The 108,230-nt window shown below is 40.2% G+C and overlaps 5 protein-coding genes across 8 annotated transcripts; 4 read left to right on the forward strand and 1 right to left on the reverse strand.

The window, feature by feature from the left end:
• The first annotated feature begins 5,939 nt into the window (after positions 1 to 5,939).
• Positions 5,940 to 25,204, forward strand: slc49a3 (solute carrier family 49 member 3). Of its 2 annotated transcripts, none has more exons than XM_078260044.1 (10): positions 5,940 to 6,337; positions 13,548 to 13,706; positions 15,068 to 15,284; positions 15,707 to 15,783; positions 17,343 to 17,480; positions 17,908 to 18,024; positions 19,476 to 19,628; positions 21,366 to 21,523; positions 21,796 to 21,899; positions 23,853 to 25,204. In XM_078260044.1, the coding sequence occupies exons 1-10, from the start codon at positions 6,176 to 6,178 to the stop codon at positions 24,026 to 24,028; spliced, it is 1,461 nt and encodes a 486-aa protein (XP_078116170.1). In that variant the 5' UTR covers positions 5,940 to 6,175; the 3' UTR covers positions 24,029 to 25,204. The 2 variants fall into 2 exon arrangements, with proteins under 2 accessions (XP_078116170.1, XP_078116172.1); XM_078260046.1 differs by lacking the exon at positions 5,940 to 6,337 and adding an exon at positions 10,549 to 10,635.
• Positions 25,205 to 25,316: 112 nt separating this feature from the next.
• ncbp1 (nuclear cap binding protein subunit 1) lies at positions 25,317 to 43,265 on the reverse strand. 2 transcript variants are annotated; one of them, XM_078260043.1, is made up of 23 exons: positions 43,075 to 43,265; positions 42,198 to 42,286; positions 41,580 to 41,680; positions 41,331 to 41,487; positions 41,145 to 41,252; positions 38,708 to 38,829; positions 37,850 to 37,919; positions 37,414 to 37,629; positions 37,027 to 37,124; positions 36,873 to 36,936; positions 36,667 to 36,777; positions 35,550 to 35,614; positions 35,371 to 35,433; positions 34,947 to 35,021; positions 34,052 to 34,155; positions 33,275 to 33,397; positions 33,085 to 33,187; positions 32,561 to 32,654; positions 30,612 to 30,715; positions 30,392 to 30,509; positions 28,405 to 28,545; positions 26,579 to 26,692; positions 25,317 to 25,945 (listed from the first exon to the last, which is right to left on the reverse strand). In XM_078260043.1, exons 1-23 carry the CDS (start codon positions 43,109 to 43,111, stop codon positions 25,832 to 25,834), a joined length of 2,391 nt encoding a protein of 796 aa, XP_078116169.1. In that variant the 5' UTR covers positions 43,112 to 43,265; the 3' UTR covers positions 25,317 to 25,831. The 2 variants fall into 2 exon arrangements, with proteins under 2 accessions (XP_078116169.1, XP_078116168.1); XM_078260042.1 differs by having other exon boundaries at positions 28,405 to 28,548.
• A 217-nt stretch (positions 43,266 to 43,482) lies between these two features.
• On the forward strand, positions 43,483 to 49,382 carry tstd2 (thiosulfate sulfurtransferase like domain containing 2). The gene is made up of 9 exons (XM_078260047.1): positions 43,483 to 43,833; positions 44,887 to 45,179; positions 45,341 to 45,449; positions 45,623 to 45,742; positions 46,331 to 46,436; positions 46,746 to 46,861; positions 47,255 to 47,413; positions 48,067 to 48,205; positions 48,372 to 49,382. The coding sequence occupies exons 1-9, from the start codon at positions 43,702 to 43,704 to the stop codon at positions 48,599 to 48,601; spliced, it is 1,404 nt and encodes a 467-aa protein (XP_078116173.1). The 5' UTR covers positions 43,483 to 43,701; the 3' UTR covers positions 48,602 to 49,382.
• A 456-nt stretch (positions 49,383 to 49,838) lies between these two features.
• On the forward strand, positions 49,839 to 75,843 carry sec24b (SEC24 homolog B, COPII coat complex component). 2 transcript variants are annotated; one of them, XM_078260040.1, is made up of 24 exons: positions 49,839 to 50,140; positions 50,747 to 51,460; positions 52,118 to 52,261; positions 54,746 to 54,886; positions 59,090 to 59,173; positions 59,586 to 59,749; positions 60,796 to 60,980; positions 61,376 to 61,478; positions 63,730 to 63,856; positions 64,001 to 64,110; positions 64,414 to 64,526; positions 64,635 to 64,753; positions 65,436 to 65,491; positions 65,681 to 65,887; positions 66,749 to 66,872; positions 67,447 to 67,605; positions 67,755 to 67,928; positions 68,149 to 68,259; positions 68,709 to 68,884; positions 69,789 to 69,926; positions 70,788 to 70,892; positions 71,897 to 71,989; positions 72,551 to 72,654; positions 74,843 to 75,843. In XM_078260040.1, exons 1-24 carry the CDS (start codon positions 50,047 to 50,049, stop codon positions 74,952 to 74,954), a joined length of 3,657 nt encoding a protein of 1,218 aa, XP_078116166.1. In that variant the 5' UTR covers positions 49,839 to 50,046; the 3' UTR covers positions 74,955 to 75,843. The 2 variants fall into 2 exon arrangements, with proteins under 2 accessions (XP_078116166.1, XP_078116167.1); XM_078260041.1 differs by lacking the exon at positions 54,746 to 54,886.
• A 14,209-nt stretch (positions 75,844 to 90,052) lies between these two features.
• hopx (HOP homeobox) lies at positions 90,053 to 98,417 on the forward strand. Its single transcript, XM_078260048.1, has 2 exons — positions 90,053 to 90,229; positions 98,111 to 98,417. The coding sequence occupies exons 1-2, from the start codon at positions 90,080 to 90,082 to the stop codon at positions 98,186 to 98,188; spliced, it is 228 nt and encodes a 75-aa protein (XP_078116174.1). The 5' UTR covers positions 90,053 to 90,079; the 3' UTR covers positions 98,189 to 98,417.
• Positions 98,418 to 108,230: the final 9,813 nt, after the last annotated feature.

A 108,230-nucleotide genomic window follows, 5' to 3' on the forward strand; every position in this document is an offset into this window, starting at 1 on the left:
AACACATGAATCAGAAAAGCTTTATTGCAAAGTACGTTTTTTTACACATACAAGGAATTTGTTTTGGTGTTGTAGGTGCATGTCACACATTCTCTAAAATAAGAGGTTAAACAGAACAAAACAATATATATATATATACAGTATGAAAGTGCAAGGGTACCAGTACTGGTGGACCTAGTTTGAGAAAAAACAGGTCTAGGGTGCCCTTACAAAAAAATTTGATGAAGTTCCCTCTAGAGTGCACTTCTAGTGGAAGAAATGTGATGCAGTGCCATATAGGCTGCCCTATTTAAAAAAAAACAACGATTCTGCATGCTGGCACCCCACTGCATGTTATTGGCCCCCTCCTTTTTATTTGTTTCACCCCAGCCAGAGACCACCGATGAGTACCAGTTATATAAATTGTAAGCAATTTAAAAAAACAAAACAAAAACACAGGTGCATATATGTGACAAAAATGCTGGTGGCACATCAGGGGATCAGTGCGGTTAATACAGGGAATAGGGATCGGACCCAAATGCAGATCAAGGCGACAAATCATTGAACTGCACCTGCTATTTCAAATGTGGAGTCGTATAAAGGCTTACAGGCAGGCAGGTGAAGGTGCAGATGAGGGAAGTGGGAACAGGTGTGGGGCAAATGGTAATGGAATAAGGGATGTGAGAGACAACATTAACTTTAGAAAATCAACATTAAAAGTTGAAGAAGGCTGTATTAGATGTCATTGACATGGTCAGATATTGCTGTTACAATGTCCCTCAACTGTAGATAATGTTCTTTAAACTCATTATTAGGTACAACAGATAATTCTTCACAGCAGTGGTTTTTATTCTGTATTAGTGTCAGCCTACTGTGCTGATACGTTGCAAGATAAGATAGAACTTTATTTATCCCGAGGGAAATTGTTGTGCAGCAGTTGCAGTACAATGTAGGAAAGAGCAAAAAGCATGAGCAGTGGAATTAACATCAATTTACATCAATTGCTATCAGCTTAACATCAATTGCTATAATCTAACTCGATATGAAGTAGGAAACATTACCTTGTGGAAAGTTGATTTTAAAATCATACAACTTTAAACTTCTCCTAAAAACTAACCTTTCATGCTTTCAAAAGCTTTCTACACTCAATGGAGGAAGATGTCAATACAGTTGATGCAAAAATAATGGCTCCCACCAAGTTTATTACCAGAAATGCTATAATTGTCTAATAAATTAAACTGGTTTGAATATAAGCCTTGTGATGGTTTAGTCTAGGTATTAAATAGAAAATTGCTATGGTGGGGTTAAGATTGGGGATGGTTGGGGTTAGGTAAAGATCTGGTGTGGTTATAGTTAGGGTAAGAGTGTGGGTGGGACTGTGGTGGAATTATTGTCATGAAATATGGCATGCTGCACGCTCCTAACTGGAAATTATTGTGCTGAAACAAAAAGTAGCTGCAGTTGCCAGAATTTCTGTTTTCAGCACAACCACAAGCCAACATCTGCTGACCATCACGCAGCCTCACGCTGTAGCCATGTTTTTGTTCTTCTTCACTAGATGTAGCTCTTCACTATAATACAGCATCTTTTTATTCTTTGTGCAGGATGTACAGTAACTCAATTTAAACCTTCCGCGGCTGTGGATGGATTAATTTAATCAAGTCTGAGTCAATTCCAAGAGCTGGTGAATCAGCCAATAAAAGGCCTCCAAAGGGGGGCGTGTCATAGCTGCAACCATGGCTGCAACACATTAGAGATCACAGCTTAATGTAAGACTTCCTCTCAGTCAGTGTATCATGTATTATGCTTCAATATACTGAAGCATTTAAGATATTTCCCTCTGGTAACAATATCAGATAACCTGTTTGGGAAATTGTTTATAAAAATCTTAAAGGAGCATTTATTATGTATTACTTTTGCGTAATAACGAGTCCCTTACCCTATAACTTGAGTGTGAAATATAAAATATATGATTAACAGCATGTGTTAACTGCTTTTTCCAAACAGAACTCAGGTGTCAACCTATGCATTTGAAAAAGCTCGCTGTCTAGCGCATGCAGAAAGTATTCTGACTAGGCCTGCACGATAAATCATTATGAAATCGCAATCTCGATTCACCCGTTTGCGATTTAATTTTTAAATGACTTTGATTTTCTTTTTTTCTCCTTCAATTAATTTATTGAAAGCATTTGACATTGACATGTTTTAATTATGTTAAGACATGTTCAAGGAGTTCAGATAGAGCCTGTATTAGGGCCATATTTAGTTCACTGTGTTATATGTCACTATTTTTGGTAGCCTACTGTACTTAAATGGCCAGTATGTACTTTATTTTCTTTATTCATTGAAGCCTCTATGTTTACAGGCTTGTGGTGATGCGCAATGTGCTATAGGTGGCAAAACAAATCTATGTTTGGTACTGCCAATTTGTTTTGTTTTGTCATGGTTCATGTGTGCAATAAACATTACACTTCGTGAGAAAAAAATTGTGGCAGAGAATCGTGATATCAATTCTAAGATAAAAAATTGTGATTCATATTTTTCCCCGAATCGTGCAGGCCTAATGCAGACCCCTTCACTTTTCCCCACATTTTGTTAGGTGGCTGCATTATACTAAAATGACATTTTCCAGATACTGCTGGACAGACTGGAAAAATGGGTCGGACTCACTTGTACCCTTAACTGGTTTAAATCCTGTCGGCAGGATAGAGACTGTTTTGTGTCAGTAGGTTCATGCAAATCTAAACAAACAGCAATGACAGGAGTTCCACAGGGCTCCATTCTTGGTCCAGCCAAAGAATTTCTAATAAGGGAAGAAGTTCCACTCTCTCGATACTTCCGGCTTCTGAACTGGTTGCAGTTCCACTCCATATAGGGGACGCTCACAGGCCAGTGCAGAATAAATGGGACTCTATGGAGCTATACCCCTCAAAATCCATTTTTCTCAGGATACAATTTTTTGTCTAGTAATTTGAATGTTGCATTCGAAAGGAGAGGCAAAGAAAATACACACTGCTGGGTGTTAGATTTTTTTAAAGTGGCTTTTTTGTTCTAAAAAGACTTTTAAAATGTCAATGACGTCATACACATCGTACGGTCAGAGATACTGCTTTACGGCAAGCTCTGAGTCGCTTCTTTTGTTCTCTCGAGGCATCGACAACACAGCTGACAGGTTAGGCTCTCCCTGTTAATACACGTGCTAGAAAGAGGTTTGCTAATGTTTTAAAGACCACGCCGAAATATTCACTCTGACATTCTGGTTCTGCTTCGGATGCCATCAAGCGGGAGCTGTGGTCGTAATCAGTCCTTCACTGACCAATCAGCAATCATTAGCAGAATACTAGCATGTTAGGGGCAACAACGACTCAACCTGTAAGAAATCAAAAGGACATAAGTACTCGTTCATTCAACTTTCGACCTATAATCCATGTTGAACTTGCAAAAACTACAATCAAATCTGAGATTTCTCAACGACAATCAGGCAAAAGAGACACATTTAGCCGTCTAGCTCCATAGAGTCCCATTCATTTTGCACTGGACTGCGATCACCCCCAGTGGAACTCTGGTGGAACTGCAACCAAATCCGGTACAATAGGGCTGAATAGGGAGTGGAAAGGCTTTCTGTAGACGGGCTTTGGTCCAGCTCTCTTCAACATCTATAGGCAACGCAAGGCAGCTTTATTTGTAGCACATTTCAGCAACAGGGCAATTCAAAGTGCTTTACATCAAACATTAAAGAGCAGTTAGTAATCATACATACATACAAGAATAAAAGTTACTGTGCAGTATAAGAAATTAACAATTATTTAAAGAAAGGCAACATCAAAAAGAAAGGCCCATGAGTGGCCAAGCTACACTTGAACCCAATCGAACATCTCTGGAGAGACCTGAAAATATCTGTCAGTTAAAGGCTCTTAATACTTATGACAATGTGATAGTTCAGTTGTTTCTCTCTAATAAAATTGAAGAATTCTAAAATCCTGTTTACACTTTCTCGTGATGGGGTATTGATGAAGGGTTGTGTGTATCAACATGCATTTATGTTGTTGGAAAGTGTGCAGCCTTTGCTTCTGTTGCAACCCAGTATCATGCCTAAGCATGTAATACACCCGCTGGTGCATTGGGTTTGGCGTGTCAGTGTCACGTTTGATCAGTCCTTACTGTTTGGGAGACCTGTGGAGCGCTCTTAAATTATCTGAGAGTTGATACCAATGCTTTTTTTTTTTTTTATTCTTCATATATGTTTACATATGTCTATTTTTTTGTCATTTGGATTTTCTATACAGTAATTTTATTATGTTAATTATTCCGTAGACAGAAAATCTATTGCATATCTGTCCCATAGACTGTATAAAACTATTTTTACAGTCTATGGTCTGTCCGTTCAAGGAGAGGGAACAGTTGCTCTTCCTGATGTTTCTTCCATGTTTTTTACCCCTTAAAGACTTTTTTGTTTGTCGGAGTTTTTCCTTATCCAAATCGAGGATCTAAAGACAGAGGGTTGCAATTGCAAGGGAACTTTCCTGAGAAGCAAAACAAAACACAAAAGAGTGTCAGAAACTCCGAAAGGTTACCCTTTGGGAGTTTCTGTCACTCTTTTGTGTGTTGTGGGAGGAGTGTGTTGTCATGCTCTCACTCAAAGAAGTTGAAGTGAAGATCTCTCACTCTGTTCCTGTTTTCATTTACAAGAAAGAAAATTCCCCAGTAGGAGGACAACAAACAAGGACTCCTACTCCTAATGAAGTGCAAAAACACAAATATATTTAAGGCTCATCAGATGAAGTTTGTTTATATAGCCTAAAATAGTTATAGACATTACTAACCACTCAGATTATCAAAACCACATAGCAGACTGAATACATATCCAGAGTTAAGATAATAAATGGGAGAGCATATACACAAATGTATAGGCTCTAAAACATTAGAGTTCAGTATAGCAGGTGTCATTTGTCAAAATAAGAGTGCATGATTGTAACTGGCAGTGATTTATGATCCCTGAGCCCACACTACTCACTTTTGGGATAATTATTTAATACTTGTTTTTAATGTATCTTATTTCATTACATCTCAGTTTGATATTAAAACCATGGATGTATTAAACACATAAAGCAACAACAGGGAATCACCTTTGACCTCTCTAGGCCTATAGGTCAGTGTTGATGGCCTAAAGTACATATTGAGATACTTATACTTTACTTTAGTCTTTCCATTTTCTGCTACTTTGTACTTCTACACCACTACATTTGCAGAAATGTTGTACTTTTTGCCTCACTATACATTTATTTAATAAGTTTAGTTACTAGTTACTTTGCAGATTAAATTAATAATAGGCTACAAAATGATCAGCAAATAAAGTATGACTCTAGATGTAGATGAAACTGGGTAGCCATAGGCCTATATAAAATAATTAAAATTAGCTCACCTTTCCGACCAACACTAAAGTGATAAACACATGAATGCATCAATAACCCAAAAATATGATAAATATGATTCTAAAAATGGACACTTCTGCACAATGAATATAGCCTACTTTTGCTCTTGGTACGTTAAGTATATTTTAATGCAAATATGTTTGTACTTTGTCAACCTCAATCACAAGATTGGCGGTTTGCTCCCAGGCTCTTCCAGCCACATGACAGTAGATCGATCTATCTATCTATCTATCTATCTATCTATCTATCTATCTAAGTCCTGTATCCGTACTCTCTCAAACCAATGACCTATAGTCTGTCTTTATTGTGTCATCCTTGATATTCTGTAAGTGTATGTGAGATATGACCTATAGTCTGTCTTTATTGTGTCATCCTTGATATTTTGTAGTTGTATGTGAGATAAAATGTCCCTGAAATCAAAAATAGGGGGCTCGTCTTTTACAGTTGTAGACAACTATAAACGTGTATGTACCGGGCCATTGTTTTAACAACAGAGTGGTTAATTATCTTGTTCATAGAAAATCTTTGATGCAGTACAACTACAACTACCGGTACACTGCTCCCGGCTGCGTTAATGGAACATGAAGCGGTGTTTTGTCTACTTCTTCCTAAGTGGTCACTCGTGACTTTACCGACCCAGTGACCGCCAACATAAACTTTACAATGCCTCGGAAATGTGTAACTTACTTGCAGTAGCTATTAGCTAAAGCTACTAGCTAACGTTACCCAGTAACAGGTTAACTTGTCAACACCGTCAATACATAATGGAGGATGGTGCCGAATCCTCTTCCGAGGTTCAGACGGTTTCCTCTGATGTTCCGAACACACCAAAACAAGAACTGAAGAAACTTTTGTCTTTTAAAGTTTACAAGAGGAGGTGGTTTGTTCTGCTGGTGCTGTGTCTGTTAAACTGCTCCAACGCTACGGTGAGTTAGCTAAACATTAACGTTACCTGTCGGTTAATAACCAAATGCAGCTTGTGTTTCCAATAAAAAGTACGAGTAATTTTATTTTAATGGCCGATACCAAGTTGATATCTTTGGTCAATATGCAGTAACATTTGCTTGCCTCCTAAAATTATCAGTTTTAATAAAAGGAATTAATACACCAATCTCCCATTTAAAAAAGTGTTTTCTTTATGGTCGAAAAGACCACGAATCAAAAGATACTTCTGAAAAACTTATACTTTTTTTGAACACTAAAAGTATGGAAGACAGTTTCTGCCAAAAACAACAACAACAATATATCATATATCATCTCTTTCATGCACAAAGCTGTGTTACCACATTTTACCCCTAAACATAAGGAAATAGACAGCTTGTTGTCCTTTTCTCAGATATCTGAGATTCTTTTCTCGAGTTAAATGGCAGGTGTGGTTGTGAACAGTGTGGGTAGATGACATGTGATGCCTCCCTATGTTTGGTAGAACTTGATATTATTCCGCAGGGATGTTGTCGTTGAAAAGCAGAGTGTGCCTGGAGGCAAGTGTGCCAATCTCAGTCATGCTAACTGAGCCCTCCCTCGCCTATTTCCAGCTCCCATGGGTCTCGTCCTCTCTATGGGAGCTATTGTTTCCTCGGGGCTGGTGTTCCCACTCACAAAAGATGCTCAGCTGGCAGAGAGCCATTCAGGATGTAAAATGGGATGCAAATAACAGCTGATGAGCCAGATAGACAGGGTAGGATTCACAAAAAACGATGGTGGGTCATTGACTTTTGTCTCGTTAATTTTTTTTTTTTACAGTCTCGTACTAACATTGTATGTTAGTGTCTTACCACAGGAAGCATCATGTAGAAAAGGCCTTTTTTTATTTGAATGAAATTTAAATCAAACTCTTGAGGTGGCAAAACAGCAAAAGGTATTGAACATCAGTACGTTTTGTGTACCAACCAAATTGTGAATCTAAAGCACTGAGTTTGAGGAAGTTTGGCTTCATTTTTTTTTTTCTTAAATAGAAAGAACGTGTAGTTGTTTGTACCACATTAAAAGTCAAGGACTTTTCTTTTATAATTTATTTATCTATCATTTATTATCATGACTTAATATATGCCATCTCTCCATCCCATGGGCCCACCACCTGTGGGAGGAACCGCTGGGGTCGGGTGCGCTGCCACACGGGTGGCAGTGAAGGTCAGGGGCCTCGACAGACCAGACCCGGGCAGCAGACGCTGGCTCTGGGGACGTGGAATGTCACCTCTCTGTGGGAGAAGTTCGGAGAAGACATGGAGAAGGACTTTCGGTCGGCACCAAGGTGCTTCTGGAAAACCGTTCGCCACCTCAGGAGGGGGAAGCGGGGAACCATCCAAGCTGTGTACAGTAAGGATGGGACGCTGTTGACCTCAACTGAGGAGGTAATAGGGCGGTGGAAGGAGCACTTTGAGGAACTCCTAAATCCGACTAATACGCCCTCTATGGTAGAGGCAGAGCTGGAGGATGATGGGGGATTGTCGTCAATTTCCCTGGTGGAAGTTGCTGAGGTACTCCACAGTGGCAAAGCCCCAGGGATTGATGAGATCTGTCCAGAAATGCTTAAAGCTCTGGGTGTGGAGGGGTTGTCTTGGTTTACACGCCTCTTCAACATTGCGTGGAAGTCTGGGACGGTGCCTAAGGAGTGGCAGACCGGGGTGGTGTTCCCCTTTTTAAAAAGGGGGACCAGAGGGTGTGTGCCAATTACAGGGGTATCACACTTCTCAGCCTCCCCGGTAAAGTCTACTCCAAGGTGCTGGAAAGGAGGGTTCGGTCGATAGTCGAACCTCAGGTTGAAGAGGAACAATGTGGATTCCGTCCTGGTCGTGGAACAACGGACCAGATCTTTACTCTCGCAAGGATCCTGGAGGGAGCCTGGGAGTATGCCCAACCGGTCTACATGTGTTTTGTGGATCTGGAGAAGGCGTATGACCGGGTGCCCCGGGAGATACTGTGGGAGGTGCTGCGGGAGTACGGGGTGAGGGGGGTCCCTTCTCAGGGCCATCCAATCTCTGTACGACCAAAGCGAGAGCTGTGTCCGGGTTCTCGGCAGTAAGTCAGACTCGTTTCAGGTGAGAGTTGGCCTCCGCCAGGGCTGCGCTTTGTCACCAATCCTGTTTGTAGTATTTATGGACAGGATATCGAGGCGTAGTCGGGGTGGAGAGGGGTTGCAGTTTGGTGGGCTGGGGGATCTCATCGCTGCTTTTTGCAGATGATGTGGTCCTGATGGCATCATCGGCCTGTGACCTTCAGCACTCACTGGATCGGTTCGCAGCCGAGTGTGAAGCGGCTGGGATGAGGATCAGCACCTCTAAATCGGAGGCCATGGTTCTCAGCAGGAAACCAATGGAGTGCCTTCTCCAGGTAGGGAATGAGTCCTTACCCCAAGTGAAGGAGTTCAAGTACCTTGGGGTCTTGTTCGCGAGTGAGGGGACAGTGGAGCGGGAGATTGGTCGGAGAATCGGCGCAGCGGGTGCGGTATTACATTCAATTTATCGCACCGTTGTGACGAAAAGAGAGCTGAGCCAGAAGGCAAAGCTCTCAATCTATCGGTCAGTTTTCGTTCCTACCCTCACCTATGGTCATGAAGGCTGGGTCATGACCGAAAGAACAAGATCCAGGGTACAAGCGGCCAAAATGGTTTTCCTCAGGAGGGTGGCTGGCGTCTCCCTTAGAGATAGGGTGAGAAGCTCAGTTATCCGTGAGGAGCTCGGAGTAGAGCCACTGCTCCTTTGCGTCGAAAGGAGCCAGTTGAGGTGGTTCGGGCATCTGGTAAGGATGCCCTCTGGGCGCCTCCCTAGGGAGGTGTTCCAGGCACGTCCAGCTGGGAGGAGGCCTCGGGGAAGACCCAGGACTAGGTGGAGGGATTATATCTCCAACCTGGCCTGGGAACGCCTCGGGATCCCCCAGTCGGAGCTGGTTAATGTGGCTCGGGAAAGGGAAGTTTGGGGTCCCCTGCTGGAGCTGCTACCCCCGCAACCCGATACCGGATAAGCGGACGAAGATGGATGGATGGATGGATGGAAACTGGGTTTGAATGTGAATCGTGGCCTTTTCCAATGAATTATGTTGATACTGTATATAATATAGCCCGACGGCTGATACTGGATTTTTTTACACATCTGCATCTGCATGAGGCATTGTGGTTTCAATACAATAAGAAACTCGACTAGTGGAAACCAGAGACATGCTGATGTCATAATGAAACCGTATTGTTATGTTTTGCAAGCCAAGATGCATCCAAGCAGACCACCAGAGGTGTGTGAAGCATCATGTAGTCTATATCCACGACGATTCACTACCGGGATTGCTCGGTGCGGCAGGAAATTCCGTTCGATGTCACTCTTTGTGGCCGGATGTCCGTTACGTTCCGCTCTCTTTGTGTTGGAATTTTAAACTCTGGTCTTATGAGGACTATGGTTAACTGCTCCTCAGATCTCTGCAGGGTAGGGCTGTGCAATTAATCGAAATGCAATCGTGATTATGATTTAGGCTCCTAATGATCACAAAAACAGAATAGTCGAGAAAAACAATTATTTAGCTCATTACGTTTTGCAAGTAAACTCTTATTTTCACTTGTGTTCTGAATGAAAAAATAAAGTTTAAATAGGAAAAGTATTAAGGCAAATCTTACAGTTGTATGTGTTTTTTACTGTTGATTTATTTAATTTTTTTTTTTTTAAGTTCAATAATTGCAACATGTTTCCAGAAGTCAACGAGTAATCATGTTACATTATCGTGATTTCAATATTGACCGAAATAATCAGGATTATATTTTTTTCCATAATCGAGCAGCCCTACTGCAGGGTAAATCCAGACAGCTAGCTAGACTATCTGTCCAATCTGAGTTTTCTGTTTTGCACGACTAAAACAACTTTTGAACGTACACATGTTCCACCAAAACAAGTTCCTTCCCGAGGCTATTTTGCAGAGGCACCGTGGCTCTGTCCGTTGCTTAGCATCGGCCAAGGTGATTGTGATTGGTTTAAAGAAATGCCAGTAAACCATTTTTCTCCTATCCCGGAAAGCTGTATAGACTACGCAGACCCTCCTCCGCAGCGCTGTGGAGGAAGGTCTGGCAAAGCGAGACTAAAAGCATCACTGGACAGTCCGACAACCTGATCTTTTTGACAGTAAACTCTTTTCTCTTTAAACAGAACCGATCTCTAGAATAAGAAAAGGAGGAATGTGTGAACTTGTAAAATTCCAAGCATTTCACCCTATAAGGGACAGGACTGGCATTGTGTGTTCAAATCAGGTAACCAGCTTATGTTAACTCTGCATAGTTCTGGTCCTTTTTGTCATGCATATGCACCGCAGCACACCAGTTAAAGGAAGTTAGACACCCAGTTATGCCAATACATGGCCAAGAAGTCAAGTTTCCTCTGTAGAAATATAGCTGTATTACTGGTTTCTCCTCCCCCAGTAACAGAAACCAGACTTTTTGTATACATGACATTTAGGAGATAAGGTTACTACAGCAAGCACACAGTAAGGACATGTAAATATCCAATATCCAAAAATGTTTTGAAAGTCTAAAATGTGTAACTTTTCTGCAGACAAATGCAAACTCTGTACCTATTTCTAATAACAAGGATGTCATTATTGTGTTTGTGTTTTTCAGATGTGTTGCTATGAAGACCGTTTTTACATTAAACCAATTTACACTCAAATCCCCTCTACATTCATTTAAATTAAACAAAAACCCCAGTGGTGGAAGAGGTATTAAGATCGATCTTTTACAATGCCACGCTGAAAGAAAAATACTTATTCCTGCATTCAAACTCTACAGTTTACACAGCAAAATATACCTAACGTATCAAAAGTAGAAGTCCCAAAGGCAAAATGTCCCAATTCAGAGTGCTATTTATCATTGAAATATTAATACTGTTTTATTAACGTATAAGCAGCATTATGATGTTGTCAAGCTTAACAACTTAAACTGCTGGGTAGTTTAATCTACAACAATGCATATTTTATAAACTGATACGTTTTACCTAGCTTGATCTGAAAAGTAGCCATACAATAGTTGTGAAATAATTGTAGTTTAGAATAGAATCTTTATTGTCATTGTTTCACAACAACGAAACACAGTTTAGCAGCTCTTAGTCAGACAGTATAAATAACAGACAGAAATATAAAATAGCCAAATTTAAATAGTGAAATATAAGAATAACAAACAACAATGTAAAATGGCACAATTTGAGTACTGAAATATAAAAATCAAGATAAATAAACATGATAAGGTGCCACTATTAACATATACAAGGTTATTGCACTTATAAAAAAATGAGGTTATTGCACTACAGACTCGGGGTTTATTGCACATAAGTCTTATAGAGGGAGGAGATGGAGAGGGGGAGTGTTTGTGCATTTAACTTCCTGAGGAGAAAAGCAGTTTTTTAGTCTGTTCTTGATATGGTATTTCTAGTGAAAAGTACAACAATTCCCTCCTAAAATGTAGTTACCTCTTCAGCTTTTCATGGCAGGATTGTCCCGTTCAACCAGTTCTTCCAGTAGCATGAACATGTCCTGTGTTGTATCTCTATCAGCAGAACGGCATGCATGTTAACTGGTGTCATATCAGAGCAGAACGAGCCGGGATGAATCATAGAAACCATTTCTTTCTCACATGAGCTGAGCAAGTCTTGCCATTTCCTCTTTGTGTCCATGACTACTTCTGATCACTAAAATGCAACTGGTGATTGACCACTAAGAAAATAAAACTAAAGAAACTGGGGTAAATATGCTCTTGTGACAGTTGTAACTTAAAGAGTTGATCCAGAGATCAAACCATATTACCTTTTACATTGCATAACCAGTGTGTGTGATCAGTTTTTATATCACATATAATTAACATAAATGACTTACTCTTAAAATGATTGAACATGAAAAAAAGTATGAAAGAATAAAAGACTGTAGACATCCTTTCCTTTCTTCTTTTCATCTATTATCTACTTTTAAAACAATGTAATTAGCAATATGAAAGTGATATGTCTGTTGTACACTAATTTCATGGATTTGCTACTGAAATAAATAAATGTGTGTGTCCCAAATCAACTGAAACCACTAAAAAGCAAAAACAGAAAGTTCAGTTTTGGCATCCTGCTAAAATAAGCATCCAGTGGGGTCAACTCAAACCTTTACTCAGCAGATTTACAAAAGGGTATTCAGGCTTATATCCTGTCTGGTTTGGTTTCAGTGAAACGCCACTCTTATCAAGGATTTATTAACCCTTGTGTTTTAACGACAGAAACGACAACAAAAGCGGGAAATTCAAATTTCTAGGTTTATTGGCCATTAATAATTAAAAAAAAACAAACGTCATAAAAAGCGCAAAAAAGTTGATGGTTGATGGGAAGACAACACAAGGGTTAAAGAGAGACCATGTATTCCAGATGTGACCAGTAGCTACGCTGCCACTTTGTCATCAGTTACATTTTCTTAAGTTTTTTTTTTTTTTTTATCCTTTTGAGATATTTAATTTTTTTATTTGTCTATAAAGCATATTGTAATGTTTAGGTGCTATATTGAAACATTTCTGTTATTGTTGTGTCTGTAAAAGATTAAGCCCCAAAAAGAAAACATATTCTGAATTCATATAATTTGGGCCTCCTAGATTAAACTTTCTGTAGAATACTGACGATGTAAAAGAAATTTGAAAGTACAGTACTTCATATCTAAAGGCGCCCACCCAAATAATGTAATTGTCATAGAAAATGTGTATCTTATATTCATATCTCAGTCTTTAAGAACTGATCCAATTTGGGCTGGACAATATATCGATATCGACATGAGACTATATATCGATATCGACATGAGACTATATATCGTCTTAGATTTGGGATATCGTAATATGGCATAAGTGTTGTCTTTTCCTGGTTTTAAAGGCTGCATTACAGTAAAGTCATGTACTTTTCACAGACTGTTCTGGCTACCCACTTAGTCATTATAGCAACATTACTGATGATTATTTATCACAAATCTCTGTGTGTTAATATTTTGTGAAAGCACCAGTAGTCAACCCAGCAATAGCGTCACAATATCAACATCGATGTATTTAGTAAAGAGTATCGTGATATCCAATTTTCCCCATATCGCCCAGCCGTAGATCCAATCCTCAAATTACAGACCTCATTTTTGAATAAATCTCTTTGTGTGTCTTCCCAGATATGGCTGACCTTTGCACCAGTAGCAGACGAGTCTGCCGAATTTCTGAACGTCACTCTGGAGGAAATCAACTGGTTGTCACTGGTTTATATGGCGGTGGCCATACCGCTCAGCTTTGGGACAACATGGATGCTGGACACCCTCGGGCTACGGATCACGGTATGAGCCTCACTCTGAAAAATGAGGCGTCACCAGGAAACTTTTTGTTTTGTGTTTTTACTCGTAGATCTCTGTTTCAGTAGAAGCCAATTCAAACTTTGGGATCTGTGGTTAGTTTTTTTTTTTTTTTTGACGGCAACACACAGCTGTAACCAAGTGGAAAATGAAATTTTAGAAGTGTGGAGGAAAGAAACCCTCCAGGGCCCTGAGGAGAAGATATTAATGGAAATGGTGTAAATAGAGTTGGACACATTGTCTACATGGTGGTGGCCATACAGTTTATTGTTTGAGCATTGTAAATGCACACAAAAAATTACAATACGACGTTCAAACTTGAAATGATTTTAACGAGATAAATAAGGCTACAAAACAATATTAACTGCAAAAAATGTGATAAATGATGGATACATTTTTCTAAGATCTGGGTATAGAATCGGTTTGGTGTAATACTGTAAACTTGTGACAATTTAATAGAAGTTATTGTTTCTCTACCCAGACTGAGCTCAATAAGTGGTGTATGTATGACACGCCAATTCGTATGCCATTTTGGCGTGTTATCAAGACTCATAATCGCTTTTTAGCGTGTTTATCAACGCCGTTTGGCCTCCATTGACTTACATTACCTTGCGATTGCGTGTCAATTTACGCCGTAGCGAGTAGTATGAAAGTCCGAAAATCCACGTAGGGAGGTTGGTCGGGGTGGTGGATGGGTCAAACAACACAGGACTTTCATCCAGGAGAGCGGGGATCGTGTCCCACGTGTCACGTTTCCTAAACCCAACCGTCGCTTTCTTCTTTTCCTAAGCCCAACCCCGTTATTGTTTTCCTAAACCCAAAATGGTGGGCGGGCTCAGACACCTCCCCAAATCGTCACGTGACAGCAAGCTACCATGACATACTGTATGTCTCATTGTCAATACGGCGTAGACATACACGCGCATAGCTCAAAATGTGTACAGATAACACGCCACTTGGCTTTAGAAAGTGGCCTTTATGTTTACGTGAAGTCATGATGTCACGTTGCTTTGCCTGTTCTCATTTGCAGATTGATATAACACACGTTTCCATTTTTTGTGAACACATTAAGTCTAGGGGCTCTTTCCTGGGAAAGGATGAAGCAGTTGCATATTTTATTTGGAGTAAACAGATGAATAACTGTAGAAAACATGAGGAGCGACATCAACAGTGACCAAACTACAACAGACACGAGCACCAGCTACAGAAACGTCAACCTCATCAACAGAAAAAACAAACCCTGAGAAGTGCAGAAACATAAGCTGTTAGTACCAACAACAGAGGGATGGAGTGTAGATTACTTCGTAACAGCATGTGTTGACCTTTTGACCATGTTGACTTTGCAGCTGATTCTGGGAGCCTGGCTGAACATGTTCGGAGGCCTGGTGCGCTTCTTTGGGAAATCTGAGGAACAGCAGTATACAATCCCGTATTCTGCAGTGATGGTGGGTCAGACCCTTGGTGCCATCGCTCAGCCCCTCATCGTTTTTGCCCCCACCAAGCTGGCTGCTCTCTGGTTCCCTGACCACCAGCGTGCCACAGCTAACATGATCGCCTCCATGTGTGAGTGATTTACTGTTTATCATTACTGATATTCATTTTTACATGTTAAATTATATTTTCCATTAGTGTTAGGGCCTCATAACATGTTGGCCCAGATTTAGTGCTGTGTTACAAAAAAAAGTAGGAACTGAATAAGTTTCAACACGTGCTGTAAAGTGCGGGGAAGCACTTACATTTCTGCATGTCAGCAAACTGAAAGATTTGTCCAAAGATAAATAACCAGTGTAATACAATATATTTTAATTGTAACTGTTATACTTTAAAGATATGAGTAATATGAGATATGTCTTGAAGATACAGTTTTCATATATTCCATGTCGTCCCGGAAACTTAAAAGGTCAGGGACGACTGAAACAGGGAACAATGTTGATTCTTAACAACCAGAATAACCTTTTTGATTTACTTCTCTTTTCCCTCCTCAGCCAATCCACTGGGCCTCCTGCTGGCTAACATCATCTCTCCCATGATGGTTAAAACATCTACACAGATCCCAACCCTGGTGAGCTGAACTAAGAAAAAGTCTTCCAAAAATCCACTGGTCAGGTAGTCAGGTTTCAGTTGTAGTGTTATGATGCTGTTTAGAAAGCTGGCTGAACATTTCCGTCATTAAAGGCCAGTTGAACCATAGGACTGTGACAAAAGGTTGGCTCATGAATTGTGGAATTGGTGTGCACCTGTGGAAAATGGACAAAAGCATTTCCTGCCCTGTGTGGGACTCTTGGAATTTACAGTCGCCAATTATACCTCGCACCACTTTTCACCTTTTAGGAAAAGGTGGGAGAAGTGGTGAATGAGCAACGGTTGTCTACTCTGTCAGCTAGATGCATATTAAACAAGCAGACCAACAACCAGAGTGAAGTATCAGTATCAATTTATTTTTTTTATTTAATTTTTGCGCGTTTCTGCCTTTATTGTATAGGAAAGCTGAGATATGAAAGGGGAGGGGGGGGGGGGAGAGACATGCAGGAAAACCGTCACAGGTCGGTCACACCTTCTGCATCGGGGAATAAACCTCTGCATATGTGCGCCCGCTCCACCAACCGAGCTAACCGCCACAGTATCAGTATTTTTTTAAGGTTAGCGGGTAGCAGGTGAAGAAAGTGTATCATTTAGCAGATTAGAGTCAGATTTCTTTCCTGAGGAGTTGTTGGACACCTAGTCTACATCCTTGATGTTCCACTTCCGCGTGCCGCACAAAATTCCGCCGGATGCATGTATTGTCCAATCTGAGTTTTCTCTCGCACGACTAAAACAACTTATGAACGTACACATGTTCCACCAAAACAAGTTCCTTCCGAGGCTATTTAGCAGCAGCACTTTGCGGAGCTTAGCGCCGCCCAAGACAACTCTGATTGGTTCAAAGAAATGCCAATAAACCAGAGCACGTTTTTCTCCCATCCCAGAATGCTATGTGGACTAGCCAGACCCTCCTCTGCAGCGCTGTGGAGGAAGGTCTGGCAAAGCGAGACTACTGGAGACCAAACCAGAGCTAGAAAGAGAAGGGATTTTGGAGTTATATTCATAGATAGATGGAGACAAACACCACTCCAAATAAATGCAACTGTTTGCTAACAAGTCACCCAAAACAACTCTACAGAATTATTTGAAAAAAAATGTTAGGGCCATGTTTCTATGGGCAGAAAAACATCAGTTGTTGCAGCTTTAATGAGAAATCCATTGACCAACCTGAACAACTGCTCAAGCATTTATTAACAATTTGTGTGAATGCGCAAGTCGTTATGAATGCAAAATCAAAATGTTGAGCAAATACAGCACATTCTTTAGATATGAATGCCTATTGAAACGAGGTGTCCCATGTTTCCTGTCACTGTCTACTGTGAACTGCCCAGTAAAGGCCAAACTGTCAAAAAGAAAAGGGAAAAAAAGACACCAGTTGGCCTAGAATCGGAGGATTCCCAGAGGGCATTGTGGGATTGCAGCTGGTAATACAGAAAGCTACCGGGCTCTGTGGCTCCTCACCTGCTAATGATTGTCTTTGATTTCAGGTGCTAACATCCATTTATCATCACATTATGTGTGTTTCATCCCTCCTTCTAGCTGATTGCCTACGCGGCCCCGGCATGCGTCATCTGTTTCCTAGCAACGGTGGGGATACGGAGCAGCTCCCCCCCCACGCCGCCGTCAGCCAGTGCCGAGTCCTCCGGCTCGGAGCCGTTCGTACAGGGGATCAAACTGGTGAGGACACAGGAGGGTAGAAAAGACAAACGTGCAGGTCAAGCCACCAACTCAGAATCAAAGAGTCCGCACCAGGCAGATCTTAATAACATTGAACAAGTTAATTGCTGAGATCTGGCAACAATGCGGCATCGCCCAAAATATGTTCTACGGGGCAAGAATCATGCATGGTCATGGTTTTAAACAAACAAAGCGAAGGTGAACGGTAAAATGATTACCCAGACCATCTGGAAACATCCATCACTTTTTACAGACCAAATAGATTTACCTAGATTAACACTTTATTGGAGTTATTTTCAGCTTTCTTGCTAATTTTATGTTCTCTGTGCATGCTGATATTTGGTTTCCCTGGTTGAATGCTGTTGCTGCGGTGACCTTATTTTCCCGTAAGGTTTCTGTTACAAATCCTTGTGTCCGTTTCCTCTAGTTACTGAGGAACAAAGCCTACCTCATCCTGCTGCTGTGCTTCGGTTCGGGCATCGCTGTTTTCACCTGCTTCTCCACGCTGCTGCAACAGATCCTGTGTGTGCAAGGATACACCAATGTAAGACACCATATTGATTTCCATGAGGAACAATTTGGTATTAATTGGGCCAATTGGTATCAAATGAGCAATAAAAACAACACCAGACATCATATTTGATAATAAATGTTAGTGGATTTACAGTCTAAACCCATTACACAGTAATGAATTGTGTGTCAGTAAACTGTGTAAGTGGGAAAATTGGGCAATAAATGAATTGGTTATTTGCTTTATAAATGCACAAGTATAGGTATTGAGAGTGCAAAATGGATCTTAAAGGGTAACTACTGTTTTTTTTTTTTTTCAACCCGGACCCTATTTTCTTATGTTTTGTGTCTATGACTGATGGGAACAACAGTCTTTGACATTGGTCCAGTATTAAGCGAGATCGCTGCAGTCGGCAGAGGCGAAACAAGCTACGATGTAAGTTAATAGGGCAATTGTCCAGCTTGTATTTACCTTCACAAAAGTGCTCATTTTGCCGCTGACAGGCTCAGATTATTCTAAGTGTCTGACAGCATTACGGAAAGGATTTCTAAGGAGGTCGACCTTTCTGTTAAGGAGTGAGATCCTTTTTAAAACAAACATCTGCAAAATCGCGTTCCCTAAACCCACCAGACTCCATGTAAATAAACAGTAATATTAGCATCGTAAAATACACCTCATTCAAAGTCGACAGAAACAAAATAAAACTATGAAAAACCGTTTTGGATCGTCTTTCCACTTTTCCAACCATCACAACTCTAGTTGGTAACACTTTAATTGAAGGTATCTACATAAGAGTGACATGACACTGTCATGAACACATGACACTGCCATGACACATGAACCCTAACCCTAACTTGTTATGACAAAAACTGAATGACACTTACTGACAGAAGCGTTATGTCATAAACGTTTATGACTTGTTTATAATGTTTATGACATGTTCATGACAGCGTCAGGTCACTCTTATGTAGATACCTTCAAGTAAAGTGTAACCCTCTATACACGCTAAAAGTATTGCTTTTTTAAATGGAGTCTGGTGGGTTTAGTGCTAGCGACCTCAGAGCTGTTTCTGGTTGAACAAAAAAGGTCTCAGAGGTTTCAAATAGGTCTATCTCTGAATGGATCCTTTCCATAATGCTGTCAGACACTTAGAATATTAATCTGAGCCTGTCAGCGGCAAAATTAGCACTTTTGTGAAGGTAAATACAAGCTGGACAATTGCCCTATTAACTTACATCGTAGCTTGTTTCGCCGCTGCTGACTGCAGCGATCTCGCTTAATACTGGACCAATGTCAAACACTGTTGTTCCCATCAGTCACTTAAACACAAAAACATAGGAAAATAGGGTCCAGGTTGAAAAAAAACCCGGTAGTTACCCTTTAAGTAACTGATGGAACAAAAGGAAAGAAAACAAACCCTTAAAAACCTTTTACATACTGGATGCGGACTTTAACGATAAACCTGTGACCTCTCATTGCTGCAGGACTTTGCTGGCGTTTGTGGCGCTCTCTTCATCGTGTTTGGCATCGTGGGTGCCGGTGCTCTCGGTCTCTACGTCGACAAGACCAAGAAGTTCACGGAAGCCACAAAGATCAACCTGAGCTTCACCGCTCTTTCATCCATCGCCTTCTCAGTGGTGAGAACAACAGACAGGAACAGTTTGGAGCTCCACATCTTGTATTTCTAGTTTATTTAAAGGAGCGTGGGCAGGAGAAAAGGCACTGGCAAGATGTGAGAGCGTTTGAGACGGATATTAGTTCATTCACTCTGTGCAGTTATTTAAAAAGTAGGTCGTTTTTTTTTGTTAATAAGGTTGTCTTAGTTTAAAGTAACTTACAACTGTCATATTGCTTTTAGAACCTGTCCTTAAAATCGTACCTTTTGGTAACTCTACATGTACAGAAATAAACATTAATAATACACAAACCTCTACATTCCTGCAAACTTTCAGCTAGATTTCACAGGTAGATTGTGCAGTATTTTTTATTTTGAAGATGATATAATTGCGCGTCTACAATGTGTGACAGACTTTGATGGTTGAACAAACAAAGGGAATGCGAACAGTCACAATATTTGATGTTCATCAATGACGTTACTATACTTTATTGTGATGCGAATGCAGCAGTTCTGTTGAGTCAGTATAAATAAATTCACCATGCGAGGTTACCCAGAGGACACCAACAACATAAGTTAGTTTTTTCCCTCCCAGAAGCCCTGGATGTATATACAGTAGAGAGGAAGCAACTTTGTCAAGTTAAAGGAAACTAATCTACACGGATATAGAAATATCCCAACGCATCGTCAGGGTTCAGTGTTGAAGGTAGATCTTTGTTGTCGTTCTCTCCGTGTACAGTAATCAGGGAAACTACGTTGTGTTCCTTAAAGTGATCTAGTGAGTACAATAAGGAAAAAAAGCATATTAGAATAAGCATATTATATTATTCTAGAATAATAAGCATATTAAAAAAGAACGACCAAAGAAGAAACGGCTACAAAAGACCGTTAAAAAACAGTGGGCCCTATTTTAACGATCTAAGCGCACGGCGTGAAGCGTCTGGCGCAGATGTATGAATCAACTTTTCTTTTTTTCTTTTTTTTAAGATTATTTTTTTGGGGGCTTTTTTCCCTTTTATTTCAAAGTGACAGTGGATAGACAGGAAAGGTGGGAGAGAGATGGGGGATGACACGCAGCAAAGGGCCGCAGGTCGGATTTGAACCTGCGCCGCTGCAAAGGCCTCAGCATACATGGGGTGGTGAGCTAGAGGTCGCCCCGACGAATCAACTTCTGCTAGTTGAACGGCGGAAAAAAGGGTCCGTGCGCCGGGCGCATGGTTCAAAAGGGTTGTGTTAGTGTCTTCATTAATTCATAGGCGTGTTTTGGGCGTAACATGCAATAAACCAATCAGAGTGTTGTTATTGCTGCTGCTCTTTGCTGCGGTGTTTCCGAGCCTCCAGAGATCATTCAGTCAAACACGTTTTTTCATTTACATTTTTCTGTCGATGGAGGCACTAGTATCTTTTTCGTGGTGGCTGTTGCTGCTCATGCAAACTAACCAGCTCTTCTTAAGTTTTCTTCCGTATTTCAAACATACTGTGAAAACAAAGAGCTACCAGACTGTTTAAAGTAGCAAATGGAAATACTTTAATGAGCGAATGAATGAAGTGAAGCTGGATTAGTAATACTGAGCAGCCAAATGGCAACACTTGGAAATTACATTCATCTATTATGTATATCTTAACGTTGAGGTGGACGTTATTAGGTAGCAAAGGTTCACAGAAGCTTTGTAGGAAAGATGAATGCAACATTTGATTTCATAATGTATATTTTGGCCTGCTGATACTGTGATATTCAGAGCTGCTCTCCTCCTCTCAGGTGTGTCTGATTCCGCATCAGAAAGCCGCCGTTGCCACCGTCTGCTCTCTTTTGGGCTTTTTCGGTTTCTCCATTTACCCGGTGGCCATGGAGCTGTCTGTGGAGTGTTCATATCCCGTTGGAGAAGCCACATCAGCCGGACTCATCTTCGTATCGGGGTACTACTGTCTGAGCAAAACATACACACAGTATATAGTATGGCAGATTGGTATTATAATAGAAAATAATGTGGAGTTTAAAGTCATTTCTACCCGGATGTCTGGGTTTCTGCTCAAGGAAAATCATTGACAGCAGCTTGAAGTAAAACAAATGTCCACCTGTCTTTTTGGTATCTATTTTATAGAAGAAGAAAAAACAGTGATTAGTTCCTGGACTTGGTATACATACTACTTCATATTAATCCTGACTTGTTTCCTTGTGATCCTACCAGACAGGTTCAGTCTGTTCTCTACATTCTCCTCCTTCAGGCTTTAACCAAACGGCTCACAGACTCTCCTCTGTCGACCTGCGGGGGTGCAGTCCTGAGCTGGAAGGGTAGGTCACAAAATGTTACACCGCCATGAGCATCGAAAAAAAACAACAACCTATATATATATATAAACCAACCTCAGTGGGAATCAAACCCGACGTGCCGAGTCTTTTTGATTTGTTTTGATTTAGAGCGTCCCGCTGACCTCAACTCGAAGATTTCTGGGTATTAAAGTACAAAATATGGAGGTGAAACTTGCATGTTAGTGCCTCTAAAGCCTATTTTACAGTAACTGCAGCCCAGCTGGCGTGCGCGCAAATGTGACGTCATGGAATCGCCGTAACTATTTACACCCACGCTGGCGGTCGCGACACTAGTTGCAGTCTTCTCCTGAACAGAGGTGGCGCTAATGAGGAAAGGCTGCCGACTTTGCTCTTTCTACGGACTAGAAGAAGAAAAAGATAAACAACGGCAGAACTGGCAGCAGCATTGGCGTCAATGCTTCGGTTTGATTCAATGACCTACTTGGTCGGATCAAGCCTTTGATTCACCATATCATCAGATCTGAACAACAGAGCTGAACATCAGCTCCCTCGTCAAGAAAGCACACCAGAGGATGTACTTCCTGCGGCAGCTGAAGAAATTCATCCTGCCAAAGACAGTGATGGTGCACTTCTACACAGCCATGATTGAGTCCATCCTCACATCCTCCATCACCATCTGGTACGCTGCTGCCACTGCCAAGGACAGGGCAGACTGCAGCGTGTCATTTCGGTCAGCAGAGAAGGTGATTGGCTGCAATCTGCCTCTGCTCCAGGACCTGTACGCCACCAGGACTCTGAAGCGTGCTGAAAAGATTGTGGCCGACCCCTCCCACCCCGGACACAAACTCTTTGAGACACTCCCCTCTGGCAGGAGGCTGAGGTCCATCAGGACCAGAACCTCACGTCACATGAACAGCTTTTTCCCCTCCGCCACTAGCCTTATCAACAAGGCCTGGAAACCACCCTGACTCCCCCCCCCCCCAACTCTCCCCACTCTCCACCCCTGGCTCTTCATGCCACTGTACTCTGTCTGCTGTAATGCTCTTTTTATTTCTTTATTTTTTAATGTAATACATACTGTGTACATATACTTATATTGTTTAATATTCCATCTAGAGAATGTGTGACGTGCACCAACAACACCAAAACAAATTCTTTGTATGTGTTAAAAACGTACTTTTTTAACACACACGTAAACCCTTTCTGATTCAGATTCTGATGGTAAGAACTCCTCTTGACCCGGTAAGTTTACAAGAGAGACTTGCAGTCACTCAGAGTCCTGGCATCCGGTTGCCCAGGAGCTCGTCCATGCTTCCTGTTTCAGCTTTGTCACGCGCCGCTGAAAAAAAAAAAGTGGTGCGCGACCTCTGCTCGCGCGCTACAAATCCAGGCGCGCCGCCAAGATCTGCGTCATTTTGACGTCATGATTGCCAGCTTGGCTGCGGCTACTGTAAAACACGCATAAGGCAGAGAGCAGAAACTCCTTCCACTTGTGTGAATTTGCAGCCTTATCCATTCAATGCAAAGATAGAAAACAAGAACTCTAGACTTTATTTGTGATGTAGCAAAATTCACATATTTGACTTTATCTCAGGCCATATACCATATGCATTCTTTCATTATTCTTTCATTTAGAGTTTCCCCCCAGAGTCTCTCAAGTGTTTTTCATGCACTTTGGTCAATCATTGATGGCCACAATAAGAACATAATATGTTTATTGCGAGTGGTTTTGACAGAAGTTGAACAAATGTACCAGTGGTTTTAAAAAGAAAGCTTTTTCTTTACATTTTACAGCTTACATTACATCTCACCAATGGGGTTACTCTGTTTATAAGATGCTTTATGCAGGCCGCCACACATCCTCCAGGACATTAACTTTACTATCAAACTACTACTATCAAACTTGGGCTATTAGGCGTGTTGAGTTCCTGGGAACTAAAGTTGTACCTTAATCTGGACATTTCTCGCCCTCAGTGCCGATGCTCGTGATGGCAGGACTGATAAGTTTCTTCACATGCTGCTTCGTGATCTTCTTCCACACACCGTACAGACGACTGCTGGCCGAAGAACGGGCCACTTACGGGACCAAAGAAGGCAGCATCTCGACAGTCTCTGAAAGCGTTCCGAGTGTGGAGAAGAGAACATGCTGAGAGGCTCGGGACGAGAGAGAGACACAGGGAATTATACAGGGAGTTTTTCTTTTGGTATGAAACAAAGTAGAACGGTTTATGGTTTTGGTAACCTCAGATTCATAGTTATTTTTTTCTTCTTTTTATCAAGACATTCAACCATTGATTCTTTTATACAACACTGGGGCCAAACTTTTAGAGATTCTACGTTATTTCTTTTGCTACCTACAATTAAATTAAAAGCTCAGAATATTATATCCCCATCAATAAACTCAGCTAATTGCATTATGTTTTATACACAAAAACGTAGTTTGTAGGGAGGAAGTCTGTGTAAATAGTTTTCTGGCCACTTTGTTCTAAAAATCCCAGTGAGCTGGGAAAAAAAGTTCTCTGAATGGAAGCAAAACCATTCCTGTACTGATCATGTGTTTGAGATATTTGTTTCTCATTTTGCCTTGAGACAGTCATTTTTTTTAACAAAACCTAGCTTTGATTGTTGTAATAGGGGAGAACATGTATTTAAACCAAAACAAGTTGCAGCTCATTACTTTTCCTGCTCTGGAAAAATGCAAATTTCCAAGGAAAAATGCACATAGATCTAATACAGTTTAACTACGTTTCCTGAATGCTTCAGTGTTTTGTTGCAATTCCCAGGATTTCTTCCAGCAGTCACTGAACACATGAACTACTCAAAACACTTGAAGCTACATTGCATTCGTGTCTGTTTTCTGCCACTGTGCAGAGAAAAACTGGTTTCTCTTTGACTCTCAGGGACTGACAACCAAACCTGTTTACTGTTGATGTTTTGGATCACTGGAACAGTTTCTGCTGTCAGACTCCACCTGGAACTGTTCAAAATGACTCAATGTATAGTCACACCATCAGCAGCACATTTGTATCTTAACCCACTGTACTAATACCACTAGAAAAGGTACTGTTTACTTACATACTCTTAATAAAATGTATAAACTTGACATGCGGGTTCTCTGAAAGCTGAATGTATGGAACTCAGACCGACTAACCAATACTCCTGTTAGCAACTATTATTGAGCAGATGAACCAAACTTAATACAATTGTATTAATGTCATTGTGGCTATAATAACACTAGTAACAGCATTTAACTACTTGTTAATGGATTTTATTTGTAAAATTGCTTATACGGTTGTGGGTTTTGTGCAATAAAGGGAATTAATTCAGTGCTGATTCTGTATATTTTGATGGGATTGACACATTTGGATGCCATGTTTAACATTGAGGCAGTTAGCAGCTGAGGTGAAGAAAATGACATGACACAAACAAGCAGGCGGATAAAGACTGCAGAGTTTTAATCCTTTCCAAGTTCCACATAACACAAATATAAAAAGTAGAGCGCCCTCCTCAATCAGAGCCGACCTGAAGCCCAGTCTCCTACGATCACTTCTCCAGCTCCGTCTGGACTCAGACAGTTCGGACAGTTTTAAAAAGACCCATTCATAAGAATACGAGCAGGATGTAAAAATGAAACGGAATTAAAAATCAAGCAAAAATAAAAGAAAACAAATAAAGGAACATTACAGCAAATTAGTGACAGGATTTGTCAAAATGTTGTTTGAAATCTTACTTTTGAAAGACATCCTCCGTTGAAGTCGCACAAAACTAACATGTCGCATGGCACCAAACACAAAACAGATGTAAAATTAAAAAAAAGAACTAATGAGGACATTCTTGATGCAAGAGCTAGTAGTTTCTAATGTGTAGGTTTAGCACAGGTACTGTGTGAACACAAGTACACATTCCGTCCAATTACACGTGTGTGTGTGTGTGTGTGTGTGTGTGTGTGTGTCTCAGAGCTGGAGGGCACAGAACTGCTGGTACACGGCCAGGATGTGGGGGTCGAGCTCGGCGGTGAACAGCAGGTTCTCCAGGGTTCCCATGTACTGCTGGATGGTAACATGGTGCTGTGGAACAAGAAAGGACATTACGTCATGCAGAGAACACACACACACACGTGTTAGTGCAGTCTGTGTGTGTGTTAGGGGCGTTGTAGTCTCGCTTTGCCAGACCTTCCTCCTTCCTTTTGGTGGAACACGTGTACGTTCAAAAGTTGTTTTAGTCATGCAACAGAAAACTGAGATTGGACAGATAGTCTAGCTAGCTGTCTGGATTTACCCTGCAGAGATCTGAGGAGCAGTTAACCGTAGTCCTCAGAAATCCACCGGAGTTTAAAATGCCAACACAAAGAAAGGGGAAGGTGACGGACATCCGGCCGAAAAGAGTGAAATCCGGCGGGATTTCCGACGGCAACGGACTAAAACCGGAAGTGGAACGTCGAGGATAGACTAGGGGTGGACCATTCTGCATTGATGCAGTGACAGACCATAATCGATTATAGTCTACTGATGTTACTTGTTGATTTTCTATCTATCTATCTATCTATCTATCTATCTATCTATGTAGGGGAGTTCAGATATATCTGACTGCTTGAATTTGTTGATGAAAACCATGTGTAGCAATATATAATAATATTGAGTAGGTGACGCGTCGTGATATCGAATCGATTAAAATCGTTGCGCGTGTGTGTAATGTCTTACCATGAGAAACACCTGCTGCAGCCGCCCAACACAGTTCTTGTACCAGGGCGTGGTGATGTCGACGCTGCCCGTCTCACAGCGAACCAGGTGCTCCGTCAACAGCATGATGAAGCGCTGTGGGAGGGGAAAAACGACATTCAAACGAGCGCACGCAAACGTATGGTAAAGCTGCACCAAACAGGGGCCTGTATACGGAATAATGGGTCCATCTCATCAGCCTGAGTTATAAAGTTCGACTCGGATAACGTCCCTCTCGTCTATAGTCACGTTTCCATCCAAAGAAATGTATAGAATTACTAGAAAAACAGCAAAAGAAAATGCAGATTGTTGTGCGTTTCTATCCGCTTTCTTTGATCCTGTTCTGTATATTCACGTGCGAGTTCTGCTCAGAACTAGGGCTGGGCGATATGGAGAAAATCAAATATCACGATATTTTTGACCAAATACTTTCTATAAATATCGATATTGCAAAAATATTGTAGGGTTGACAATTATTGCTTTCCCAAAATATTTACACAATGAGGTTTGTGATAAATAATCATCAGTAATGTGGATATAATGACTAAGTGGGTAAAGGCAAATAATAGAACAGCTAGAACAGTCTGGTAAGTTCAGAAAATGACTGGGTTTGATTCCACTGCAATACATCAAGACTTAACAAGGCCTAACCCCTAGTGACACTTAACCTCTAGTTGCTCCAGAGGCGTGCAGCCTCTAATATATACTGTATAGCTGTCAACCTCTATAGCTGTCAACCTCTAATATATACTGTATAGCTGTCAACCTCTAATATATACTGTATAGCTGTCAACCTCTAATATATACTGTATAGCTGTCAACCTCTATAGCTGTCAACCTCTAATATATACTGTATAGCTGTCAACTAATAGCTGTCAACCTGATATATACTGTATAGCTATCAACTAATAGCTGTCAACCTCTAATATATACTGTATAGCTGTCAACCTCTAATAGCTGTCAACCTCTAATATATACTGTATAGCTGTCAACCTCTAATAGCTGTCAACCTCTAATATATACTGTATAGCTGTCAACCTCTAATAGCTGCCAACCTCTAATATATACTGTATAGCTGTCAACCTCTAATAGCTGTCAACCTCTAATATATACTGTATAGCCACTGTAAGTCGCTTCGGACAGACGGGGCCCTATCTTGCACCCGGTGCAAAGCCCGACGCAAGTGTCTTTCCAAGTTTAAGACCGTCCAGCGCCCGTGTCGTTTAAATAGAAAATGCACCTGCGGCCATCTTTGGGCCCATGGGCGTGCTGGTCTTACAGGGAGGTGTGTTCAGGTGAATTCTTGGCGTATTGCTATCTTGAGGCAGTGGGTCGAAGTGATCGCGCCATTGACCAACAAAAACCTGGTCTAAAGTCAATAGCGCAGCATTTGATTGTCATTTTAACAGCGCATTAGTAAAATGCGCCTAGGCTCGTCACGCACACACAGGGCAGCGCAGCTACACACAAACACGCAAAAGATTACAAATAAAAATCCGCCATCAAAATAGCAATGTGCCAAGGTCCAAACGCGCCTGGCTTTTAAAGGGAATGGGAGATGACACTGATTGGTTTATTGCATGTTACGCCCAAAACACACCTATGAATTAATGAAGACACTAAGTACAACCCTTTTGAACTATGCGCCCGGCGCATGGACCCTTTTTTCCGCCGTCAAACTAGCAAAAGTGGATTTGGACACGCTCTAAACGCTCCTGCACCATGCGCTTCACGCCGTGCGCTTAGATCGTTAAAATAAGGCCCGTAATGTCTAAAGATCTCAGAGTTCCCCAGCGGCCCTTCAGCACCTGGAAGATGACGAGGAAGAGGTTCTTCTGTTCGCTCTGAGCCGACTCCACCTTCTCCTGTAGCCTCTCGATCTGCTCCTCCAACTGGCCCTCCTCGTCCTCGCTGTTCTTGTCCATGTCCTCGTCGTCCCCGCTGTCCTTCTGCTGGGGAACAAACAACAAACATTAAGCCCTTCCTACTTTAAACCTTAAACTTGTGTACGCATGTGTATATGTGCGTATAAGTATGTATATATGCATGTTTGTGTATGTATACATACAACACACAAGTTCAAAAGTAGAAAAAGGCGGTAGGACCAGAAAAGTTTTTAACTTCTTCCTACTCAATTTTGAACACGGGAATCCTTATTTGAATCATTTACATTAATCTTGAAAAATATGTTTGCTGTGTATTCTTTTGGTATTCATTAAGGGTGTACAATTCAGAAAATGTCACGATTGGGTTCCGATTTTTAGGCTCACGATTCGATTCAAAAACGATTCTCGATTCAAAAAACGATTCACAGTATGTAAATGTAGTTGCTTTTCCCATATATATACACACATATACATATATATATATATATATACATACACACACACACATATGGGCCGTCAATCGATTAAAAAATGTAATCTAATTAATTACATACTCTGTGATTAATTAATCGCATACATAATTAACGGTGCCTGAACCGATAAAAAAAAAAAAAGAAGGCTACTAAACAACAGTTGGTGACATTAAAGAACGGCTTGTTTATTGCTAAGGCCATATGGTCAAAATTAAATGATTAATAATAATGTAATAACTATAACAATAACTTATTTCACTAGTAAATTGCTGTTGAACGACAACAACAACCACCAGATGGGAAAAGGGCATTTAACAGTAACTTCGAATGCACCACGAGGCTGTAGTTTACCAGTTTCATTGAACGCACCGTCTGTGTTTTTCCGAAAACAGCAGCTGCAGATTGTTACATGTTACATTGAATCCTCTACAGTAAAACACAGTCAAACTTTACACCGTTTAGCATTAGCTGTCAGCATTTTAACCGTGTTTAATCCAGCTACTAGCTAGCGGTAGGCTAACGTTAGCTGCTGTCGAGTATAGCGTTAACTAACGTCACGTGCAGTGATGTTTCTGTTGCCTGTATCATCTGTTTTAGAGCATCATAGAGAAGTGCAGGCATAACTGTGGCACCAGATTTCGGTACCCAACCCTAATCAGGAAGAAGATTTTAACAATTAATGATCCAGGCAGAACATTCTCGTCTCCCTCCTTAATTTTACAGTCCAATGGTGGCTAGAACGGCTCCGGGTCAAACGTCAATATGGAATGGATTAATATGCGTGATCTTTTTAACGCGTTATTTTTTCTCAGATTAATTAATCGAAATGAACGCGTTATTTTGACAGCCCTAATATCTATATATATATCTCTATATATCTATATATATATCTCTATATATATATCTCTATATATATATATATATATATATATATATATATATATATATATATATATATATATATATATATATATATATATATATATATAGTCTACATCCCTTAGTACATTCATGTGGATTTTTTATTTAGTATCTTTTATTGTCCATATTATTCATGTGGATTTTTTTGTTATTTTAACATCCTGTTATGATGTATGTGTATGTTGTGTGTGATGTCTGTAAGCTACTGGGACCTTGAATTTCTCCTTGGGGATCAATATATCTATCTATACATCATGTGATTGCAGTAGACATACAATTTTTTGTTTTATTCTATGAATCGATTTTGAATCGGTAGAGCTTGAATCGCGATTCGAATACGAATACATTTTTTTGCACACCCCTAGTATTCATATTGTTATTTATCTTTTATCTTCTTATTTTTTTAACATTGTTCAAAATGAACTAAACCACCTCAATTCATTTAATGCTCATTCTCACTCGTTAATGTAAAAGTGACGCGACCAGGACGGACATAATGGGATGGAAGAAGTTACCCTCTTATGCTGCTGTTTCTCCAGTTTGTCCTTGGCCTCCTCCAACTCCTGCTGGATCTTCTGGACGTGTTTGTCCATCTTCCGGATGGTCGAGTGAAGAATCTCCCAGATGAAAAGTCTAGATGAGGATAACAACGTTTTTTTATTTTACAAAGGCAGGCAGAGAGAGAGAGAAAAATAAAATAAAACATCGTTGGACAAACTCCATTTCCCTCCCCACCTGGTGAACTCATGAGCCATATCCTGAGAGAAGAGCCAGTTGGCCACAGCAGCGCAGTCCACGATCTGCGTCCGAATCATTTTGTCCACCAACACTGCGATCATCTGTGTGACATGAAAATGTGTAACACAATCGGCCGATTAAAAAAAATGATATAAACATAAGCTGATTAACAACCATAAAAACATAAGTGTGAATACCAGAAGGTACACAAAACGTAGGGGATTGTTGGTGTTGTACTGGGTTATATAGTGTATACTTAGTTTCTGTAACTTTCATCTTCGTATGAAAGAATATAATTCATGTAAAAAGGGTATGTGTAATAAGTTCAGGCTTTTGTTTCTTGTATATATGTATGTATGTAGTATGTATGTATGTATGTATATATATATATATATATATATATATATATATAGTGCTGTCAAACGATTAAAATATTGAAATCGCGATTAATCGCATTAATGTCATAGTGAAATCGCAATTAATCGAAGATTTTTCACTATTCTAAATGTCCCTAGATTTCTTTTTGTCCCATTATCTTTTCTCATTTTAATGCTCTTATCAACATCATACGATACTTTTAAAACAGTGCCTGAACCGAAAGATTTATATATATATATAAATAAATAAAAAAACGAGCACCTTGTTCAATTGTATTTGTCTGTTCTGTATGTTCAAAAATATAAAACAATAAAAAGTTGATCTAAAAAAATAAATAAAAAAAATAAGGAGCACAAAACGGCGAAAACAACCACTGGATGTGAAAAGGGTATTTTACAATAACTTTGAATGCACCACGAGGCTGGCTACGGCAGCTACAGTCTGTTTAGCTGTCACATTTTAACCGCGTTTACTCCAGCTGCTAGCTAACAGTCGGTTAACGTTAGCTGCTGCTAAGTGTAGTGTTGACTAGCGTCCCGTGCGGCGATGTTTCAGTTCCCTCTAACGTCCGTTTTCGGAGCATCAGAGAGAAGCGCAGGCATTTAAGTGGCACCTAAATCTGCGTTGCTATGCGGTCCGGTAGATAACGGTCGTTAAGGCACCGGTGCCCCCCCCCCAAATAAAAACTCTTTGGATCTACACGATTCACGTGGATGACATTTTCCCGTTCAAAACGGCGATTTTCGCCGAAAAGCGACTAGTTTGCAGGTATGTACTACTCTTTGGCCGGCTTGCAAGTCCAAACAAGTGTGTCTGCTGTTTTGTTTCTGGTCTAGCTAGATCTGGTGTGGTGTTGTACTTTTATAACAACAATCAATCAATGACAAAAACACACAATATGTTAACCCTAAAAATGTCTATATTTAAAAAAAAATACGGGTTTCTTTTCCAACCAAATTACCAAGAAAATGACATGATGGTTGCAGGTTCGCAAGTACAGTTAATGATCACTACTTTCATTACATTTTGAGTTGTTTTATTCAATTTTATAGCATTTGAAAAAAAAGAACAAAAAATGAAACCGTTTCTACACAGTATTTTGACTCAACTTTGACATACACAAGTCTTTGATTTTCCATTCCTCTAATATTAGTCAAAATAATTCATAATTTCAACTTTTTGGACTCAAAAATTTGGTATGATTTAAAAATCCAACGAGGTTTATTGACCATGAATTCCGAAAAATAAGCGTAACACTAGTGGTAAATACATTGGTGTCCGTGGCATGTGACAAGGGACAAAAAAAGTCAGAAAAAGTGTCAAAATCACCGGGGGGGGGAAAAAGCGTCATAAAAGTGTTCTTCTATTTTGACCTGAGAGGATAACAAGTGCGTGGTCGGCGGGGGAAGACAACACGAGGGTTAAGCAAACGGCCAACGCCACACAATTTATACATTTCTAAATACAAAACATCCACATTGTAACTCTCTATCACTGATTGAATGTTGTTTCGGGTTTGAACCTTTTCCACTCTTAACTTAAGAAGAAAAAAAACGTGTTGTTTGTACCTGCGGGTGATTTCTCCACACGTCATAAACCACCTTGAGGATGTGCAGCTTCCCCTCGTCGCTCTCCGTCAGGGCCTTCAGGATTTCATGGAACCTGGAGAGATCAGATGCACGTGAGGACAGTAGGACGGGATTCACGCAAAACACAAACGTGATTGTGGTAATTTTTTTTGGGGGGGAGGGGGGGTGTCTAACTGCGTGTCAATCACTGCTCATGCACACGCATTCATTCTCCCTTGTGGGGGGAGGGGCTTAGGAGACCATTTTGGGCTTCAGCAGAAAGGGGGGGAGGGACTGAGAAGTTGTCGATGTTCACATTTTTTGGCTAAGTCCTGGATCTTCGCAATCCTACCTACAGCACCTTTAACCAAAATAAAATGATTCATCATCATCATCATTCATCAAATTTATTTTATGTCCATTAGCTCCACAGTGCGTTTCCTCTGTGGGAGGGACACATTTGAAGACAAAAAGGTATGAAGACAGAGTAAAATGCAGTTAGTTTTCATGGTGGGCAAACGTACTTGCCGAGGGCGCTGAAGGAGTGGCTGAAGGATTTGGCTGCCAGATGGAGCAGAGTCTGCAGGAACACGTCCACCTTCAGAGGGTTGAAGCTCTCGCCCTCATCTGGAAGGAGAGTGCGCACAGAAAAAAAAGTGAAAACTACAGTAAATGAAAAATTACAATAACGCAAAAATAAAATAAGAAACTAACCATCATCGTCTTCTTGGTTGGGGTTGGGCACTTCTTTGAGGATGGTTAGGATCTCTTCGTTGGACGCTCGGTTCTTAATGGCGTTTCCAACAGTGACGGATGCTGGGTAACCGGGTAACGAAGCTGTGACGCAAGTGAGACATTCTGTCAGGTATTCAGGTCTAAACTTATATGCTAGTTACAGACAGATCTTTGGAACCATTCAAGGCTGACAAGAGGAAAACAAACATACTTTAAATGTGATTTAATGCTGAGAAATTCTCTCCTGGGCAGGGTTTAGCAGATTATACTACTGTCTGCATAGTCTCGCATTGCCAGACCTTCCTCCACAGCACTGTGGAGGAGGGTCTGGCTAGTCCACATAGCATTCCGAGATGGGAGAAAAACATCCTCTGGTTTATTGGTATTTCTTTCAACCAATCACAATCATCATGGGCGGTGCTAAGTGCCGGACAGAGCCACGGTACCGCTGCAAAACAGCCTCGGGAAGGAACTTGTTTTGGTGGAACGTGTACGTTCAAAAGTTGTTTTAGTCGTGCATCAGAAAACTCAGATTGGACAGATAGTCTAGCTAGCTGTCTGGATTTAGCAAAACGACGTGGATATAGACTACTGTTTGCAGGGCAATTTTTGAACTCAATGTTAACATCTTCACCACAAACAGAAGCACAGTCCTGCAGATTTTCATTTTGGATCACCGCTGACCAAATCTGCAGATTCTGTTTGGGCCTGCTGTTGAGTAAAAAAAAGAAAATATATAATTTTAAGTGTTCTTACAAGCGCTCTCGTCTTCGTATTTGTAACTAAAGATGGGTTCGGCTGGGATGAGTGCTGAGAAGGTTGGAGGGACGATGTCCACTATCCGCTGATGGTATGAAAGTCTGCAGGGACAAAGAGCAAACGGATGACTTTAGTTCAGATTAAAAGGATCAACTAAAACATTTTTTTTTTTTTTTAAGAATTAATGACGGAAAACAAGTAATTTTCGACTTCTTCACAGGGGAAATGCATTAAAGCAACAATAGAGAACTTTTCCCGCTTCGGTCCCACTACAGGTTGGAAGCGGAATTGTCCATTACATTACATTACATTGTCCAGTTCATTCGGAACTACAGATCCAGCATAATGTAATGTAATGGACAATTCCACTTCCAACCTGTAGGGGGACCGAAGCGGGAAAAGTTCTCTAGTGTTGCTTTAAAGCGCCACTAATTACAGAAAATACTTTTTTATAAATTCACTTCAAGTTAAAGGTGCAGTAGGTAAGACTTATAAAACTAACTTTCTGTCATATTTGCTGAAACTGACCCTATGTTCCAGTAGAACTACATGAAGCAGGTCATTGAAAAAACAATCTGGCTCCTCTCGCACCACCTACAGCCTGTAGTGCGATTTGCAAAAATCTACAGCCCCCTGTTCAGATGCAACAATCAGGGCCAGGGGGGGGAGAGTGTCTAACTGCGTGTCAATCACTGCTCATGCACACGCATTCATTCTCCCTCGTGAGAGGGTTTTGGGCTTTAGCAGAAAGGGGGGAGGGACTGAGAAGTTGTCGATGTTCAAATTCTTTGGCTAAGTCCTGGATCGTCGCAATCCTGCCTACGGCACCTTTAACGAGAAGGAAAAGTCACATTTGAAAGTATTTCATCTTGTAGAAAACATGCAAAAATACCTCATACTCTTCTCCAGAACCTCTTTGACAAACTTGGGCTTGGGCTTCTCTAGATCCATGGTCAAGCAGTCAGACCTTTATTATTATAGAAGACACACGATCATACCGTCAACAGCAGGGCTCTAGAGTGCGACCAATTTGGTTTTAATAAAAGAGTTTGTGAAAAGTGGCTTTGACTTAAAGCTGAACATTTAGCCCACTTTGTAAAAAAATACAGAGCTATATATTGTGTATCGCCATTCAGCGTTAACGGCGACGCAAGGACAAATTTGGGTGCACCTAAATTTTGTGTTGGTGCACCTAAATAAAAAAAGTTAGGCGCACCAGTGCAACCAAGGCAAAAAGTTAGTCTGGAGCCCTGAACAGTGTAAAACAATAAACAGGCGCTATAAAGCTCTCTGTGTCCCGTCACAGGATCACTCACCAGTCATCCCAGCTCCATCGAAACTGGAAGTTGCTCAAATGATGAGAAAACCAGTTGATTAGTCTACAAATATGAAGGAAATGGAAAGAGACGACATGACGGTGTTAAATCAAAAGACAGGAACTACTTCAGTTACAATTTTCACCCATCCAGTGAAAGGAAATGTGCAGTTGAATCACCGGTCTACGCAGCTGGTGTTCATGGTGTCCAGTCTCATGTACAGCATCTCAGTGGCTTGGGCCAACTAACAGGCAGGGGTTAAGGAAAAGTCTCTTCTAAAGTGAAAAAAATATGGGTTCTTTCTGTTCAACACCCTGTGGAGTACTTTGAAAATCCTAAATTTAACATGTTTGTCATTATATAGTCAGAAACATTTGTCTTAATGATAAATTGATTAACCACTGACTATGTGTTTTTGAGTACTTTAGAAAAATGTAACATCAAGTAAATATCAAGATAATAATGTGGGAAAAAAAACCCCCACTAAAATATGAATGTTGTCCACTCCATCTCTGGCAGTGTTTCTCAAACCAAGTACCCCCTGACCAGCGCAAAACATTTTTGGTAGAAAAAAAAGTAAGTCTATATAAAGAGGTAGTGATAGATTCACTAAACAACAACCTTTTTTAAACAAAAACATTTAAATGCTACATTTCAAAATGTTAAGAATCCATCACTTAATTCATTCATTATTATAGTATAATTATTTTAGGAATTATGCATGACACGTTTTTAAATTAGCATTTTTGGAAAAATGTCACGTACCCCCTGCAGTACTCCAAAGTACCCCTAGGAGAAACACTCAAACACCCCCCGAGAAGTTGTTAGGCCCGGTGGCAAGTTTTTTATTTTTTTTTGACAAAGGCCCGGCTGGGGCCAGTCTCAGACTGATGGCAGCATTCACGTAGAGCCCAGTAGTTTCAGCGATAATAATGTCCAAATAATGGACGGAATCACGAAATTCATAAAAGCTTAAAGACAGACTCCATAGGGCCTTACATTAGGTCAGCGCTAGTCTCGCATTGCCCGACCATCCACGCGCTTGCGGAGCGGAGGAGGGTCTGGCTATTCCGCACAGCATTCCGGGATGGGAGAAAAATGGGCTCTGGTAGGGGGGGGTCAACTTAGGCCTGGGCCACCGGCTTGCAATACACTGTGGGAAAACTCAGCTGTGAGGCAGCTTGAGACACACCAGCGTGACAACCATGTATCCTCACGAGGAGGGTTCAGAAGTTACAGGGGTTGTCGGAAAATGGTTTTAACATAAACCGCAGTGATGCAAACAGTCAAGGATACAACTTGTGGCAATGATCCGGGCTGCAGTTTGCACAGTTCAATAAGCAGCGTGGTGTACATGACGTCGATGTGAGGGGGAGATGGCAGCTGGAAAAGTTCTCCAAAGATCACCTGAAAAAAAAGAAACAAATATTTTGAAACAGCCTTTCATTTTCCTCAGCATGTAGCTTGTAAAAAAAAATTAAAAAAAATAAATAACAGTGTACCTCCACGATGTGATAGTTGAGCGGGATCTTATTTTTCCCTGGATAGCTAAGTAACTGGGCAGCACTAAAAGGTAAAAATAAATAGATATCAGAAGCGTTGGAGTTGCACAGTCAGACCTGACAAAATTGAAACATGGTGGAGCGTGTTACCCACCATGTTTTCCTCTCTCTCCAGTGAGTCTTGATGATACAGTGCAGGTTTTCTTCTATGACAAATCTCTCCACAGAATGACTGCCGGGCATAACGGGACCCTGAGGATAAAGAGGACAGACGTTTTTTTTTTTTTTTTTTTTAAAAGGCACAACGGAAAATGAAAAACTCAAATGTGTCCCATTAAACTCGCACCTTTTTAAAGCATTACAAAAACAAAATTCAAGAGGCCTAAAATGAATTTAATTATCTTATATTGAGATTATACAGAACCAGTCAAAAGTTTGGACACGCTTTCCCATTCATCATTCATGTACATCATACACCTAATTCAATAGAAATCTGTAACAAATTGGCACGAGTGTTTTTCACAGGCAAGAGGTGAAATACCTCCGGGGCATCGGTGTAGTCGAACATACGGAAGACGACACAGGGCATGGGGTACTGGGCGTCGGGCATGTGGCCCGGTGGAGTGAAGGGGGGCAGGTTGTGTTGCAGGGCCTCACAGAGCACGCTGTCAAAGGCGATGTATGGACGAAGGATGTGGCGCTCCTGCCAGCGGTCTTTCTTTAGCTTCTGAATCTGGGCCCAAAGGCAGTCCAGGTACTGAGGGAAGGACACGGAGAGAAAGGGGGGGGGGGGGGTCAATGTTTAACGGGCCATTCAGGTGGATTACAAAAGAGACCCGCGGAAAGAAATATTTAGCGATAAATGGCTGAAACTGAAGTGATCTTAGGACTTCACTTCAACAATGTCACGAGAATGTGCTTCACATCTTTCTTAACAATGAAAAAGGAGAACTGTAGTGCTTCCATAGGTCGCTCACCTCCTCTTGTGGGTGGGGCTTCTCTGCTGTCCACACCTGCAGCATGGGGACATGAGTCTTTACTCGCCGCCTAAAAATTAAAGACAGGTGTGACATTAAGAATTTGTCAAATAACAAGAGTTTCAGCAAAAAAATAAAAAGACACAGACAAGAGCTGCAGTGTTTCCCACACATAGACTAATGTTGTTAAACGTTAGACTAATCGTGTTTTAAACGCTATTTAAAACACGTTCTTCTGCATTTCCTTTCCCTGCTCTCCTCCGTCTCTCTGTCACTTGTGTCTCGCACGCACACACACACACACACACACACACACAGACAGCTCCTCCCACCGTGCGGCGTTTGGTGTTTTTAGACCCCAACGTCGCCTTTCAGGCAGGGCGGCAACGGTTATGTCAAAGAAGTTATGTTAGTGTTAAGGTGAGGGTTAGCTGCCTGTAAGGCGACATTGGAGGCTTAAAACACCATCGAGCCCACCGTGCACACAGCGTCTGTCTCCATAAAAGGAGAGAAGACGGCTGGCGAAATTCACAAGTTCACTAAATGTTGGCATCTATCTTGTGAACACCTTTACACAATCACACATTCACAATCACCGACCCGACTCTTAGCAAACAAGCGACTGCGCCTGCTTTAGAAAGTTAACTCGTCGCAAGTTTGCGGTAAAATGCAGTTGGGTTGTCGAGGTCAAAACACTATATAGCAGCTGTGAATCAAATAAACTTATTATAAATAATGTTATGTCATTTTTTTACTCTTACACTTCCTCCCCCCCTCCCACCCGCCACAAATTGCTTTCGAATCTGTGGGAAACACTGAGCTCAGACTAATGAGCAAGAAAGCAAGGAGACATCTTACTTGAGGTAGCCTTCGATCTGGCTGAGAAGTCGGTCCATTTCAACGTCCTTCTTCTCGTAAAGCTCCTTACCGACCCAGGGCAGACAGGACAGCACCACATACACAAACCAGTCCGACCGAACCTGGGGGAAAACACACACACAAGGCCGCTTACAAAATCACACATTGCTCATTTTCAACCTCAACAAAAACCAGGATTGCAGCCAAAACCTGCTGAAAAGCATGGCGATTACCATAACAATAATAATGTGTTGAGCATGTTCACACACCTCTACAGTAAGCTGGTGTTTAAGTCAAGGATTGTCTTTCCATTAAACTCTAAATCTAAAGAGTTTAACTATTAATGCATAACTCGGTAGTGAAAATCTACAAGTTTTTAATATTTTTGTGTGATAAAAATAGCTTCAAAACACCTATCGTCACCCCTATCCTTCAGCGCCATGACTGGATTTACAATTAATAAGTAAGGTTTGTTGATTCCTTTATTACTTAAAAGGTCCCATGGCATGAACATTTCACTTTATGAGGTTTTTTTTAACATTAATATGAGTTCCCCCAGCCTGCCTATGGTCCCCCAGTGGCTAGAAATGGCGATAGGTGTAAACCGAGCCCTGGGTATCCTGCTCTGCCTTTGAGAAAATGAAAGCTCAGATGGGCCGATCTGGAATCTTCCCCGTATGAGGTCATAAGGAGGAAGGTTACCTCCCCTTTCTCTGCTTTGCCCGCCCAGAGAATTTGGCCCACCCATGAGAGAGAGAGAGAGAGACATCATGGCTTTCAAATGAGCCTAGTGGCATTTGGTTAAGACCACACCCCCACCCTCCACCTTGCCCCCCCCCTCTCCTCCTCAATAGCTACAGACACAGAAATGGCACATCCTAAGGAAAGCTCATTGTGGGACTGGCTCTAGTTGCTGTAATTCTGCACCAAGGCTGAATTTTGGGAAAGAGACGTCAGATACAGTATTAGGGGACCACTAAGGCCTATATAAAAGAGACTTCAGATACAGTATTAGGGGACCACTAAGGTCTATATAAAAGAGACTTCAGATAAAGTATTAGCGGACCACTAAGGCCTATATAAAAGAGACTTCAGATACAGTATTAGGGGACCACTAAGGCCTATATAAAAGAGACTTCAGATACAGTATTAGGGGACCACTAAGGCCTATATAAAAGAGACTTCAGATACAGTATTAGGGGGACCACTAAGGCCTATATAAAAGAGACTTCAGATACAGTATTAGGGGACCACTAAGGCCTATATAAAAGAGACTTCAGATACAGTATTAGGAGACCACTAAGGTCTATATAAAAGAGACTTCAGATACAGTATTAGGGGACCACTAAGGCCTATATAAAAGAGACTTCAGATACAGTATTAGGGGACCACTAAGGTCTATATAAAAGCATCCAAAGAGCACCATGTCATGGGACCTTTAAGTGTAGTGTAATGGAAAAATTAGAAAAGAAAGTGAGAAGAAAATGATTTCATCTCTGTTTGCTCTTGAGAGGGTCCAATACCAGGCAGTGCAAGTAAATGATTATATTCCTGATCTGTTTAAGTTGCCCTTCTACAAAGGAGACGAATCTGATTCAGACTCTGCCTCCGAAATCCCGTAGGGTTAAAACAGCTAAAATCCAGTTGAATTATTATGTCTTCTTTTGTTCTTTTCCCCTGCATATGGCTTTAGTAATTTTTGTATGTAATGATTAAGGTTGTAATCAAAAGTAGGGAATGTAATGGAAAAATTACATAGACCATGATTTCTTAACCATGATTGTTCATCTATTGAGTAAATTTTAATTATAAGTAAATCCTTAAATATGCCTTCGAAACATGTGCCTCCTAAAGATATTTCTTTAAACAGTCCTCCAGTTTAAAGATAGCTAAAAAGGGTATGACCCTGTGTATTCTCTACTACAAGCAGATGGCAACGACGCACAGGCGTCTGTAGAGATATGCAAAGGTCAGTTTGTCCAAAACCTAAGGTTGGAGCCTGAACCAATCTGTAGACGAGATAGATTCCCGACTCCTATTGAAGGACGTTTTTGACGCACTAGACAGATGTACAGGAACAGTTTTAGACAACAGTGTTCAAGATTAGAATGTTTTCTAAACATGGTCGTGTTTTGTGCTGTGAAAATGGGATATAAGGAGATGGCATATGTTACGAGGCACAGATCGGCTGTCACTTTGTAACTCTGTTCATTGTTCATTGTGAATTGCTGTTCTTGTCACTGTTTGATTGTTCTCTCGAGAAAATAATTAAACCCTTCCACCGAATACCTAAACTTTAATCCAGTTTGCAGCCTGTTTTTATTTTGTTTCAACAAGGTCTCTTCTTCACCCAAATTCCTCCTTCGCTGAACAGAAACTTCCACAACAGTAGTCAACGTAATGGCATGCTGATTCCACCTCACCCATTTCTACCTACCTGTGGTACATCTTCCTCTTGGGTAACACTGACAAAATTTTCAAACATGGCCACCATTGAAGGAGCAGCAATCACATGGCAGTTAACCAAGTCAGACAGAAAACGCACCTACAAGAAGAAGACACGATGTTTAGAAAACAAGCAGACGTAAGCATCATTTTAGGTGCTTATGGAAAGTCACGTTACCAAGTAAACAGCTTCATTGTACAAGTTGTTTTTCAGTGTCTCCTTGAGTTGTCTGATCATGGCCTCCACAAACTCGCCCCCAAAGTTGTAGTTCCTGGCGTTCAAGAGGCCAACTAAAGTTGTATACACTGTCAGCTTCTCAGGTAGGAGGCGAGCACTGTCAACAAAAGACAACTCCTTGAAAAACCGACCACGCAATACAAGTGATCATTCCAACAGTAAAAGGGGCGAGAACGGGTATGAACTTACACAGCACATAAAATGCGCAGGATTTTGTTTTTGTAGTTTGGAAGGTCAGCTTCCAACACGCCTGCAAGGCCCTCCAAGTTGCTCTCCAGGGACGATGTACTCTGTGGAGAAAAAAAATGAAGCATTTGAGTTGGTTTGCGCGGGACTACAGTATATTGAACTGCGGCAAACATTATCAAAAAAGTTCTGGTGATTGCTTTCAGAAGTAAAGCAGTGTTAGCCGGGGAAAACCCTGACGAACTTCCGGCAAATTAGAGATTTGCTCTGCAAGTCTATCTGGCCAAGAAGCCCATTCAAGCCCATTTCCAATTTTTCCAAATTGAGGCACCAATCACAACCGTTGAGGCGGGCTTTACACGACGACGATAGCGCAGCGACGGCGAGCTGCTTTTTGTTTACATTCAACATGACGGCCACCGAAGCGCAGCAACCCGTTGATGTCGCCGCTACTTCACCCGGATCGTTGGTCTGATTAGTTGAAGGACTATCCAGTTGCGCCCAGAGCATTTAAGAGCTAAAGCAGTGTACTATTTGGATCAGAGTGAGACAGAGCAGAACATGGTTGATGTAGGACTCAATAGACTAGGAAGAAGTACATTTCCAAAGTTGTCCTTTTACCTTCTCCCCTACACGACATATCAGTGACTCCAGGCGGTCTTCAATTTCAATGGGCTCAGATGTTCTCCTCCTTTTATGTGCCTGACCTCCTGGAAGAGTAAAAGAACAAAAAAAAAGCACAGATTGAGTGGAATGAGAAACATTAGCTGAGGGAATAACTCAATGGCAGCCTTAATGGGAAGATTCACCCTAAAAACGAATTAACACGAGATGTGGATAATAGTAATACAGCGCATTTTAAAATTTTGATTTTTAACTAAGCTCCCCTTAGAGGGGCACTTAACCAAATGTACATAATAAGAACCGAGACAATAGGTCATCAGGGTTATCTGATGACCCTGTATTATTAACCAGAAAACACTATTACGCTGCATTACGGGCTATGTTTGATTCAGTATTTTTGAAAAAAATAAATATTGATTGATAATCAATATGTAGCCACACTTTTAATTAGCCCGACGTGCGTGAATCGCAGATAACCTTATAGAAGACAAAACATAGCATCAGTACATTTTATTAAAAAAATACTCTCACTGGAGGTATTTGTATTGGTTGCCGCCCCCATACTAACGTTACACTGGTTAACATCAGCTAGCACAGTAACGTTAGCTAGCGGTAACGTTAAACGTTACAGTTTGTTCAATCTTGTCGCTTTCAAGCCACGATTGCGAAAACAAATATTAAGTGTTTTGCACTTTTCGGCTAACGTTAACGATGTCAAGACTAAAACCTGGCTTTGTGAATAAATTAACAATCAGCATCAGCGTGATTGCACCAAGCAAAAGATTAACGTTAACAGAAACACGCTAACGTTAGCTAGCCGCCACTCGTTAGCCTAACCGTCTGAATTAGCTAAACACATGTAACGTCCACTAACCCTCATTTTCGCTGTCGCTGTGTCGTCTCCTAGACATCTTTCACTCCGCTTCGTCAAAATGTAAGGTAATTCAACGAGAAATGATTATGAAACAAAATAATAAGTCGGCTAAACAAGCTTCTAGATCATTCAGCCGGGCCGCTGCTAGAGTAGTGCAGAAAAATAATAGCGGTCAGATTCAAGTGAGGCACATCAGGGGCAACCGGAAACGAGTATTTTTTCCCCCTAGGATGGCGAAGGCATGTCCCGCCCACCTCTGCCTGACTTTACCTCTGATTGGTTTACCCTGCCAATTTAACCCTAATTTTAACCAATCCCACTACTCTTGCCTAAACCCCTAGCCAATCAGAGGGAGAGTAGGGCGGGTTATACCATCGCCATCCTAGGATTTATGTTTTTTTCCAACCGGAAAGTGTACTTTCCTTTTTCGTCCGATGTTCAGTGACTTTTTTTGCTGCACGTTTGGTGACAGTTAGGTAGCTATGTTAAATGTATTGGCATGTTTAAGACTTTATATTTAATGTTTGCCAAGATTAGGTCAACATTGAATATCCTGGCGACGTATAACTCATATATGTTCAGACGACAAAGCGTTTCCTAGTTAAGTTGATAAAAGATCTTTAAAACATGGCAGCGGATGATGCCCCTTGTTTAGAATTCATGGACTGGGAACTTGACACTTCGACTAGTAATGGACTGAAACAGGAGAAACAACTCTCTGCCTCTCAAAGAAGGTGCTACAGCCTCTGCAGGAGGAAGGTGAGTGACAACAGGAACACTGAACATCCGACTGATTATTATTATTTATTTATTTTTATTTACCGCATGTGACGTTACCAGATGAGTGAACACAGCTGAGTACACGGTTGTGTTTCAGTGTGTGTTCAGGTAGCTACAGTAACATAAGAGAGGTTTGAGGAATACATCAAACGGTTTGAGCAAATGTAATATGCATTAGTCAATAATAGCAATGCAAATCTTCTAAAAATGAAAATGTTCTAGTCTCTACGTTATGCTAAACTTTAAGGACATACAAATAATATAACGATATAAATGTAATTCATAAATTGTACACACAATCCCGACCGATAAATCAGCTGGGCCGATATAGAGTGACGCTTATTGTAACATGTATGTCGGCTTGCTGAAATACATTGATTTATTAATATGCCGAAAATATATTTGACGTCATTTAGAAACGCATGTTAGTCACACAACATAGTTGTCTACCAGAGCGTACTGACAAGGTTGGGCTATTTCTACTGTTAAAACACATTTGATAATACAGTTTTCATTTAAAGGTCCCATGGCATGAACATTTCACTTTATGAGGTTTTTTAACATTAATATGAGTTCCCCCAGCCTGCCTATGGTCCCCCAGTGGCTAGAAATGGCGATAGGTGTAAACCGAGCCCTGGGTGTCCTGCTCTGCCTTTGAGAAAATGAAAGCTCAGATGGGCCGATCTGGAATCTTCCCCTTATGATGTCATAAGGGGAAAGGTTACCTCCCCTTTCTCTGCTTTGCCCGCCCAGAGAATTTGGCCCACCCATGAGAGAGAGAGAGAGAGAGAGAGAGAGAGAGAGAGAGAGAGAGAGAGAGACATCATGGCTTTCAAACAAGCAAAGTGGAAGTTGGTCAAGGCCACACCCCCACCCTCCACCTTGAAAGAGACTTCAGATACAGTATTGGGGGACCACTAAGGATAAAAGCATCCAAAGAGCACCATGTCATGGGACCTTTAAAAAAAAAAAAAGAGAAAAAAAAGGATTTGAGCTACATTAAAAGCACTTCACACGTTTTCTTCTCGACAGTCATTTGCTGCCTTTGTGGCGTCCAAGAGGGAGGGCAGTCAGGAAGGACAAAGCACATCTTGGTGCTGCTGTGGCCAGACTTTCAAGGAACACTCTGCCATTCACAAACACGTGGCCTGGACTCATGATACTGAAATACAGCAGCTCACACATGCCGCATATGAGCATTTGTTAAGCCGGTTGGAAGAAAAAGAACCTGAAACACAGCAGACGAATGAGCGTGAGGCCGAGCCGGTGGACATTTCTGCATGGATACCTGAAACTAGTCGCATCTCTGAGGAGCAACTTCAAAAGTACTGGTCACATTTGGATTCTCCTGCCTGGTTTCAGTTGCCGGTTTAGAAAAGAAAATCATCTTAGAATTGTATTAACACGTCATTTATAAAATATTGATTATAATTTCTGATTTTATTAAATACATACTGATGTCGCCTTATGTAATTCTTCTTTTCAGTGGTCCAGGCAAGGTTCTTCTCTATTATTGCTACTGTCAAGTGGAGGATCCACATGTTATCTGTGCTTGGCAGAAAGCTTTGTGTGAGAAGCTCCACCTAACTGGCAAGGTAAATAAATGATCTTATCCTACCTCCAGCTGGGAGACTACAAATTGTCTTCATTGGGAACAAGATAAAGAAACATGTTTTTATAATTGTAAGAAGAAAAGAACATTTAAATAAATGTAACTGTCCCCTTTTAAAATAAATAAAATAAAATACATCATGATCATCTTCTTCAGGTGAGGGTGGCGACTGAAGGCATCAATGGAACAGTTGGCGGCACCAATATGGCCACTGATGTTTACATCGACGCAATGCGTTCACACCCTCTCTTCAAGATGGACAAGGAGGACTTTAAGGTCAGACTCCAAATCATGTTGGATGATAGAATACACAGAAATGCTTTTTGTTTTATGAAACAAAAAGCATTTCTGTGTATTCTAACATGAACATTTTCATGCTGAGTGCCGTGTAGAAAAGGTATAACAGTTTTCTACACGGCACTCAGCATGAAAATGTTCATTCTGTTTTGTGTTCCACTGGGTGCAGGGTTAAAAATGAACTTTTTTGTCCACCAGCCAAATGGCTAATGAATGTCCAAATTTTAGCAGCCATTCAATAGATTACCATTGTTTTTTTTTTTGGCTGGTGAGTGAAGCAAATCTACCAGCCACTTGCATATTTTACCAGCATTTGGCTGGTAGATGGTGCTAATTTTGAACCCTGACTGGGTGGCCATAGCATACGTAAGTTTTCAGAGGAATAATTAGCATTACATTAAATAATCATATGGCATTGAACATAAAACATTTATTGTTACTAGCAGCCATTGTATGTAAGATAGATAGATTGTGTGTGTGTGTGTGTGTGTGTGTGTGTGTGTGTGTGTGTGTGTGTGTGTGTGTGTGTGTGTGTGTGTGTGTGTGTGTGTGTGTGTGTGTGTTTAGACAAGTGATGGCGGCGCAGGGTGTTTTAAAGACCTGAGGATCGGGGTCTATAAGGAAATCGTCCCAATGGGAATGGATCCTGATGTTGTTTCCTACCAACTGGCAGGTATAGTTTGTGTTAACAACAACAATACTATGTTTATAGTAAAAAAAAAATTTAAAAAAAATCCTACCACTATTAACAGTGCCTATAATATACTAATGCCTATAACTCAGTTTGTTGTATTCTTCATATACATATATATATATTTTTTATGTTGTTACTGCTTGGAATGTGGTTTACTATTAATATCACAAAGTTTTTTTATTTTTTTATTGCTGTTTTATTATGCTCATATTTTCTGTATGTAGTTCTGTTCTCTAATGGCTGATGTTGTGGTTGTCATGTGAGTCACACGCCTGTCTCACCTCTCAGGGGTTCATTTGGAACCGGAGGAGTTTCATAAAGAAGTACAGGCTCTGTTGGCTGAAGGGGACTTTAGCAATGACACCGTCCTCCTGGACTGCCGCAATTTTTACGAGAGTAAAATTGTAAGTAATATATCAATTTCCCTCTAAAAACATTGACTTGCACAGGTTCTACGTGCTATATAGATTGTACATCTGATCCTTTGTTCATTTGTGCCATATCTCCACCAGCTGCCTTAAACAAATACTGTATTTAACTTTTTACAGTGACAACGCCAGACCCCTAAGGTACCGCTTGTATTGAAGTGTATTTTTCACTAACTTTGCATTAAGTAGAAAATGATAGCATTTTCTGATGGACTGTTTATTTAAATGAATTCCTGAATTCCTATGAGAGTCAGTGGTGTTTTTGCTGACATTGACCTTTGTCATCCCACTAAGAATGGGATTTATAATAATTAAACAGGACAAAAGCCAGGTTGGCATTCTAAACAGTGATTTATTGTATTACTTCAGGGGCAGTTTACTCAGTGTCTGGCCCCGAGCATCCGTAAGTTCAGCTACTTCCCCGACTACGTCGACCAAAACCTTGAACTGTTCAGAGACAAGAAGGTCTTGATGTACTGCACAGGAGGGATCCGCTGTGAGCGCGGCTCTGCATACCTCCGCTCCAAAGTAAGTTGACTTGTGTTTGATGTGAACTAAAGAATGCCATTGGGACTCTTTTTAAATGTGAAGCAGCTTATGGAACTGGCTTGTCATGCAGTAACTCCCATTTTGCAGGCGGCTGATTTTCCATGGGGGGGGGGATCTGTTTAGTCGTTGTCTACTTGTGTACTTGGATCATCTGTTACTTAAAGCAAATAGTTAACGGTGCCGTAGGTAGGATACCAAAGAAATAGGACTTAATTTTTAAGTTTGAACATCGACTCAGTCCCTCCCCCCTTTCCGCTAAAGCCCAAAACAGTCTCCTAAGCCCCTCCCCCCACAAGGGAGAATGAATGCTGTGCATGAGCAGTGATTGACATGCAGTTAAACACCCCCCCCTGGCCCTGATTGGTGCATCTGAACAGGGAGCTGTAGATTTTTGCAAATTGCACTACAGGCTGTAGGTGGTGCCAAAGGAGCCGGATTTTTTTTTTTTATTACCTCTTTCATGTAGTTCTACTGGAATATAGGGTCAGTTTCAGCAAATATGACAGAAAGTTAGTTTTTATAAGTCTTACCTACTGCACCTTTTATTCATTTTTTAATTGTAGTTGTAAGGACCAGAGACAGATTGTTTACAAGATTTGCAATCTACATTGGAATTGTTTGTCAACCTGTAGGATGTGTGTAAAGAGGTTTACCAGCTGAAAGGGGGAATCCACAAGTATCTGGAGCGATTCCCAGAGGGTTTCTATCGAGGGAAACTTTTTGTCTTTGATGAACGCTACGCCATCTCCTCCAACAATGACATCATCTCAGGTTAGTTTGTGCACAAAGGCCATCATCAGCAAAACGAATAATAGGAAGAAATTGTCAACCGCACAGCATCAGAAACCATTTAGAAACACTAACATTTAGTTGTTATCTAATGTTAGTCTTTGTGTTTAAAGGTACGTCAAATGTAAGTAATTCTGTGTCTGTTCAGACTGCAGGTACTGCGGCTGTCCCTGGGACCAGTACAAACTCTGTTCCACCAAGTTGTGCTGTCAGCTGGTTCTGTCCTGTCCCGGCTGCAGACGGGACGGATGCACCGCCTGCTGCCCCACCTGCCAAACCAAAGGACATGCTCAGAGCGAGTCATCCCCCACCGTTCCACATCACAAAGAGGAATGCGAGTGCACTGAAGGACGTCCCAGAATCCCTCGGGATGTGTAGCAACAGAGTGCTAACGATTGGACATTAGTGCTTGCAGCCACATGAAAAATCCTGCCTGTCGGGGGTTGACCACAATGTACAACTAGAATTAGGTACAACTAGAATTAGCGGAAGGTGCCCAGTGTATTTTTAAAGTCATGATTTTTTTTTAAATATGAATGTGGGAAATTAAGTCAGATTTACTGTTTCTAAGAAGTTTTATTCTAAAGACATCCATGAATTTGATATAAGATTTTTATTACATGAACATTTTATTCATGAAACTGGGATAGCTCATCACTCTGTTTCAGGAGATATTAACTTACGTGCCTTACTCAGGATGACCCATTTTTGAAAGAATTTACCTCAACGTATACAAGTATAAACACGTGTCAATATGAAACCATGCAAAAGCAGGCCATGAGTAATGATAAGTGTATTGGTAAGTCTTAATTTCGGCAGGTCTCCCAATGAGGGATTTTAGCATAATTTTTATATAAAGTTTTACATAATCTTTCAGTTATTAATATAGAAGACTTGGTGTAGTACAATGTGTCATCTGAAACTAGACATTGATTTCTAGAGGGGAAATTAACATATAACAGAATAAGCATAGGAAACAGGTAGTGAAGGTAAGAAAGATATATAAAAAAAACAGTTTACAGTGAAATAAAATAAAAGAAAGGAAATTCAAAAGCTGCATACAATGTATAGCCTACTTTACAATACCTTAGGCCTTCTACACTGTGCAATTATCTTTGTAAATACATATGTGCAGAAATAAAGAGTCTGGGTAATATTGCTACTTCTCGAGTCATACTATAATCAGAATGGGATGTATTGTCAAAATAAGTTTTCACTTGCATGGAATTTGTCTTGGCGTGTTTGGTGCATAGCCTACAATAAACTTGTATGAAAATAAACAATTGAGCGAAGTACTGCAACAGTTAAGAACATTAATATAGAATAAAAAATATTACAATAAAATATGTAAAAGACACTAACAAGTATGTACAATATAACTTTAAGGTTGTACGGTTTTGTGTCTGGGTGTGCAAAAGTTCACAATATGCGCGATGGTCAGGGATAATCCTATAAGTAACTCCAACCCTATAGGCATATACATTATAATGTACTATACGTTGGATTTTATAGATATATTGTAACGTTACAATCAAATTATTTTCAATAAAGTAATACATACAATAAACTGTACATATAGAACATCCACAAGAGGGAGTGGAAGGACCGCAGCCAGGAGTCAGTTAAGCCCTTCAACATCCCGACTCTGGAAGCTTCGGCTCTCAGCCGAGCCGAGAAGACCTGGCCAGGCTGCTCGGGTCTTCACTGACCAGCAGCAACCTCTTTGCCGCATCTCTGGGGTGAAGCCAGGCTTTTGGACAGTGCTGCTCATGTGTTTTTACCCAGCCGTGTATCTGTGGGCATAAGGACGGGAGGACCGAGCGATGTCTGCGCCGGGGTTCACAAACCAGAACAGCTACGTCAGCTATGGCCAGAACTCAACGCCAAACGGTGGAGCTGCGCCCCCCTACCAGAATGGTAATGCGGCCGGGTGATGCGATTAGCCAGCTCGCCAGCGTTAGCATGCTAACCCTATGGGATGTTATGTTTGTCAGGCGCTTTTTTATTTTTTTGCACAAGTGTTCTCTTGTATTATTCAGGACAGTACCATTAATTATACATTAAGGTGACGTGTTAACTCTGCAAAAACTGATGGTTTTATGTAAAGCTAGTCAGCTGCTAACATTAGCTAACTTAAGAGCTAACGTTAACCTTAAACCCCAAAGAGATAGCTAGCGGCTAGCATTAGCTTTTAAGCTAAGATACAACGATATTATAAATGTTAGCAATGAAATAACGGTGTGACCGACCATTGCTTTCTAATTTCGCCTTTATATTGAAGCTCTGATAAACAACCAGTCGATTACATTTACACTGAAATAATTTAGTCTGCATTGATGGCTGTGCTGTCAAGGATGCATATTCAGAAAGCAAACCGGGTATTACGGATGAAGCTTGTTGTTTGCAGCTAATGATAACATCTGTTCGGTACTTTATTTGTGAGCTTTGGTGGAAGTAGAACATTTTTTTTTTTTACACTAAGCTAATTGTACGTGCACTTGACCACCCCCTCCCTCTTCTCAGGTCCAACGCAGACATACCAATCCATGCATCCACCTACAGGCTGCTATGGAGCACCACCTCAACAACAGAACTGCTCCACCATCCCTGCCCACTCTACTCCTGTTCCTAACAAAGCACCCATAACGAACAGTGCCCACAGTGCTAACTACTACCAGAGCATCCATCATCAGCAACAACAGCAGAAGCCGCAGCAGCACCACCTCTCTCAGCATCATGTAGCACCCTCCCCATACAGTGCTCCCTCAAGCTCTGCTCCTCCTTCTCAGCCATATGCCACTCTCCCCTCTTCAGCACCACCACCATCAAATGCCCACTACAACCAACAGCCATTCCAGCAGCAGCAGCAGCAGCATCACCCACCATATACCACTCCAGGATCCTACTATGGACAGCAGTCATACCCCACTTCCCCAGCACAGCACTCTCAACAACAGCAGCAGCAGCAGCAGCCCAGTTTGGTGCCTGCACCTTCTGGTGGCCCTGGCCCCATCTACCCAATTGTTTCGTACCCGTCTACCCCAGGAAGTAGCCAGTACGGCACCCTGAGTTCCTCCCAGAGCACCTCGAAGCATGGAGTCATGCCCACCCAGATGGGTGCACCCCTACATCAGTACAGCCCTTCTTGGCCTGCCTCCACAACAGCAGTGCAGCCTGGGCACAGTGTGGCTCCTCCTAGTCAGCTGGCACCGACAGTTAATGGTCAAGGAAGCACAGGTATGTGTAAATGGTTAATTTAGGCTGGGGCTGATCAGCTGCATGCGGGAAAGAGACATTCCTTAAAAGTATAGTTTTAGTCCAGAGTGCTATATGCGTTTGGTGTTGTGCATACTAGCTGTATTGGTCATTATCGGGTTTAAAAAGCAGTATTGGTATCAGTAGAATACTGCCAACACTAGCAATTTTCGCATTTGTTTTGTCTAGGTGACAGGTGTGTGTCACTTAATATAGCTTTAAAATTAGCTACAGAACAAAAGGTGTCATAGTTTACTTTTTTCTCACTTACCTTGAGTAGGTATGGCTAAAAGGCATAACGTGTTTGTGCTAAGACTCCTACAAAAATCCACATTTGTATCAGACAATATAAGTGTGAAAAATGATTTACTGGTACAACATAACCATTCAGCATTCCTAGAAAGTTAGTTGTAGTTTTGAGGAGACTGCCAGCAGCCAAAGTTCATGTTCAATGAATATTTGACTAATGGCGGTGACTGCTTTTTATGCTAAAGTTCTTGTATTTCCTGAGTGTCAGTCTTCATTCACACATTAGATCTTTGGTTAAGCAGACCTCCATTCTCCTGTTTGAAATTACCTAACCTTTTCGTCTTTTCGTCTTTGCGTTTTTGTTTTTCTTTGCTGCCGCCCAAATCACAGTCCACCAACACTATGACCAGAGCCATCGGGCGTCTCTGAGCTATGACTCCTACGGCGGGGTCGTTCACAGCAGTGGTGGCGCAGACCGACCGCCTTCAGGAACCCCCTCCACTTCGGTCCATTCCTCGCCGGGCCACCACCAAGGTAACAACATGATTTAAATTTTAGGTTATGTTTTGAGACTCTGACACAGCACATGCACAAAAATGATACTGTACTTCAGTGCTGCTGATACTGATGAATGGCAGCTTGTAAAATTAGGGTTTTGAATGATTAAACTAAGAAACGTTACCAATGTGCCTCCATAGATGTATGTACAAAGTTGGAAGTTGACAAACTGCCATTGTGTCAAATTTCTAGACAAAATGAGTTGCAGATGTTTAAATTAGCGCTGGGCAATATATCGATATCGTGATATGAGACTAGATATCGTCTTAGATTTTGGATATCGTAATATGACATAAGTGTTGTCTTTTCCTGGTTTTAAAGGCTGCATTACAGTAAAGTTATGTCATTTTCTGAACGTTCCAGACTGTTCTATTATTTGGCTTTACCTGCTTAGTCATTATATCCACGTTACTGTTGATTATTTATCAAAAATCTCATTGTGTAAATATTTTGTGAAAGCACCAGTAGTCAACACTACAGTATCGTTGCAGTATCGATATCGAGGTATTTGGTCAAAAATGTCGTGAGATCTGATTTTTCTCCAGATCGCCCAGCCCTACTTTAAATAGCTTAAAGTTATCTTTTGGGAATTTGGTCAAATTGTTGAGGCCAAAACCCCTTTTTATAGTTGATGTCAACATGAAACAGTTTCCTGTTTTTTGTTTCACTGCTTGCAGAAGAAACACGACCCCACTGCATTAGTTTCAGAAGGTGTGCTTTCATTTGTATTTTAGTTGGAAATTGTGTGAAAAGTGAAAACTCTCTAATTTTTTCCAAACTGCTGCTTTACTTTGGTGTGTATAAAAAAAACAAAAAAAAAACAGCTCTTGGTTTTGCTGTGCTCGGGTGCCTGGTTTTTGTCTTTTCTGGTGCAAAGTCTTCCACGAGCATACGTTTAGATTTATAGTTGGAATGTTTAAAATCCTGCTGTATGTATGAATATTTGACATGTTCACAGCTGCACTTTGTGTGTGCGGCAGATTACGTGGTACATTTCCAGTAGGGCTGTATGATATGAGGAAAATATGCATTATGTGATAGCGTTGTTGAAATATCGCGATAACGATATAACTTGCGATAAACGGATGTTAAAATGTAGAATGTTGCCTTTCTGCTGCTGTTTATACCGCTAAAATATAACACTTAGCCTGTTTAGATACAAAAACACAAACAAATTAAACATTGAACTTAACACAAAAGACACCGTTACAAGTTTCAAACGTTTTATTGTGCATGTTGATATCCTGATGGCGATAGAAACCTATCAACTGGGTGGTGATGGCGCAGTGGATATGACACATTCCTTTGGTGTGGGAGATCTGAGTTCAGTTCCCACTGCGGTACATCAACCAATGTGTCCCTGAGCAGGACACTTAACCCCTAGTTGCTCCAGAGGCGTGCGACCTCTGACATATATAGCAATTGTAATAATATAGCAATTGTAAGCAATATATATAGCAATTGTAAGTCGCTTTAGTGTCAGCTAAATGACATGTAATGTAATATTTTATTGTGCAGCCCTAATTTCCAGACACACATATACACATACACACACACACACACACACACACATTTTCAGACGGGCGGTTGTGAGTATTATACAAATATTAGGGTTTCAGGTTGGAACTTACCAGCCAGCTGCTGTGTGACCTGTGATTCTTTCCACTGTCAGCTTAGCAGGTTAAGACCAAAGGATTCTCAGCACCAGCTGCACCTGCATTTAATCATAATGGGGGTTGCAAATAGAAACTGACTTTGAAGCTTTGCATAGTCTCACTACAAAGAAAGAAATTCCATCTTAAGAGGTTTAAAAAGTGCAATAACCATAACCTTTCATCATATTTTTCACTCTGTGGACAGTAAAATGTGTGCTATGGGGGAAAAGAAAATGTTCGGTGAAGCTTGTTGGGCGATCCACAGACTGGGAGTAACATTTGCCTGTGAAAACAACTTTGGGGGAAATAAAGTCCCACGTGCATTAACACAGCTGCAAGTGTTCCAGTCAGTTTAACACACTGAAAGAGATTAGATGCCTACTTTACTCTTAATTGTGTCTACGTGTAAGGTTTAAGTTGATTCTGAAATGTTACTAGTTTCATGTCGACTTGGATATAGAGTTAATGTTGAGCGACACGCTAAGCAACCCTGTTTTTACAAAACAAGTTCCTCCTTCTCTCATCGCCAGAAAATTAAAAATATCTTTGCCCATTTCAACTTTTCTGGGGGGGGCGGGGGTCTATAATTCTTATGCATGAAAGCAAAGATCATCAGTATTGGTCTCACTGGTAGTTTGTCTGACAAAATGGGGAAAACACCAGCTACTTTGAACAGTGATTGGTAGAAGTTAGTCAATTGCCTTAGCAACAGCACGTGGAATGAAGTTTACTGCCTGATCTCCGCCGCCCTGCCTCAGTCTTGAAAGTTTTCTCATGTACCTTTCCCACTCCCCCCTTCCAACAGGCATGCAGTATGGATATGTTGCTAATAGTGGAGCTAGCTCTGCCTCTGCCACCACCTCAGGCCCAGCCGCGGCCCCCTCATCATGCAGCTCTGAGGAGGAGGATGATGATGAGGATGAGGAGGAGGAGGATGAGGAAGCAGGTCTGCTTTAGCTTTTATCTCGCCTCAACCCATTCATTACCACTTTCTCCATCCCCGTGAACTCATCCGGCTCTGTCCTAAACATCCCCATGTCCCTAAACCTTTTGTACCTCCTTATTGTACCCATCATGTTTACCATTGGTGCTTTTCCATCCCCTACCCATGCAACGTCACCTTTTGACCGCTACTGCTCTCCTCTTCTGTGTCGCTTCTGCTCTACGTACCAACACGTTTAATCAGTTTGCAGCTCATCATCCATACCTTCCCCTTGCTAATAGGCTAATCAGATATTTCCCTCCCCTTTTGTTCCTGCTGCCTCCTCATCAGCCTTCCAAAGTTCACCCAGTGCTTACCATCTTTCCCCCTGACAGTCATCAGTACTGACACCGAATCATCTTTTAAATCTGTGTCCATCACCGAAAACTGACATGAAATGTTGTCTCTCAGAAAGGTGAGAGGTAAGTGGGTTAGCATTTCGGTTTATCTTTAAACTTTATTATCTTTAGTTTCTGCTTTTCTTAAATGTCATGCAGTAGAAGGAGTTGTCCAACTCTAAGATGTGTGCTTACTTCTGCACATTGTACAGCTCTAGAACTCAGGTAGTAGTGAACCTCATGGAATTGAGTTGGAATTAGATTTGAATTAGAAGGGTTTTGAAACGTAATTGTTCTGAGGTGTTCGTAGTATGTTTACAATCAGTAAGGCTGAACTTAATTATTTTATGGGATTTAGAGAGATAATTAAGTATTCTGTGTGGAAAAATTAATGTATTTGACTTAAGTATCTGGACCACATAATACTGTACTGTACACTCTCATACTATGTGTGTTATGTAGCACTCGGGTGTTCTGCTGATGACTATCCCTCAGGAGCTGTGTCATCAGCCAGAGGTTAACAAGTTTTCAAATATAGCCACTCCCCTGCCAGCAGGTGCAGGATCTCTGTGTACATGTTAGCTGACTTACCTGCTTCCCATGAGAGAGAGCACGGGCACAGCTAGCACCCTTTTACACCTCTTAATGAAAACAGAAGCTTGTTTTTGCTTTCAGCTTCTCCCCTCGTTATCTCTCCAATTATCCCAGGTCTCTTACAGGTTGTGTGCTGCAACAAAATACCAGTTGTTGATATCTGGATGCCATGATAAAATCTGAATTAGAATTGTGCTATTAATAAAAATGAGTTGTTTTAAGTGAATGACATAAGATGCACCTGTTGTCATGGCAGTGATTGTTCAAGCACGTGTTGTAACACATATGGCCCTGTTTACACTTGATTCTAAAATGCCTTTTGGTGATCCAAACACATGTAGACAGCCGAGACGTATCGCAGTTCACACCTGTGTCTATCGGGCGTCTCCAGCTGACCAATTGCGTTCAGATTTCGTTGATGCCTACGTCACTTTAGCTAGAAGGTCAAAAGGTGCTATTGGCTATTAACTATAGCTGTGGTATTAGTTATTACTGCGTCCACAATCTCGCCAGTCATGTAGCGCATGTGTCGGTTCTGCAGAATTCAACACATCTTCCATCGGGCAAAACAATGGACTGTCGCACAACAATTAAATGGCAAGTTAAAGAGCGGTGGCGCGCTGTCACCATGTCCTGCATTGATGACATATTTACCGGTTACGTCCTTGTCGGGAGAGGCATTAGCATTTGGTGGTCGTTTACACTTGTATCTAGTGTTGTCCACTTGTGATCCGTTTGCCCACGACGCTTTTTAAAACCAAGTTTAAACAGGGTCTTAGAGACTATGCAGCTTTTTTCCCCTGTTCACACTGATTCTTGATAATCAGATTGTGTGTGTGTGTGTGTGTGTGTGTGTGAGAAACAGATTAGAAAGGACACTGTCGGCCACAGTATGAAAGGAGCTTTAATTATCAGTAACCAGAGGTGGCAACAGCCTGAGGGCAAGCAAAGCTTTAAAACCAAGCAAAATATTAAGACAACAGTTGAGGGTTAGAAGGAAAATGGAAAACACTGTCTGCTGCAAAGCAACACCTACAATGAACAGATGTATCTTACTCTTATAACCCTTGGCTACATAACCTTTTAACCTATGAGCTGACAGAAGAAAGGAGAAGAAGAGAAGAATCTCGGAGGAGAAGGAAGAAGGCTAAGCTGTGTTGGTGTCCTCCTCCTCCAGAGAAGATAATCCAGTTGTCTGCTGGTCCAATTTAGTTGGCAATAATTGGATCCTGTCCCATCCAATGAGATCTCTGCCAGAGGCCTGTCGTGTCTTGTTGGCTGCTGCTGATCCCTCCTTTTGGCCCACATGGATTAATGGGTTCATTGAAATATTCTGCTCTTGTAATCCTTCTGGAAAACCTGTTCATTATTGGACATGAGAGGAAAAACAGTGGGTGCAATAGACCATAATGCAATGCATCCACAATACTTATTTTGTATTAAGAATATTTTTGCCTTTAGTTGATCGGGTACAGTTAAGTAGAGAATCAGTCAGGAAGTGTGACCACAGAGAGTAGAGGGACGTCTCAAACCAGGATGTTGTGAATTGATTGTATTTGTCTCATGTATCAAATCGGCCACCATGATGCCCCATCTAAAGGAACTGTTGAGTTTTGAATAAGGGCCGTTGATACACTAATAGACCACTAATCAATGTCTTGCCTTTTTTTTTATAAATATAAACCTTGCTTGTGTGGATGCGATTTATTTATTTTATATATATATATATAATTTTTATTTATTTTTTCTATCGAAGAAGGAAAAATTCTATTAAAAAAAATACCCGTGTACGTGTGTACTAGGCCTGAGTTGCTACAAAGTTAATTAAGACTATCAGCTCCACAAAATTCTCTGTATCTGTCAGTGTGGCTGTGGTCAGAAGATTGTGGCGTCCGGTGATTTTCCTGCGCAGAAACTTGAGTGAAGATAATGACCGCTTCTGAAGAGTCCATCATGTTTTTTTGTGTCCTCCTTGGCTACTAGCAACTTAGTGGCAGAGGGGTGGGGGGTGCGGGCGCGATCACAGAAGGCTGGGGGTTTGTTGTCATTAGAATTCCACATGGGGGCGACAGAATCTACGCACTATAGCTTTAATATAGCTTTACATTAGGGCTGCAACTAATGATTACATTTATTGTCGATTAATCTGTTGATTGTTTTCTCGATCAATCCGCTGAAAAATGTCGATCAGTGTTTCCCAAAGCCCAAGACGTTGTCCTCAAATGTCTTGTTTTGTCCACAACTCAAAGACATTCAGTTTACTGTCATAGATGAGAAAAGAAACCAGAAAATATTAAACACATTTGAGAAGCTGGAATCAGAGAATTTGTAATTGTTTTGAATTAAAAAAAAAGAAGAAAAAAAAGAAACTCAAAACGATAGATTATCAAAATAGTTGGCAATGAATTTAATGGTTGACAACTAATCGATTTAATCTTTGCAGCCCTAGTTTACATCAGCTAAACGTCTTGTTCCCCACCTTTTGCTGGCTAACTGCTACATTTTGTAGCATGAAAGTCATGCATGTTATAAAGTGTGCATTAGAGATCATAGAAGGGAGAAGGACAGAAAATGTCAGAGTGTGAATGAAGAGGATGGACTGAATCAGAAGGAGGTAGTACAAAATGGCAAATAAGAGAATTGAGAGTTGTAGAGAGAGAGACGATACTCACTGCATTTCTGTAGCCATCACATCATCTTTGTAATCTTTTGCTAGTCTCATGTTTCTATCCTCCCATATTTTTCTCCGCTCCCTCAATGTATTCTGTCTTCAGAGGCCTGTACGCCTGCTTGTTCAAGACTTAGTGCATCTTTTCATCATGTTTTCTGAGGTCTGAGGGAGTCCAAACAGCACTCTTCATGGCCAAACAAAAAAAAGCTCCTTTTCATTCCCTCTGATGTTTGCCCTTTTTTATTTTCCTCTACTTTTTTCATAATTTTTTTTATCGTGACCCTCCTTCCTTCATTCTTATTGACGTAATTTACAGTTGTCTTTCAGTCGCTCAGGACCTCCCTGTTTTGTATCTTCCCAATTTTATCTTTTGAACTTTTCTTTGCTCTTGTCTTACTTTTTTTTGTTTGATTTTATTATTCTTTGTTGTGCACCTTTTTATTTTGCTATCCCTGCGGGTCCTTGTTTAACTATATCATCCTTCAGTCCTCTCAACCAGTCTTTGCTTTTTATTTCAGTTTTTAATTCTTTCTGTGTTTCACTCTTTGTCTCTGCCTCTCTCAGGTGGCGACACTTCCTCCTCCACTACTGGCAGTGCCTCTCCGGTGCCCAACAGCTATGATTCCCTGGAAGGGGGCAGCTATCCAGGTATGTTTTGATCACACACATACTGTTCATCTAAATAGGCTTACACACTAATATACCACGTTCCAAAACTGCTTACCAGGGTCGTCTTTGTGATTTCATAAAGTTACCCCCAACACCGTGACCCCCAACAATAGATTACACCGCCATTACATTTGGTAACACTACAAGCAGCCATGTATCAACAGGGTAAATGATAAGCCCAAGAATTGAATTAAGTTTGACAAGAGAATATGTACGTATGTAGAAGAGGTATGTGGGGGGTGATATTTTTCTGCAGCGAAAGGATAATGAGATGCACTTTACGATTTATGTAAAAGCCTGGGATGAAAATGGGACACGCACACATTTCCCACATAAATACCATTATTCCAAAATGTTGTAATCAGGTTGAATGCTGAGCTCTTCTGTCTAGATTCTATGCCGCCCTCCAACGATATGACCAACCAGGCCGCGCCCTATGGAAGCTATGGTTACCCCAGCATGCAGCCAGACTATCCCCAGGGACCGGCCTCCCACACTGACTCTTCCCCCTCCCGTGACCCATATGGCCAGTCAAGCTACCAGCAGTACTCCCAGGTGAGGCCAGAGCGTAAAAAAAATAGATGCTATGTGTTTTTGTTTTTATTGTTTTGTCTTATTGTTGATGCGGTTATTTCTTAGTTGAAGTTGAAATGTCTTTAATGTCCCCAAGGGTCAATTTGGTAATAAATAGATAAGAGCATAAATACACATGTACACTATACGCAAATAAATGACAAAAATATGTGCTGTGATATGGTCAGGGATGGCAGATGACCTATAGGTTGTTGAGAAACCCAACAGCTGATGGTACAAATGATCTCAGGTATCTGTTAGACCTGGCACGTTTCCGAAAGGTATACCTCCTTCCTGATGGTAGGAGGCGAAACTCAAGAGTGTAGTGGGTGAGTGATGTTAGCCAAAATGGCCGTTGCCCTCTTTGTGGCTCTGGCCTCATACACATACCCAATGCTGTTGAGGTCAGTGCCAATTATTTTCCGACATATGTATACAGTTTTTCCCAGTCTGTTTTTGTTGATTACACTCAAATTGCCAAACCAGCAGATCGTAGCAAAGGTTAAAATCGACTCAACAAAGGATGAATAAAAGGTTTTCAGAAGTGATCTGTTGACATTAAACCCCTTCAACTTCCTTAAAAGAAACAGTCTCTGATTGGCTTTTTTACATATATAGTCTGTATTGGTGTCAACGTTCAATTTGTCATCTAAAATGGTGCCTAAGTACTTTTATTGGTATTAGTTGCAAGTGAAAAGCGTTTTCAGCAGCCTGGTTCCAGATCTCTGAATTTTCAACCACATCCTAAACTTTGTTAAGTGATTTAGAGGTCGGCTGTTGCTCCTGTTGGCCGTTTGCTCAGTTGGAGAAACAACAGAACCAATCGGACACTTTGTGGGAAAGACGAAAGTTTACTGACATGTGGCACTTGTGGTTTGGCCTATTTGAAGCTCTGTACTACTTCTATGTGATTCTTGCTGTGAGTAAATATTGGACTTACTGTATATTCGCCAGATGGCCATATTGACACACCAGTTCTGGTTCATTTAAAAAAAAAAAAAGTGTTATGTCTTCTCCCTCCTCTGCAGCCATTCCCAAACCTGTCCCAGCTGTCTGCGGCCCTGGGGGGGCTGAGTGGGGTGCCAGAGCTGGAGGTGGAGGCCCTGAGTCCGATCAACCTGCTGCTGGAGAGGAACCTGCTTCCCCCCAGACCCCTTGAAGCCCCCGAACCCAACCTCAGCCCCGACCTCAAGAAGGTCAACTGTAGTCCACAGTAAGTAAAGTGAACGGGGGTTTAACTATTGGGTTAAACAATCGTTTAAAATTGCTAAGCTCACCCAGTAAGAGCGTTGGCCCCATGTATGCTGAGGCCTTTGCAGCGGCCCGGGTTCGAATCCGACCTGTGGCCCTTTGCTGCATGTCATCCCCCATCTCTCTCCCACCTTTCCACTGTCACTCTGAAAAAAGCCCCAAAAAATATTAAAAAAAAAACAACTTAAAATTACATTTTTGCTCGTATTTTGCTCATAGTTCATATTTGTTTATTTGGAGGTACCTTTTCTCAAATACTCAATACTATTTCTGTAAATCTCTCACTCTGTCATATTGTAATCTGTGGATGTGTTATCTAATACACTTTCTCTCTCCTTGTTTGTCTTTGCTGATCAGGACATTCAGGTGTACCCTGACCAGCATCCCCCAGAACCAGGCTTTACTCAACAAAGCCAGGCTCCCTCTGGGCCTCCTCCTCCACCCCTTCAGGGACTTACAGGTATGATCTGATGGCTAACCCCTTCCCCCCATGTCCCATGCAAATCTTTAATCTTTCTATAACAATGGCGGTCACTGAGGTTGATTAACTAGGTATTCCGTGAGCGGGGGATGGTCCCCTAACTGGAGGGGGGTACTATGCTAAACAAGCCCCTTGGGTCTTCACAAAGAGAGGCAGATCCAACTGTCTTTTTGGTAGACACATTTCCTCCTAGATGGAGCATGAAAGAAGGAGAGAGAATGGTCTTTTCTCATATTATTGTGGTCACATTTATGTTGAAAAGCCATGAAAAATAGTGTATAAAATGTGACCTTTTTAAGGTATGGCTAATGGGGCTATTTGAGGATTTTGAGTTTAAGTTGCCAAATTTTGAAAGCTTAGTAGTCTTTGTCCACTAATGAAAAATACTGAACCGTCTGTTGTAGACAGTACTTTGAGACGAGCAGCTGCAGTGACAGCAGGACAGGCAGGAGGAGGAGAATGATGATGATGATGATGAGGTGCAGGAAGATATGTGAGTGTATTTATAGAGGTGTTCCTAATGTGGTGTCGGAAGGTATGAAGTGACGGAGAACAGAGATGCACTGATGTCACGTGAGAAAGAAGTAGAAAGTTAACACCAGCCAAATAGTTGTGGCTGGAAACTTTGTTCACTCAAGTAGCAACAGTGGCTGGAAAAAGTTGTAATAGGGTCAAGTATATTTTAAGTCCATTTGCTAGGGACTCGCTGAATAAAATATGAGTTTGCCTCTATTTATATTCATGCAGTAAAAAAAGATTCACAACCTTGAAACTGCCAAATGCATCCATAGTCTCCAATGGACTGTGAAACAGCTACTCCAATGCTACTGCTTTCATAGTACAGTAGATGATGACTGTAACGCCATGGTTTCACACTACACCACTTGCCAGTTTTACACTGCACAATTCTGTGCTTGGGATAATTTGTTTGCATTATCGAAACAGACATTTGTTCTCCTCTACAGTTCCACCATTCACCTCTAAATCCGGGCACCACTGATTATTTATTAAAAACAAAAATGGGGGCGCCTGGGTAGCTCACCTGGTAGATCAGGCGCCCAGTCCTCGACGCAGCGGCTCAGGGTTCGAGTCCGACCCGCGGCCATTTGCCGCATGTCTTCCCCCCCTCTCTCTCTCCCCCCTTTCCTGTCTACAGCTGTCTTGTCTATTCAAGGCTAAAATGCCCCAAAGAATGGCTATGAATATGCTCTGCTTTAGTTCCCAAACAAATGTGCTTGGTTTACCAGTCCTTCCAGAAAAATGCAGAGTTTTTTTGTGATTGTTGCGGGCAAAAATCCTTGATTATGCGGCACGTTTTCTTAAATGCGATGGAATATGCGGGGTATTTATGCAATTTTATGCGATGAAATTGCGGGAACTTGCAAAAACTGCGGTTTCATCATGACTTCATCGCGGGGTTTGCAGCTTTTCGATGTTCACGTCGTGTAATTACGTCACTTCATAACGTCACTTCATAACGTCACTTCATAACGTCACTTCATAACGTCACTTCATAACAGCAACAGGGGAAAATGGCTGCTCTTGCGTGAAGTAAACACAACATTTTTCAACTTTCTGCTAAGATATATGTGACTTTTTTGCAATGAAAATGCGGGGAGCCGCGCATATTTTGCGCGGAAATCGGCAATTTATACAGCGAAAGTGCGGCGTATTTGAAAAAATGCGGCCCCCGCATAAATATGCGGACTTTGGCTGATTATGCATTGAATTATGCGATCGCATAATCACGTTTTTCTGGAGGGACTGGTTTACTACCACTTCATCATCTGTGCTGGACAACCTCACACAAGTTTTTATTTTTTTTTTTCTTGGGGAAATTTGTGTAACAATTATAGAGTGTAGCTGCCGGGGTATGCTGAAGAATAAATGGTCTATATTCTAAGGAAAAATGTAGAAGATTCTCAGGTGACCCTGCTACATCAGCAGGAGAAGTCCTTGAGAACACAGCCGTAGAAACATCAGAGACAGAATACAAAGACTACAGATCCAAAGATTCGTTCAACCACATCCCCCAAGAAACAGAAACAAAGCTGCTCTTCAGTCGTCTGCCGAGACATGAGTAGAGGAATGTTTGGCAAAAGGTCACCACCAAACTTGAAAAGAAGCACAAATTGTAAAATGTTCAGCTCCCAAGTCACATGTGTACTTTCCCTCAGTATTTACTCCATTTTTCTCTCTCCCTCTTTTCTCTCTCCCTCCCACTCTGCAGCAGTTACCGGTGATCACGTCGAACACAATAGTGCGCTGTCGCTCCTGTCGCACCTACATCAATCCGTTTGTCACCTTCCTGGACCAGCGCAGGTGGAAGTGCAACCTCTGTTATCGGGTCAATGATGGTATGAATGCAATCATGAGTTATTCCGGGTTTAGAAATGCATTTTTGTGCCCAGTACTATAATTATTCTATACCTTCATAATTTTGTGTCCCACATAGTTTTGCACATGTCATACCTGCTCTTTTTTTAATCTTTCTTATTCAGTTCCAGATGAGTTTATGTACAATCCAGTCACCAGGTCGTATGGCGAGCCCCATAAGAGACCAGAGGTCCAAAACGCCACTGTGGAGTTCATCGCCTCCTCAGACTACATGGTAAGTTGTCTCTTCTGTCCTGAAACTTTTGATTGTTCTTGTGTTGTGAATGTTCATGTAGTGGGATTGTTTGCCCACTAGAGGGCAGCGTTTGTCTCGATGCTATAACATCTGAGGCAAAGGGCTTTCCTACTGTATGAACTTTAATTTAAAAGAAAAGCAGGAAAAGAGAGTGACACTTCACTGGAATAAAAAATGAACTCTTACATCTTACAGACTTCAAATTAGACATGCAACAATACATATATTTTCACATCCATCCCCACTAATCATGTGCGTTTGTTTGACCTCTTGTGTGTTCAGCTGCGGCCCCCTCAGCCAGCGGCCTACCTGTTTGTTCTCGATGTGTCTCACAATGCTGTGGAATCAGGCTACCTTAAGTTCTTCTGTGAATCACTAATGGACAACCTGGATAAGTGCGTGTTGTTGATAATCCATACATTAAACGTTTAAATGTGTGTTAAAGTTTTGTTGGGGTTTTCCCATCCAAACCAATTCTGACTTCTGGTTGTTATGTGCTTCAGGTTGCCTGGGGATACACGCACCAGGGTGGGCTTCCTCACCTTCGACAACACTGTCCACTTCTACAACCTCCAGGAGGGACTGTCCCAGCCACAGATGCTGGTGGTATCGGACATAGATGGTACATCATCTAACTGAAATCAGGCTTTAGTTTGCATACTCGTTTGTTTTTTAATCACTAACAGTTGGTGGCAACAGTGTCCAAAATAGAGAACCTTAGCTTACCAAAGCTTATCAAGGAATAAACAAGGTGTATAGGACGAGTTAAGTAGTCAAGAGGTTGGAAAGCTCCTCAGATGCACAAAGACTTTACATTAGTAGAAAAAATAAGTGTGGAAAGAGACATTTCAGTCCTGCACATTTTTTTGTTGACCTTTACCTTAGTATGAAAGTCTTTTCATTCTTTGATTTCATTTAAAAAAAATGTTTTAATAATTTTGATTTTATCACTGATATATGTAACCATATCCATTTATCCATATCCAATTACTGTATATTTTATTTACATATTGGACTCACCAACAGTCGACCAAGTTATCTCAGGGTATGAAGAAAAAGGATGATTAACATAGATTTTTACTGTGTTGCTGACTAGTTTACATAAAGGCTGAATTATACATTTTAAGGATTTCCTTAATGATTTTAATAATGTCTTTAATTTAGTGCAAGACCACATCTTCATCAAATAATGTTTAATAAAGTATCGGATTTGCACCACTGTGATTCTGCTGGTCTTATGACAAATTGCCATAAATGTTTCTGCTGTAATCCAGATGTTGTTTCTTTTTTTTTCTTTTTTTCAGACATCTTCATACCGTCTCATGACAGTCTAATGGTGAACTTGAAGGAGAGCAAGGAGGTACACTTTGTAGCCATTTATGTTAAAAACAATCATACTCTTTTCTTCCCATTCTCTCATTATTCTCATGTCCTCAATTCTCTCTTCCCATTCTCTCATTATGTCCTCAATTCTCTCTCTCTCTCTCTCTCTCTCTCTCTCTCTCTCTCTCAAAATTGTATTTCTTCCTCCTTCCCTCCCCTCCTCCAGCTGGTGAAGGACCTTCTGACATCACTGCCGGGCATGTTCAGCCAGACCAAGGAGACCCACAGCGCCCTCGGCCCGGCATTACAAGCAGCTTTCAAGCTCATGTCGCCCACTGGGGGCCGCGTCACAGTGTTTCAGACGCAGCTGCCGACGCTCGGTGCTGGTTCGCTGAAGTCGAGGGAAGACCCCAACCAACGCTCGAGCACTAAGGTACCAATGAGGAGCATTTTATGGTTTTGTGAGAACATCCTGACAATTAAGTCTTTCTTTTTATTTTGATCTACTGGTGATAAAGTTTGAGTTTCTGTGGTTACTGCTATTAAGCATGTTTTTTATTTTTATTTTTTTTATTTATTTTTTTACCACCATTGTTTTTACCTTTTTTACCAGCCATCTTCATTTTTCAAAATAGAAAGCGGTGGTGCTGCTTACTCTGTGATTTATGAGGCCTAAAACAAACCATATGACCGATGAAATATAGCAAGAGAATGACACTCTTCCACACCCCTTGCTGTGCGGATTTATACTTATTGTTTTGGCATTGTCAGTGCTGTTACGTTTATATTCCTGCCACAACTCACTTTTATTACCAGCCCCAACGTCATAATTGGATCTCACGTTTCAGTTCAGAGCGAGAGCACTCATGGAGGATGCTGAGCTGAAGTCTGTGTTTTTGCCATCCCAGGACTGTGATTTATTGATCTTCATCATCTGTGTTTTGTGTTTGATCTGAATAAACTGCCAAAAAGTTACAGCAAGAACAGATGTGCTTTCTTTCTCAGGGAAAAGTAATTTTTGTTAACTTCTGCGCTTTCAGGAGGATTTTGGGCTGAAAAAAAAACCCCCATGGAAATAAAAGACAATATACTCTTAACTCAGTCTGCATCCTTTCCATATCATTCATCATTTAGTGGCCACTTTAATCGAAATAAAAATGATCTAATAGCACAGGAGACTGAGGAAAAAAACTCCCTGGAACTCCCTAAAGCTGTTGGTGGCGATTTCTTCCTTTTACAGAGCAGAACACAGAACAAGAGGATTTCTTTTTGTAATTAATCTGAATCTTTTCAGGGAGTTCAGCACCTTGCCCCAGCCACAGACTTCTATAAGAAACTCGCACTGGACTGCTCAGGGCAACAAATTGGGGTGGATCTTTTCCTGCTCAGCTCCCAGTATGCTGACCTTGCTTCGCTAGGTAAGAACACCCAACATTTCAATTCAGTGTCTGTGTCACAGCCACAAAAGGCCCATGGGACTAGGGAAGTTTGTCTATCTGCTAACCCCAACACTTTGATTCAGAGTTAAATATCTTAACTGGTTTACTGGGTCAAACTTTTCCTTCACTTTGTCACAAATTTCGTCACAAATCTATCATTTGAGTATCAAACGATGACTTTGGGCTTGAAAGGTAGATCTGAAAAGTTGGTAACTTCCTCCTTCGCACATGAAGGCAGCTGCAGCTGCAGTTTTTATTCACAGCAATAACAATGGGTTCAAATAGAGGACCGGTATCTGTTGTATCCCCTGCTGTCCTCAAGGGGAGCAAGCTAGAAACTTTTCAAAGCCACCTTTAAAGCCTACAGAAAGCGAGCACTGGATACTCCAAAGACTTTCCGGATTTTCCAGAGAGTATTCCTTTTAAACGCTTAATGCTACCATTAACATGGTAAACGGACATGTTTTACATGTTTCAGTGTATAGGGGATTTTATTTTATTTCTGATACTTGAATTATAATTACATACTTTTCTCCTTCTTCCTGTTCTTCAGCATGTATCTCCAAGTATTCAGCGGGCAGCATCTTTTACTACCCCTCCTTCCATTACATCCACAACCCGGCGCAACTGGAGAAGTTCCAGAAGGATCTGGACCGCTACCTCACCAGGAAGATCGGCTTTGAGGCGGTCATGAGAATACGATGCACGAAAGGTAACGGGGTCACCGGAGTCAGACATTTTGCCTTCTTTACAACTGAACGTGTGCTATATTTTTCCATTACAGGTTGTCTGCTTTACTTGTTTTGCATACATTTTTCAAACTAGTTTTTGTCTCTTCCCTCATCCTCTGATCGTGCTCAGGTTTATCCATCCATACGTTCCACGGTAACTTCTTTGTGCGCTCCACCGACCTGCTCTCCCTCGCCAATGTCAACCCAGATTCTGCCTTCGCTGTCCAGATGTCTATTGACGACTCACTGGCAGACTCGTCTCTGGCCTGCTTCCAGGCTGCTCTGCTCTACACCTCCAGTAAAGGTACACAAACTCACACACACACACACACACACACACACACACTTGGATCATGGTGAGGATAACTGTGTGGGTCAGTGAACTGTTTACCGCTACACAATACTTTTTTGAGTAAAAACCTCACCTGCTCCAGCAGCCAACAGTAGGAGCTTGTGGTTTTGTTGATGATGCTATATGCAAATAGTATTACCGTCTCTGATTATTCATCCGTCTATACCGGTAGGAAAAAGGCGAATCCGGGTCCATACTCTGTGTCTGCCGGTGGTCAACCAACTGAGTGATGTGTATGCCGGAGCTGATGTTCAGGCCATCACTTGTCTGCTAGCCGACATGGGTGAGTAAGCCACCAGCTGTCACAGTTTTCTTAAATACATTGCTTTAACTTTTTTGTCCACATGAAAATAAACACAACAGGGGATAAAAATAGAAATTATGGAGAATCTATAGAAAAGTAAGCAGGGTTTCCCGCAGAAAATTTGTTCGTGAATGAAGTGATGAAAGGGAGAAACGAGTCCGACGTAGTTAAGGTGTCAGGCGCGTCTTGCTTAGGCGGCCGCCTAAACTGCAAAGTGCTGCGGGAAACCCTTGTAAGTAGAAAGTAGAAAAAATCTCAATGCAATAGAAAGCAAAGGTTTAATGTCATTGTAGTTTAAATTTGTAAAAACATTAAACTCGGTCCTCCTCTTGAGTTGCAGGCATTTCACAGCCTTTTGAGAAATGTACTAACATGTCATACTGTTTGCTTTTAGACACGTCTCCATCTAATCTTTTTCCACGTTTCAGCTATCGACCGGTCGATAACGTCCAGCCTGACAGATGCTCGGGATGCCCTGACGAATGCGGTGGTGGATCTGGCGAGCGCCTACAAGAGCAACGTGTCCAACCTGCAGCAGTCCGGCCTTGTCTTTCCTGCTGCCTTGTGCCTCTTCCCCATTTACATCCTCGCTCTGCTCAAACAGGTGTGGCTGCTAGACAGGCATCAGCACATACACTCGTCATTACACATACGACTAAAAACACCCACAGAGCCACACACATAAAACTGTCTGAAACGCACACACATTCCATACTAACACCCAATACTCCACCCCTACGTCAGTTACGCATCCTAAAATATGAACTGCTTTTACATAATCACTACCCCTCCTGTACACACACACACACACACACACACACACACACACACACACACTTGGATCATGGTGAGGATAACTGTGTGGGTCAGTGAACTGTTTACCGCTACACAATACTTTTTTGAGTAAAAACCTCACCTGCTCCAGCAGCCAACAGTAGGAGCTTGTGGTTTAGTTGATGATGCTATATGCTGAGTTTACATTCATACAGACTCCATATATGTTCAATGACTGTATTCATCCACCCAGGACTTGTTCATTCATACATCCAGGGTGTGTCCACATTCAGACACACTCTCACAGTCTTTGCATCATCTCAGACAAATACCCCTATGGGTCTGACCACATCAGTTTACACCATAAACATTTAAATCCCTGTTTCCTGATGGATGTAAAATTACAGATGAGTTACCATTTAGAGTCAACTGTATGTAATGATATTCAATTAGTATTTCTAAGTGCTTAATGAATCTAATCAAAACATTAGCAGATGTTTGAATCCTCCAGTGGCTGAAAATCAACTCAGGGGCAGTAAACGAGATTTGAACTCCATTTTAGAACCTGCAGTACCAGAAACTGATTAGAAAACTGTTGTACCGGGGCGGGTCCCAAGTGTGAGGTGAATGTCATGGCTTGAAAACAAGAAAATAGCAACAAAAAAAAAAAATAACTGAAAGAAGAAATAAAGATGAATACACACATTAAAAAGATTTCTATTTCTTTTTTACAGAAAGCTTTGCGGACAGGCACCAGCACGCGGCTCGACGAGCGGGTCTTTGCCATGTGTGAGTTCAAGACGCAGCCGCTGCAGCAGCTGATGCGACTGGTTCATCCTGACCTGTACCGGCTCGACAACATTTCTGACCAGGTAGGACACGGAAAAGACTGGGGGGGAAAAGAATCGATACAGCATAGTATCGCAATATTTTCTGTGGCAATACTGTATCGATACACAGACGCCAAGAATCAATTTTTTTTTAAATATAGGTGTTGGTCAGTTTGTCTGCTTGACAATCCCATTTTGCAGCAATAAACTTGAAGTGAGATGAACAAACAACAGATTTATCTTTTTAGATAAAACGGATGTTTTTATTTTTATTTATTTTTTAAGATTCTTTTTTTGGGGCATTTTAGGCCTTTAATTCCACAGGACAGATGAAGTCATGAAAGGGGAGAGAGAGGGGGGAATGACATGCAGCAAAGGGCCGCAGGTCGGAGCTGAACCCGCGTCGAAGAGTAAACTTCTATATATGTGCGCCTGCTCTACCAACTGAGCTAACCCGGCCACGATAAAACAGATGTTAACAAAGTTTCCTTTTGGGGACATCATTTGAAACTGGGAAAAATTTGAAGTTGGAAAAAAGGTAATAAATTGCAATATAATTTCAGAATATTGCAATATGTTTAAAATCGCAATCACGATATTGCATCGTGAGGCCTCTGGTGATTCCCACCCATAGTGACTAGTCAATTTATTAATTCAGAGTTTGAGAACGGTTTAAAATATTTTGCCGACATCAGGCTGCATAAATAATAAGCGTATATTCATTATTTAAATGAATTGGGAATTTATTTTCAAATGACAATATTACTTATAGATTTTTGAAGCTGTGAGTGTGGATTCCCTCACTGTACCTGAGTGACTTTTAAATGAAATTAAAACCAAAAGAAATGGACCTTGAGTGTCCTCCATCTGTAATCCATTGCACCTTTTTGTGTCCACCTGCAGGGGGCGCTCCATCTGAACAACACAGTTATTCCCCAACCTCATCTGCTCCACCTGTCTGCTGAGACGCTGAGCAGAGATGGAGCTTTCCTCATGGACTGTGGCAACGTAAGCTCTCAGTATAATTTATTCATAACACACTCTGCGGGGATGTGGTTCTTCAAGGGTTTTTCACAGAATGTTCGAGATCATGTTTACTTCCCCTCAGTTTTTTCTAGTTCTCTAAAGTTCTCTAGTTGTCTTGTTTCCTTCAAAAAGTGTAGATAATTGTCATCAATTCAAGTAAATTAAAGACAAGTGCAGTGTTATTTTGGCCTACAGGAAGGATGAGTGCTGTGTGTGGACATTTATTGTGCCATTATGTAAGCTCTAAGCGATGTTGGGTGACGGAACTTCTTGTTGACGTTCAAAGTATTTTCAAACAGAGGCTAGCTCGCCCCTCCCTCATCCCGTCCCCTCCCCCTCCATTCCGTGGTTCCGCACACTAACCCCCCAAATCCTTCTTGTCGGTTATTGGCTGAAACGCTGGAAGACTGTTTGTATGTTTTATGGTGCAGGTTGGCACAATTTGTTTTTGTTGACCGTGTGTGGAGCCTGGGCTGTCTACAGAGACCGCGTACAGTGTGTTCAGGGGACAGGCAGCTAGCGGATAGTGAGATGTTTGTTGTATGTGACAAAAAATGTTGTAGCCTAAAATAAGCATATAGCAACAGCAGCGTTACAGCCCAGTTTTTGTTGACTTTAGTGTCCCATGCTTTAATGTAAGTGATTTTCCACCCTGACAAAAATAAGGAACAGAGAGGAAACAGGTTTATCAGTGTAAAATATAACGTTATGAGCAGTTTTATTCCTAATTTCTCAATCAACTTTTTTACTATGAGCAATACATCCTACAGACATTTTCATACACTAATCAAGAGTTTTTGGGTGTTTGACAACTCTTAAACAATACTTTAAGATGTTTTCCTGAGCCTTTTAACTGTTATTGTTGCTTACATAGTCATGAATATGTTGATATAATATGGAGACATTTGAACCAAAGCTTTCAGGGGCTTTAATCTGTGTGTCAGGAAGAGTAGCTACTCTGTGACTAACTGTTTCTCTCTTTGCAGACCTTTTATCTGTGGATCGGCAAATGCTGCCACGATTTATTCATCCGAGATGTTCTGGGCTGCCCCAACTACGCTTCAATACCCACCAACATGGTCAGTAAGACTGTAACTGTATACAAGCAGCTGTCCTTTCAAAATGAGCAGTCCATCATTTAAAAAGTAGGAAAACAGTGATGCATTTGTAACATGTCGGAAACGATGTTTAGGGAAATGGTGGTATTGTTTTACTCCCCACCGCCCAGTTGCTGCATGAATGATGCAATGCAGCATTCTACATAGTTCCCCTGAAAATGACTCACAGATTTGCTTCACAGTAAAATAGCACTGCTATTCTCTTTGTTGTAAGAGGAAAACAACTCATGCATTTTATCAAACTGTGCAGCTAGAAAGCTCTGTCATTACCACACTGTGGGCGTGATGGGGACATCCAGAACAAAGCAACCGTCAGCACTTGTTTATGCTGCCTATTGTGTTTTTCTAGAAAGGGGTCGATGCATCCCAGAGCCACCTACCAACCCCACATTTAAAACCACAGGCATATTTCTGTTAACCATGTTGTGTAGCCGAAATGACTTAAGTGAATCTACATAATCTGTTTTCCCATCTGAGACACACAGCAGTGAAAACAATGTTGTTTCTCTCTATAATTCCCAGAGTCACATTCCTGAGCTGGGGACTCCTCTGTCTAAGAGAGTGCGAGCGTTTCTCGACTGGCTGCAGGACAACCGAGCGTTCAGCTCCATGATACACGTCGTCAAGTAAGCACTGCTTCACATCTGGATTACCATCTGACTTTAACTAACACTCACATATCTTCTAACATCCAGATGCTGGATTCTAGAAAGTCTGAGAGACTTTTTCTTCTTTTATTTACATTTTTAAATAGTACAGACAGTTGACCTCAAAATAACGTAACAGCCAAATGGGTTTCACTTCCTCTTCCACCAAGTTACCAGCTGCCAGAAATTAGGAGGGTCAAATATCAGAAGGCACACATTTGTGACAATTCTTCAAATTGAGGAGATTCATTCCACCTAAAATGAATGTAAAACCAAAATATTTAATGCTAAATGTCCACCATACCAAGATACTCAAATATGAAAAAATGATCCAGTCCAAAGCAGAGATTACATCCTATTGAGGTCAGAGGTCATGGTCAGCCTGTAGTGGTGTTTCTTGGGCAGGATGGTTTTAGGCTGTAAAATAGCACTGAATACCATTCAATACATTTAAAGATAGCATCGTTTCGAAATTGACTAATGATCAAAGTTCCAATCTGAAAGATCTCCGTTTGGTTCTCTTTAGCTATAGCAATAAGCAGTAATAACAGCTGGGTTTTTGGATCTCACTTCCCAGAGATCCAAACAATGTGTGATGTCAGTCAGTTGGCAGTTGATGAGCAAGTCTATTGCGTTAGCCTCGGCTACCCTCACTGGCGGACCAATCACTGCTGGGTGATGGAAAACGCATCACTAACTGTGCACCACTTGTGTATTTTTTTTTTCCCCCTTGATTGTCGCAAAAAGACATCCTGTTGGTAATACTGCACTGCAAGGGCTTTCATCAGTGGGCCATCGGCTCAGTCACCATTATATTACCTCATTCTGTGATAGTGACTTAATAGATGTTTATTTAAATGAAAATCTTCCAGATTGGGCGCCTGTTTAGCTCACCTGGTAGAGCGGGCGCCCATATATAGAGGTTTACTCCTCGACTCAGCGGCTGCGGGTTCGACTCTGATCTGCAGCCCTTTGCTGCATGTCATTTCCCTTCTCTCTCCCCTTTCAAGTCTAAAACTGTCCTATACAAATAAAGGCCTGAAAAACTGCCCCCAGATTGAGATTATTGCTAAAAAAAAATCTAATATTTTCTGGTTCCAGCTTCTCAAAAAAATTTCTGCTTGATTTTCTGTTTTTATATCATTGCAAATTGACTATATCTGTGTTTGGGACTATTTGTCAAACAAAACCAGCTATCTTAAAGACAGCCTCTTTAGCTCTGACATGTTTCTTTTAAACTATTAAATAATCTGTTGGCGAAACTAGCTAACAGATTAATCAAGGGGTGGTAAGAAAGAGGGGGATGAGATACAACAAAGGTTCCTTGCTGGAATTGAACTGGAGATGTTGCAGTTACAGTTTGTCATGGTTTGTATCCTATTAACCATCAAACCACCAAGACGCCCCCAACAGACGAATCTGTATGAAACTAATAAGTAGTTGCACCCATACTTCAGTGTGCCATCCACACCAATAGGACTTGACTGGCACCACACAGAAACCGGGTGGGACCAGTTATGTGTCTGGAATGAGTGGAATCATTCTCCCAGAAGAGTTAGGTCTGAGGTTGAGAGAAAATATATTTCCAGTGTAAACACAAAGTTAGCAGTGAGGTCATTGATTGACAGCGGCTGTAAAGTCTTCCACAGGGGACCCATTGTTTCTGTTCCCTCTCTCTCTCTCTCCTCTGTGGCACTGCGTTGTTGCTCCACCACATGTTTACACCACAGTGTTGTTGTGGAGGGTGGATGATGTCAGTGCAAACAGACTGAGGATGTTTGCATCGCTCTGTCAAATTGACAAATGTGATAAATTGGATGAGATTTCTTGAGGTGGTCTACAAAATGTACATAGTTACATTATAACTAAAACGAGACGTTTTCCTCCAACAGTACAAGGTACAGAGTTTTGACTTTGAACTTCATATACTGTATGTAATAAAAACACTGTAATTGCAGCAGAAAGAAAACATTTTAAATCCAACATTTTAACATTTTAAAAAGGTTTACCGGTTATTCTTGTGTTAACATTTGAGAAGTTTGCACTACAATGGAAAATGTTCACACAATACCCAGCCTTACATAGAATCCATAATAAAAAAAAACAACCTTTATTGCTGCTATCCCTCTTAACACTCTCGTCTTTGTTTCTCTTTGTTCTGCTGCAGGGACGATACTCCGGCTAAAGCTACTTTCTTCCAGTACCTGGTGGAGGATCAGTCTGAGTCGGCTTCTTCCTACCATGAATTCCTGCAGCACATTCAGGCAATGTCCAAGTAGGCTCCCATGATACAGAGAGAAACTTTGGCCGCTAGAATCCACAAACCAGAGCGTGACTGGATTCCGGCCTCGTAGAGTGAAAACTAAACTCCTTCAGACTAGTTTTAGCGGGGTGGCTTACCTCCCGTTCCTCCAAACAGTCTTATTAAACAAATCCACCCTCCAAGCTCATCGGTCAGCCGGGATTTGACCATCAGAAGGGGAGGAAGGGCGATAGTTGTAGAAAAGAATAAAGAGAAATAAATAAATGAAGAACGGGGATTTGTTCCACCTCCAGTGTCTCATCGCTGCCTCTTAACCACCGTCAACCCCCCGTTTTAACCCTCTCGTCAAACCTCTCACTCCCGAGATGATAAGGGGAAAGTCGAGCCAAGAAGATGGCACTTAAACAATTCTTTAGTTAGATTTGTTTTCGTGAGCCTCACGTGTAGCTAGTGCTGTCTTTTTTTATTATTATTATTTTATAATTTATTCCCCTCCTTACTCCCTAAGTTTTATTTTAAGACTATTTTGAATACACTGGAGAACAGAATCAAGAATTCCTTTTTTGTTGTTTTTCGGCATGAGATACGAAACGCATGTCACTGTTTTGTTTGCTGCTAGTCTGAGCACAGACGACATCTGTCTGTGTAACGGGAATATACTTCGACAGTGGTAGGATGTTGAAACCCCCCTGTTGGCTCCTCCTTTTCTCCTCCACTGTGTGAACTCCTCATTAGATCAATCGTTAAAAAAAAGCCCCCCCCCACTGTCAATAAACTTCTTTTAATTTGTTTTATTTTTTCCAGGCGCTAACTGAAGTTGCTATCCACTTTGTAACTATTGAAAAAGAATCTTTTATGTGCGATAATTTATGAACCAGCTTATTAAATAAAAAACAAAAACAGAACTTTGCTTGTTTCGTGTGACGGTGCCATCAGACATAATGACCAGCATCTATTATACTGCTCTTTCATGTGTTTTAAAAAACTCCGTGTCCCAACAGTTTCAATGCACAAACTACCTCACGGGTTGATGTAACATCATGGTTCTCAGACATCGTGCCTTTTCTGGACCTTGACGAATTGTTCTCATGTTTCAGTACATATACATCATTTTACATCTCTATAGATCGTATGACTCCTACACACATTTTACAGCAGCATGAGGCCTCAACTAGGAAGACTTTTTGACTTCGTAAATGACATGCTGTATGTATTTGAAAAGTTTGACTTTTGAAGGAAAAAGGATGTCTGTATTTCTCATCAAAATAACTCTATTTACAGATCAAATGAGATATATTACTGATGTAAACAAACTTGTAATAGCATCCGTAAATAGTAACTTGCTAGCTGAACATGAAAAATGTGAAATTGGTCTACAGGTAAGTATATTAATTCAAGTACCAAATTTCATACTTATTTCCTGGAAACCTTAACAGATCCGTAAAATACAGCGTATAAATATAAAAGACATAGATGGTGCTGAAAGGTGCAAGAAAGAAATTACATAATATTTCATCCAAAGTCCAGTTTGAAGATATGTGTTTACAGAAGTGATGGTGCATCTTTTACCTGCAGCCCACACTAGAGACTTGCATCTTTTGTGCATTTTTCAACAATGAGTGCGCACAACTATTTATCCTCACTTTTTAAAATGCACATTGTGTTAAACTATGCTCAGCTCTTCTCTGGTTACATTTCAGACCAATTAAAGAAGTAAAACTTTAAGAGGCAAGATTATATCTTGGATCAATCCATCAGCAAATCTTTTAGACTCGAGCTACAGCTCGACAATATAGTCATATATCAAATTATATTTTGTTAAAGCTGCAGATATGTATATTCAGTATCTTTAATTTGTTTTCCAATGTTTTATTTCTTGAAAGGGAACATATCTGAAACATTACATGGGTATAACAAGTTATACCCATGAGACTGTAGAGTATGCATCGAAAAACACTGTAGTATGGTGAATGCATATATTTGAAAATCTTTCCCATGCTTTTTCCCACACTTGGTTTGTGTTTTTTCTTAAACTCAACAGCAAAACCTCCAGTAGTTTACAGACTTCTGCTGAGGACCTCTGTCTGAGAATTAAGTTTGTTTTCTTTAACTGAGTCGAGCTGCTAAATACTCTGAAGCTAATCGCCTGTAGTAAACACACAAACAGTCAGTGAACTGGTCTCTGCTCCATTTGCAAACATAGCTGGCTCCCACATGATCTGGTCTGGACTGCTGTTCTCATGGAAAACTGCACCCTTTACCTCAAATATTTTATCCGATCATGCGTTCGGTGCCAGCCAGGCAAAAGGCATAACGTTTAAATTTTTGAAAAACATGAAAATGTGGTACAGTCTAAAAGTATGAGAACATCCAGCTGGAAAAGGGTGTTGGAAAAGTAATTTCAAGCACTTCAAAGCAGCAGTATTTTACATACTCTTCATGTTTTACAAATCTGAAAGTAATTTGACTTGTGATGCCAGATGCCGTTCCTCTCACACTCGGATACATGTGCACAGGCCTTAACAAATCAAGCTCAGAGGTTTTCTTTGCTTTTTAAATCCGTCACCGTTAAAGTCAACAGCACTTTGATCCAGCACTCATTTAGGAGTCTCTGTCTCGCTTTCTTTTTTCACCCAACAAACAAGTGAGTGCTGTTCTGCCAGATATATTTAAACTCCAGTTTTGACTGGTCCAACCCTTCACACACCCTCTTCTAATGTGTCCAACCCCCCCTTCACCCACCTCAGCCACAACTCTGGTCCAACTTTCCTTCTTACTACAGACCTTCTTTGATACATTCTTGATCAAGTCTTGTCACTGTTTCCCCATCTGGCTGTACATTTTACCTCATTTACTCTGCTATGATTCCTGTAGGAACTACATTGAGTGAAATTGTAAAAGCCACAGTGAGAGCAGAAGTAGATTACATCCATAACTTCCTTTTATCTAATCTAATTTGGTGTTTAAATGTGTAATATGTTTAGTGTTTCACATCATGTGGAAAGGTTGGAAATATTCCCATGTTTACATCTTGCTTAGAACAGTTGTATGTTTGTTGTGTGACGGTTAAAATATGCTGCGTTCTGAATACAGCTCTGTATCCAGCAAATTTGGGTTTAGGTACCTTTTTGTCTTAAGGGCAAATATTTGTTTGCTTTTTCAGGCATAGCTGTTTTATTAAGTGCAAAGTCGGATGTGAGGTTTTACCTAAAAACATTGAGTTTCTCAGTTGTAACTATTGCTGCGTTCATGCCACCTGGGAATATCAGGCACCGCCCCTGTGATTACGTTGTTTTTCCGACTGCCAGCATTCACATGGTCGGGATGCGTGTTCTTCTTCTTCTGTTATATTGGCGTTTGGCATAACAACTTGTTGCATGGCTGCCACCAACGGTTGGCCGTAGCCTAGAGCATCAGGAGTGTGAAAACATGGAGGCCACAATAACAAAAGATTTTCTGCTGTTTTCTTATACGAGCATAGAAACAGCACATGGACAGGTGTTTGTTTGTGTTATCTGCAGGACAACGGACAGGAAAGGACACGGATAAGGTGGTGTTTTTTTATACATGAGCCTATTTATGAATAATTTGAAACATGTTATGTCTGTGTATGTTTCTTGGCAGAGGCTTTTGTCCACAATGAAACAGTTTATTGTCATTGAAATATGTTCAGTGAACCAAAGTCGCCTACATCAAACGTCAGTTGTCAACAACTGGGAAACTCGGTTAGCAAAATCTAGCTCCAGTTTCCCACCTCTGATTCCCACAGGAAGTGACATGAATGGTGACGTTTTCACTCGGAAAAAAATGTTTTTCCGATGTCCGTGAACGCACGGTATGACTCTGATGTTGATATACAGCAACTTCCATCCGTCATGAACGCAGCCTTGACTTCAGCTCGTAATGTGCCACTGGTAGACTGTTTTGTTGAATGGAATATTTTTGGAAGCACATTAAGACAAAAATTAAAATAACCTTTCTATTCTGGCATAAAGTCCAGATTGTAATTTAACCAAAGGAAACTACCGAACCTTTGACACGTTTGTCAAGAATCTGAATATGGCACCACAATTAGATAAGTTAGTAAGTTTTTTGGTTCATTTATTACGTACCACGAAAAAGGCTATTTGGCACCAGGCTTTTTTACACAGTGTGCAAATCGCTGCAAATATCTAAGCTTTCATGAAACGTGTCAGGAATCATTGTATGTATCGTATTGTATCAACCAGGACTAAAGAGTAGCATAGTGACATGTATTTGTATATTAATGTCACTAGAGTCAACTCAACAAAACCTCAACCTCTGCAACAAATCTCTATCTGTGGTTTATTTATATATATATATATATATATATATATATATATATATATATATATATATATATATATATATATAAAAAGTTAATTTTCCAGCCGTTGGAACATTTGACCATGTTGAAAGCAGCAGTGGGGCGGTTTCTGCGTACAGTATGTTTAGTTATGATCTGAGCCAGCCGTTAAAAGATAAGCCCCCTGCCTCTCCTCCACGTCTTCCTTTCTCCCCTGTCTAAAATACAAACAGTGTTATACACGTACGCAGCTCCAGTCTTGTGCTCTCTGTGGTTATCTGCCAGTGATACACTGCTCTTCAGTTTCTATGGGAGTCTGCTCTTGGCTTTACTCAAAAGCAGTTTCTGTGTCCGTCCTGTACACAAACAATGGGGTATTGTTGCACCGGATGTACATCAGATAGTCGCGGGCTGCAGTCAAAATAGAGAATTTCTTTTTGTAGTTAGTATAAAATATTTGAGTCATGTAAATCTCGCTTCTCCTACAGCGTTCATACAGTAGAAAACGCAGAAAGGTGGTTTACTCAAATGTGGTTGCATGTTTTGTCTTGATGACAGGGAACCATATCCTTTTCAAGATTCATTCTGCAGAGTTCATTACTTGCGGCTCAAACATGATTTGAACTGCACGAGTCAACGTTTCCATGAGCACAATCGTTTCATAACACCTGTATTTCAAAGCATCATTAATGTGTTCAGCTCTCATCACGTCTCTTTATCACCGCGCCCCTTTGTGATGAACAAACACGGTTGTTTGTTCAGCTTTCCTGCAGCTTGACGCAGCGACACGCCAGCCCTCTGCTGAAACCTCCGCCTCCTGACGGAGCTTTTCAGCTGTCAGGAGAAAAGAAAAGGAGAAGACCAGCTGAGTTTATATTTTCCTCCCCGGGCCCAAATCCTCAAATTGAAACACATGCAGAACGACTTCAGAGAGTGGGAATGCTGCCAGAGCGACTAACCGTTGTCTCAGGCCCACTTGTTGTGTCCAGATTCAAACAATAGTTGTTTCTATCTTTTATTGTTTTAAACATTCTGTACTATCCCCAAAGCAGAGCTTGAGTAAAACAAATGTGTCAGATACTGAGAATGCACAGTACATCTTTTCAGTGCTGCCTAAATGGACAAACCACTGGTTTAACTGCTTTGTTTTTGAAGTTCAGTTACTTGTACAGACTCCAACCCCTTCCCCAGAGAAGTCCATTGCCTACTGAGGGCCCCCTGTGTTTGACGTGGAACGTATAAATCCACCCAGTTACGTAAGAGATCCTGGCCTTTATGCTGCCCTTATTTAAAGCTTCTTGCTTCCTCTGTATTGGTTGGATCCCTAAACCGACTCAGGAAGTCGTTTCCTGCTGTCAAGTCTTGACTTCCCTTTCTGGCTGTTAAAAACATCTTTACCACTTCCTTTATGAAGGAGTGTCGGAGAAGAACAGAATAGAATATATCCTGATAGAAATCTCTGTCTCCATCCATGTTCCTATATGGGTTCAGCATGGCTCTTCTACTCCCATGGTTAAGAGTTCCCATCCCAGTGGGGAAAAACCATGCTAAAAATATATCCACACATGGTGTTGTAAGCCTGTTTGGGTAAAGAAAACAGATGGGATTAGTTGGACTAATGTTTGATGCAAAGTTTGAGCCAAAGAGCAGCAGTTTTTGATGTGCATAATGTTCCAACACAGACAAGCCTACAATCTTTACCCAGCGATTAGCCAGGTGTATGGTTGTGGGAAAGTAAGGCAGAGGTTTATTCTCTCTCAAACTCTCCTTTTTTTATTCCTTAACAAATACTTCATCATTTTTTATGTGTCAGTGTGCAACAGCATGAATGTCTTTTGAGGGGAGACTGTCCTCAAGTGTCCCATTTGGTCCAATAACTTGTTTTACAACCTAGATCAGGGGTCGTCAACGTTTTTTAAGCCATGCACCCCTTAACTGAAAGAGAGACGGAGCAGGGACCCCCTACTACATATTGTATAAAATGAAGTTGCATATTAAACTGGGCCTACAATAACTTGTAGGGTGGCCTAAAGCCTTTATACATACCTTTTTTGCATAGAATACTAAGCTTTTAAAATAGCCTAATAATTGTTGGCAAGATTTTATAAATCATATTTTAATGTTAAACATACATGTGGCACAGTGAATCCTTAGGATGAACTGTATCTGTGGATGGCCTTAGTGACTACCTTACCTATACGCCAGTTAGCAGTAGGGATTTATGTTTGCTAAGAATATGTTGGATTCATGTTAAGACTTCTTAATTTTTGAAAAAAAATTCAAAAATTAACAATAATTTGGAGGCCCCCCTGCACTGAGGATCCCCTAGAGGCCCCGGACCCCCTGTTGAAGATCCCTGACCCAGATCGTTTAAAATTTGCTAAGACATTTAGGCTGTGGTCATCTGGACACATAACTCATTTTGGTTCTGTGAAACTTTCCAGGGTAGTATCATGCCTCCTAGTATCAGGTGGTAGAGCGAATTGGCCATCAGTCGAAGGGTTGGTGGTCAGATTCCAAGCTTCTGTCCTAATGTGGAAGCATTAGCGAGCACCTTTGGACCCAAAATTGCTCCTGATGTGTGCATGTGGTGAAAAACATTTGGATGAAATTTGGTGCAATAGTTATTGTAATCTAATATATTTTTTCACCAGCTCACACCAGTGCACCCTCTGCTGTTTTCATACTGAACACGGCTTTAGCAGTTCTTGTTCTAGCATTGTATTTCTGTATAGCCAAACACACGTGTCGTAAGTTTAAGTCTACTAATCTTTAAAAATCCTAAATTTCCTGGTCACTTATGCAATCTTATACATAAAAATTTGAAAACCTGGTTTGGTCCAATCTGCTCAGACTTCATTTGGCCATAAAGATGATTTTTTGGGCATTTTAGGCCTTTAGTCATAGGACAGCTGAAGACATGAAAGGGGAGAGGGGGAACGACATGCAGCAAAGGGCCACAGGCTGGAGTCGAACACGCAGCCGCTGCGTCGAGGAGTAAACCTCTGTATATGGGCGCGTTCTACGAGGTGAGCTACCCAGGCGCCCCAAAAAGATGATTTGCCTCCAACACCACACAAACTGCACGTGTCTGTTTCTCTTAGCGGTCTATTGTCAGCATTCAGCCTTGTATCCGCATCTCCCAGGTCAATGTGAATTAGATTCTTCATTCCCAGATGTTTTTTGTTTGACAAGGGAGTGGGTGAGACTTAAAGGGCCATGTGCCGACCTCAATCCTCGGCCAATAATGAACTCTCTCTTCCATGCGTCGGTCCTGATTCACAGCCTCTCTTTAATGAAAACGAGTCCCTGTGAATTACAGTATGAGGGTTAAAGGGTGAGGAGGGAGGACACGACTGGTGAGACGGACCAGAGATCTGTTTTCCCTGTTTCCCACAGGACACAGATGTATTAATAGTAACCTGCCGTGCATCTCAGATTCTCCATGGGTTTACTGTCTCGTGAGGAGGATGAGACTCCTTTTCTGAACACAAAATCCAGAAAATCCTCCTCCTTTTCTTCAGTGTGGTTAAACATCCTCTTGGCTTTAGAAGCCTCTTTTTCTTTTCTTTTTTTTGGGACTCGGGAGAACAATCTATTTATGGATTTGTGACAGTATACATTTTTATTAAAGTGACCATTTGAAATAATTAACTGTATAGATCTTTTTACCAAAACTTCTTTAAACCTTTAACCCCACCCAGATGGAAAAAAAATCTCAATGCCCTGAACTGTTATTGTGCTTAAATTTAAATAATTAGTCCTAGTATCAGTAGTAACAGTATCACAGTAGTAACAGTATCACCTTGGATCAAACTAGTTATCATCATCTAATAAATGCCCAAAGAATTATGTTGATATAATAATACCAATAATTATGCAATGGAATGATTTGAGATCTATCAAATTGGCAGTTTATAATCAGAAGACTTGTTAGCAATACATTGAAAATAGTTTAAAGTCTTTTTTTCTTGCAGGAACATCCACAGGTACAGGTACATTTAACTATTTAACATTAAGAAAAAAGAGGCTGTGTGGATTAGTGCAGGATGTGCAAAAATGTTGAGGGATGTGCAAAAGATCAGGATACGACTTGTACGTGCTAATGTAGTTCAATCTGATATCATGACATCAGCCTCTGACTCAGAAGCCAACAGCTGTTTATGTGACAGAGCATCTGTATCAGAGTCGTGAGTCTGGCTGTGAGAAATCACAGGGGCTCCCGTGACGAGCGTTCGTGACGGGACTTTTGACACGTGTACCTGTAATTATGTGTAAAAACAACACTTTACTATGTGCCTGCATAGTGCAATAATCCGTCTCACCTACAGACTGTGAGGAGATATGATCCCATGTCTGGCTGCAGGAACGCCACACGGGATCCTCATGATTCAGACTTTGTCACGAGTGCGATTACCTCAGGGTTGTTTTATTTTCCCAACAGAAATCAAATCCTGAGGAAACAGGAGGCTGCTTTTGAACCAGACAGTGCTGCAAAGAAACTCCCGCACACTGTCTAACTTGGAAAGATACATTTAATAGCTGTCAACGTTTCCGTACTAGACCTTCATCGGGCATATGGCAGTATGTGGGACACAGCTAACGTCTGTCTGAAGTAAATTCAGCTGGAAAGGTGTCGACAAAGTAGAGAAAGATACAGAACAAAGTGGACTCAACCTATAGAGTGTTTCTTATACACGACCAAGTTATTGAGTGAAGACCGGACTGTTCTAAATACAGTACAGAGTGTTTCCGACTTATCTGGACAGTTTGGGATTGAGACTACTCACTGTCGCTGGGAATACTGTCACTACGTAGTAGATTGTGTTAGAACGATATGGTAGCTGGAAGATGCAAAGAGCAAACTGTCCTGCAGATAAAGTATCATTAAATAATTTCAAAGTTGTTTAGGACAGTTTCTTCCACAGCAGTGTACCAGTGTTTGAAATAGACTTACTCTGTTTGTTCAGAAGGAAGGTGATTTTGAGATATTTTTCCACTAATTTATAGAGATGGTCCGATACAATTTTTTCCTTCCTGATACCGATTCCAATACCTGAACTTGCGTATCAGCTGATACAGAGTACTCATCCGATACCAGTGCGTCATATATTTTACTATGTTTGAACAGCTGTATACTACTATCCCTGTATGGATGTGATAGGGTTTCTATCTTTGTTGTTCAGCCTGGCTCGGGTAAAACTTTTTGTGAAACATGAACAAACACAAACAGTGAACACCATATAACTTTCTTTTATTGTTCAGTTTGACAGTCATAACAGAAAAAGAACATAAATAATCTACTTTAAAGTAGATTTTCTTCGGATAAATTACATGGTATCGGATCGATGCGTAGACTCCAGTACTTTCCGATACCAGCATTTTATGCAGTATCGGAGGCTTTTCTGATACTGGTATCGCTATCAGAACATCTCTACTCATTTATGTTAGTGAAGTAAAGTCAGTTGACATTTTGTGGTATTTTCATTGCATCACTGTTTGTGTTTTATGTTATTTTTTTGTTTTCCTGATGATTTCTATTGGAAAGCTGCGAGTCACATCCTCATCTAAACATTTGCTCATTGTTGTCCAGTACATCTTATCAGATACCATTGTTTCTTTAATACTTGTGTCGTGTTAAGCAAACCACAATGTAACTGAAAACAAAAAAGAATTCAGGAAACGGAAATCGGCCCCACCCCATTGACAGTGTAAACTAACCACTGCATCAGTAAAACAAACGTGAAAGAATTTGGATTTATCAACATTAAAAAAAAAGGGACAATATCAAGATGAGCAAAATTATTATTGAAGAGGATTTTCGTTTCGTTTTGCTCTGCTAGAAGACCACTTGTGTTTGTACTATCTAAATGTATCTGCAGAAGCATCATTTCAGCGTTACGAACGTGTTTCTCTAACGTAGAGGCGATAATGAGGCTGCTGACCAGCAGAGAAACATTGGCTCACAATTGATTTGTACTATTTCCTGCAGCTGGCTGGAAATAAAGGGTCGTGACCTGTGATATTTTTACTCTGGCGGGTGGATTCACAGCCACTCACTGTTATCATGGTGTTTCTCTATTTCGGGCTCTTTATAAGCCCTGTTATCCCACACCAGTCGCGGGTCTACCGACCTCTTTACTGTGTCAGCAGTTTGTCAGATTATCTGTGGTTATTTATCCAAAGATTCAGGGTTTTATGGACACAACGTTCCCTTCAAACACCGCAGAATGCTAACTGTTACCAAAATAAACTCCTCCTGTTGGATACAAGCGCTAAAATTCTCACTTTTCTGTCGTTTTTAGTCAGAAGAAAGAGATGTAACATGTAGAGGAAGAAAGGAAGAACGCTGTCATTATGTTTTATTATTAATTATATTAATAAGTAGCCTATATGATTGTTGAATACAATCAGTGAAATGTATGAAGCTAGATTCAAGTAAAGTAAAAGTAAATCTTTCCTTTTTATTTTGTTTTTGTTACAGTTACAATGACTTGGTTCATATGCTTTTTTCTTTGTCACATTTATATGATAGCTTTCAATTGCTCATTGAACTTTGTCCAATTAATCAAAGATTCATTTTTAAAGATTCAATTTCACAGTTTGATTTGAAATGTATTTTGGGTCTGTAAGTAATTACACAAGTAGGCACAACAAAAAGATTACCCCATACATAACATTACACTGGAAAACAGTACAAAATAGTAAACCAAAATAAAAGATAGAATACAAAACCTAATAACAAAACGTAAAATAATTTTACTTTTTCTGACCCTTTGCTTGCATGCACATTCCCCTCGTGTCTTATTGTCTTTCCCTTTTATTTTAAATTACTTTCGGATACGTTCAGGTAGTCCTGCAACAGGTGGAATTGATCGCACTGGGAGCCACCCTGGCTCTAAAATCAACATTTAACGACTTGTTCAAACAGTGAAATCATTTACAAATGAGAGCCCATATGGTCACGTTTCCCATCAGGCCCTCAGGGTGAACTTTGGATCACCCTGATAGGATTTACCTTTCTTATCATTGAATGCGACCTGGACGATCGGCAGCAGTGTTAGCTGTACGTACGGGACGTTTTCCACCCTATCCCACAAAACTGTATATTATGTTTGTCTGTCTGTCTGTCATAAACTGACAGCTTGTTATCAGCAGAATCACCATGTGCTGTATCGCCAGGCAAGGATAACAATCATCCTCTGTGTGTTAGAAACAATTTCCACATGTCTCTCTAGTGTGAGACAACACTTTATAGTTGTATAAGTTTTTAGGAGGTCTAAAGTTGTCCCTCCTTCAAATACCTAAAATTGGGACACATGGTGGTTAGCCAAAGCATCAGATGATTTCATTTTGGTGATCATCTAAGCTGCCTAAAATATTTATTTCTGTGTTCACATGCTTGTGGATTGTCCGACATCTGCCACCTTTTCTGCTGCTAAACCGTTTAGTATTTTGTGTCGTTTCACTGAAAATCAAACATAGAAAACCAGTGATAATTATACATAAACTGTTGCATGTTTTGCTCTGGTTTGAACTGGTGCGATCACACGCTTACAGTTCATTTTGTTTGGTCTTCCGTTTTGTAAAAAGTTAAATGTCATATATTTATAGTGAGATTTCGTAAACCTCTCAATTGATGATTGTTAGACCCTTTTAGATCATTTTGGCAAAGTTTTCAGGGATTTATTACGCTTTTAGACTCTGATGGATTTAAATGTAGGGAGATTATTCGGTTACACTTTACTTGAAGGTATCTACATAAGAGTGACATGACACTGTCATGACACTGTCATGACACATGAACCCTAACCCTAACCCTAACTTGTCATGACAAAAACCAAATGACACTTAATGACGGAAGCGTTATGTCATAAACGTTTATGACTTGTTTATAATGTTTATGACACGTTCATGACAGTGTCATGTCACTCTTATGTAGATACCTTCAAGTAAAGTGTAACCGATTATTTTTATGCCAGGGCGTTTGTTTTAAATAAGACCAATAGGAGAGTTAAATTAATGTTATTAACAATTCATTAAATTGTTGATGCCTATAATCATATTCTTATCCATTAGCATGCTTTTCCAAGTACCAGCAGTCCTTCAAAGTTCAACATAGTGTCCTGCGAGCAGAGGAGTGAGTGGTAAAAGGTTCATTGAGATTTTAGATTCCACTTCCAGGCCTTATATTCTATCTTCTTTTTTGGTGTCACCCTTTATTTTGTTCTTCTCAGCTTTTCATGCCTGAGGACCTGTTGGTTATCAGATACCAGCAACATCCGTCTCCCTATAAATGTTTGCATTTTGGGGTCATTTCCTCAAACTGGCTCAGATTATGTTTTCATTACAAATAAACAATACCACAACTCTGTTTTTCCAATCAAACTTAAGGAGAAAACCCTGAAAGCAAACATGTTGAACGTGCCTCAAAACACCCACAAAGACCGAGCTTACATGTAAAATACGGTAGATTTTACACAACAGTGCAAATATGACTGCATTAAAGGATCAAATAAAGCTAAATATAGTTTGGACTAGCCCTAGCTTGCTGTCTGTATTACCGGTGAGAATTGTGTAAGCGAGATATTATTTGCCACCAAAATCCAGGCAAGAGGAAATCACCCAGCAAGCTTTGCAGTCGCTCATGTCGAGCTTTCAGTGAAAGTACCACATAATTATCGGTCTAATCAAAATCCAAAGATAGCATCAAAAGGAACTGTGTGTATGTGTTGAGGAGCATTATCAGGCCCGTATTTACTGTTTCTACCACGTGAAATTCAGCATGCTTGGTCAGTATGTTTCCTTTGCGGCAGACTCACCAGAACAGTCACCATTTATCTGATCAAAGTGAGCCTCAGTCCTGTAAATATTCCACTCATTACAGCACAGCACAGTGAAAATTGCATGACATTCTAGGGAGAAAAAGCATTTCAAGGGTGTGTGTGTGTATGAGAGAGTGAGGAGGCTTATGATTTAAAAGGAGTATCTTATCTTTGTAGTCATGCTTGGACAGGTGCCTACCATAGTATCCTCGAGTCAGACAACATGTTCAGTAACGAGTGGATAAGATTTATGAACGTACACGGAGAGATTAAGCTGAAAAAAATCACCGTAATATTCCTTTATTTTTTACACAAACAATGCCTGTTGTATTTAATAACTGAGTAATTTAATGATTTATGTCTTTAGGCAACTTTTAGTTGGCGTTATGGTACATTTACCGTATAACATGTCTTAATATTCTTCATTGCTTTAGGAGTATATTTAAGATTGAGATTGAGATTGATCTTGTCTTAGTCTGGTAGCTTTGTTCTTATTTAAAAATAAAAATGATTCTAAATGCAATATAGGAACCATACAGGTGTATGTATGTGTAGCTGTAATAGCCTGCTACAGTACAGTAAGCAAACCAATATGACTTTTATTGTCTTTTGTTGCATAATATTTGTGTGTGTACTTATCCAGTTGTAAGTTTCTAGTGACATGTATTCTACATTAAGGCATTCATTGTATCTTATGAAGTGTTAGCATTTTCATAACTGTCTTATAATGCTTTATAGTTGGACGTTTTTGGGAAACACACTTAGGCCTACTTGATTTCTTGCCGAGTGTCAGAAGAGAAGATTGATACCACTCTCTGTTCGTATTTACGAAGTGAGAGCTAGCTTAGCATAAACTGGAAGCAGTGGTAAACCGCTAGCCTGGCTTTGTCCAAAGTAAAAAGAAAATCAGCCTACCAACATCTCAAAATCTCACTTATTAACACGCCTTATCTTTGGTTGTTTAACCTGTACACAAAAAGATAGGTAAAATGGCAATTTTGTGGTTTTAGAGGGACTTATGTCTTGAACTTAAGTGTAATTAACTGTTAGCTAAACCCCTCCCCCAAACAGGGCTTGTCCGACCACAGCTTAGTAAAAACGTGTTGATTAGTGAGCTTTTAGAGGCGTTGACAGATTTTTGAACTTTGGAGAAACAGACTAGCTGTCTCCCCCTTGCTTAGAATCTTTAGGCTAACTCTCAGCAAGCAAATAGCTATAGGCCTATTTTCCAAAATGGTAAACTGCTCCTTTAAATATTGGTTTATGACTTCAGTAGCCTGTTAAAATCTGTTTCACATGAATTCAAATTGTATTTAATCTAAGTAGCAACATAAAAATAGCCTATAACACAACAAGAATTTAGAAACGGTTCAACTGTGGCGCCCCCCAGTGGCAGAACAGAAGAAACTTTCCACATAGTGGCTTTAATTTCACTGTTTTGCTTTACTTTCTGTTATGTAATAGGATAATATAATATATTTATTGTTAAAGTATCCTTTAATATCTCTTGAACAGTACATCAGTAGCTGGTTTCCAGTAACAATACTTCACTTCATACTTCCTTGTTATAACACTGCAGACCAATCAAGTTAATTGGTTCCTGGTTGTTGTTGCTGTGGTGATGCTATAGCCAAATATTCCCATCATTTTCCTTTTAAGGAATGTCGTTTGGGGCAGTTGTGTTTTGTTTTTTTTATGGGAGGGATCTGCTGGTGGGAATGGCCTCATGACGTAGCCTCTGTTGACAGTAGTAAAAGCTCCACACATGCACACCCACCAACACACACACTGCCTCTACTTCATTCGCACACTCCCGCCGAACTGCCAGAGTTCCCCTGCCGCTCCACGCCTCTCCATCTACGCAGCGCGGTGCCTCTCTTCTCCTCTGCGCTTCCAGCTGTGCGCACATCTCGCTCCGGAGCTCACGACCAACCAGGGCTGAAGCTTGAAACGGTTTAAAGACTGGAGAGCAGAAGGGAAAATAGGAATATGACTTCTAAAGCGATGGAGTGTATGAAGCTGTCGGAGGAACAGATCAAAGTGCTGGAGGACAGTTTCAAAAAAGTCAGCAAGTATCCGGACGGGACGACGCTCATGCTGATCGCTGCGGAGTGCGGGCTGTCAGAGGAGGAAACACAAGTGAGTAACATAACACGTCAATCTCTCTCTCTCTTGTGTTTCCAATGCCTCCTTTTTGTAAAAGTCTAGATTTGTAGGTTGGTATGCTGAAATGTATGTATTATGTTGTCCTGAGCAAATGGTAGCCTAAACCTATGCATCATTTAATTTATAATAATAATTTATACTTTCCAAGGGGGGAACATTTTTTTCACTCTGTTGTTAGAACACACTAACACACAGGCCTGAAATACACACAAATGCTCAGGTCATATACATGCACAAATGGAGAGATGTCAGAGTGAGTGGGCTGCGACTACTGGACAGGCGCCCCGAGCAGTTGGGAGGGGGGGGGGGGGTTCGGTGCCTTGCTCAACCTTGGCATTGCCCAGGAGGTGAACTGGCACCTCTCTTTAATAATAATAATTATTATTATTTCTAGAAATATTGAGATCATTGAACAGCCTAGACTCCAATAGATCGTTGTAATATTTTTTATAGCGACTGATACCATGTCTGATGCTTCAAAGTAAGATTAGTTTGTACCCCAATTAACTGTGATTTCTTATGGAATCATTTATAATTTTAGGGTGATTTAAGCATTCTCTGTGGTAGCCCTTATAGTCTTTTAGGGACTTGTAGCCTATTTGTTTTTAATGTACTATGGACCTTCCATGTATGTCATGAATACAATCATCATTATTATTATTATTATTAATATCACTTATTCCCATAGACAGTGACTCTCTGTCTGCTATGTGTGCACTTAAGTGAGCAGCACACTTAAAATACTAAATGACAGATTCCCTGTCAGTGTGTTAAATTGTTGATATGCAGTTTTGTAAGCGCAGTAAAGCAGAACTCAGTGAAATGCAACTATATGTGAGTAACCAATGAATAGTTTAAAAGCAATACATCTTTTATGACTTTAATCTGCAAAGTAACTAGCAGAGGAGTAATATGAAATATAGTGGAACATATGTAATGTTGCCAAAAAATACTTGAGTAAAGTGCCTCAAAACTATACTGAACTACAGTACCGGTACTTTAGTTAATGTACGTTGTTACTTTGCATCTCTACAAATGTGAGAGGTTTTACTTAAAGTGGTCATATTATGCTCATTTTCAGGTGCATAATTGTATTTAGAGGTTATATCAGATTAGGTTTACATGGTTTAATTTTCAGAAAACACCATATTTTTTGTTGTACTGCACATTGCTGCAGCTCCTCTTTTCACCCTGTGTGTTGAGCTCTCTGTTTTAGCTACAGAGTGAGACATCTTTCTTCTATTCCATATTTGTTGGGAGTCGCACATGTTCAGTAACTAGGTAAGGACTACTAGCCAGTCAGAAGCAGAGTATGAGGGCGTGTCCTGACAGTACCTAGGTAAGGACTACTAGCCAGTCAGAAGCAGAGCATGAGGGAGTGCCACGCTAGCAGCTAGGCGAGCATTATAACGTGTGTTACAAAGTGATGCATGTCTGTCACGGAGGTAAAGGCTGGACTACAATAGAGCTGTTTGGAGCAGTTTGTGATCAGTGTTTTCTGTTGGAGATGGTAAGTCCCTTTGGGGTGGACTTTGGGCTTTTTCACTTTGTAAACCGATTACATGCACAAAAAAGATATATAACACAATAAAGGAAAGGGAAAAAGCCAAAAAGCATAATATGAGCACTTTATATTACCAGCACAGACAGGAACACAACAACATGCGATTTAGCCTCAGGAAACTTGACTTTATAGTATCACAAGTTAGTGTCAAGGAAGTTTTGAGTGTTATCAGCATCACTATCAGTGTCTCAGTTGGGTGTCTTCTGAGGAATTAACCCCAAACTGCTAAAGGGAGTTAAATTTTTTTGTCTGCAAGAACAAGTTTTTCTAAAAGCAAAACAAGCCTTTGCATCTGTGACATTGAACCTGGAGCTGCTTGAATAGCAGTGAATGGAGCAAGTCTGTGGACAGTGCTCAGTGGGATCCTGGCTAATATATCTGTTCAAATGTCACAGTCTGATGAAATAATCCTCCTAAACAGTAACACTGACCACAGAGGCAGCGGAGCCCCATTGATTGTTGTTTTTCCTGATGCAGTCATGTCCGATTTGAGTTTCCTGCCGCTGTTTCAGCTCGGGGTTCATTCTTATGTCGTCGCTATCGCTGCTCGTGTTTATGCTGCTTTCATATTTGGTCAACGTGTTTTTTTTTTTAAATCTGAGCTGCTTTTGATGTATCAGGAGAGAAAATAACTTCAAACACATGTGGTTAAGTGTTTGTTAAGCTCATAATATGCAGCAGGAACTCAATTCATTGACCAGTCAATTATTTTGATCATCAATTAATAGTTTATGGAAACTTTCAAGCAAAGAAATGCCCTAAACATTCCTTGGTTTTTGCATTTCTTTGTCTTTTGTGATGGCAAATGATGATTTGAGTTCTGGACAGACAAACAATTTAAAGACATCACCTTGGGTTTTGGGACATTATGATGGTCATTTTACATTTTTTTTCTGACATTTTGTAGACCAAACAAATCAATTCATTGGCAGATTAACAGTCGATGAAGATAATTGGTAGTTGCGAGGTACAGATTTGATTGGCAAACAGATTACAAAACACGTGAAAGTACACTCTTGACCCAAAATATTCTTAACTCAAGGTCTGCTCACTATCTTTCTTCCAGAGCTTTCAACCACATCTTCATCAGCAAAACATGCTCAGACTCCAAACTTAAAAAGTGTTTTTTTCTAAGCATGAAAAACGTCCGGCTTTTAGGAAAAATATATTTAAATTTTGATCTGTTTTGTTTTTTGTTGTAGGATGTGGAGAATCCAAAGTTAAAGCTTATTAGGGCTGCAACAAATATTTTCAGTTACACTTTACTTGAAGGTATCTACATAAGAGTGACATGACACTGTCATGAACGTGTCATAAACATTATAAACAAACGTTTATGACATAACGCTTCTCTCATTAAGTGTCATTCGGTTTTTGTCATGACAGGTTAGGGATAAGGTTCATGTGACATGACATTAATGAATCGTTTCATCTATATAATATTTAAAAAAAATTTTTTTTATCTTGGAGCCCAATGTGATGTCATTAAATGTCTTGTTTAGTCCAAAACAATAAAAAAAAAATTCAATCTATTATAAAACAGAAAATATTTCCAACTGAGAAACAAGACAATGTTTGGATTTTTCCCAATGACAAACGATTATCAAAATGTTCTGTCTATCAATTAATCAAATCATCGCCTGATCATTCCAGCTCTAGAGCCTATAAATAAACACATCATTATTCAAATCAAACCAGAAACGTAACATCCACTCCAGCAGGAAAGGGCAACTACACAACAACTGACAATTACATAAACCATCACATTGTTACTTAGGTATTTAATCTCCACCATCCCTCTCCCACATGTGAGCACTCCCACCATCCCTCTATCTGAGGAATGTCTCACTGTAAAGTCTCTGCAGCTGTCACATCAGGAGCCAGATGTGAAGCTTCAGAGCGGCGATAACTACATGTTGGAAGTGCACTGAAGCACCAGTAGCATTCCTCCGATAGATAGATAGATAGATAGATAGATAGATCATTGTAAAAGCCCTACGAGTCGTCGCCCATAATGAGGGTAAATGGTGAATGTCTCATTTTTGAATAATAATTGTCAGTTGGTATTCTTGTTCAGGATTTTGGCAGAGGAACAACATGACTATTTGCTTAGCTGTATTCACTAGGAGGAAAAACCCTACATGTAAATTATGTCATTTGAGTTGACGTAACATCATAGGCAAATGTCTACTCCTGTTTGTTCTCGAGAGGCTGGCAGACATGTTCAGATCTCATGTCATGGAACGTGTGTTCTTTACATAATTAGCTCTAATAGTGCCCACATTTCACCAGTCAATAACTGTACATCTGACTCATGATTGCAACTTGTTTTTCCACTTTGACTCCAGAAACCAGTTCCCCTAGATTGCTCAGGGCTGGAGTTAGTTACACAGGCACAGAAAACATGCAACAGCATCAGATCAAGTATTTTGTATGCAGGTTTTTATATCTTGTCTATGCCGGCTGCGTAGCAAAAGCCCTGTAGTTACACATGTCGGAAGAAAATACTTGAAGCCTGAAAAGATGCTTTGGGTTGCAGTTATGTGCATAAAGAGTGAGTGAAAAGCAAGCTGTTTTCTTACGGTAGGTTTCCACACAGCGAAATTTTGCTTCGCTCTCATTGAGGTTGAATGGAGACAAAAATCGCCCTGATTGGGCGAGATGAGAACGAATCGCCGAGGCAAGCGAAACAAAGTTGACGAAAGTTTAACTTTATTCAAATGACGATCACTCGAGAACCAATCAGGTCCGTGTGTTTGTGTTTGGAGGCGGGAGTTACAAAAAAAGTCCGACCAAGATGGCGGAGGTTATCAGCGCTGTATCATGAAAATTTTAATGTGATTAAAATGTTTCTACACGAACACGGTTACTTGTATCAACACAAATTGTGATTTATATGACACATAAACTTAGTCAGGGCACATACACAACTAAATAGACAACTGTATATGTTAGTTTAAACACTCAAACTTTTCAGCTAGCCGACAGGCTAATCGCTAGCATGTTCGGACATTGGATTTCATTGTAAGCCTAGCCAGGCAGCTAGGCTACTTGTGCATGTAATCAAACAATGGTTTGATTACATGTTTTGTTGGCGAACATTGACGCTTGTATCAACACGGATTTCACAAGCTACAATAGCAATGATAGCTTGCTAGCAAACTACCTGCTAGCTACCTATGCTACCTAGCTTTAACCCTCTCCTGTAAGCTGCCTAGCAGCCGGTGTTCTGGCGTGTTGTTTTCACGACCACGCCCCCGAGGCAATATTTCGCTGGCCGAAATTTGCTTGGTGTTTCACTGTGTGGAAACCTACCGTTAGCACCCTAAAAATTACAATAATACATTTTAGTGCTTCAAGTTAGAGTTTGTGAACTTGTCTGTTAGTGACAGAGGAAAAACAATTACAGGTTCAAAGGGCTTGAAACAGGTTTAATATCCTGTGTGGCTGTCGCCGATGCCATGCACCTGTAACCCAGTCAAGAAAAGGGTTAACAGAAATGTAGTGTTGGCCAATCGGAGGAGGTTGTGACAGACTCCCTCCTTTGGCTGAGTCTCTATCTAATCTGTCAAAGGGAGAGCAGGAGTGTGGTTGTGAAGTTTAACGTTGGTAGTCCCCAGAGAAGAAGTTGGTCATTTCATGGTGCAGATTAGAACTCAAATTGCTAAATGTTAGAACATCGTGTCAAATTGGTCATTATTACTGTGACTTGTGACGCGTCAGGTTTAGTTCCATCATAGTGTCAAAAAACGTTAGCTGAGGTTATTGTTCAGTAGCTAGATCAGAGATTATCGGCTAATGAAATTACTGATTTAGCAGTTGTTGTTTTTTGCAAGCCACTGTATCCGTGTCACATTCTCATTAGGGGCTGAGCCCCCCTAAAGGTTCTGATCCTAGAATCGCCCCTGTGTCAGATGTGTGTAAGATGAAAGACTTTAAAACAACGACAAAACACATCCTGTGTAGGGATTCCAGCTGTACATACAACTATAAAAGAAACATGCAAACGTCCCCTACCCCCATACACATTCATGTATGTGCAGCCCAGACAACCATGTGTCAGCCTCAGTGCTTAAAGGGGAATTCAATTCATGAATTAGTAGTGCATTTCCATAAGGTAGGGTAACTTGAGAGATGGATAAAAAAAGAATTAAACAGTAGGATCCAAAAACCCTGGATCCTACTGTTCAATAGTGTGATGTCATTTGAGTATTTCTCATGACAAGTAAACTGATATCTGTGTTTAACATTGTTGGTATGTAGTACCCCTTTAAAGGATGGGGGTCTGATTTTCTCAAGTCTTTCTTGATATGATACTCCCATGCCCATATATTTCCATTGAAAGGGTTACTGGTAGTTGTATTCATTCGTGACCATACTTTCTGTAAAATGGCCCCCTTCTAAAATAACTACGTTGTGTAAGACAGGACAAAATCCAGTCCTCTATTTGCAAAAAAGCATTCTAAAGTTAGCCGAAGCCAAGTAGCTAATGAGGCCTCAGCAGTCGGAGTGGGTACCTTCATTGTGGTGGTTGTGTGAAGATTTATAGCCTTTGGTTTTTCTTTCCGGCAACAAACCTACATGCAGCTATCAGGACGTATCACTCTGCTACAGCTCAGCAAAACAAACTTTATTATTATATTAATTATTAATTTAGTACAAAATAAAAATAAGATACCCACTTATTTATTTGGCTAACCACAATTGCTGCCAAGCTCCATCTTCATTAGGACAGCAGAGGTGTTTAATTATTTGGCTCCATCCACTGAGGTTTATACTGCAGCTTTCTCTGTCTGCAGAGCAGCTATGAAAAATGTTATCAACTAAAACTGCACTGCGTCCTAATTCCTCTTCCAGTGTTAGTGACTGTTTCCATTCATCGTATACAAAAGGTGGGAGGTGCCAGGCCAACCTGACAGGGGAAGCCTGGTCCAGGGTGAGGTAAAGGTCTGGCCCCTCATCAAAAGACCTGACTTCATTTTCAGCTGATGTAGTTTTTTTTTCTGGCTTTCTTTTTCTTCCTGCAGCCCCCCCCTTCCCTGTGGCGTGTTAACAAAGCTCTCATTGGTGAAGGTTTAGCTGAAGAAACACACCCCAGCAACCACTCCCCGTTTCCTATTAACAGCATTTACAACATGTTTCAGCCTCTGTGCGGCATGTTTGAACTCCTTTCATAGACCGTTTTTATTTGTTTTCAGTGCTGCAGTCAGTAAGGTAGGGTCAAGTTTGAAAGACTGTGTTATGTAACCCAGGGCTAGCCAATTGGAAAATAATTACATATGCATCAGCAGCATTATAAATCGTATTATTGTTCTAAAGTGGCATAATGCTTTTACAAGACATGCAAAGATCATTTTGCGCTTTTAAAAAGGACCAGAAACAAAACAAAGTACAAAATAAATTGTCTTCCATTCAAAACCTGGGAGAGAAAATTGCCTTTTTTAAGACTTAATCTTTATAGACTGAATCTTCTTTAATTGAGAAATATGTAATGATAAACGTTTTCCCCCCAAATTTATGTCTCGCATCATAGAAATGAGTTACACAGATAAGAAATCCCAAAACACACATGAACAGCCAATTGATTTAGTCTTAAGTGAAAACCCAGAAGACTCCAAATGGGAATCTCATGTGTTTTTAGTTTTAGTTTAAACCATCCCTCCTGCCAGACGCATGTCTCACAAAGCCAGCCAGGCTCTCGTGTCTTAAGGCCGCCGTCCCCAATCCCTCCCTTTCCCCTTGCCGTTATCGTGATGATGTCAGCATTGTTGTGTATCCCTTGACAACACAAACCGCAATACAGCAATGTGCCGGGTCACGGGTGTGTGTCAAGCGCAGTCATCATCTGGCCAGAGTCTCAGCGGAGCAGTTATTGGTGGAGCAGTCTGTTAAAATTGGATGGAAACATTTGTCTTTTGTGGTTTATCCCGATACAACTTCAGCCTCAGGGTCACTGCTGTGTCTGCATGAGTCAGTGACCACTCTTACATGCACCATGAAATGTGTGACTGTAATGTGATTATGAAAGATAATGAAAGTCAGAAAGTACACATCGCTACAGTTAATGAACTGAAAATAGTTGTTCATATCATTCCTAACAATACAAGAACTCCACCTATGTAACTTCTAAGGAATATTTATGTTATGACTGTATCCTGTCAGCCGGAATAGTCACCTCATCGCTCTCGTGTTTGTTTGTCTCTGAACAAAAACCTCCTGTCACCTGTATCTAGCACCTCCCATGGGTGTGTTTGTAATTTATTTCCTTTTTGTTTATTTGTGTCCTCCAGAAATGGTTCAAGCTACGTAACGCACAGTGGAGGCAGGCGGAGGGTCTTCCGGCTGAACTCGGATCAGTGTTGGACTGAGACTGAAGAAGAATCTGCCTGAAGCTCAGTGTGCTGATCTTGTTTCTCCTGGACAAACTGACCCTACCCCTATTTCCTCATACACTTTCCCTCTCCATGTGTCATTCTCTCTTTTTGTATCTATGAAGCTATTTTAACTTACTGTACGGAATGTGAAGGTGTTTGTGTGTTGTTGCCAATATATCCGCTATGTTTACAGAAATAAAGATATTGTTATTATAACTTAAAATGACTTTTGAGTGTGCTTTGAGGCTACCGTACATCCGGGGTCCAAACATACTGAGTTATACAATGGTGTAGATAGAGTAGGGGGTGTTCGGGGACAGTGCGCTTTTGTTTTCAGGTTTTGTTTATATGTATGTCTGTCCGCAGGGAGCAGAGCTGGATGCTAATCCGTTAACGGGACAATAAAAGATGCAAGGACGCGATGGGTTTACAATAGATGATGCTGGAATCAGCTGCCGCTATCCAGGAACTCCCAGGGACAAATGTGGAACATTTCCACTAGTAGAGGGAGGGAGGCAGGGGAAGGTAGACATGTGAGCCGACTGAGCTGAATGGCATAATGGGCTAAACAAATGACAGGTGATGTCATTACATTGTCCCTTTTTCACTGTGATCACTCTTTGTAAAAAAGGATTTGATCTCAGCAGCCAGTTGGAGCTTTACACCTCATAAAGATGTTCTGTATTTTTCCTACTGTTGAGAAATTCTATGAAGAGATTAAAACTAACAATGGATGTATCCTGCTGACAAGCATTTTCTAGTACTCTAGTACTCACTAGAGGCACTAAATGTGTACTAATCCGCTGCTGAAAATAGTCCCCAACAAATGCACTATTTCTTCCCGTTTGAGTAACGCTTGCTAAAAACTACAGTGCCCAGCTGTTATAGGATAATTGAAAAAAATGATGCATTATTGACCTGTTTTTGAGGAACTACATCTTGAGTAGAAAGTCGTCTTGGGTCTGAGTGCCACAAAAAACAAAACAAAACTAAATCAAACATCTTAAATATTTAAATGGAAATTTAGAGGATATTGCAGGATGTATGCAGTATGTATCTGTACGTATCTGTGATATGATTCGGAGATATTTCAAGCAGCTAAAGTGGAGTTAAAGGAGTTTAAAAGTTAATCTAAAAGGTCAGGTTTTGCTGTCAGTTCTTCAGAACCAAAGAAACCATCACTTCTTTCTTGAGCTGCCAAACATCTATCAAAGAAGAGAAAACAGGCCAGTATATAGTTTTTAGTTGATGTAAAATAAAGTATTTCATATGAGCAAAAATAAAAGAGGCAAAGTTGAGGGGAAACTGGGTACAAAAGTCTGAGGTAGTTTGACAAAATGTTCTACTCTAAGACTGCATTTATTTAGGCCGACTCAACCAGATAAAGTTGTTCAAAGTAGTTGGAGTATTAGATATTTGTTGTTTTCGTTGGAACAGTAGAGGAACGAAAATATCTCAAAATCAGACTGAAAAAGTGGAGCGAGAGAGTGAGAGGGGCTTCAGTTTCTCATTTTACAGGACAGGAAAGAAATCCTGAACTGTGTGTGTATATGAGTGAAGAGACCGAAGAAGGTGGAAGAAAGAGAGAAAGGGGATGAGGTATCCTGCCAAAGAGCCTGGAGTGAAAACACTCTGATTGTGGGAACAGTCTGCACAATGAGCTCAACAGAAACCAACACCGATCCAACAGGTAGTTCAACTGCTCATAAAACAAACTGCTGCTTTTTAACACACACACACACACACACACACACACACACACACACACACACACACACACACACACATTGTGCTTCCTGTGGGACTGCAGATGTAAATTAGCCTAAGGCTAACTCTGGTGCAATGCATCAAATGGTTACATTTATGTTTTTAATTGCACATTGTCCCTTACAAATAAAATTGAAATTGAAATTGAACATTCATAAAGTATGAACACATTAGCACTGATATTCATGATTATTGGCATTTTCTTTAATTTTAACAGTTAAAACTGCATGAATGCCCTTACTTTGGATGATTTACGTTTTATTTTTAATATTTGCTTATGAGGACATCTGTTTCCTCACAAGTATAGCAATGCAGAACACACACAGTGGTGTCTGTTTCCTGAGCCTGGGGCTGTTTTCCTCTGTTTAGCTGAAAAACGAGCATATTTGTTTATATTGTGAACACACACACACACACACACACACACACACACACACACACACACACACACACACACACACATGCAGATCCTCAAGCCCCTGCTTAAAAACACACATTGTATTTCACTGTTATCTCATGGGTGATATGCCAAATTGTTACTGTCCCCTAAAGTGTTAAAATGATTGTAATATATATATATATATATATATATATATAAATTATGGATTAAAACCCACAAGTTTAACAATCAGAATTACAACACAGCTATCAATGTGCGGAATATTGAAGTTTAACATTGACTCTAGAAAACTCAGGACTGCTAAAAGACTTTTCTTTTTTCAAATTCAACTATAGAGCCAAAAACACAGCAGTACTCTTGTTACTGCGTATAGTGAAATATTTACATGGTCTGTTGATTTATGTACTCAGATCTGTATAGACCTTTGACTCAAGTCAAATTTAAAGACTGTGTGTTGAGTGTGGCTACACCATTTATACTATACGTATGTACATTTTCTAATTTATATTAGCCCACTGTTGACAATGTTGGAAATCAATGATTGATTATTAATGGATTTGTTTGTGGATTGGATTAGTGGATTGGATTTGTCGGTTTTAATTCACTGGATTGCCCAAAATCCAATCCCATTATTGTATCTGAAGGTTTTTTAATTGAATTTCCAGGAAAAACTAATACTACTATCCTATACTACGTATTTCATGACATATATTGATATTGCTATTTAAGATAAGATTTACAGTCATAAAATGTATTTAATCCATATCACGCATCCCTAAATGAAGACTTAAGGCCTGACTTGAACTTTGATTGCTGTGAGACTTGAGACCTCTAAATTTGATTTCCAAAAATAACTTGAAAGCAAAATCATTAGTTTCACAAGTTTTGGCCAGATACATTCTTGGAACAATAAAATGGGACAATAATAAAATAAAACCGTATCAGACAGCTTGACTATTTACAGTAATTATGCATCAAAGAAACTAAAAATAACAGCAATGCAGAAAAGGAAAATGTTCAAATGCCAACTCATTCTAATGGTCAGCATTAAGACCTTAAATATTTACATTTTAACAGCAGTTTTGACTTGTGAAACTTGTGATTTGGCTTGTCTCAAATGACTTAAAAACAGCTGTGATATTTCCTACCTACTTACCAATATAAGCCAGTAAAAATAAAGCAAGATTAATCAATGACATTTTAACAAATTAATTAAATAGGAGAATATAGTTTCACCTGGTCATTTAATTAGTAGAAAAAGCAGGTGGAGGGATACATATTTTGCCGGATAAATATTCAAGGCATTCAGCTGAGAACTTATCCAAACTGACAAATACATTTAAATAGCTTGATTACTAATATTACAGTCAGAAGTCATAAAGCCCTGATGGTTCCTGCTCTCCTGCACTGATTGTATACGACAGAGAACGTGTGCCTCAGCGCTCTCTGTCCTCGAGTCACTCCGGTGAAAGGATGATCTGAGTGTCTGATGGTGCCATAAGAGCAGATGAGAGTGTGTGCAGAATTTGAATGGAGTCTGGTTTTGTCTGTTGCTAAGAGGACTCTGCATGGCTGTGAGGAATCTGCCATTTAGAAGTTGCCAGGCTCAGTTTGCGTCACTTTGTGCAACTTAACTTTTTGTTCAATTTAATGCAGGGGTTCTCAAAGTTTTGATGACTGAGTGCCAGTTTAGGGAGCCAGCATATGATTGAGGGACGCACAAGAAAAGTGCACACATAAAACTAAATATCTTTTCCATCTCACTTCCACATTGAACTGCGGATTTGTCCACCAAAATCTCTAACTTTAGCTAGCAGCACTAGCATTGATGACAGAATGTAATTCCATGCAACCGGTAGTCTTTTACAACTTGTTATTCCTAACCTCACAGACGATTGTCAGGGAGACACGGTTTGACGCATTAGCCGAGTAGCGTATGAAATTAAGCTATTGAAAGTAAAAGTATTGACATGGATTATGGATGATTAAAATATATATGATATGAAATATGACTTTTTTTATTACTTTTTATGACATACTAAACCATGACTTTTTATGGCATACTATGATTTTTTATGACATGCTATACTATGACATACTTACTATGACTTTTTATGATTTGTTTACGATATACTTTACTATGACTTTTTTTTAATGACATACTATACTATGATATACTATACTTTGACTTTTTATGACATTTTTTAGACATACTATACTATGAAATGTATGACTTTTTAGGCTGGAACAACAAATGGGAGACACACAGGTATACTAGCGCAACAAAGTGATTTATTATTTACCAAAAATAGTCCAAACAAAGTGAACAAATGGATGGGAGAAATCTGTTAAGTCAATAGTGTAGTGAGTGGAATGTGCTGTGTATGGGTGTTGTTGAAACAAAACAAAGATGGTGGGAGGGGGTCTGCCCACAAAGACTGGCTACTGCTTCGTCGTATATGCGTGGGGCTCACCAGGGCCCAGGTGTGTCCCATGCTGCTGATGACTGACTCTGCAGCCCTGAAGAGAGAGAACACATATCAGCAGCAAAGCCACAACAGAAGGGCCGTCACAGCTATGACTTTCTTTTTGAAATGGTCTATGAAATACTATGAGTTTTTTTTAATTAACTTTCTTAATCATACTATACTATGACATTTATTTATTTATTTTTTTTACTTTCTTTTGACATACTATACTATGACATTTTATGACATTTCATGACATACTATACTATGTCTTTTTATGTTATGTCTATGACTTACTATACTATGACTTCTTTGTGACATTTTTTATGACATACTATACTATGACTTTGTATGACATTTTTATGCCATACTACACTTTACTTTTATGACTTTTTTATGACATACTATACTATGACTTTGTATGACATTTTTATGCCATACTACACTTTACTTTTATGACTTTTTTATGACATACTATACTATGACTTTTTCTTACTTCTGATGACATACGATACTATGACTTTTTATAACATACAATATACGGAATTTTTATGGAATACTATACTATGACTTTTTCTGACTTCTTATGACATATTATACTGACTTTTTGACATTTTTATGACTTTTAATGAGATTTTTTATGACATACTATACGATAACTTTTTATGACATATATTACTTTTATGACGTACTATACTATGACTTTTTTATGACATACTATTTTATGACATTTTAATGACACGATGCTAGGACTTTTTAATGACATACTATGACTTTTTATGACTTTTATGACATACTATACTATGACTTTTTATGTCATTTCTTTCTTTTTTTTTAAGATTATTTTTTGGGGCTTTTCCCTTTATTATAGTGACAGTGGATAGACATGAAAGGGGAAGAGAGAGCTGGGGGATGACATGCAGCAAAGGGCCGCAAGTCAGATTTAAACCCGGGCCGCTACAGGACTCAGCCCCGACTTTTTCTAATGACATAAAATAATATGACATTTTTATGGCATTTTATAACTTACTATACTATGACTTTTTATGACATACTATTATACTATGATTTTCTGTGCCTTTTTATGACATAATATACTATGACTTTTTATGACATACAATATTATGACTTTTTTGTGACATTTTTATTACTTACTATACTATGACTTTTTGTGACATTTTATGACTTACTCTACTATGACATTTTTATGACATAATACACTCTGACTTTTTACGATTTTTTTATGACAAACTATAGTATGACTTTTTATGAAATTTAATGACATACTTTACTGTGACTTTTTATGGCTTTTTAATGACATTATACTAAGACATGTTATGACTTTTCATAATATACTATACCATGACATTTTATGACATTTTAATGACATACTATACTATGACTATTTATCACATTTTTATGACACTATACTATGACTTTTATGCTATTTTTTGACATACTAAACTATAACTTTCATGACATTTTATGACATACTATACTATGACTTTTTTTATGACTTTTTTATGACATACTTTACTATATGACTTTTTATGGCATATTCATGACATACTATACCATTACTTTTTCTTATTTTTTCATGACTTACTATACTATGACTTTTTTATGACATACTATATTGTGACTTTTTATGACATTTTCATGACATACTATACTATGACTTTTTATAACTTTTAATGACATACTGGTGGTGGCATAGTGGATATGAAACATGCCTTTAGTGTGGGAGACCTGGGTACAATTCCCACTGTGATACATAACCCCTAGTTGCTCCAGAGGCGTGCGACCTCTGACATATATAGCAATTATAAGTCGCTTTGGATAAAAGTGTCAGCTAAATGACATGTAATGTGACATACTATGACTTTTTCTGACGTTTTATAACATACTTTACCATATGACTTTTTATGACATATTTATGACATACTATACTATTACTTTTTCATGAATTACTATGCTATGACTTTATGACATTTTATACTCTTGACATTTTTATATTTTATACTGACCTTTCTTATGACATACTTTAATATATTTGTATGACTTTTTATGACATTTTTATGACATACTATATTCTGACTTTTTATGATTTTTTATGACATAATACACTATGACTTTTATGACTTTTTATGACATTTTTATGACACTATACTATGACTTTTTATATTTTTTATAACATACTATACTATGACTTTTTCATGACATGCTATGCTATGACTTTTAATGACAGTATACTAGGACAGGATTTTTTCTATGATTTGACAGGTAATGAATGAATGACCGTGAAGTGTTATTGGAGGGCTCATATGAACGGCATGGACACAGATTGGTGAACAGGCTTTATTTTCAAACAAACTTCTGGTAACAAAACAAAATTGCCGTAGGGACAACACTCCACTCTGGCTCGCAAAGCTCTCCGTTCCTTTCTCCTCTCTGCTCTTGGCACCTGCCACTGCCAGCTTGTATCAATTGTTTGTGCCACTGGACCCAGCATCCCTGTGGTATTTAAGCACATGTTAGCACAGCCTGCAAGACAGATTAACAATCAGGCCAAATACTTACAGGTGTGTCTACCTACCTGTGAGCCACTGTCCCCTCTCTCCACCTGCAGCGGATGCCAAACCACACCCACACTGCCAAATATGACTTTTTTTTATGACATACTATATCATGACTGCTATGGCGTTCTATACATTTTAATTTTTCATGGCATACTATACTATGAATTTTTTATTAATGGCATATTATAGTATGACACTTTTTATGTTTCTTGCGAGGACCTGAGCTGGACTCACCACAAAGACACCATCATCAAGACAGCAAAACAACTGCTCTTCTTCCTTACAGGCTGAGGATGTTCAACATGGATTCCAGGTCATGGATGTATAATGCCCGAGATACACCATCGAGAGTATCACCACCTGGTATGGCAGTTGCACCACTCTCTCAACCGTAAGACTCTACAGAGGGTATTTAAAACTGCTCAGCACATCACCAGGATGGAGCTCCCATGGAGGGCCACTACACCCAACCGTGTATGAAGAAGGCCAACAGGATTATCAGAGACCCCAATCCCCTCAGCCTACCACAAATATATATGTATTATGTAATTTTGTTATATTAACTTTGCACTATTTTATGTCTTAGATTGCCATTTTTTTTTACTTTTGTCATTTTCTTTTTACACATATTTAATGAGCATTGTTGAAAGAAGCCCAAGATCTAAGATTTTCAATGACTGCTTCTCTATAATTATTGTGCACATAACATTAAATTACCTGAAACAATGACATTTATTATGACATTTATTATGGTATACTAAATTATAACTTGAAACAATAACATGTATTATGACATTTATTATGGTATACTAAATTATATTATGACGTATGACATTTGTATGGCATACAATGACATTTCTTACGTTTTTTATGGCATACTATACAATTACTTTTTTTCTGACAACTATACTATGACTTTTTAATGACATACTATATAATGACTTTTTATTTTAATTTGCACTATTTGTATTCAATTGTCCTTTGTTTTACTTGTGTTTTCTTTTTCTAAATATGTAATGAGCATTATTGAAAGGAGCCTGAGATCTAAGATTGTCATTGCCACAGCTGTTTCTCTGTAATTTAAGAGAATTCAACAGGATGTCAACCATGCATTTGCATCTTGAAAACTATCAAGCATGTGATGTTTACACAAACTGCTGACATTATCCATTTAAAAATACACATGATTCAGGTTTAGCATCCAGCTCCAATCCCATATCCAAAGACTGTTGACTGATGTTTTAAAAGTCACGACAAAGTTGACTTTCAAAACATCGACATGTGGGAGGAGAGTTGAGGGTGTGGGGTGCTACAGTGCCATAGAAAAATCAGGGAGTGCATCTTTGAAATATGACCTTTTAAATGAACACAACCATAAACACACCAAAATTAGCTAGCCAGCACTGATCTGCTCACAACTTGAAATGTATACTGTCATTGATACATTTGAAAATCTGTGGAATTGGGCAACACGGTCAAGCACCCTCAGACAAACTCTGACATGCAGCCGTTCCTCTACTTCCAAACTAAAGTTTGACCATCTCTGGACTTATACAACCCTTTCAGACACCTTTAGTTTAGCTCTGACATGCTGGAAGTCTTTGGCTGCTTTCTTTCCCTCCCGAAAAGTCGACACCTTGAAGGTACACATTTTTCACACATCTGTTTCTCCTGTTTTGGAAAATGTACTCAAACAAACAAACCAAATTAAAACCATATGGATGTACCTCATTACATGCAGCATAAATGGTGATTAATTAAGTAAATACTGAGTTTGCAAAGTGAAGTCCAGTCCAGCAGATATATTGGTCCAACTGGTTCTAGTTCAAAACCACAGTGGCATCAGACAGAGTGCTGCTGCTGCCAGTTTCTCACTGCTAGGGGAATATTTACCAAAGACATTTGTTTGGAAAGAGTTCCTGTAACTCCACCCTGACACGGTTGTTTGAAGAATTACAGCATGCAAACAAAAAATAGAGATAGATAGAGATAATTCTACTCTCAAATACTTTTTGTAAGGAAACTTTATGAGATGGTTCATACATGGGTTCACTTTATATGCAGTAATTTTAAGAGAGCAGGTTTTAGTTCATTTTCTTCAAATAGGGTATAGTTTTTTAAATTATTAAACTGTTAAATATTAGTTCTGTTACTCAGGTGTAAAGCATGAAGGTATCAGAAGAAGAAAGCTATGCGTTTGTATCATTATCTGACAGAGCAGGATGTCTTGTTTGAACTTTTTTCCTGTGTTTAGCAGAAGGTGTGGGCTGACTGTACACACATCCTGTGTGAGGCTATTTGCACAGAACATTTGACAACACCAAGTGTGATCACACCAGTGAACTGAACCCCTGAGTACATATATATATTTACTGTATGTAACTGAGCCTTCTTAGAGAATAATTTATCAAGTAATAATCTGATCTGCATGTACAGAACACGGGTGTGGACCTGATAAAAGCTACATCTGGATACCAAAATGCAATACAGTAACCTTGCAAAAATACAAATGTGGCTGCAAATGGTGATATTTTCATTATTCATTAAACTGTCAATTAATTACTTACTCTGTGTCAGAAAATATTACAATTTCTCAAAGTGATGTCTTCATATTGCTTGTTTTGTCTGACCAACAGTCAATAGATGTTTAATCAATTTACAATGGTATAAAAGAGATGTTCAAAATGTGGTTGATAGATGTTTTTAGTTGATTGATTGATTTTGGTCTATTGACTGCAAATGAATAGACTGTTTAAGCATTACACAATAACAGCAGTATCTGCACAGCAAAATACAAAACAACAGCCCTCCAATAAATACAG

This window comes from Sander vitreus, chromosome 10 (assembly GCF_031162955.1).
Source record: "Sander vitreus isolate 19-12246 chromosome 10, sanVit1, whole genome shotgun sequence".
Lineage (NCBI taxonomy): Eukaryota > Metazoa > Chordata > Actinopteri > Perciformes > Percidae > Sander > Sander vitreus.

What these genes read in the sequence shown, in the direction of transcription:
- slc49a3 (XM_078260044.1), top strand. Translation starts at nt 6,176, where the DNA reads ATGGAGGATGGTGCCGAATCCTCTTCCGAGGTTCAGACGGTTTCCTCT. An exon ending in TAACATGATCGCCTCCATGT is followed by an intron (nt 15,285 to 15,706) that starts GTGAGTGATTTA and finishes TTCCCTCCTCAG; the next exon opens with CCAATCCACTGGGCCTCCTG. An exon ending in TGCAGTCCTGAGCTGGAAGG is followed by an intron (nt 21,900 to 23,852) that starts GTAGGTCACAAA and finishes TCTCGCCCTCAG; the next exon opens with TGCCGATGCTCGTGATGGCA.
- sec24b (XM_078260040.1), top strand. Translation starts at nt 50,047, where the DNA reads ATGTCTGCGCCGGGGTTCACAAACCAGAACAGCTACGTCAGCTATGGC. An exon ending in GCTACCAGCAGTACTCCCAG is followed by an intron (nt 59,750 to 60,795) that starts GTGAGGCCAGAG and finishes CCTCCTCTGCAG; the next exon opens with CCATTCCCAAACCTGTCCCA. An exon ending in ACCCCTTCAGGGACTTACAG is followed by an intron (nt 61,479 to 63,729) that starts GTATGATCTGAT and finishes CCCACTCTGCAG; the next exon opens with CAGTTACCGGTGATCACGTC.
- hopx (XM_078260048.1), top strand. Translation starts at nt 90,080, where the DNA reads ATGACTTCTAAAGCGATGGAGTGTATGAAGCTGTCGGAGGAACAGATC. An exon ending in TGTCAGAGGAGGAAACACAA is followed by an intron (nt 90,230 to 98,110) that starts GTGAGTAACATA and finishes TGTGTCCTCCAG; the next exon opens with AAATGGTTCAAGCTACGTAA.
- tstd2 (XM_078260047.1), top strand. Translation starts at nt 43,702, where the DNA reads ATGGCAGCGGATGATGCCCCTTGTTTAGAATTCATGGACTGGGAACTT. An exon ending in ACAGCCTCTGCAGGAGGAAG is followed by an intron (nt 43,834 to 44,886) that starts GTGAGTGACAAC and finishes TCTTCTCGACAG; the next exon opens with TCATTTGCTGCCTTTGTGGC. An exon ending in CTGCATACCTCCGCTCCAAA is followed by an intron (nt 47,414 to 48,066) that starts GTAAGTTGACTT and finishes GTCAACCTGTAG; the next exon opens with GATGTGTGTAAAGAGGTTTA.
- ncbp1 (XM_078260042.1), bottom strand. Translation starts at nt 43,111, where the DNA reads ATGTCTAGGAGACGACACAGCGACAGCGAAAATGAGG. An exon ending in CCGGATCATTGCCACAAGTT is followed by an intron (nt 35,615 to 36,666) that starts GTATCCTTGACT and finishes CCTGCCTGTTAG; the next exon opens with TTGGCCCAAGCCACTGAGAT. An exon ending in TGTGGAGAAATCACCCGCAG is followed by an intron (nt 30,716 to 32,560) that starts GTACAAACAACA and finishes CATGTCACACAG; the next exon opens with ATGATCGCAGTGTTGGTGGA.